General features: G+C 39.9%; 5 protein-coding genes and 1 non-coding gene across 11 annotated transcripts in view; 5 read left to right on the top strand and 1 right to left on the bottom strand.

The window, feature by feature from the left end:
* The window catches only part of ferry3 (FERRY endosomal RAB5 effector complex subunit 3), a 43,889-nt gene extending 27,989 nt beyond the window's left edge, over positions 1-15,900 (bottom strand). Inside the window, exons 1-6 of one of the 2 annotated variants that reach the window (XM_078419816.1) lie at positions 14,968-15,900; positions 7,075-7,280; positions 3,347-3,492; positions 2,630-2,811; positions 1,886-1,985; positions 600-721 (exon numbers count right to left, since the gene is read on the bottom strand). In XM_078419816.1, coding sequence (XP_078275942.1) covers positions 600-721; positions 1,886-1,985; positions 2,630-2,811; positions 3,347-3,492; positions 7,075-7,270 — 746 coding nt within the window. In that variant the 5' untranslated portion in view covers positions 7,271-7,280; positions 14,968-15,900. Of the gene's footprint in view, positions 1-599; positions 722-1,885; positions 1,986-2,629; positions 2,812-3,346; positions 3,493-7,074; positions 7,281-10,516; positions 10,566-14,967 lie in introns of those variants that run through there. The other variant, XM_078419815.1, reaches the window with a different exon arrangement.
* On the top strand, positions 14,816-48,780 carry LOC144604927 (RAD51-associated protein 1-like). Of its 3 annotated transcripts, none has more exons than XM_078419818.1 (9): positions 14,816-15,344; positions 19,825-19,871; positions 21,015-21,153; positions 23,265-23,344; positions 26,857-26,931; positions 28,662-28,817; positions 42,526-42,678; positions 44,309-44,434; positions 47,283-48,780. In XM_078419818.1, exons 1-9 carry the CDS (start codon positions 15,274-15,276, stop codon positions 47,435-47,437), a joined length of 1,002 nt encoding a protein of 333 aa, XP_078275944.1. In that variant the 5' UTR covers positions 14,816-15,273; the 3' UTR covers positions 47,438-48,780. The 3 variants fall into 3 exon arrangements, with proteins under 3 accessions (XP_078275944.1, XP_078275943.1, XP_078275945.1); XM_078419817.1 differs by having other exon boundaries at positions 14,817-15,344; positions 44,306-44,434; XM_078419819.1 differs by having other exon boundaries at positions 14,819-15,344; positions 44,306-44,434; positions 47,310-48,780.
* A 16,849-nt stretch (positions 48,781-65,629) lies between these two features.
* On the top strand, positions 65,630-81,188 carry ndufa9a (NADH:ubiquinone oxidoreductase subunit A9a). The gene is made up of 11 exons (XM_078419820.1): positions 65,630-65,761; positions 68,860-69,030; positions 70,105-70,202; positions 72,174-72,265; positions 72,576-72,717; positions 72,808-72,910; positions 75,972-76,042; positions 76,158-76,234; positions 78,794-78,889; positions 80,308-80,374; positions 80,566-81,188. The coding sequence occupies exons 1-11, from the start codon at positions 65,704-65,706 to the stop codon at positions 80,734-80,736; spliced, it is 1,146 nt and encodes a 381-aa protein (XP_078275946.1). The 5' UTR covers positions 65,630-65,703; the 3' UTR covers positions 80,737-81,188.
* A 4,410-nt stretch (positions 81,189-85,598) lies between these two features.
* On the top strand, positions 85,599-102,406 carry LOC144605105 (G2 and S phase-expressed protein 1-like). The gene is made up of 11 exons (XM_078420160.1): positions 85,599-85,616; positions 88,014-88,069; positions 88,800-88,857; positions 91,488-92,106; positions 92,897-93,044; positions 96,092-96,439; positions 96,658-96,730; positions 98,820-99,071; positions 99,536-99,707; positions 99,931-100,044; positions 102,157-102,406. Exons 2-11 carry the CDS (start codon positions 88,048-88,050, stop codon positions 102,241-102,243), a joined length of 1,893 nt encoding a protein of 630 aa, XP_078276286.1. The 5' UTR covers positions 85,599-85,616; positions 88,014-88,047; the 3' UTR covers positions 102,244-102,406.
* Positions 102,407-106,613: 4,207 nt separating this feature from the next.
* trmu (tRNA 5-methylaminomethyl-2-thiouridylate methyltransferase) lies at positions 106,614-125,523 on the top strand. Of its 3 annotated transcripts, none has more exons than XM_078420157.1 (12): positions 106,614-106,795; positions 110,500-110,665; positions 113,548-113,654; positions 114,771-114,887; positions 116,870-117,042; positions 117,174-117,227; positions 117,844-117,910; positions 119,658-119,758; positions 120,687-120,831; positions 121,608-121,690; positions 123,360-123,450; positions 124,588-125,523. In XM_078420157.1, exons 1-12 carry the CDS (start codon positions 106,711-106,713, stop codon positions 124,665-124,667), a joined length of 1,269 nt encoding a protein of 422 aa, XP_078276283.1. In that variant the 5' UTR covers positions 106,614-106,710; the 3' UTR covers positions 124,668-125,523. The 3 variants fall into 3 exon arrangements, with proteins under 3 accessions (XP_078276283.1, XP_078276284.1, XP_078276285.1); XM_078420158.1 differs by having other exon boundaries at positions 106,617-106,795; positions 114,771-114,878; XM_078420159.1 differs by having other exon boundaries at positions 106,618-106,795; positions 123,360-125,523.
* A 16,022-nt stretch (positions 125,524-141,545) lies between these two features.
* On the top strand, positions 141,546-141,743 carry LOC144605149 (small nucleolar RNA U3). Its single transcript, XR_013548824.1, has one exon. It is a non-coding gene; the product is annotated as a small nucleolar RNA U3 (small nucleolar RNA).
* Positions 141,744-144,179: the final 2,436 nt, after the last annotated feature.

Raw genomic sequence — 144,179 nt, 5'->3', positions numbered from 1 at the left:
GCCCAGCGGTATGAACATTGACTTCTCCAACTTTAGATAGTTCCTCTGTCTCTCTCTCTTCCCCTCCCCCTTCCCAGTTCTCCCTCTATCTTCCTGTCACCACCTATATCCTTCCTTTGTCCCGCCCCCTGACATCAGTCTGAAGAAGGATCTCGACCCGAAACGTCACCCATTCCTTCTCTCCTGAGATGCTGCCTGACCTGCTGAGTTACTCCAGCATTTTGTGAAATAAATACCTTCGATTTGTACCAGGATCTGCAGTTATTTTCTTACACTATTAGTTTTCATTAGTGCTCTGTCTTTCCTTTATTATTGTCCTTTTGGAATCAGGACAACTTATTAGTCTTAGAAATGTTTCATTTGGTGGTTAAAAAGTGATAAAGAGCAGTTAAAAAGCAAAAACAAAATCAAGATGACAAAACCAAATGCAAAATACAAGAAGCAACGTTTAGTTGAATTATAAAAAAACAGAGTGCCCAAGAATTTCTAATTGACAAGGGCATTCTGGGTTTGATTAGGCCAGTACCTTTTAAAATATTTGTGCCATGATAACAATGGAAATAACATAGATCCAGAAGCAAATTCATAAATAAGGTTACCTGACTGTATTGTTGTTAGGATTTTGCATGTCTTGATGTAGTTTGATCACCCACTCTTGGTACTCCTGTTTCTGAATAGTCATGAGTTGTTTCAATTCACTGGCCCATTTATTCTCCAGTACCTAATTGCAGAAATTGTACAGATGCTTACAAATCATTATTTAAGTCCTACTTTTTGCATAAAGTGCAATGGTTTCACACCCTCGTATTAGTGAGTATATACTGGTTTTCTCATCCAATGCAACTCTGATAGTCTGGCAGATTAAGAGGTTTGGTGGTGTCAGCCTAGCCAATGATGTGGATTATTGGATTCAATTTCTAATAATGGCCCAAAACATTTTTAGTTAATTCTTCCAGATGTTAGGCAGTATTACAACAAATTTTGCTAGTTAATCAGGTAAGCTTAAAGGGAGCATGGGAATTGGGGCCTCGGTGAGTGAAATGGGAGGGTGGAAACTGGGGCGTCGGAGTGTGAGCGGGAGCTTGGGTGTGAGGCCCAGAGAGCAGAAAACATAAAGACCAACTGGTAGCCAGATGCTGAACAGTTGGATAGCAAATTATCAGAGTTTTACTTTAGTAACATAGAATATAGGTGCAGGAGTAGGCCATTCATTCGGCCCTTCGAGCCAGCACCGCCATTCAATATGATCATGGCTGATCATCCAAAATCAGTACCCCATTCTGGCTTTTCCCCCATATCCCTTGATTCCCTTAGCGCTAAGAGCTAAATCTAACTCTCTTGAAAACATCCAGTGAATTGCCCCCCACTGCCTTCTGTGGGTGAAAACATTTTTCCTCATCTCAGTCCTAAATGGCCTATCCCTTATTCTTAAACTGTGACCCCTGGTTCTGGACCCCCCCAACATCGGGAACAATTTTCCTGCATCTACCCTGTCCAATCCTCTAAGATTTTTTTATGTTTCTATAAGATCCCCTCTCATGCTTCTAAATTCCAGTGAATTCCAATACCATGTTCATTCAGTAAAAATCCATACACAGAACAATATTATATAATTTAATCAGCACCAGAGTTAAAGATGTTAACTTGTGTGCTTTAAGTGCAGGTTGGATGATGTTTTGTGGAGCTAATTTTTTTCCGCTGCATATTAATTAGGACAGATTTTTTCACACGAAAATACATGGTAGTTCACAAAATGAAAGGTTTTGTTTCACATTATGAATTTTGTGCCAAAATACTGATGTAACTGATCCTACAGTGACTGTGACGTTGTACCAGGAAATATTACATGGATAAAGTGTAATCAGTGAAGGTGCAGTTGGATTACCTGCTGGGAATCAAAGTGCTGAGCAGCGACTGAGTTTACATCTTGATCTGTAAGTGTTTTTCCCAGCTCTTGCATCACTTTGTCCATTTCCACAGACTGCCTATTTTTAAAAATACAAAGGAACTGCTTTCTTTTGGAAGATAGATAATATACTACCCTTCCAAACACAAAGAAAAGCAACAAAAAGCAACAACAGGTAACATCAAAATACATAATGTTATTATTCTAATGTAATGTAATACACCAAATGTAATTTATTCAGATTCTACTTTTATTGAACAGTAAAAGACTTGGCAGTTTACGTGTTAAATTTGGTCATAATGTGTTACTAAGGGAATCATTTTTGTGAAGGTGTATGCTGTCAATTAAAATAATTGTTTTAGAGATAGTAGTTCTACCACTGGTATTAGATTTTGTGTAAAGTTGTACATCAGGTCAATGAATATCAACTGCATTAATTTAGACTCACTAACCTCGTCTAGTGAATTGCTTCAAATTATAGTGACAGCATTCCATATTTAAATAATTGTAATTTGAACTTCATAGCTCTGGTCAAACTTGGCACTCAATGGCAACTAATTCTAGTCTGGAATTCCATGGTTATTACATTCCTTCTTCATTTGTACTGGATTCAGCAATGTTTGGCTGGGTTTCTTGGATCAAGTGTGCATTCCATCTTTGAGCAAGGTTGAAAACCTGCATATTATGCAGACAATTTTGTTTGTATTAAAAAAAACTGCAAACCTTTCCTGCAGTTTCTTCAATTCCATGTCTCTTTCACTTATAAGCTCTGAGACTCTGACAAAGTAATTATGTTCCAGGTTGAGTAAAGTCTCGGATGCTGGAGAATGAATCAAATCATGGTACACATCTGCAAAATCTTCATCCCAACTTGGCTCTTCAGGCCTAGCATATTCTAACGTGGTCTAGAAAATAACGAAATCATTTAGTCAAACGTAAGCCCATCTCGTCTCTAAATTTATGCTGTCTTTTACACAATTGAAACATCAAATCTATAGAATTAAGTGGGTTGCAACCCAACTTGTTACACAGCATATGACACAAGACAGACAATAGTAGAACAACAGTAAATTGAAGTAAAACATCAATAAAATATTTGCGAATTGGAATTGTGTGGCTGTAAACATTTGAAAAAAAAGTAATAAGACCTGTCATGACATGTACTTAAAACAATTGTCCATAATCTCTAATTCAACAAAGCCATCTACATTTTGGTACAACACCTTGTTTTATTACTATGTTACTTTAGTCACTGAAACACGAGCCCTGCTAAATACACAAAATTGTAATGTATAGGATTTTTATTGACAGTTCTCTTATGAACACAGCAGATACTGAGCCAGTCCTAAACAAAAATCTATTTTTCTGCCAATTGTCTAGTTGGTTTCACATTATTAGATATCTGCAAACTATTGACTCTGACATTACTAAAATACATACCTCATGGTAAGCTTTAGCCCAAGCATTAACAAGTTGTTCAGTATTCCAGTCACTGCTTTTTAGTTTTTCTAAGGCAGCTTCTGCTTCTTTGTCATAATTCTTTTTAGTTTCTTCATCAATAAATTGATAAAGAGATTCTTTTAAATCTGTAAGACATTTGAAACGACACTGAAGATGTAATTTTCCTACCTTTAAAATGAATTTCTTAATACTATAAGATACACCCTATTTTCAACCATTTTGTGTTAAATCTGACAGAGCATATCTAACATAGAGGTACAAATTTAAATAAAATACCACATTATAAAGGCAGGACCTGGAAATTCTCATTTGTAGTATTTGGGGTTTTTTTATACGATAGAGCCAATTGTGACATTTCCTAAAGTAGACTGCACTGGTAATCATTTTCAGTTGAAATTGCACCAGTTGCAAAAATGGACTGAGGACTACCATATGCTAGACAATAGGCAATAGGTGCAGGAGTAGGCCATTCGGCCCTTTGAGCCAGCACCACCATTCAATGTGATCATGGCTGATCATTCTCAATCAGTACCCCGTTCCTGCCTTCTCCCCATACCCCCTGACTCCGCTATCCTTAAGAGCTCTATCTAGCTCTCTCTTGAATGCATTCAGAGAATTGGCCTTCACTGCCTTCTGAGGCAGTGCATTCCACAGATTTACAACTCTCTCTCTGACTATTCATGTTGCTATCCTGACCTTTTCTGGTGTACACTACATGACGGGATTATGTGTGTTATATTCATTTCCTCTGATGCTATCATAAATTGGAACAGAAAACTGAAACCTTTGACTGTTGTGAAACATGCATAGTGGTTGCATTTTCTAGCTTTTATGTGCTGACACTCATTCAATTGGCATTTCAGTGGGGACAGCACTGGCAGTATTACATTACTAGAAAGGTCTAGGGCAGCATCTGGTTTGTGCAATTCTCATTTTATTAAGTCAAGTCAAGTCAATTTTATTTGTATAGCACATTTAAAAACAACCCACGTTGACCAAAGTGCTGTACATCAGTTCAGGTACTAAGAACGAACATACAATGGCTCACAAACATAACAGCACATACATAAACAGCTCACAGCGCCCCCTCAGAGGGCCTCAAACGCTAGGGAGTAGAAATAGGTTTTGAGCCTGGACTTAAAGGAGTCGATGGAGGGGGCAGTTCTGATGGGGAGAGGGATGCTATTCCACAGTCTAGGAGCTGCAACCGCAAAAGTGCGGTCACCCCTGAGCTTAAGCCTAGACCGCGGGAAAGTCAGTAGCTCCAAGTCGGCCGACCTGAGGGACCTGGACATAGAGTGGTAGATAGAGTAATACGAGTATCTCTACATGTCTCTATGAGAACATGCCGTTACCAAGAAAAACGATATTGCTGCAATCTCAAAATTGTTAATGAAGAGATACTAGAAAGGTGAAGTTCGACACAGACCAATAACGTAGTCCAGATGGGATGTATCCGCGTTGCTGAGGAAGACATTTTTAGAGGCCTTAGTCATAATCTTCCAAACATATAGATTCATAGGTGTATTAGCCCAAGGACTAGAAGTCTTCAAATGCTACCCTTTGTTCAAAAAAGGAGTGTTTGTTTAAATCCAGAATCTACAGACCAGCCAGTTTGCATTTGCAGTGTGGAGCTTTTTGGAAATGATCAGTGACAGAATCAGCAACAATATGGATAAGTGTGATCAACCACACCCTATAGCTCAGGCCCTCAAGTCCTGGCAACATCGTCGTAAATCTGTCAGCTTGAAAACATCTTTCCTATACCTTGGTGCCCAAAATTGAACACGGTGCTCTAAATGTGGCCTCACCAACATCTTATACAACTGCAACATGACCTCCCAACTTCTATACTCAATACTCTGACTAATGAAGGCCAATGTGCCAAAAGCCTTTTGGCTATTTACCTGTGATGCCATTTTCAACAAACAATGTGTCTGTACTAGATCCCTCTGCTCTACAACACTCCCTAGAGTGTGTACGATTACGACATTTAAGCCACTTGGGCAGGAATATGGATAGGAAAGGTTTGGACGGACATAGACTAGGACCAGGCAAATGGGACGAGCTCAGTTAGGCAACTTGATTGCATGGGACAGGTTGGGTCAAAGGACTTTATATATGATGTATAGCTTTATGACTCTAAGGTTGTTATCAAATAAGACTGTATCTTTGCACCAATATCTTGTGCGGAAGAGGCTGTGGTTCCCTATTGCCCCCATCAGTCACTTCAGAACACACAAAATGAGATTGGAAGCCTGAGGAGTGGGCTAAGAATGTTTGAAACTGAATTTAGTGACTTTTTTTTGCCTGGAACTCAATTGGGCTTTAGTAATAAACACCAAATTTCTCAGCATAAAATTTTGTGTAGGCGATAATTTTCCCATCAAAGCAGGAGATGATAATCTTGTGTGCGTTTTAATAAAAAACCTCAAGATCCTGTTTAGCTTCTTACATTGAATAAAAAATTTCTCCATGCTGATCAATGTTCCACAGTCCCAACTTTAATTTGCCCCAAAGTGCTAATAATGCAATATTCACCCAATTCCAATTGCAACCTATAACTTGCAATCACTCTGAGGGAACTACCAGTTTAATGCTAAGATAATAAAGTTAAGAGTTTCTTTATACTGGATGACAGAGAAGGCATGATAATAATTAAACAGATTTTTTTCCCATGCAACAGGCATATACTGTGGAACATCTTGTCAGCCTGGGATGCATTTGAAACAAGGCCCAGTAGATAGACTGTCAATGTCTGATTCACTCTATCATTTCCAATAGATAGTTAATAAATAAATTGGAGGAACAGCAACTCATATTTCGCTTGGGCAGTTTACACCCCAGCGGTTTGAACGTTGACTTCTCCCACTTCAGGTAGTCCCTGCTTCCCCTCTCTATCCCCACCCCTTCCCAGTTCTCCTACTAGTCTTCCTGTCTCAGTCTACATCCTATCTTTGTCCTGCCCCCTCCCCTCACATCAATCTGAAGGGACTCGACCCGAAACGTCACCCGTTCCTTCTCTCCTGAGATGCTGCCTGACCCGCTGAGTTACTCCAGCATTTTGTGTCTACCTTCTAATAAATAATCATCCTTCCAATCTGCACAGATTTGATGATGCATGTCTTCATTTCATAGTGCTGGGACAATACTCTATTCAATTTTAATATGAGCATAACGGACTGTAGGTTGGGTCAAGCCACACCTTCAAGCAAGTGATTATAAATGCAGTATTCTTTATATTTTAGAAAGCTTGCAAGCCACTTTTATATTTAACGGTATTGAAATTTCAGACTGAGGCATATTTATTAATATAACAAAATGATTTGGTTTCAAGTGGTATATTTTGTCATTACTCCTTACACTACTTAACTCATGGATGTTTTTAATTTGCCTTGTAAGAAATGCAGCCAAAATAAATAGATACACAATAAACCACCAAATTATAAGTACAAACAAGCTAGAATAACATTGCTACCTTAGCATCAGTGGTGAAGACATGATCAGCAACAAATGGGTAGACAAGAATGAATGGGTAGACAGATTAACTAATGGCCGTTTTAGACCAGGAAACTCTGGATCTTTCCCTCACTGAAAAACTACAGGAGGATTCCCATTTTGCTAAATAATCAAGGTGAAATCACTTGACGATATACATAATTGTGTTGCTCAATGGTCGAGCTGGTTTTCAAATTTCAAATACTCACCATTCTCGACAAAATAGGGAAGATTGTGTAAGAGCATAAGACGGCCATGTAAATCACTGATGCTTCCCTGCATAGGGATCAAGATCGGTGCTGTTAGCACGTTTGTCTTATGCCCTGTCTTAAAGTTAAAGACAAATGTTTTTTCTGATGTCTGGAAGTGTGGAGGTTTCTCTTTTATTCTTGTGCCCAAAAGCATCTTTCCACTTCTGAAATAAATAACAATAGATTATAAACCATTGGGTCATTAAACAATAAATTATTGTACAGAGTGCTGAATAACAGATTCATTAATGGCAAATTCAACACAATTTACGGGAGAGAAAGAAACCAATCAGTGCACTCTACATCCAAGCGTGGGGCAAAATATACAGTTAACTTGCATAATTCATTAGTACTGGGATGAGATTAGAAGAATAGTAAAAACATGTTCTTAATTAAATCATTTATTGTTTATTGAAACACAGTTTTAGCAACTCAAATTTATTCAATAGCAATACTAAATAACAATATCATTAATGTTGCAAATCTCATATTCTTCATTTGTAAGTGACATCATAAACAAGCAAAGAAATTAATATAAGAAAATAACTGCAGATGCTGGTACAAATCGATTTATTCACAAAATGCTGGAGTAACTCAGCAGGTCAGGCAGCATCTCGGGAGAGAAGGAATGGGTGACGTTTCGGGTCGAGACCCTTCTTCAGAAATTAAGTTGTCTAATTGTGTCGGTAATCCTTATTTACTTGCTATGGAAAGAAGTAGTTTAAATAGTGCCTTCAATCTTAAGATCTTAAGATGGCAGGAATGCTTAAACATTGCCATACTGTAGAAAAACAACATAGCTAATTTGCCTACAAGCAGAAATGTGAAAGTGAATAATCTGTTTCCTTGGTTAAAGGATGAATATCAGGGAGACAGGTTCCAATGCAGTAATGAGGCAGATGAGAGGCTGGGGGTCAGTACAGATGTCAATGATAACAAGTTCAGTAGACAGCACAGATAGGAGCCTGGTAGGGATCAAGGAAAGACGGTTGGGATTAAATTTCAATTGGAGAGCCCTAACAGGCAGGGCAGATGATCTCAGGGCATGGATAGGTACTTGCTTCCGTGACATTATAGCCATTATAAGAGAGGGACAGAAAAGAGCCTAAGAGATGGATAGAGCTGTCAGTTTAATGTTCCAGGGTACAGGTGCTACAGGTGAAATAGGGGAGGGAATTGTTTTAAGGAGAATATCAATGCATAGTCTGCGATGTTATTACTGAAGAATCGCCGAGCGAGGTTATATGGGTGGAGTTGAATAGTAAAAAGGGGTTGAGCATCTCGTTGGGATTGTACTACAGACCTCTAAATAGTCAACGGGAATAAGAGGAACAAATATGTCGTGAGATTGCAAACAGCTGCAGGACTAATATGGTTGTCATGGTAAGGATTTTTAAATTTTCCTAATATAGACTAGGACTGCCATAGTATCAAGGACTTAGATGGGGTGCTGATTTTGACTTTGTTTTGTCAAATATATTCAGGAAAAGTTTAAAGGGCTAAACGTGTGTAAATGGGACTAGCTTCAATGGGGCATCCTGGTGTACATGAACAATTATTTGCCAAAAGGCCTGTTTCAGTTCCGTATGACTGACTAATAAAGATTTACGAATCTCTTTCTGCAGGGAACTTATCAAGAACTGGCAATGAAGTCCGCAAATTTGGCCAGATACCATTACAGGACAAATTTGATTATGACGGCTAAGGGAATGAAAATATGTATACAATGGCATACATATCACGCGCCTTGTTTTGCTGGCGCTTGAGGTTTAAGTGGATGTTTCAAAATCAGTACGTCATATTAATAAATTACAAAGCTGCATCTACTTCATGCAAGGTTAATTCCCAGAACATATTTATATTTCCTAAGCTTTCAAAATAGTAGTTTTAACTCTGGATTGAGATCTAAAGGTTTACATGAAAAATAGTTAAACAAACCCATTGATGAATGAAAAAAAATATATAAACATGCTGATGAAGAACACACACATTCAAAATATCATACCTTCTCTAATAATAATAATTGACCTGCCATGCTTTTCCATCCTAACATGTTTCCGTTAAGTTTGTATTATAGTAATGCTCTATTTTGTTCACCCATTTTAAAATTGCCCAAGTGTGTAAAAGATGTGGATTTTTCGGAGTTTCTCAATTTTGTTTGGATTTCTGGTGAGTATATGATTACACATTTCCCACAACAGATTGTGCTTCATAAAGGACGATCTTAAAAGTCAATACCACTCAAAGAAGAAGGCTTGTCTTTGACTGGAAAATATCTCAAATTCAGAGGCAGAATTAACTCCATTATAGCTAGTTCCAGATTATTTATTGACATAAACTATTATGCCCAACATCTACAGAATATTTTCTCCAAACATAGTTGCCTTTTCTGACATGTCCAAAGCTGGCCTAGCTTATGGCAATTACTATCCATATAAATTACCGTAATAAATTAGGGAAGGGACAATTTAAGACTTATTTTCTACATTGAAAAAAAAATGTAATTGACAATCTCATTGTAAATGAGCCTCATGAATTGTGGTGATAATATGATAGAGATTTATATTAAGTGTGAAAGGGATGTGATTCAATGCAAAACTAAGGTCTTAAAGGGAACTTTGAAGGTATGAGGGAAGAGTTAACTGGTAGATTGGGAAAATACGCAGGAAGGTATGATGGTGGACAGGCAATAATTATCATATAAAGAAATAAATTGCATAATTAGTTTTGTTTATTTTAGAGATACAGCTTGGAAACAGGCCCTTTGGCCCGCCAAGTCCATGCCAACCATCGATCACTCATTCACACCAGTTCTATGTTATCCCACTCTCTCATTCATTCCCAACACATTAGGAGCAATCTTTGTAGAGGGCAATTAACCTACAAATCCTCAGGTCTTTGGGATGTGAGATAACATAGAACTGGAGCACCCGGAGGAAACTCACACGGTCACAGGGAGAACATATAGACTCCACACAGAAAAACTTAAGTCAGGAGCACATGGTCTCCGGTTCCGTGAGGCAGCAGCTCTACTAACTGCGCCACTGTGCAAAAATATATATATTCTCTCAAGACATAAAAATGCAACAGGAAAAAATTAATCAGGACACAGTGGAGAAATTATTGTATTAAATTCAAGAAAGAGGCCTTGTAGTTGCCAGAAATAACTGAGGAATGGGTGCATTTTACAAATCAGCAAAGAAAGACCGAGAAATTGATAAAGAAATGCAAGATAAAATGTGAAAGTAAACTGGCAAAAAGTCTATAAATACAGATTGTAAGTGCTTCTATGGATAGGTGAAAATAAAATGACCAAGTGAGGGCAAATGTAGTATGTAACAGACGGACAGGATAATTTATATTAGAGAGTAGGAATGTAGCAGAGAAGTTAAATAACTACCTAGTGTCTGCTTTCATGGGAGAAGATATAAAAACGTCTTCTAGAAACACCAGGAAATGAAGAACTGAAGCAAATAAATATTAGTTTACAAAAAGTACTAGAGAAGTTAGGAAGCAAAAAAACAATAATTCTCAAAGGCAAATTGAGAATTTATATACATAAACAGGAGAACTGATTTCAAATACGTCTATGACAAGATACACTAAACCCAAAGCCTTGCCTACAACAATCACTTCCCATTTATAGATAAAATCTTCTGGGCATAGTTCTTTTATTTTATCCATTTCAATTTTAACCCATGCTGTTTTTCCACCCTCTTGATAAAAGGATGAAATAAAACTCATTTGTGCTGCCAGATAGTCATTTTTAAAATTTGGTAATTGCAGTCCACCTAATTCAAATTTCCATGTTAATTTTTCCATAGACACTCTTGGCATTTTACCTTTCCAAAGAAAATTTCTCACAATTTTATTCAATTCTTGAAAAAAATTATTTGGTAAAGGTATAGGCAGTGTTTGGAATAAATACTGTATCCTCGGGTAAATATTCATCTTAATACAGTTCACTCTCCCTAGCAATGTAATTGGAAGATTCATCCATTTCTTCAAGTCCTCATCTATTTTTTTAATTAGTGGTTTATAATTTAGTTTATACAGATTATTTAACTTATTATCTACTTTAACCCCTAGGTACTTCATGCCTTCTTTTTGCCATTTAAACTGACTTTCTCTTTTACATTGATCATAATTACCTTCAAAAAGAGGCATTATTGCAAAAATCATCCAAGAGAACATAGATTAATCACCGCAGTTGCAATTTCACCCTGGTTTTACTATTGAGTATCATCTTTTATATGATGACACTGGAACATTTTTATATTCATGCTAGGGTATACTTTAAACCAATTTAACCTGTAAATTCTTTCATTTCCTTTTAGTTTTTGTAAAGCAGCATATTCTCCACTGAAAATGTTACTAATAACATAAAAAGTCTACTTTGTAATTTGTCTGTCACAGTCGGGCAGCACATTTCTTCTTCATCAAATTCCAGCATTAATTTACATCGTTGGCACACTTTCCTGCAATCGGTAAACCAGTAACAAAACATAACTAATAGTAAAGCATAACAATCAGCAACTCAGAAGCTGGAAATAATGTTTTCCATTATGATGTTCAAAAGGCAACAAATTAAGAATTAGGCAGATAGGTAATTTAGCTTTCATTTATTTTCTTGCCAGCGTTAGTATTGCTCCCAGTTTTGAGGCTAGAATTTTGCACTCATAGCCAACTACAGAAAGTTGAGCACACACTCTGATGACACTCAAGTGTATTATTATGTAGGAAATGTGGGAGTGTCCAGTAGTAAAATTGAGTATAGTGTTTCTCCCAATGCCTTAACAGGCAATGTCCTGCAATCATCATTGATAAAATAGATTATCTGATCATTTGTGTAGGAAAGAACTGCAGAGGCTGGTCATTTGTCAGATTTACATTTGAAATGACTCATTTCTTTATAATGCACAACAAATACTATACTATATTTCAACTGGTACTTCACTAGCCAAAACAATTTCATGAAGCCTTGAGGTTAGGAAAGGCTTAATATATTGCACACTGTTTCCGCCTGTTTATTTATTAGGGCATGATAACACATCCTCCCCACAAACCAGTAGTTTCTTCTAAAATATGGTGCATACAGGGAAGAAATGGCCATTTCCTTCCATTGACCATATCCCAAACATTGCAGCCTACACATCACACTTGCCATCCCTTGTTAAAATCACTCCCTGAGCAACAAAAATGCAACTAGGAAGATTTGATTATCCCAACATAGGATTACAAACTTTACAACATCTCAATAAGATGACCAAATTATAACACTAAAACACACATCTGTGGTATGTTTGAAATTGCAAAAAGGTTCAACGTAGATAGATGTAAAAGATATAATTAAGAGAAAAGTGTTGTCATTTTAGATTTTCATAACAAAAACCAAAAATATTTACTGGGTAATCTGTTAAATTGAAGTGGCCTGTTGAAATTGTTACTTGAATGATTATAAATGCAGTGGTGAATTTTGTAGTGTGTGAGCTTCGAGTTTTGTTATTGATATACGAGCTACATGTCTGAGTTTCCTTTCATGGTTGCAATGTAAACAACAGGTATGTAGCACCATTCATCCTTTATTTTGCTGTTTTACAAGACACAAAAAGGAATGTTATTAATCTACTGGAATTTTTTGAGGATGTAACTAGGAAAATTGATAGGGGTGTGGTGTACCTCGACTTTCAGAAAGCCTTCGACAAGGTCCCACATAGGAGATTGGTGGGCAAAATTAGAGCACATGGTATTGGAGGTAGGGTACTGACATGGATAGAAAGTTGGTTGGCAGACAGAAAGCAAAGAGTGGGGATAAATGGGTCCCTTTCAGAATGGCAGGCAGTGACTAGTGGGGTACCGCAAGGCTCAGTGTTGGGACCGCAACTATTTACAATATACATCAATGACTTGGATGAAGGGATTAAAAGTACCATTAGCAAATTTGCAGATGATACAAAGCTGGGTGGCAGTGTGAACTGTGAGGAAGATGCTATGAGGTTGCAGGGTGACTTGGACAGGTTGTGTGAGTGGGCGGATGCTTGGCAGATGCAGTTTAATGTGGATAAGTGTGAGGTTATCCACTTTGGTGGTAAGAATAGGAAGGCAGATTATTATCTGAATGGTGTCAAGTTAGGAAAAGGGGACGTACAACGTGATCTGGGTGTCCTAGTGCATCAGTCACTGAAAGGAAGCATGCAGGTACAGCAGGCAGTGAAGAAAGCCAATGGAATGTTGGCCTTCATAACAAGAGGAGTTGAGTATAGGAGCAAAGAGATCCTTCTGCAGTTGTACAGGGCCCTAGTGAGACCGCACCTGGAGTACTGTGTGCAGTTTTGGTCTCCAAATTTGAGGAAGGATATTCTTGCTATTGAGGGCATGCAGCGTAGGTTTACTAGGTTAACTCCCGGAATGGCGGGACTGTCATATGTTGAAAGACTGGAGCGACTAGGCTTGTATACACTGGAATTTAGAAGGATGAGAGGGGATCTTATCGAAACGTATAAGATTATTAAAGGGTTGGACACGTTAGAGGCAGGAAACATGTTCCCAATGTTGGGGGAGTCCAGAACCAGGGGCCACAGTTTAAGAATAAGGGGTAAGCCATTTAGAACAGAGATGAGGAAAAACTTTTTCAGTCAGAGTTGTGAATCTGTGGAATTCTCTGCCTCAGAGGGCAGTGGAGGCCAATTCTCTGAATACATTCAAGAGAGAGCTAGATAGAGCTCTTAAGGATAGCGGAGTCAGGGGGTATGGGGAGAAAGCAGGAACGGGGTAATGATTGAGAATGATCAGCCATGATCACATTGAATGGCGGTGCTGGCTCGAAGGGCCGAATGGCCTACTCCTGCACCTATTGTCTATTGTCTATAAAGCAAACCCTCCTGTTATTCATAGAGTAGCCTAGTTTCTGAAATGGTTTCCAAAGATTCTAGAATATAGCCTGGGGAATGGAAAGCAATCTATTTGGAAAAGGTAGTCAGAAATGGGAGAACCTTATACAAAGTTGCCTATCAGTTGTCAGAAAAGATCTTAACTTATAAAGTTATATCGGTTCCCCATTCCCAGTACAGTGATGGGGAAACCAGCAGAAGAAAAAATGTCTGGATTTTCAAGATTTGACCAATGTCCTGTAAAACGACCGAGAATAAATTAAGCACGAAAAAAAGAGTAGGTTCAGGTTGGCAAACAACCATTTCTGAACGTATTGATGAGGCCTGTGAACAATGCCAGAGGCAGAAAACACAGGAGAAAAGAAAATTAATTATTGGGGAAAATGGGCCGGAGGAAACACATTGACATGCAATAGTTAAAATGAATGGTCAAGAATTGGGCAGAGAAGAAATGAAGATGGCACAAGGTAGGTAATAGTTTCATGGAAATCCTGGGGCGAACAAAAAAGAGACTACTGAAACATCGTTGTAGGGCGAGGGAAAAAAATACAATTCAACAGGGAAAGAAAGGAGGAGTGGGTGGTAGAGATGGAGGTCGATGCTCAATGACCATCACTATAGTACAAACCGAAGATAGACAAAATGCTGGAGTAACTCAGCTGGTCAGGCAGCATCTCTGGAGAGAAGGAATGGGTGACATTTCGGGTCATTCTCTTCTTTTTCTCCAGAGATGCTGCCTGTCCTGCCTGCTGAGTTACTCCAGCATTTTGTGTCTATCTTCGGTGTAAACCAGCATCTGCAGTTCCTTCCTCCACACTAGAGTACAAACCACTGTGTCGCTTGGAATAAAGCATTGTTCAAACGTCAATACATTTTCCTATGGACAGTCCCTTTGTCGGGTTTTAATACGAGACAAACAAACGTGATATAACAACCAAGATGAAGCGGTAAGATGCAAGACCTGGTTCCCCAGCAAACAGCAGCTGAATCTTCCACTCTGCTCCCGGCAACAGGAAGGCCGACTGCAGCCCGGCCCGGCCTGGCTCCAACCAACCAACCAACCGCCGTGGATTCCCTGCACGCCTGTCTACGCCGAGAAAAGGAAAATAATAAAAGCTAGAACCAGGCCGGAGTATTTTTTTTACATTCTTCGGGATCCGTTACGTTAATCTTTCGATCGCAAACCCGCGTAGCTGGCGAAGCGAAAGTGCGGCTGAGGAGAGCGGGCGAACTGACGGGCGGTTCAGCGCCGCCGCTGGCGGTCTCGATGGCAATGGCGGTGGTTCCTCCCCGAGCTCCCGGCTCTCAGGAAGCTGCTGCAATGGCCAGGCCCGTCAGGTCCGTATAACCAGAAACAGTGGAGGAGTGAAAATAATAGAGCATTGGAAGGAAACCGGGGGACGAGGAGAGTCAGAGAGAAAGTGGAAATGGAGGAGAGGCGTTGACGAGGTGGAGAGGGGCAGGTGGTGGTAGAGGATGAGGGGAGATGGAGAGGGGCAGAGCATGGGGCCAGGAGAGGAGGATGAGGAGAGGCAGAGGGCCAGGAGAGGAGCAAAGGACGAGGGTAGTTGAGGCGAGCGGCAGAGGCCCAGGAGAGGAGCCGAGAATGAGGGGAAGATGGAGAGGGGCAGAGGGCTAGGGAGAGGTCCAGAGGATGAGGGGTGTAGGCCGAGGGGCAGAGTACTAAGAGAGATGCAGGATGATGGGGGAGATGGGCCGAGGTCCAGCAGAGAAGATGAGGACCAGGAAGAGAAGCAGAGGACGAGAAGAAATGGATAGAGTCCGAGGACCAGCAGAGAAGCAGAGGGCCAAGAGATGGGTGGAGGACGTGTGGAGCTGGAGAGGGACAGAGGATGATGGAAGATGGAGAGGGGCAGAGGACTAACAGAGAGGATGACCAGGAGAGGAGGAGAGGGCCAGGTGAGAGTCAAAGGATGAGAGGAGATTGAGAGGGGCCGAGGACCAGCAGAGGGGCCGAGGAGCACGAGAGAGGCAGAGGATGAGTGGAGAAGGGCTTAGGACAAGGAGAGAATGACTTGGGATGATGGCACTGAGAGGAAGACTGCAGTCTGAGAAGAGATAGCCCATTAATGGAAAACAACGCAGAAACAGATCCTTATCCTTGTCCTAACTGGCCATCAAGCATCCACTACACTAATTCTATGTCTGTTCCCACCTTCCCATCAACTCTCACCATGAGGAACCCGGCCAATCTACAATAAGCAATTGATCTATCATTCAACATAATCTTAATGTGGGAGTAAACCGGAGCACCCTGAGCAAATCTATGCAGTGACAGTGCAAACATACAAACTTTAAACAGACAATTCGTAAGGCCAGAATCGAACACGGGCCACTGGAGGTTTTTTTTGGAGGGGGAAAGGTGGAAGGAAGGAAGACAGAGAGAATGGAGGCCAGAGGGAGAGGGAGAAAAACAAAGAGAGAGAGAGAGAGAGATAAAGAAAATACCTAGGTAGGCAAGTGTAGAGAGAAAGGGACTGAGGGCTTAGAGAGGAAAAGAGGGCATTTGTTCAGAGTTACCAATTGAGCACAATACCTGGATTCCAGTCAACTATAAGACAGTGAACATACTGTGTGGTGTAGAGAAGATAAAATAGACTGTGGGTCGAGAAATAGAAAAGACAGGTTGGGGATAGAGAAGTGGGAAGACAACAAACCAGAGGGTAGAGAAAGAAGAGGAGACAATAGACTGGGGGTTCAGAGAGAAATGGTGAGACACCATATTGTCAGAGAGAGATGGGGTGACAACAGATTGGGGGTAGAGGGGAAATGGGGAGACAACAGACTAGGGTCACAGAGATTAAAACACAAACTGCTGGAGGAACTCAATGGTTCAGGCAGCATCCATGGAGGGAAATGGTCAGTTAATGTTTTGGGTCAAGACCAATCATCTGGACTGCCAAACTGCCTGAGGTGGAGAGAAATGGGAGAGGTGATATATTAGGGGTATAGGGAGATAGAGATGGCAGGTGTTGCTAGAGGGAAATAACAGAATGAGAATGGAGAAAGATGGAGAAGGACTAGGGATAGAGAGGGAGTATGCTGGGATTGATGGTAGAAACAAACCGGGGAGAGATGAAGGAGGAGAGAATGGGGCTGCATGGGAGATGGAGGAGGCCCATTACAGAATGGTCAGTATGGGAATTGCAAGGGGAGTTAAAATGGTTAGCAACTGTGAGCTCCAGTGGGCCTTGGTGGATCCAGTCCAAGTGTTCGGCAAAATGGTTGCCTAGTTTACGCTTGGTCTAGCCAATGTAAAGGATGCCATATCAGGAGCACCAAATGCAGTAGATGAGGTGCACATGAACTGTCTCATCTGGAAAGACTGTTGGAGTCTCGGAATTAATGTGTGGGAGGAGGTATAACGACTGGTGTTGAATCTCCTGCGGTTGCTGGGCAAAGTACCTGGGGAGGGGATAGTTTGGGTGCGAAGGGATGAGTGAACCAAGGAGTTGCGCAGGGAGGGGTCTCTACGGAAAGTGGTGGTATCACGTTGAAGATGGCAGAAATGTCGGAGAATGATGTGTTGGATGTGGAGACTCTTGGCCTCCAAAGCAAATCTCCTCAGTGGCTTCGTGCAGTTTTTAAAGACAATGGCTACTGTTTTATTATTGCGAGGAGGTGAAACATACAGGCATCCCCTCTTATGGTCGTTTGGGTAATGGAAATTTGGCCTTAGAAAATTCACTACCCAAAAATCTGACATACAAAATAAAATTTCCTTTCATGGGATAAATGTGAAAATAAATTTTATTTTGCAACATGATTCTGGATGCACGCTCAGGCTTTCTTTTACAGAAAATCGCAATAAGCACCGTTTTCTAGGAACAAATTAACTCGCTGCTACCCCTATTCCATAACTAAAAGATTTTTGAAATTCTTTAACTGACTGACTTTCTTGAAAAGTTCTTGAAAAATTAATGGGATGATCTGCATTAAATTAGATGTATGTAAGCCTGGTCTTCAACAACTGGGGACCTGTGTACCATTCAATCGTTACTGGGGCAGGATAATGAGAATGGTAATAAGGGGAAAGGGGGGGGGGGTGGAGTAGAAGGATGATAGGGTGTTGGGGAGGGATGATGGAGTCAGGGAAGAATTGCAGCAATTAGCTCTTTATTCCAGATTGATTTATTTCTGATTATGTATAGATCTGAAGTTGGTGCCAAGTGACAGTTTTACCTAGGTATGGACTAGGGCAGCTGGTGAAACCACAGTTCCAAGAACATGCAGATGAAATGGTGAAAGCAGGAGTTTGCTGGGTGGAAGCAATGTACGAATTTGACCATAGGCTGAAAGAGATAGTGTTGAAGAAAGGACTAGAGAGAAGCATCTCTTGAAGCAAGCTTTGAGAAGTATTGTTGAGAAACTGGGGCAGATCTCAGTAGCATTTCCCAGTGCTACAGGATTATACCCCTGCACTTTGATACCATTTTGCTTTGGAAAAGTGCCATAATATTGGCTTCCAAATGAAATGTCAATATGCATTTATTTATATATACTAGAACTGTGTGTTAAAATGTGAGCCACAGATTAAGATGATAGCTTTGTCATCTGATGATTTTTGTTTATAGTGATGTTTTTCATTCTGTATACAATATAACATGCGGGAAGTAATTTGTATACAGATATAATAAAAATATTTATGGTCTTTTAACTTGGTGAGTGTACATTTGTATAGTGGGCAAAGCTGTTGTTTATATTTGCTCGAAATTGGTGTGTCATGAGAGTTGGCAAAAGTGTTTTTATATAGAGGCTTTGTTTTCATATTAAGTAAAATTGGGATGTCCCAATTCAGTGGTGGGTGTTATGAAATGTGAAGGGATAATGGAGGGGAAAAACCGAGATATTGACAATGAATGTGGATTTATTTCGAAATCTGCAGCAAGTTGAACATTAATATACAAAGATTAAGAGGAGAAGGTAAGAAAAAATATCCATTGAGTTAGTTAGGTAACAATTAAATTGATTTGGTGCGCTGAATTTCCAGGACCAAGAGAAAGAAAGGGAAAGTTGGCAAAAAGCTATGAGAAATTTTGACCATTGAAAATTAGAAATTAGCTAAAACTATTCATAGTTATGAAAGAAATGGGGAAGGTGTTATTGGATTATGCGAACAGTGTTTTAATGGTCTGTGGAGAGCAGGAAGGTTGAAGTCTTTTACTGTGATGGTAAAAGGATTAATGTTTTTTGATTAAGCTTGGGAGCGTGTTTATCAGGGTTTGAAGTAAAGTCAAGGAGGAAAGAAATAGTGTTTTAGGGTTGATGGGATTGTGGAGATGGTATTCAAAATGTGAATACCTGGAAAGGGTTTAAGATTCAATATAATACTTAATCTGGTGTATGAACATTGATTATAAAAGCCTGAAAAGAATATCATGTATTGTATTGTCAAGTTCAATGAGAGGTAAGTGGAAACAAAGAATTGCAAATGCCTAGTCTGGCAATGGAGGGGGCCCACGACAGAAAGGTCAATATGGGAATGGAAAGAAGAGTTATAGAGTCATACAGCATGGAAACAAGACGACCCAACATTTATACTCATTACCCTGACTGATGAAGGCCAACATGTCAAAAGCCTTCTTGACCACTTTATTTACCCGTGACGCCACTTTCAAGACACTATGGACCTATACTGCAATTTTTTATTTTAAAGTTCTTCTTATGCAACCATCTTAGAGTTAACCTGTATTTTAATTCATTTCAATGAAAGACAACTAACTTTGAAAATGGTGGAAATACATAATTCAAATGGATTTTTGAAAGTTTTTACTGAAAAGTTTTTTTTAATCATTAGAAACAAGAAAATTGTAGACTACTCACAGAGTGGAGACATTGATGATGGTAAGTTTGACTTAAATGTTATAAAGTGCTCGTTGGTTTTCTGTAGAATATTAAAAAAATTGGTACATTACAGTGCTATGTGAATGTCAGCTCACTCACTAAAGCTGCCTTTGTAATATTATTTCCAAGCAATTTGCCTATCGCCCTTTATTTCCGCAACTTAAATGTAATTGAAATATGTGAGTAACTATTGCAACTACTTAAAAATGCAGAAAATTATTTTTCTAATCATTCATTTTATACTTTCATAATTACACTTGGATGAATACTTACTTGTTACAGATCTATTGACTTTCAGATTTCACCAGTCCACATAATCTTAAGTTTTAAAAAAATGAGACCCATAACCTTTTCTGTTCCAGGTCCTGCTTTAAAAAAAAACCATATATGAAGAGCTGTAAAGTATACAGGTCCATCACAGTTTTTCTGGACAAAATTGCGAGAGCGCACTTGAAATTCCCCCCAGAAGTCTCCCTGAAAATGTGGCGCCTAGGCTGGGTGAAGTGGCCGATCTCGACCGCATTGTGACTTCTGCTGCAGATTGGCAGGTGGAGTTTGCCCTGTGCAAATGGGGCTCTGGAACTTCAGCCTGGCCGGAGCCAGCAGATCCGTTCCCATATCTGACTGTGGAGGTTAAATTTGCTGGCCAGTATTTGGTCACGCGGCAGCCCAGGTGGACCATTCCGGTACCTTTTGACTCCTCTAGAAGGCCGTGACCTCTGTTGGTCCAGGAAAACAGATAATCCAGAAAAGCTCTGGGACCAAAGATGCTGTAAAATTGGTGGTGGACCTGTAAATGAAAAAATAACTTTAATCCCAGCAATTTTACCAGCGTTCTCTGAAGTCTTTTATTTGCGGTTCTTTCTTGCTTGTCTAATCTTCCATCTCATCTATTTAAATTGGCAATCTCTGCAATTACTGCTGGTTTATTTACTGAATCATTTCTTTGGTAACTTGAAATATAACTAACTCATAGTTTCTTTCTTATAATATTTCTTCATTTCATAAACTTTGACCGAACTGCAGTTAATATTGGGTGTGAAAAATGTTATTGATTTGTGAGCTCTGCTGTAATAGAAATTTAAGGAAAAAACTAATGAATAATTAGAACTGAATATTTATTAGTGTTGATATAATTTGCAGATGAAGATTTTGCATGTGTGTCGGCTCCTCCAAGTAAAAAGCCTCGTCTAAAAGTTGATCAGAAGACAAAAAAAGGAAAGAATGTCAAAGATTCTGACAGTCAGGATGCAAAAGTAAAAAAAGAACTGCCACAGCCAAGGTGAGATTGCTTTGATACATACAGTGCCCTCCATAATGTTTGGGACAATGAGCCATCATTTATTTTTTTGACTCTGTACTCCACAATATGAGATTTGTAATAGAAAAAAATCACATGTGGTTAAAGTGCACATTGTCAGATTTTAATAAAGGCCATTTTTACACATTTTGGTTTCACCATGTAGAAATTACAGCTGTGTTTATACATAGTCCCCCCATTTCAGGGCACCATAATGTTTGGGACACAGCAATGATATGTAAATATTTGTTTGTTTATGTTTATTAAACAGTCATGTTTAATATTTTGTTGCATATCCTTTGCGTGCAATTGCTTGAAGTCTGCGATTCATGGACATCACCAGTTGCTGGGTGTCTTCTCTGGTAAAGCTCTGCCAGGCCTGTATTGCAGCCATCTTTAGCTTATGCTTGTTTTGGGGGCTGGTCCCCTTCAGTTTTCTCTTCAGCATATAAAAGTCATGCTCAATTGGGTTCAGATTCAGTGATTGACTTGGCCACTCGAGAATTGATAATTTTTTAGCTTTGAAAAACTCCTTTGTTGCTTTAGCAGTATGTTTGGGATCATTGTCTTGTAGTAGAATGAACTGCGGGCCAATTAGTTTTGAGGCATTTGTTTGAACTTGAGCAGATAGGATGTGTCTAAACACTTCAGAATTCTTAATGCTACTACCATCAGCAATTGTATCATCAATGAAGATAAGTGAGCCAGCATCTTCAGCAGCCATACATGCCCAGGCCATAACACCCCCACCACTGTGTTTCACAGATGAGGTGGTATACTTTGGATCTTGGGCAGTTCCTTCTCTCCTCCATACTTTGCTCTTGCCATCTTCGTCTCATCTGTCCACAAGACCTTTTTCCAGAACTGTGGTTGCTCTTTTAAGTACTTCTTGTCAAACTGTAACCTGGCCATCCTATTTTTGTAACTAACCAGTGGTTTGCATCTTGCAGTGTAGCCTCTTTATTTCCGTTCATGAAGTCGTCTGCTGACAGTGGTCATTGACAAATCAACATCTGACTCCTGAAGAGTGTTTCTGATCTGTCAGACAGGTATTTGGGGATTTTTCTTTATAATAGAGAGAATTCTTCTGTCATCAGCTGTGGAGGTCTTCCTAGGCCTGCCAGTCCCTTTGGGATTAGTAAGCTCCCCAGTGCTCTCTTCTTAATGATGTTCCAAACAGTTGATTTTGGTAAGCCTAAGGTTTGGCTGATGTCTCTTGCAGTTTTATTCTTGTTTCTCAGTCATAATGGCTTCTTTGACTTTCATTGGCACAACTTTGGTCCTCATGTTGATAAACAGCAATAAAAGTTTCCAAAGGTGATGGAAAGACTGGAGGAAAGACGAGGTGCTGAGAGGTCTCTTTTACCTGCATGAAGGAGGGAATTAAACACACCTGAGCAATTACAAACACCTGTGAAGCCATGTGTCCCAAACATTATGGTGCCCTGAAATGAGGGGACTATGTATAAATACAGCTGTAATTTCTAAATGGTGATACCAACATGTATAAAAATGGCCTTTAATAAAATCTGACAATGTGCACTTCAACCACGTGATTTTTTTTTTCTCTATTACAAATCTCAAATTGTGGCGTACAGAGGCAAATAAAAAAATGATGCGTCTTTGTCCCAAACATTATGAAGGGCACTGTACATTTTACTTCTATAATGATAAGTAAACACACCAATATAAACATTGCCATTGGATGGGAAATAAATTACTCCAAATGAGTAGAAGATATTTTTTGATACACTCAGCTGTTGATAGGGGCTTCCTCTATCATGTTTTTCACCAAAAGTGACCAGTTTCTTAATGAGTGCTCATGTTCAGAGATTGTTCGCAATTTTATTTCAATCCCCAGATTCAATTTTGGGGGGAAAACTGCCAGAAAAAAAAAACTAAACCAACTGAATATCTTCATGTTAAATATTCTGTAAAATTACATAAGGAAGAAAGTGAAAGTTCCAATAATTGTTCTGGTTTTTTGATTTTGATGGTTTAGGTTTTTTCTTAATATAGTTATTGACACCACATGAATGTATGTCTGTGTCCTATTCTTTATATTTTCTTGATTATTTTGCTTTATAACATAGATTGCCGCTTGATGAAAAGATTTATCAAAGAAACTTAAAGACTGCATTCATCTTATCAGTGCAAGAGTCAACTAGTGAAGGTGAGACCGATTCATTTTAACAAAGTACAAGTTTCCTTTGCTGTAGTAAGTAATAGAGATTGTTGCGAATTTAAAAACAGATTGAAACATTTCATTACATGTTTGTTTTGTAATTGGACTGAAATACAAAATAAACTTAACAATTAAAATGCATTTGTATTTGTAAAAATGTTGAACGCCTGTATAGATGAAAATATATAATCTCTGCCTTTTTAATGAAATAATCTCTGATGGGTACATTCATACGGTTCATTTATCACCTTTTGGTATGAGAGTGGGCTCACGAGTTATTTTCAAAGGTATGTACAACAAATCAGAAACATTTTCTTTTTAACCTGGCTGAAGTCTGTTATTCAATCAGAAGTTTTATTCTGTGATCATGGCAGTCTGGTTCTCTACTGCAAGGACATGGATAGTAGAATACACCATACTGAAGCATTTCCTAACTGTATTAAAGAGCTGAAAAACTTAGATAGAATTAATTTTAAATTGGGATCCAGTCAAATGCAAAGAAGTAAGTACCACCCTGCTGAGTTCAGCCAATGGCAGGGCATTGGACATATGTTTTATTTATACCCAATTTTAAAAGTTGCTCTCGTCAAATGAGTGGATTTAAAATAATATTGAAGTACGAGGTGGATATCTTCAACAAAAAAAAAGTGCTGCAGAAACTCAGTGCTTCAGGCACCATGGACAAGCGACGTTTCGGGTCCGGACCCTTCAGACTGATGCGGAAATCTTCAGTTGGTATCAGAGTTTCACAACTAGTTGGTGAATAAGGAACCTATAAAATCATATACTGAGTTTAGTTATTGATTCCTTCCACAAAAGATGGATAATGAAATAGCAGGAAAGTGCTAAAAAAGTCATGTTGACGTCAGTGGCTCTGAAGATGCTGTTTGTGTTGCTACAGTATATTATTGACACCTGAAAACATGCAAAGAAAACAGAATCAAAGTGGAACTTCTTTCATAAAAAGCACAAGGAAACATTATGGGTTTATATGAGATTGTACAGAAATGTAAAGCTTGGGGTATCCTTACAAATACAGTTTCTAACCTGATATGCTTACATTACAATGGTATCAGCAATGCACAACCAAATATAGAGACAAGCACTTCTCAATAGGTGAGCTGTGTTTTTTTAAATTTAAACCAGCATCGGTGGTTTAAATTAAAAAAAACACATAGTGCTCACTTATTGAGAAGTACTTAATAAATATTTGAATCTTTATGTCTTATTGGAAAAGTTAAGTCTAGAATGTACACTGTCTTCAATTCTGTTTGATGTTTTCATAAAGGATATATTCACCTAGTACCAAGGTATTTCTGTTAATATTATAGCAGTTGCTGATAACAAAACTAGATTGCTGACTGGCTTATCTGAAGCCAGTGGCCATTTAAATATTTTCCTAATCAGTAGGATCTGGTTGTATCTCAAAACGCAGCCCTAAAGAGTGCCTAGAAAGTATTGATTCAAAGATCCAAACGCCGTCTTTCTTTACTGATGGTTCACAGCAACACCTAAGAATTTTGCTAGATGCCGTATTGTATACATTTCTCTGGGTCTAGACTTGGAAGAAGTTAAGGGATCTAGGTATTTTTCATTTTTGTTTAATTTAAATGTCATTTGTGGTGCAATGTACACATAAAATAATTCTCTTGCATGTTTCAAGGCTTTCTCTGGCAGAGTACAAGCTCCTGTACCAAATGCAGAAACCTCTCATACAGCTGAAATTAAAACTGAATCTGAAGTTAATAGCGTGTTAACTTGATATATCAGGGAATGTGCATTCATTTCTCTGTAGGTTTAATGCTTAATATATGTTTACGCTTTGGGTTTATTCATGGTGATTCATCGATAGTCTTGACACCCTAAATGGGGGTTAATGTAATTTTTCACTGATTTGAATAGAGAACTGAAACTGTACCAATATGCCCATCGTATGCTCAGAAACTTAACCTGATGGTATGTATGCTCTGCTGCTTTATGCTGCATGCATATTTTGCCAGAGTTTAGGGAAGAGCCATGTTTGTACTCTATCATTTTGTCAAATAATTCTGTTTCAATAGAAAGATACAGTGCACTCCATAATGTTTGGGACAAAGACCCATCATTTATTTATTTGCCTCTGTACTCCATAATTTGAGATTTGTAATAGAAAAAAATCACATGTGGTTAAAGTGCACATTGTCAGATTTTATTAAAGGGTATCTTTATACATTTTGGTTTCACCCTGTAGAAATTACAGCTGTGTTTAATGCCTCAAAACGTATTGGCCCGCAGTTCATTCTACAGCAAGACAATGATCCTAAACATACTGCTAAAGCAACAAAGGAGTTTTTCAAAGCTAAAAAATGGTCAATTCTTGAGTGGCCACGTCAATCACCCGATCTGAACCCAATTGAGCATGCCTTTTATGTGCTGAAGAGAAAACTGAAGGGGACTAGCCCCCAAAACCCGTATAAGCTAAAGATGGCTGCAATACAGGCCTGGCAGAGCATCAACAGAGAAGGCACCCAGCAACTGGTGATGTCCATGAATCGCAGACTTCAAGCAGTCACTACATGCAAAGGATATGCAACAAAATATTAAACATAACTACTTTAATTTACATTACATTGCTGTGTCCCAAACATTATGGTGCCCTGAAATGGGTGGACTATGTACAAACACTGCCGTAATGTCTACATGGTGTAACCAAAATGTATCAAAATGGCCTTTATTAAAATCTGACAATGTGCACTTTAACCACATGTGATTTTTTTTTTCTATTACAAATCTCAAATTGTGGAGTACAGAGGAAAATAAATAAATGATGGGTCTTTGTCTTCAAACACTGTATGATGGGAGCTACCATGAAAGGATTGATCATAGATTAATAGAACATTAAGAGTTGTATTTGATCCACAGATCTTTGAATTTTAGGAGTCTCAATGGCTAAGTTGCTTGCTCTGTATTAATGGAAAGCCAGTAGTGAAACACTCATTCATTGCTGATTTCATGCGTGCTTCTGAATGGAAAAACAGTCAGGCTAGTGAATTGGGTAACAATTTCCCAGATTATACTTTTAAGGAGCTTCAATGTAGAGAGTGCTGATGATTTAGATTCCCAGCTGGATTCAGATGATGCCTATAGATCTTGATTTTGGTGGTGATTAAAAAGGTTGTATCAAATTATTCACCATTAGCTAAACCAACTAAGTATAAAATATATTTTCTGATAGTCTGTGTTAATAATTTTTAGAGTAAAGTATTTTTGAATAAATACCTATCAGTCTAAGAGCAATATAATTAACATTTTATAGAGTTTGTTTTATTGAAACATTCTGCATTTGATTGTTTCTATGTGTTAAAGTATGCATACAGTATACAGCAAACAGTTGTTGGGACTTCATATAGAGTATAACAAACTTTTTTTTATTTTGTGAGGTTGGTGTCACTTGCAAAGCTAATATTTATTGCCCATCCTTAATTGGTAATCTAAAATGTTTTACTTTATTTAATAAACAGCAAATGAATCAGCTGAAGCTACAAATACTGATACATCATTCGATTCTAACTGCAATGAGGATAGCAATTTTCTTGGTAAGTGTACAATAATAAATTGAATCATGCTATGCCACTTTCTTGTGTGTAGGAAGGAACTGCAGTTGCTGGTTTAACCCGAAGATGGACACAAAAAGCTGAAATGATTCAGCGGGTCAGACACATTTCTGGAGAAAAGGAATAGGTGATGGTTTGGGTCGAGACCTTTCTCAGACCGAGAGTCAGGGGAAAGGGAAACGAGAGATATAGATGATGATACAGAGAGATATAGAACAAATGAATGAATGATATGCAAAAACTACCGATGATAAAGGAAACAGACTATTGTTAGCTGTGGACTAGGTGAAAATGAGTTACAGACACTGGGACTCAACAAGACAACTTTGAAGCTACTATAATGACGGGTAGGGGAGGGACGGAGAGAGAGGGAATGCAAGGATTACTTGAAGTTAGATACAATCTACAGCTGGGTTGGGAGCATCCTAAGCGAAATATGAGGCACTGTTCCTCCAATTTGCATTTGGTAAAGACTTATTTTCTACTCCTGACGGGCTCTGACATTTAGACCTGAATTTAGAAATCCAGGTATTTGGAATGTATTTGATAGGATACAGCAATGTTGAACTAATGGAATGTTTTCGTTGAGATTCTTCTCATCATTTCATTCCATTTTTTAGAACAAGTTAATGAAATTATTGTAAAACCATGAGTTAGAGGGAGAGAGAGAGAGAGAGAAAGGTAAGGGGTAGAGAGGGTACGTAAGGAAATGAAACACAAACAGGCAGGCAAATTCCCTGCAGTAGATTTGAAACAAACCTCTTCTTCTGGTCTGTCTTACAACTTTGATTTGAAATTATTAATTTATCTAAGATCTCATGCCATTTAGCATGAGAGTTTGAATGAAATATTGCCAAATGGATGCATGTGTTCTTAAATTTTGTGCTGCTTTTACTTTATGTTGATTTTTTTCAAACTCTGAGAACATTATGAATTCTTCTACCTGCATTGTGCGCCCTTGGTTATCCAAGACTTGAACTTGCCAAACGAATCAGGAGTCCTATTTTGAAAGGTCTGAAAGTGGCAGGGTCTTTAATAACACAAAGAAGAAGCCCTGCCTCAAAATCTCCTGATAACTGGCAAAACATAATAAAAGCTTATATTGTTGTTAGTGTTTTAAATGTCTCTGACATTAAGAAATATTAGAAAAATATGAGAAATATATCTCTCTAACATTTTTTTACTTCCATCTAATGCACTTTATTGTACCAAACCCAAAAAGGAAAAACTATTCAAATAGTTAGAAACATTGAGGAATTTACCTTCTTACCTTTCTTCATCAATGTATGAGGAAAATAGTTTGACAATCCCAAATCACAGCAATTCACCACGGCAAAGTTAGGATATCAATAGCATAGAACCAATTGGTTGCATTTTAATAAATTGGATTGAAGGTAGCAGGGAAATATCTGCAAAGGGTTGATTGCTAATTAAACTCCAGGATAGAATCATGGAGTTATAATTTATTTGATTGATTATTAAGTTGCAATGGTTCTGATATTTTAGTGCTTTGAATATTTTTACTTTATGATAAAAGCTCAAAATGTGAAACACTTGAAATATGACCAAAAAAAGTGTAGAAATATGGTAGAGGCTAAATGTATGGTAGAGATAACATTTTTATTTTATGAATTATAAACTATTGGATGATATTTTCTGCATATTAATGAGAATAATGACTATTGTAATCCATAACGGGTCTTTCTCAATAGGCATAGATAATACTACTGCTGAAAATGAAGGAGTACGGCCTAGACAGAGACAAGCAGCATCTGGAGCTATGTTAAAACAGAGGAAAATACTTGATGATCGAGGTAGTGACGGTGAATGTGAAAAGGATTCTGAAAGTGAACAAGACTATGTGACAAGTAAGTGGTTAATGTTTCTATGAAATATAAATGAACGTGAAAATGTATTAAAAATCCCATACATTTATAGTAATGATTGCTTTTTAAAAAAACAGTCAATTGCTTTACGCTTGTTAAATTAATATTTGTGTTCACCTTTGAGGTGGTGGAACCAGATGCAATTATCAGGTTGAGGTGGTATTTGGACAGACATAAATAGGAAAGGCACAGAAGGACATGATGCTAACGTGGATCATGTAGCATAGGTAGACAGAATGGTCAGCATAGATGCGGTAGACTGATGGGTGCATTTCTATGCTGTAAAACTCTACGACTCTATGACTTTATTAATGAACCTTTTTTAAAAACATTAAGTGAATAAAGGAAGCAATTTGAAATGCACAATTTTAAATACCCAAAGAAACCTAAGGTTAACTAAAATTATTTAGAACTTCACTTAAAGATTTAAATGCAGATATAAAGATACATGCCTGCTTGAACCTTGGAATGAGTACACTACTGAGACAACAGTCACATCATCAAGGGATCTAATCTGTTTTGCAATATCCAGTCATGAAAGGTGGCAGACGTTAAATCAGCTAAAAGGAAGAGGTGGTTCCAGGAGCATCCACAATTCACAATCTCAGAAGCCAAGGTATAGGTGCAAAAGCCATTGCTGTAGAATTTCCTTCAATCCTCAGCATGAATGCTAAATAGATAATCCAAGGTGGCCTATTCCCAACATCTGCAGCATCGCAAAAATCAGTTTTCAGCAAATTCAGTTCATTTCTCATGATGCCACAGGATTTCTGAATCCACCAAGTAAAGAAAAGACCCTGGTCTTTGGCCGTATGCTCGGTTTAGTATTAGAAATGTCAGTTCCAGCATCACTCAAAGCTCAATATTTTTAGAACACAAAATCTTCCTCAACTAGCAATGGACAAATCTACAGGATGTAATATAAAATCTTGTCATTACATGGAGAGTGCCTGCCAAATGTGCAAGCTCAGCTACCGAGAAGGACAAGGGAAATTGTAAATGGAACAACACTCTCTACAGGTTCACCTTCAAATTACATACAGTATTCTGGAAATAATTTGTTGGTTCTTAATCATGACTGTTTCAAAATCCTATAAATATGGATTGTCATTCTCCTTGGGAAAACATATTACATATTAAAAAGTTTGTTTGTGATATTTTCAAATTCTGACATAATGGCATGTGGATATTCCAATCTTTGGTTTTGATTTTTACAATTTTAGTAAATAACAAGTTGAAAATGACAACCGTGCAAGGATTGCCACACATACAAAACTTAATGTGGAAATCTTGAAGCTGCTTAAAATATTTACAAATCAGTAATTTAAAAATATCTGACAATGTTTTCTTTTGTTATTTGAGTAACGCTGTACCAGGGCAGGATTGCAGCTTAGTTAAATCACTGGCTCTATGAAAGCTACCTTAATAATAAATAAATATATATATATATAATGTATATGGATATAATTCCCTAGTATAAATATTTCAAAATTTAAAGCATTTTAAGCTGTGTATGATTAATCTGTTCTACCTGAGTCTATTGTGTATGTTTTAATCTTTGCAAATTTTTTTAATGTTTATAAAATTAATTTAGATAGCTGTGATTTCTTTCCTGGTTTGAATGGGACGGAGTGTTTAATAACCAGCTTGATGACATACTACTAGATTCTTGGACACCCAATGAAATGAAGTGAGCTAGCAGGTGATATCCATAGCACATAGATATCCCGACCTTTGTAGGCAGCTTTTACCCAAAATCATCTGCGAATTATATAGCTTCATGCTGGTTGCAAAATCTTAGCCATACTTTAGAGGAGTACATTATTAGTTGTTTTTAATAAAAAAATCATTTTGGGAAGTTGTGGTAATTTGATCTCTTGGGTTACAGTTCAAAGACACACATTTCATTTAAAGTGGCATGTCCTTGTCAGGAAATGACGTGGTTTTGGGGAAGGAGATCATTTCTGTTGCTTGCCTTGCCCACATTCACCCTTGGAACTTCTCCAACATGATAGATCTTATGAAGATGTAGGATTTTAACTTTATAAAGTTTATTAAGTTATTCAAAAGCAAAAATAATAAATAAACAATTAATTAAAGTTAAGCTTACAAAGTGTAGTAATTTAAAATTGACACCTGCACTTTACCCGCAATAATTATGATAATTGTATATTAGCATGCAATACTCAACCTCTTATGTCTCACTTCATCAGTTTCAATCAGAAATGGCAGAGTGCTGGTTTTGTTGTTGGATAAGCAACCAGAGGTCTGGACCATTATTCCAGAGACATGAGTCAGAATCCCAATAGAGCAGCTGGGGAATTTAAATTCAAATAATTAAATAATCCAGATTTTTAATTACATTATTGTAAAATCCAATCAAGTTCACTCGTGTCATTCAGGGATGAAAATTTTCCCAGTATAGTCCTTCTATGACAAGCAACAATAATGGACAGGCATTAACTGCTGCCACAGCCAGTGACATCCATGTCCTGGGAAAAAATAAAACAAAACTGGGGGCTGGTCAATATACCATTTCTTCATTTGATCTTGTGGTGGGTTTTAGCTGTTAACTATCACAAATCTCATTGCATTCTGTGTATATGGCTCATGATGTAGAGCCAAAGTTAATTCAGTACAAAAACTCGTTTTTAAAGACGTCAACAACAATTGCACTTCAAAGTGTTTTCGGTCAAGGAAAAATAATGGTTTTAACCTTGTCCCAGCTCTACTTATCTATTATTTATTTGGTTTAAATTCATTTAAATTGCAATATTTTTAATGATGGTTAGTATGTAACATCCTGGAAAAGTATTTAAATGTAAGTCTAAATAAAGATGCAATCAATCCATTCCTGGGCATGTTTGGCTGCACGTACTGGGTGGGTATTTACACAAAGAGTGAGAGGAAGGTCAGTGTTGTTGGAATCAGAATGTGGTCAAACTCAGCCTCAAGATTTGATTCTCATAAGAAAAAATGAGCCATTTGTGAATGTTCATTTTTTTTAAACCAATGAAATAATTTAACAGCTCACCTTTCATTGCATTAGATACCTGACACATTGTTCAGCTTGAAGTATTTCTCAGATTGGTGTCACAATTGCTGATTATAATTGTTTTAAAAGTATTAGTAATAGAAATTGCTTCTTTTGGAATTAATTTTGTTCCATTGCTGTGATGTCCACATTTTAAGTACTTGCTTGATGGTCACTGGTATTTTAAACAAACGTGTAATGGTAAAGCGCATTGGAGTATTGTATGGAGTAGAATAAAAAGCAAACAAAATTAAAAATTATTCAAAGTTAATAAGTTTAAAAATAATTTTAAAAAGAAAAACACATGTTTCCTTATCAGTTTCACAATTGATACAGAAAATGAAACATTTAAAATAGAAGAAAGGTTTTGCATTTATATATTAACTTTCATTGCTGCACGATCTATAAATGCACTTTATAAATGATCAAGTAAATTTGAAGGGTGGTCAATGTGGTAATATAGGAGGGAAGAGAAGTCAGTTTTTGTACTTTTCTGCCACAAATAGCAATGGGATACCCGAGCACATTTACAATCTTAACAATGTTAGTTCAGGAATAAATAAAGCTGAGAAAAATCCATTTTTTCTTCACATAGTGCATTATGGACATTTATATTCTCCCTAGTTCAGAAATGGATACTCCTTAGTTTAATGTTACAATCTGAAAATTATTTTTCACTTGTGCAATCCCTCAACACTGCAGAGAAGTTTCATTATGTGCTCAAGATTCAAGATCCTTGACATTTCTCGCTTATGCCAATAGTTTTGAATTGTGAAAAATGTAAAAAAAATATTTTAAATGAGCCTACGTTTATTTTTACCTTAGTCAAATTATTTTCAGTTTTTTTAAAAGTCCAAATAAAATTGTAGACTTATCTAGAATGTCTATTTTAAGTGGTATTTTTCCATACTATGTCCCATGACATGGATCACCAGACATTACCTGTACGTACTATGAACTAAATAAAAACAACTAAAATGCACTGGTTGCAAATTTATGACATATCTCAGTCCTTTTTAATTTTTTTCATTTGGCTCATTTCCTTTGCCCAGAGTAATTCTCTCCACAAAGGTGTTGTCATAGAGCTCTTTTTTCAGAGGTGTGGTTAGATGGATATTGAAATTCTTTTGATTTATTTAATCTCATTCATCGTGTAATGTTATACAAATCCCACATATTTGAAAAGTAACTTCGGCTGAGGTAAATGTGGTTCCTTAATTATTTCTTCAGAACAAACTTGTACAGTAAATCTGAATAGGTTGTTTCTCAATGCATAGCAGAAAACAATGCTTTCTGTTGCAGATGACCATAAACTGTACTTCTAAGTAAGGTAAAGTATTTTTCTGCCTAACTACATTACTGCATTTTGTTGAATTATATAGTAACAAGTCAAAATTGACAATTTAATGGACAGACTAGAGTATTCTCAATTAGAAACTACTTATGATATATGAAAATAAAGAAGACTTTATTGATATGTTTTGATTTACACATCATCCTGCTCCATTTCCCACATGTGGGTTGACTGTTTTACAGTGTCTAGGGAAGGCTGAAAAACCTAAACCAATGACAATTTAAGACAAACTAGGACATTTTCCCCACCTGCATAAACCAATGGATGTTGGCTACCAGGTGATGCAGCCTTTCTATGGCATGTTGTACTTTAAGCTCACAGTAACTCCTCCAACTCCCTTTTGAATGCTTTGCATTCCAATTTGTTCCAAGGCCAATAACTTTCCAAGGCCAATACCTTTTAGCTTCTAACCTAATTCCATGCTGTAGTAATTATCCCTCCCAAATTATAATCCTTTTAATTATTCTCAAAATCTGAAATAGTCTACATTTCTCTTTCTTGCAATGTGAGGCCATGAGACCCTGTTAAGGCCTTTTACACATTTTACTTTGCTCAGACGATTATATTCAAAACAATGTATTCCATCACTGAATTTGCTTTTGCTGCTGTCCTGTAGGTTATGGACCTTTCGTAACTCGTGCATCTAGGCTTTCCCCGTTTGTTACCACTCTGCCTGATGAACACGTGGTTTCTCTCCCCTACCCAAGGGGCCTCACTAGTGACTGGGTCTCCCACATCACACGGAACCACTACCATTTATAATTACTTTGTGTCTATGGGAATATTACCAGTTCAACACAATATATGCTTGCCAGTCCCACAGGACTCGACCTGTTTTGTAGATTTTGTACATTATGACGTCAAAGGCTATTTGAAAATCAAAATATACACTATTAACTGGGCTCCTGACTTCCATTACTTTAATAACTTCCTCAATAAAAACAACATAACCTGAACCAGGAAAAGCTAACAGTGAAAGAAAGGAAATTGAACTAAATGCATTTCTAAAAATAACTTAAGACTTTTTTTTCCAATCTTCGACTTTTTCAATCAGGCCTCGGGCTAATGGTTGAACAATGGTTTTATAAAAATTGGTATTTCCAGATCTCCAGTGTTAGGAATAACTATAAACAGACCTTCCTAGTATTTAAAAAATGTGATTAATTGCATCGCTCTCTCTTAAAATTCCAGTCTTGTACTTGATGTTTTTCTTAGATTCATCACTGAAATCCCCAAAAGACCCATCTGAACATATACAGTATTTTTCTAGCACTCCTCTGTATGTTGCTCTCCTGTGAACTGGCAAGATGTCCTTGTGATATGTTACATTGTTCTGTCAAAATTTCAAAACTAGCAGGCAAGAGTTCCAACTTAGACAGATGGTTTTGATGACAGAATAAAGAAATTCAAAACTCACAGCACACTGTGTCTTGCCAGTCTATAAATCCCTTTCCAATATTTAGACATAGTTGGTGCATGCTCCTTCATCTTCTCCCCAACTCGTCACAATGACAATACCAAATCTAAGAAGATATACTTAGCACAATCAACTGAATTGTCTACGATTATTTGCTCTTGAAAAGGGAAGGTTTGAAGGTGATCTAATAATGTTTTTGCCAGGGTAGCTTGGTACCAGGGTTTGCAATATTAGATGATCATTTAAGAAATTCAGTCAGGAATTCAGGAAAAAATCTTTTTCTAGAGATCATGAGAACTTGGAGTGCTCCACCAAAAGTGGTAGTTGAAGAAAAGTGTTCAAGTAATTCTGAGGGCAGTTAAGGATAAGAGGCAGAAAATAATAGAAGAAAATGTTACTGCAGTTAGATAAAACATGCATTTAGCAGGAAATATAAGCAACAGAAAAGGCTACGTTTTCATTGTGGAGTAATCCAAAGATCTTGATTGGGGGACTGAATACAAAAAAAGTCAAACATGTAGCATGCAAGAAATTTACCAAAATAGCATGAAAGTTAGTTGGCAAAAAGTAATGGGGGGTTGGGGTTAATGTTATGTTCAGTTTGAAGCAGGATGTGAAGTGATGTATAATTTGCCAGTTTTGAATCTGTTTAATTCTATATAAAAAAAGTATAAATTAAAAATATAGACTGGGAAGATATGAAATGAAGATATAGTTATAGCACTGAGATTTGGGAAATATTACCAATTGATTTTAAGAGGACACAGATGTGTCACATAAACGAGAGAAGCTACTTATGGAGAAAGAATAATGTATCGAATGCGGGAGAAACAAATAAGCATAAAATTTCAAATTTTTTACATTGCAATTCCTTTAAATTAACAGATCATAAAATGCGTTGACTTTCTTTACAATAGGAACCATGGGGTTCAAGAGGAAAAATGTAATCATACCAAACAATCTTTAGACCACAGTTAGGGTGCCACGGCAGCGGCTGACTAGCGATTTCTATGACTGCTATGTAGTTTCAGCGCCCGGTGCGGGGACTGTGCGGGTCGGTCGGGGACGAGCTGTCTGTCCTTGGGCGAGGGGAAGAGAGTGGAAGTTTTGTTGCCTCCATCACAGTGAGGGGGTGTTTGGAGTCACTGTGATGGACGTTTGTGTTGGGGTTATGTGTCTTGTGTTCTTTTTTTTTTCTATGACTGCTATGTAGTTTCGTTCGGTACTTCGGTACCGAACGACAAATAAAGCTCTGTTATACTGTTATACTGTTATGTGCAAGTTGTAAGGACACTAAAGCTACAGAATACATTATAATATCAGCTCGTGTGAGAAAATATGAGCATTGGTATTGTTCCTCCTGCTGTCAAGATGGTACTGAGGATTTTATTTAATAAAAGATATGATGCAATGAAAGAAAGTATTTCTTGTGGTTGAGGAGTCAGTGACATGAAGGTTATTGATTTCAAAACTGCCATACAAGGAAGGATAAAGGTTAAAAAAAATTATTGCTGTTGGAAGTTAACTCAAATATCCTTCTCCTGTGTTTGACATCCTGTGGTTAGCTATTGCAGACAAGTATGTGCATTCATTTTGACATTTTACATTGTTTTAAAAATAACAAAGGAATAATCAGACGTGATGAATATTCAGTAACTTAATTTAAGGTGCTCAAGGCCAGTTTAGTAAATGATTCATTTTAATAAGTAGTTGGTTGGTTAGATCCGCATTTTTGTACGGTTGCAAATCATTCCCATCCCTAAATTAAACTATTATATTGCATTTTCATAATTGTTAAACCTTCAGAGGTGCCCATAAATATCTATTTCCAACAGTGACACATAATTTCCTTATCTTTTATTTGGACGAAGTATGCACCAATGTCTACACAAAGCATGGCTTTGAATCGATGATAATGTATACAGTTATCTGATTTAAACAATAAATGTTATCTTTCATCCGTTGCCTCATTTTATATTACCCAAGAGGGAAAAGTCCAAAATAAGTAATTATTTTTGATGTTTGATTTCTGATCCAGTAAAATCCTTTTGAGTTTGTGAAAAATGATGTTTGGACACTGCTGAACCAATTGCAGAAATAATGAAGTTATTTTCAAATTTATCAATCCATTATTTGTTACTTTCCTATCACGGTATTCAATAACCCACCAAATTTTAGTCTAGTTACTCAAGAAAAATGACTCGCTAGCCTTTTTTTAATTGAATATTTGTGAAATTGCTTTGCCTAAGAATATTAACAAAACAGTTCGCATTAACAAAACCTGCTATCATAAAGTGGGATATCCAAGGAAACCTGCTGTAATACAGCAAATTTTGCATTAATGCAAATCTGTTTACGGGCCGTGGCATCTGATACCAAAAGGAATAGATCATATAGGAAATATGTTGGATTCCTTCCTGTGGAAAACTGAACTGAAATGAACGGATTTAAGTTTGCATCCCTTAATAATCCATTTGGAATCTTGGCCCACTGTTATAGCAGATGTCAGCAAAGCTCACGTGGGTATAGTTTGTGCAAAGGTATATTGTCATTGCACCTTGCAGAAAGCCGGACTAGTTCATCAGCAGCACGTCCAAGGTCTGTTGACTGTACACTGCAACCACCTGATACTGTGCTCAAAAAATAAATATAGCTTTAACCCATTATTCACTTTGTTAGAATTTGGAACAGAAAAAGCGAGGTGTAATGTGATAGATCTTTGAGAGACAGGAAAGGTCAGGTCAAAGTACTAAAGAGAAATTGTTGGGCTTTGGGTTTGGTTGGATTGTTCTTACAAAAAATCTCAGCTTTGCATATACTTTTATGCTATAACAAATCTAATTTTAGACAACGTTAATAGATCCAAGGGAAATTTTAAATTGGTCGGAACAATATATTTGTTCACACTCGATTGAAAGATCGCAGAGTTTTATGTGTTACTTTCAACTCAACTTCATTTTCTAAAAATGTTTCTTTGTAAAAAAATTAGAGCAAAAGACACTCACTCTCTCAAAATAGTCACACTCACGGAGTGAATTAACCTACTTTAAGTTCACTCTTAAAATTGAGCTTTTTTAGTTTAGGTGCCAATGCAAAAACAATTTCCATTTATCTAAAGTAGCAAAATATCTCTCAAGGTGCTGGAGCATTGAAGGAACATGTATAGGGGCAGACATTTTGCAAAGAAATTCCAAAGCTCTGGACCTTTGCCAAGTGGCCACACGGCTGCCAATAATGAAGCAATTTAATTTGGGGTGAGCAACATAATGGGAAGTGCACAAATATCTTGACAGGTCAAGGCTCTTGAGATTACAGAGAAATTGAGGTGCAATAAAAAAGGAATAGAATTTTATGATCATGTTGTTGCTTAACCAGTAGACAATGTAGGTTAGCAAGCTCGGGGATGAGCAGCAAAATTTCAAATTACCTCCTTTATGGAGAGTGGAATGAAGGTCTAAACCTATCCTTGAACCAAGATCACACCATCCACTGGTCAGAAGTAATTTAAGATAAATTGTTTGCTCTGATAAAAACTACCGGTAACTTCCTGTTGAGATTGCTGAAACATTTGTCTAGGATTCTGCAGGAGTGGTCAAGGTTAAAACAGTTACAAGTGAGCTTTTTAGTTGGTAAATGATGAAATAAAGGTTTCCTAGAAAATCATTGAAACTTCTCAGCACTAATGGTTAATTAAAACTGCTGAATTGACTGCTGAAGTGCCTTTTTAAGGTTTTCCATACACTCTGCAACGTGGGTTCAAGATCACCCCAGAATGAAGGGGTGAAAATCTCCTGTGTTGATTGAATCTAAATTAAATCTGTACAGAAAATGTGATCCTGCAACACAAACGTAGCAACATATTGGAATATTCAGAGAGGCCATGGATACGATACAGCTACACTGGTCATTTTCTGGTTCACTTGAAGAGTGAGAAATGGACTTTGATCTCTCCTTGCTTCATATGCAAAGTGTTAAAATTGTGCGCACAGACTGTAAAGCCACTTTTTTCCCCCTACACTGGTCACTTCCACCATGTCAGCTTCTTTTTTAAAAAGCAAAGGTAGAATTTAAATTGCAGACCATTTTAATAAAATCTATGTATACAAATGTTTTGTTTCCTGCAGTATTTGACATTTTAACCAGTGAAACCATTACCAGAAGCTATTTCTGTATTGATGAGTATGTTATTGGACAGATGTGCTTGTGGTGTTATTGTAGGTTTCATTTGACTGAAAATTGATTTTAGAAGCATCTTAAAATATCTATATACAACATAATATTGAATGAATGCTCTTTTAGAGGGTTAATTATAAGTAGAATTCCATGAGATAAGCCTTTTCGGACAGAAGCATTCCAATAATGTGAGCTGTAACTTAAATTGTTGTCTAATATTGACAGAAAAAAATCTGTCATAAGCACTGGCACAATTTCAGACGTAGCATAAGAAAATAACTGCAGATGCTGGTACAAATCGAAGGTATTTATTCACAAAATGCTGGAGTAGCTCAGCAGGTCAGGCAGCATCTCGGGAGAGAAGGAATGGGTGACGTTTCGGGTCGAGACCCTTACTCAGTCTGAAGAAGGGTCTCGACCCGAAACGTGACCCATTCCTTCTCTCCCGAGATGCTGCCTGACCTGCTGAGTTACTCCAGCATTTTGTGAATAAATTCAGACGTAGCATTATTTAAGAGGGCAAACTGCCAGAATAAAGGCAATCTTTTTTGCCTGTCCTAGCTACAACACTTGAGTTAGTAATTATAAAAAGGCCCAGATTTTTCTTGCTGCTGCCCAAAAATGATGTTGTGCATGCACCCTTCACTCTTCCCCAGCTGGAATTGGTTGAGAGAAGCCAGCAACAATGACAAGACCTTCTGCACTGTCAATGTCATTGTGCATGGGGGTGGAGAGAGGCTTATTCATTCTTTCTAAATTCATTATAGTTAATATTACACACTTTATTTTCACTTTAACCAGAATGCTTTACTCTTTTTTGAAGAAAAATACTATTCATTTAGAATCATGTTATCTGCATCCTCCATCCAATTATTTTTTGGTTTCATATAAGTTCGACCCCACCCATTTGTTTTCCCTTTAGGTATCTTGAGATTTTCTTGATTTTGCTTACTAATATTTTGTCATTCATTTTCTTTGATTGTATATACATATCTTCCTTGATTTCCTATCTATCTATACTCCACTTGGCTTTGTTCAGTAAAAGGCCTGTGGCATCTGACGTATGCTTCCTTTTTATGTATTGCACTACATCGACATCTAGTGTGGTATGTGATGTCCCAATCCGTTCCTTAGTGGGAATGCAGTTGGTCTGCACTCTCACTATCTCCTTGAATGTCTCCCACTACACTGATACGAAATTATCTCTAAGTAGCTGTAGTCCCCTTTAATTAGTGTTAATAAAGCTCATATCCTTTAGTATGATTGCAATACAACTTTGCACTTCCCAGAAATTTGCCTACCTACTTGAATTTTTATCTCCCTCTGGCTTGTCCTTTAATTCAAATATCACATTTTTTTCTTTATTTGTTCATCTTTCTAGCATCTATCCTCACACCTGTCATCGTTACTTTGACCAATAGTCTTGCACCTTTATGCTTCTCTATATGATCTGAAAAATGTGTTACGGGAATGACTCAACTCTCAATCCTATTCTTCTTTATGCTGTTTATTTAATAGGCACAATATCATAATCCCACATATCTATCGGTACCTCAGCCTGCAGATTTTATTTCCTAGATTTGTTATAAATGTATTAAGCAGCTTTTTTGGCCATTTTTTCTAACCTTATTTCCTCCTTCCAAATGTGTGTAATAACCTACCTCTTTCCTCACCCAAGTGCGTATTATTCTTCTGAAATTGCTTCCAGGATCCCTCCCCCTGTTAAACGATAGCCCAGGAACCCAGAATTTTACGATTAATTCCTGTTATACAGGCCAATTAATGATCTGGGTTTTGAGAGAATTTTTCCAGGCCATCCAAAAGGTTGACATTATCCTACAAAACTCAGTGCAACCTCAAAATTGCTGCACAATGTGGAAGTTTGAAAATTACTGCTATCTACGTCTAGTACTTTCACAATAGCTATCTGCTGTTGTGAATCAGTATGAACAGCTTGCACCAGCTGGGACTTCATGCAGGAAGTTCAGCATTGATTTCAGTGGGAAAAGTTGTGAGGGGAAACAGTTGCAATGGAATAAAACAAGAAATAGCTTTAAATTATTTGAATGTTTTCGATTAACATTTTAAATACTTTTTGAAAATTCCTGTTAATTTGAACGGCTTTTGATGTTTTTTCATTGGTTCAGAATGTCTGAAAGCAGCCTAAAGTTTTTTGACAGTTGTAATGGTCAGTTTTATGAATTGACATGCTGCCAGAGATTTTTAAAGCTATTTTGTGGTTGAAGCTTGTTCTGGTTCTGACCATAATGCATTTAAAATGCGTGAATACCTGATCACAAATTGTGGGCCATTGTTCTATATATCCCTAGTAGATACTTACTTCTTTAAACTATGAAGCTTAAACACTAAGTTTTATAATATATCACTGCCAAAATCAAATCCGTTGCTCTTCAGTGCAACATTACCATGCAGATGCACCATAGATTTTCTAATGAACTATTCCATGGCAGAAAAGATTGTAGAGCAAAACTGCTACAAATTTTATAACCCAGATTTTTGTGGTCTTGAAGTACTCTAAGCTGAGATAAAGCCACAATAGAACAATTCATCAGCGATGTGAAAGAAGATGTGGAAGGCATAATTATTAAGTTTGCAAATGACATTCAAATAGGTGGTATCGTAGACAGTTAAAATGGTTATCAAGAATTACAGTGGGATCTTGAGCAGCTGGACAAGTGGTCGAGGAATGGCACATGGAGTATAATTCAGATAAGTTTGAGGTGTTGTATTTTGGAGCCCTGGGGATTGCTGCAGAGCAGAGGGACATAGGAGTACAAGAACATAGTTCCCTTGAAGTGGCATTGCAGGTAGATAGGGTGGTGAAGAAGGTTTTTGGCATGCAGACCTAGATTTAGTCAGAGAAATAAGTATAAAAGTTGAGATTATTTTACAGTTGTACAGACATTGGGGAGTCTGCACTAGGGGTATAATGTTCAGTTTTGATCACCCTGATATAGGACAGATGCCATTATGTGACTTGTTTTATGGAAACGTAACTATCTAATGTTATTCAGACATTCTGTGAGAAAATTATTCAATCGTGGCATTTGATATATGCAACACAATCAAAGCTTGAACTAAATTCACTTTTCTGCTCCCAGGGGATTAGAGTAAACCGAATGATAGATGATTTAGGCATGAGTGGGGCACCAACAGATTGTGTCAAGCATTTCTGCATTTTCCATCTATTTTATGTGGAGAAGTCAGGGACGTCAAAGAGCACAGATCCTCAAAAGCAAGGTTTGCATTGGTAAAAACCATTTGACAGATTGATTAATCACTCTAAGGTAATCAATAGATATGGGGGGTTCATGCAAGAAATGGGTGCAGAGGTAAAATAAAATCTTTAATGACTTTATTGAATGTGAGTACACATGAACATCAAAATGCCCAACCTCTATTTCTATTTCTAATGTTCTAATAGGACTAATTTGGAGGAGAATATTTTTGCACAAAGGAATTTTGAACAGAATATAATATTGCATGATGAAGCTAAATTAATCTATATTTGAGTTGAAATTAGATTTTTTTGTAAAAACTGGTAACGTCATTGGGAAAAGAACAAGGTTGGACCAGAGCACAGGATAAGAATATAACTGAAAATTTTAAGATGATTTTGGCAATTAACTCGGATGTTGTGATTTCTGGTTCATATATACCTGAGGTTAATACTACATTTTTTTGTGTGCAGCTGAAGAATCAGAAAGCAATGAGAGTAATGCAGATACAGATGAGGAATTTTCTGTTAAAAACCCATCAAAGAAAAACAAGCAAAAAAATCAGATCAAAATACAAACAAAGAAGAAGGAGGAAAAGGCCCTGAAATCAAACAGCAAAGATAAAGGTACAGCATCTCATATTCCGCTTGGGCAGCTTACAGCCCAGTGGTATGAATATTGATTTCTCTCACTTCAGGTAGCCCCGGCATTCCCTTTCTCTATCCCTTCCCCACCCAAGTCACACTAGCTTCTCATTTTCACCCTACAAACAACTTACAATGGCCTGTTTTCTTTATCATCGTTACTTTTTTGCATATCTTACATTCATTGTTCTTTATCTCTCCACATCATCGTCTATATCTCTCGTTTCCCTTATCCCTATCCAGTATGAAGAAGGGTCTCAACCCGAAACATCACCCATTCCTTCTCTCCAGAGATGCTGCCTGTCCTGCTGAGTTGCTCCAGCTTTTTGTGTCTACGGTTTAAACCAGCATGCGCAGTTCCTTACACATAAAGGTAGATTTGTTTGATCATTACAAATGAACAGGTTTAACCATGCTTTTTGTAGATCATAATCATAATCATAATGTACCAGCATCTGCAGTTATTTTCTTATAATCATAATCATACTTTATTAGCCAAGTATGTTTTGCAACATACGAAGAATTTGTTTTGCCATGGTCATACCAATAAAAAGCAACAGAACACAAAATACATTTAACGTAAACATCCACCACAGTGACTCCTCCACATTCCTCACTGGTGGAAGGCAAAAAAAAGTTCAATCTCTTCCCTTCCGCGGTCGGGGGCCTCGAGCCTTCCATTGACGGGACAATCTTGACTCCTATAGCCGGCGGTCAGGCCCTCCATATCAGGGCGATTAAGCTCCTGCATTTGGGGGGGGGGGGGGGATCTCATCTCCCCTGCGCCGAAAACCTTCTGCGATTTGGAACTTCCCGATATCGGTCTATACCCGAGACTGCGAGCTCCTTGACATTAAAGTCCGAAAGGTTGCAGTTGGAGCATCGATCCCAGGCAAGGGATCGCACACTCTGATGGTAAGTCCACTGCCCTGCGGTGGGGCTCAAAGTCAGTCCCAGCTCCATGATGTTAGGCCGCAGAGCGACCGGAGATACGATCCGGAAAACAATCGCATCTCCGGCAAGGTAAGAGATTGAAAAACAGTTTCCCCCGATCCCCTCTCCCACCCCCCACATCAAACAAAACAGAGAACATTAACACAAACTTTTAAAACACATTAAAAATAACAAAAAAGACGAAAAGACAGACAGACTGTTGGCAAAGTTGTCATCGCTGACGGCGCCACCCAGTGGTATGCTTACTAACATCCTTACTGAAATATTTGTACAATACTCAACTCTAGAATAATTGTGGAATGCAAATCAGTTAGTAGTAATCAAGGCCATTAAGGACCGAGATGAGGACAATTTCTTCACCCAGAGAGTTGTGAATCTGTGGACTTCTCTGCCACAGAAGGCGGTGGAAGCCAATTCACTGGACTTTTTCAAGAGAGGGTTAGATTTAGCTCTTAAGGCTAAAGGAAACAAGGGATATGGGGATATGGGGAAAAAGCAGGAGTACTGATTTTAGATGATAATGGCGGTGCTGGCTCGAAGGGCCAAATGGCCCACTCCATCTATTTTTCTATGTTTCTATGATAGAGTCAGAGGAAAGGACGATTAACAACAATGAAATTATAATAATATGTATACCAAGTTTATTTTCCCCCAGCAGCTGCAGTTCCTGCAAAAACCAAACCTTTGGTGGTGAAAGAAATGCCAGTTTCTCCACCACCCTCCAAATCACCACAAGCACAAAGTCCTTCCACAGGAATAAGAAAGCCAATGTGGATTCCACCAGGTATGTGTTTGTGTGTTATCTAATAAATTGAATTTTATTGAACAATATACCAAAGAAACACATGTAGAGTGAAAGGCCCAAGTTGAAAGTATCATACTTTTTTCAGAAAACATGAAACAATTTTGGTTGCCTTGAAAATAAAATAAATGGTGTTTAGACTTAAAATATTAGCAAATTGATTCTGAATAAAGCAAAGATCAGGATAGCTAAATATAATTTAATTCCCCAGTTAGCGGTGAAATTGGGAGATGGAAAGTGACTTAATTAAGCAGCATTTTCCTTTAATATACCTTTACATAAAAATGCCCAATTAACAAAACATGCATTACGTTATATGTGTGTTATTATTGTCATACAAATTGTGGATTATTGAGTGCATCTTGCAATGAGTGGAGGTGCTGAATTTGAATGTGAAGGTGAAGTTACATGAATTTGACATAAGAGCAATATCCTGTAAACCAAACAAACTAGCTTTGATAGGTTGCCAGCACTGAAATATTAGCTATAGTTGCCCAATGTCACAACTTTGGGCATTGACTATAATGACTCGGACTGAATCAGTGAGGAGTCCATTATCAAAAATGTAAGAATTTCATTCTACAATGGGTCTGCTCTTCCTGACTGTAAAAAAAAGTAAGATTATTTTACCTTTTCTGGACATTACAGGTACTTACATAATAGACAAATTACGTAAACTCCCACTTACGTAAACAATTCACAATAGATGGTCCCGCTTCCTGAACGAACCGTGTTATTGCAAAGGAGGATGGCGAGAATTTCCCATCCTCTTCATAGAGATAAAAGCATCACCTGGGCTCAGTGCGACACTGGGAAGGTGAGCGAGAACAAGGGAAGCGGTGGAGAGCAACTCTTGATTGAGTCACCTACATCTTCCACAAGGTGCACCAGCAAGCCCGTATTCACCAGCAGCTGCACCATCTGGTTGACACGGCTGATGTTTTGGCTCACGTTGTAGCCCCTGGCCGACGCTCTTCCTTCAGGCCACCACCACCAACAGGACATGCACAGTCGCTGTCGGGCTTCCTCCCCTCTCACCAGCTGCTGCTTCCTCCTATTGGCTGTCACTTTATCCACTCCCCTCTCCACCGCGCCGTCCTCCTTCTCCCCTGGCGTCGCCAACATCGTCCACCTTGAACTCCGGGGGAAAAAAGGAGGAGGCGGCATGAAGAAAGCAATATCAGCCAGGGTTAACAACATGAACTGCATCAACTGGGCGGTGCAGAAGCTGGTGAAGAAGGACTTGCTGGTGCAGACCATGCCATCGCCACCTAGTTTTATGTTGAAATTATACGAAGTGCTGGGGTAACTTAGCAGCATCTCTAGAGAACATGTATAGGTGATGTTTCGGTCAGTACCTTCAGATTGATTCAGTTATTTTGTGCTTGAACCAACATCTGCGGGTCTTTGTTTCCTCCTAGTTTTAAGATGATTATGACCAGTGTAAAATCTGACTTAGGTAAGGGTTTACAAAATGTAGCCCTTACGTAAATCGAGGAATGTCCATGTTCACAACCTTTCTGGTTTAACTAGGAAGAAGCTGTCTTGCTTTCTGTTCAATAAATCTTGGTCAATTAAAATAACATTAGGCCAGCTATTTGCAGAGTACGTGATCAGAGCTCCCATAAATTTCCAAGACAATATCTTTCCCAAAGTGTGGAATGATGCAAAATGGATACAGCACCCCAACTTTAGCTGGATTAGTGTTTCATAAAGATTTGTCATCTATATACTCAAACTCTCATTTGTTTGTTTGTTTGTTCCTGAACTACAGCCAAAACGGTACACGATAGTGCGACAATTTTAGACCGTCGTCCCTTTGGTGCTAATGGAAGAGGTTTCATTGAACCTCTGGAGAGGCTAGATGCGGGAAGATTGTTCCCGATGTTGGGGGAGTCCAGAACCAGGGGTCACAGCTTAAGGATAAGGGGGATGTCTTTTAGGACCGAGATGAGAAAACATTTCTTCACACAGAGAGTGGTGAGTCTGTGGAATTCTCTGCCACAGAAGGTAGTTGAGGCCAGTTCATTGGCTATATTTAAGAGGGAGTTAGATGTGGCCCTTTTTGCTAAAGGGATCAGGGGGTATGGAGAGAAGGCAGGTACAGGCTACTGAGCTGGATGATCAGCCATGATCATATTGAATGGCGGTGCAGGCTCGAAGGGCCGAATGGCCTACTCCTGCACCTATTTTCTATGTTTCTAAATCGGTGTTATATTTTTTAAGTTATTCACATTTTTAAGTTTAAATCTATCTCCTAGGGAGGGAGGGAGGGGAGGAAGGATAAGGGCAGGTGAGGGTGATGGAGTTGGGGGGGAGGGGGAGAGGGGAGGGGGTGGGGGAGGAGGGGGGTGGAGAGGGTGCTGCACCAATGCAGGAGAGGTTTGGGCCCAACGGGTCCACTTGGTCTAGTAACCTCTTAGCATTGTAGTCTGTACCATTATTTACAAAGTCCAAGATCCTTCTTTGGTTTTCAATTAAGTACCTTCTCTTTATAACTAGATTTACAAATATATAGTACTGTATAAAAGTTTCACATTTCCCTTTAAAACATGGAATCTGAGAACAGTTAAATTTGCATTGAATTAGTTAAGGATGTGCTTTTCTCTGCTGCTCTCTTTTAAACTCCTTATGACTGATGTTAAAGAGAAAGCCTTCAAATTAAGGTTATCTAAGTGGTGTTCTAATGTTGTCACTCTTAAAAGTAGCAATGTAAAACAAATGCAATCTAGGTCAAAATTATATCAAAAGATTTTTTTTACATGTCTCAGGAATATAAGTAATCTTTTCAACTAAAATTATATCCTTTTTTCTGACTACTTTCTGAAAGTTGGAAATGTTCAATTTGCTTTTACAGCCTCAACTGAAAACAGCATTGCTTCACGGGAAAGAGTTTCTGTCAGAAGTCCAAGCCAAGGCCTTCGATTAGGTCTTTCTCGATTAGCTAAAATCAAACCTTTACACCCCTGTGCAGACAATAGGTGAACATGGCTCTCTACTGTAATAAGAATGAAGCTTAATGTTCAGTTGCTGTAATAGTTATCTAGTTTTCTATATTTTAGTTTTTTTTTTAAATGTTTTATTGTCATAGACTATTTTGCAAAGTTACTGTATTTATCTATATAATTCTTTCAAAATTTGTTCTTAATTTTAAAAAAAATAGTGAGTGGAGGAAATCATCTTGATCACAAACTACACTGATAATGTTGTACATATAGAGGCCTTAACCATTGTTTTTCAAAGTAAAAGCCATCAGACATTGACAAAATTGACTACACCTTTAAACTCTCCACTAAGATTTGAGGTATCTTGTATCTGTTTTTTTTAGTCAAGACCAAATGCACAGGTTGTGCAGAAAATGTATTCATACAGGGCAGCACAGTGGCACAGCGGTAGAGTTGCTGCCTTACAGTGCCAGAGACCTGGGTTCAATCCTGACAACAGGTGTTTGTCTGTACAGAGTTTGTACGTTCTCCCCTTGACCTGCGTGGGTTTTCTCCGGGATCTCCGGTTTCCTCCCACACTCCAAAGACGCACAGGCTTGTAGATTAATTGGCTTGGTATAATTGTAAATTGTTCCTAGGGTGTGTCGGATAGTGTAAGTGTGCGGGGATCACTGTTGGCGCGGATTCTGTTGGCCGAAGGGCCTGTTTCCATGGTGTAAACTAAACTAAACTAAATATCATAGTTAAATTTGATACCAGGTGGAAGTTTCATTGGGCCTAAGGCCCGTAAATTAAATTTGAACAGACTTGGTCTGAATCCAATTGGTGCAAGAACCTCAGTGAATACCTAATTTTCCATGATGCTCTTATATTAAAGAGATCATGGTATTGCTGGTGCATTACAGTATGGTCTTCGAGGCTTTTCTTACAACATAGATTGAAGGATGATTTCCTCTGTCTGGTTAGAAATTTCAAACACGCTCTTTCTAGGCACAATTGCAACATCTGTTTTTGCAGACAGTATATCTGCTGTCACTAGACCAGTCTATATAATGAGAACTTTGGCTTACTCTCGGCAATTTTATCCAAGTGATTCATCAAAGCAAAACTGCTCTGGCACAAAGCTTGTTAATCCAATGTTTGGAAATTGTAATGTAATTGGGATTAAAATACTATTAATGCTTAATATTTATACATTATCCATTTGTTTTTACGAAGAAAGTGTGACTTCTTAACATTCAAACTCCCTTTATTGTTTGGGTGCAACGTCCCACTGTCTTTTTTAATCATGTTGCCATTTTTTTGTCTCCACCTAAGAGAGTTTCAACTTTCAAATTAAAATAACTATTGTAAAAATTAAAAATAAAGACATATTTGTAACAATCATGAAATGCATCGTGTTTTTTTAAGGTGCAAAAAACTCCTGCATTAATTATGGCACCTTATTCAATTAATGGATAATATTTAAATTATATTGGTAAACAAAACTGTACATTTATGTGTGGCAAGGACCACCATTAGGCAAATGTGCTGGATGATCAGACACCTTGTTTTTGATACTGAATTAAGGAAGGTTATTGGCCAGTGCATGACAATGGGGAATGGAAAAATAATGGTTTATATTCTGACATAACCAATGATCAGAACAGATTTTCAGGTTTTCTTAATATTGATTTTGTTTTAATCTCCTTTTAAGGAATTGGGTAAATGTAGTTAAATTACTTATTTAAAGAAAATAAAGATTAAGCATGGTATCACAAAATGCTGGAGTAACTCAGCAGGTCAGGCAGCATCTAGGAGATAGGGAATGGGAGACCCTTCTTCAGACTGATGTCAGGGGGGCGGGACAAAGAAAGGATATAGATGGAGACAGGAAGACAGTGGGAGAACTGGGAAGGGGGGAAGGGGAAGAGAGGGACAGAGGAACTATCTAAAGTTGGAGATTTATTCACAAAATGCTGGAGTAACTCAGCAGGTCAGGCAGCATCTCAGGAGAGAAGGAATGGGTGACGTTTCAGGTCGAGACCCTTCTTCAGACCCGAAACGTCACCCATTCCTTCTCTCCTGAGATGCTGCCTGACCTGCTGAGTTACTCCAGCATTTTGTGAATAAATACCTTCGATTTGTACCTGCATCTGCAGTTATTTTCTTATACTATCTAAAGTTGGAGAAGTCAATGTTCATACCGCTGGGCTGCAAGCTGCCCAAGCGAAATATGAGGTGCTGTTCCTCCAATTTCCGGTGGGCCTCACTATGGCACTGGAGGAGGCCCATGACAGAAAGGTCAGACTGGGAGTGGGAGGGGTAGTTGAAGTGCTCAGCCACTGGGAGATCAGGTTGGTTAAGGCGGACTGAGCGAAGGTGTTGAGCGAAACGATCGCCGAGCGTGCGTTTGGTCTCGCCGATGTAGAGAAGTTTATGCATGATTATTAGAAGCTGCAAGTGCGTGGCAAATATTTGTATTATCTATCCTGATATGACTTCCAACCATTTTAAAGAGTGATTTTTATATCCATTTGTCCAATAGAGTTCAAGTAAAATTGGAGTTAACATTGCTTTGCTGCCATTCATGGGTTGTTTTGTCCCAAATCTAAATTGCCTGCCTGAGTGTGAATGTGTGGAAAGACTTTCTATTAACATTACTGGTCTTTCATTGAAAGTCATTGTATCCAAAATAATTGGTGAGCCCACAATAGTACCTGGTATTGGAGGAGCCAGCTGGAACTCTATGACCTAAAATAATTAATAGAGGCACTGCAACCCCTTTATGTGAAATCTTGTGAATATTTTCTAACAGTTCATCATGTGCCAGCAGCAGCAGTTCCACCATCTCCATCATGGCTGGAGATGGTCTTGGATCTTCTGAAAGGAAGTTCATCTGGTTAATTCAGTCATTATATTTCAATGAGGTACAGCAGATAAAAGTGAACCAAGACTGACAAAGCATCCAACGGTTGTCCTGCCCATTCCTACCTCTGAGGAACTAAAATGCTTTGTTTGTAATCCTTCCATTGATAGCATTTGATGTATTGTATTTTCAATGCAAGATGAAACATTGGAGTATTTTCCCAAAATTGATGGATCAACTCAATAGAATTCTTTTGGACTTTGAAGGCCTTTGTTAATGTAAATAACAGTGAATTGCTTCCGATGATTGTTCGGAAACTGAATAAAATGACAAAAATGTAATGTAATCACAGAATTTGAAGATGTCAATAGAATAAAATGTTCTAAAAGGGGGAAATGATGTTACAAGATGATGATGAGAACCTATTGCAAAAGCAGGAAAGGATTTGCCATGGGACTTTTTCTTTCACAATATAAAGCGTAATAAATGAGCATTGTTTATTGTGTGAAGTAATAGCATCTCCAACTACCGACATGATTCATAGCGTTTATGTCAGAAAGAAATCTGTTAGGAAAATGGAATAGAAGCTCATTTGTAACTTTACCAGTTATCACGCACTGACGTCAATTGGTGACAATACTTCAAACTGCTTCAGCATTTCACGAGGTTGTGTAACGAGAGAAGACATCATGTGCCAAGACTTAAGTGTTAAAACATACTGCTTAGCACGTTCAAGAAGTGACAGTGCTTGAAACCATGTATTCAGGATTCTCAGTTATGTCTACAATGTGCATTAACTCAGCTATGAACTGGAGAATACATTTATTACTGCAGAATGACTTTGATAGCAATAAGACATCTTATTTTATGGGCAGACATGTAACTTTTTTCTCCCCATAAGCAATCTGTTAACCCCGTCTAGCTGTCCCACAGACACAGAGCCTCACAAATAAACACACGTCCACACATGCACGCATTCCATACTTTCTGTTTCCAAAAATCAATCTCCTTTGATATTTCTAAGTGGTCCAAATTCTTATCATAGTTACAGCAGGGATGCGAGCTAGTCAACCCATCAAGTCCACAATGACTCAACGTTAGAGCAATCCAGCTAATGCTATTGTCATGTTCTCGCTATATCGGCTTGCAAATTTGTTCATACATTTTTGCATCTCCCTTTTTAATGCTATAATAATTGAATCTGCCTCCCCTACAGCAATGCATTTCAAGCTCTAACTATTCAGTCTCTAAAAGTGTGTGTTCCTTCATGTCACCATTGCTTCTTTTGCCAATCTCCTTCATTTATGTCTCCTGGTACTTGACTTCTGCAATGGAAGGTCTCTCTATCTTCTCCATCTGTAGTCTTTGTGATTTTGAATACTGTCATATCTCCTCACAACCTCTCTGATCCAATGAAAACAACCCCACCTTACCCAGTCTTGCCATATAACTAAAGTTCTTCATCCCTGGAATCATGTTAGTAATTTACTTCTGAGACCTTTCTAAAGTCTTTATCTTATTTCTCAGAAGCATGTTGCCTGGAACTGGACGCAATTTCCAATTGTGGCCATAGCAGTGCTTTACCAGTTATCACGCACTGACATCGATCGATGACAATCTCCGTAGCAAAGGGCCATCATAATTTCCTTGCTCTTGTGGTTAATGATTCCACTTATAAAACCATGATCTTCGCAGCAAGAACTGAACTGGAACAATTCAAGAAGGTAGTTCACCTCAATCTTCTCAGGGAAGTAATTAAATTCTGGTTTTATCAGCAATGTTAAGATCCCATGAGTGAATTGGGAGGAATTTTATTTGCACGCTCCATTTCAGTAATGCATGACCTTCCAACAAAGCCATCCTCAGCTCTCCTGAAATCTAACCTCTTCCAATTCCAGTGTGGTCAGTGGTGGGGCTCGGCGACCTGCATTCATTGGGTCCTGGTCTAGTCAGGCTGTGCATTGATCTTCAGAGCCAGCCTATGATTTGAGAAAGGATTTAGAGCAAGTGGGCTAGAAACAAAGATTAACCAAAATATCAATCAGTAAATAATAGTCAACCTTCAGCACAGAGAAACAAACCGAGGATATTACCAGATGGCAAAAAGATAAGATATTCCAGTCTAGAGTTCCCTGGATGATGAAAGGACGCGGAGGTTAAAATAAATCTGGAGATGTTTAATGACCTATCTGGTACAGACTGCAACAAATGGAAGGAGCAGGGTACAGGGAAACATTTAAAATATCAGTCAGAAGGGCAAGTAAAAAAAGTATGCAGGTCAAATAAAGGAATAAATACATAGCAATAAAAGTGATGGTGTTTTTAAAATTTTTAGATTTAGAGATACAGCGCGGAAACAGGCCCTTCGGCCCACCGAGTCCGCGCCGCCCAGCGATCCTCGCACACTAACACTATCCTACACACACTAGGGACAATTTTTACATTTTACCCAGTCAATTAACCTACATACCTGTACGTCTTTGGAGTGTGGGAGGAAACCGAAGATCTCGGAGAAAACCTACGCAGGTCATGGGGAAAATGTACAAACTCCATACAGACGGCGCCAGTAGTCAGGATCGAACCCGAGTCTCCGGCGCTGCATTCGCTGTAAGGCAGCAACTCTACCGCTGCACCACCATGCCGCCCCGATTAAGGACAAGAAATTATTTTGCTGTCAGGTGACGTGACTGGAGTTCTACATGGGGATTTCAGATCACTAAGACCCAGAATGAAATTAATCTCATGGTAGAGGAGGAGAAATATTAGACAAAAAGGTTAAAGGAAGTGGACAGCAGACTGCTGTATAGACACTTTATTCCAAGCTCTGTCATGGAAAGAGATTTTTAGGTAGATATAAAAGATATATTCAAAGCCATGAAGAAATTCCTCAGACTCCTACAAACCTGTGGCCCATGACCTCGCAAAGTAGAGAGGGAGCATTCAGGTTGGTGTTATGAATCTTAAGGGCATGCAATGGGAATACAGAAACCCCGCAGATGTAGTGGAAGGAGCATACCATCACTACAACTAGCTACCCGCCAAGTCCCAGCAGAGCTTCCTGCTCCATCTGCAGTTCCCACGTTAACCTCATTAGCCACTAGGAGCCCACAAAACCAGAGTAGAAATCAGTCAATTCAAACCGAAGGGACGGTCTATGAATAAGAAAAAGAAGGGTGAAGATTCTGTAGATTCAGTGTGTGCTGTTTCCAGCCCATCATTCACACCTATGCTAAACGTGACTAAAATGATTGAACACAGGAAGTAAATGTCAAACTAAAATTAATATTATCGTATCGATGGTGCTCAGATTATGTCATATCACCGTATAAAGTTGTGCAAACAAGAATTGAAGCAGTGCAGAGAATTGATGAGAAATCAGCTCATTCTGGAGTTGTCTGGTATGTGCAAGGCCTTGCAATGTTTAAAATATCTAGCTCCACTCTCTGTACTTTCCCATGGTGACTGCAAATAAACTGCATTGTTTTCCTGCACTCACAGCATCTCTTGTAAGGTCACATTGTCACTCCAAATATTCGTACAGTAAATGATTTATGCTGGATATTTAAATAACTTAAACTGAAGAAACATTAAAAGATAGTCCAATTGTTAAACCTCTTACTTGGGGTACTACGTTCCCAGCTATTTAGTGAATGTTTTTGTGTGTTTAGGAATATGAGAGTGGTACCTTGCTTAGTGCTCAGGAAGCTCTGGGCTGCACTCTGGCCGACACAGTGAGTGATTAGTTTTGCAACACCCTCTCTCGCTGCTCCTCCTCTGTGATTCCTCCTGTGTAAAGCTAACTGTGGTGTCAGGATGAACGCAATGTTGGGTACATTTTCTATGCACTTTGTCTTGTGGGCATGATCCATTTTGGATTTCCAGTGAGTTGAAACATGGCTTGGGGCGAGTGCCATAGAAAGGAGAGGGTCAAGGGCTAAACCTGCACAATGCACAGCAACACCAAGAGCAGCTTGACCTGATGACCAATAAAGAGTCAAGAGGGAGTACTACGCCCACTCTCAGCTTCTGTTTCACCATGGGTAATTCCTCCCCCTTGGTTATTGCTGACTGTCCTAGCTCCTCTGAACCAGATTCCCAGCACCCTCAGGTAATCTGACCTGACGGTGAAGGGAACAAAGGATCAGTCTGACCAGATGCCAAAGATATGGCCTCCCTTTTACTGTATAGGAAGGAATTGCAGTTTAAATTATATTTATCTCCCTTTTACTGTGATTGACTCAGTTCAAACTAATCGCAGATGTCCATCCATCTACAGACCCAACATTTGTTCCCAGCAGAAAATGACAATGTTGGTGGTCATGTTTAAGGAAGCTTTAACTTGAGGACTCTGGTTGCCTGGGATGATCATCCAGCATTTCCATGAGCTTCCTGATTGATTGAGCAAAATAGGTCAACCCCCAAGCTAGGCTGAGGAGAGAGAGCAGCTTTGTCTGACTCCAAGTGCCATCAAAAAATATATAAATATACTTTATCTATAAAACATATACTGAAAACACAATACAATCAGTTTACATCTTTTTTTCCACATTAATTGCACCATCAAATCAATATGTTCTATTAAAATGCAGCAAAGTCACTTAGTTGCCACCCATTGATTTAAGGGCACCTACTTGCATCTGGTTCCCAGGGCTTCATTCTAAAAGCTGTGACCTGTTAGGGCAATTTCCCCTTAAAGTGTTGGGTTTGGCCTTCGATCTGTATTGAAAGCCTGCTTCTATGTGAGCATGAGTGGCCACTGCTTTCATTCATTTGGAAGATTCAGAAACAGAATCACAATCTTTGTAAAAAAATACAGTGGAGGCACCGTGATGGTTTAATTTTTGTTTACATTTCTACTGTATAGCCCACATACACATCGGATCACACAATCAAATTTGAGCTAATCTTACTTTGCCCTCTACTGGTTTCATTATGGATGTGATAGTATTATAAACCACAATTCATATGTAGACTGCACAGCTCAACTCTTAGGATAGCAAAGTGCTGTGTTGTAGTCTTTGGCAATGAAAACCCTTTTTTTCTACAATAATGCAAGATAAACAGTGGCAGAGACTCCCACAGGACCTTAAACTGAGACAGTCTAATGATCATATGTCTATCACAGAACTAAAGTAAATTTAAGATTACTAATGTTGTAGCCAATGTGTTTAATTAACATTTATATGAGTTTCCAAATACTGATAAAGCAAATGTGACATGTCTGCTTAGCAACAAATTTTCTTGATGCAAACTAACTTCCTAAAATTTACTTCAACCAAAACTATTCAAATCAAATATATGAATGACATTCCCTCCATTTAACCTTATTTTCGTTATTCAGATGAACGATTATTGTCATTAACCTGTGCTGTTAGCTAATGTCTGAATCAAGACCCGATCTACATTTTCTTTTTGAAAAAAGGGCAAGGCTGAGGTAGGTAATGTTTGAAAGAGGTCCATCAATAATTAATGTGAAATATTCCATGTTGCCATTTGAAAAAGAGCAGTGTTCTCCCAGGAGTCGGTTCTAATCCTTGGCTCCCAGGCAGTAATTTGACAGATTGATCAGTCACTGGTTGTAGACCCTGTCGGCTTCTCATCCCATTGATTTCAAGGTGGGGTGGTGGGAGTGGGTGGGCTGGAATGGGTTTGCTGTTGGGGGTTGGTGGGGTGGGGCTGAGGGTAGAGGCAGTAGATGGAGGATGGATGCAAGGTCATCCATTCAAGCAGAATGAGGAAGGACATTCTTGCTATTGAGGGAGTGCAGCATAGGTTCATCAGGTTAATTCCCGGTTTGGCGGGACTGACCTATGATGAAAGAATGGATCGACTGGGCTTATATTCATGGGAATTTGAAGGATGAGAGGGGATCTTATAGAAACATGTAAAATTATTAAAGAATTGAACAGGCTAGATGCAGGAAAAATGTTCCTGATGTTGGGAGAGTCCAGAACCAGGGGTCACAGTTTAAGAATAAGGGGTAGGCGATTTAGGACTGAGATAAGGAAAAGCTTTTTCACCCAGAGTCGTGGATCTGGGGAATTCTCTGCTACAGAAGGCAGTGGTGGCCAATTAATTGGAAATATTCAAGAGAAAGTTAGACATGGTTCCTAGGACTAATGGAATGAAGGGATGTGGGGAAAAAGCAGGAATAGGGTCCTCATTCGTGGATGTATTGGTGATCATTTTCCAATGTTCTATAGATTCAGGATCAGTTCCTGTGGATTAGAGGGGAGCTAATGTTATCCCACCTTTTAAGAAAGGAGGGAGAGAGAAAATGGGAAATTATAGACCAGTTAGCCTGACATCAGTGGTGGGGAAGATGCTGGAGTCAATTATAAAAGAAGAAATTGCGGAACATTTGGATAGCAGTAACAGGATCGTTCCAAGTCAGCATGGCTTTACGAAGGGGAAATCATGCTTGACTAATCTTCTGGCTTTTTTTGAGGATGTAACTAGGAAAATGGACAAGGGAGAGCCAGTGAATGTAGTGTACCTGAACTTTCAGAAAGCCTTTGATAAGGTCCCACATAGGAGATTAGTGGGCAAGATTAGAGCACATGGTATTGGGCGTAGGGTGCTGACATGGATAGAAAATTGGTTGGCAGACAGGAACAAAGAGTAGGGATTAACGGGTCCCTTTCAGAATGGCAGGCAGTGATTAGTGGGGTACCGCAAGGCTCTGTGCTGGGACCGCAGCTATTTACAATATACATTAATGACTTAGATGAAGGGATTAAAAGTAACATTAGCAAATTTACGGATGACACAACGCTGGGTGGCAATGTGAACTGTGAGGAAGATGCTATGAGGATGCAGGGTGAATTGGACAGGTTGTGTGAGTGGGCAGATGCATGGCAGATGCAGTTTAATGTGGATAAATGTGAGGTTATCCACTTTAGTGGAAAGAACAGGAAGGCAGATTATTATCTGAATGGTGTCAAGTTAGGAAATGGGGAAATACAAAGAGATCTGTGCGTCCTTGTTCATCAGTCACTTAAAGTTAGCATGCAGGTAAAGCAGGCAGTGAAGAAAGCTAATGGCATGTTGGCCTTTATGTAAAGAGGAGTTGAGTATAGGAGCAAAGATGTCCTTCTGCAGTTGTACAGGGCCCTAGTGAGACCGCACCTGCAGTACTATGTGCAGTTTTGGTCTCCAAATTTGAGGAAGGATATTCTTGCTATTGAGGGCGTGCAGCATAGGTTCACTAGGTTAATTCCCGGAATGGCGGGACTGTCGTATGTTGAAAGACTGGAGTGACTAGGCTTGTATACACTGGAATTTAGAAGGATGAGAGGGGATCTTATTGAAAAATATATGATTATTAAGGGATTGGACACATTAGAGGCAGGAAACATGTTCCCAATGTTAGGGGAGTCCAGAACCAGGGGCCACAGTTTAAGAATAAGGGGTAGGCCATTTAGAAGGGACACGAGGAAAAACTTTTTCAGTCAGAGTTGTAAATCTGTGGAATTCTCTGCCTCAGAAAGCAGTTGAGGCCAATTCTCAGGATGCTTTCAAGAGAGAGCTAGATAGAGCTCTTAAAGATAGCGGAGTCAGGGGGTATGGGGAGAAGGCAGGAATGGAGTACTGATTGTGAATGATCAGCCATGATATTGAATGGTGGTGCTGGCTCGAAAGGCTGAATGGCCTACTCCTGCACCTAATTGTCTATTGTCTATTGATTCTGGATGATTAGCCATGTTCATATTGAATGGCGGTGTTGGCTCAAAGGGCCGAATAGCCTACTCCTGCACCTACTTTCTATTTTTCTATGTTTCTAATGCCGTCCCAGCAATGGAAGCAAAATCTTACTCTTGATAGTGTAGCAAACATTGTTATTGTGAAAAACAAGTTGAGGAATTTCTCAAAGATGTGATAAGGCCATATATAAATATATATATGTTTTCTCTCGTGTCAATAAGTTACAGTGGTAAACAGAAGAGTCCTCACTGGGTTTCTCTGTTGGGCTGTAGCACTGTTCAAGAAAATTTTCTCATTACTCAGGTATCTTAAGATAGGGTATACTGGCTCTGAGCCATCGCACAAACACATGCTGACAAAAAGCAAGGTTTAACAGTAAACGTGAGAACGTGCACTCTAATGCATTTGCTAACTAATATGATGTAAAAGGATATTCCCTGGAGAACAATGAAAGCCAAGGCATTAGATTATGGGAACTCTGAAAAACACAAGAAGGAAAAGAATCACATAGCAGCTGTCAAAAGCTTAGTAGCACGTGCTCTCTTTGCAGTAAGCTCTCCATAATTAATTTTATCTTTTGGTACTGAAATTAAATAGCACTGCCTTCCAATAAACTACATGATTTATGCCACAGAGTTTTAAAATTTTTGACCTTTAAAGTTTATCTAAAATGTTCCCACAGAAAATCCACATTCAACACACGTTTAAAACCACACGTACAAAGTCAATTTTGTTGGATAAAAAAACTTCTGTTTGAATTGCTCAAAAGATTTTATGTTCTACTTGGCCTTACCTGAATTTTCAAATCTTTTTCATATGTTGGATATGTATTACTTTTTATGCTTTCTTTAAAAATAAAGGAAAATAAGGTAAAATATACTGAATTCCATAATATCGCACAAAATTCTGTTTATTATGTGGTGCAATTTCAAGGAAAATTAAGGACTTACAAAGAGTTAAAAAATAATGCACTTTTTTCTAATGTACATCTGATGTTAATGTGCTGCTCCACAAAGATACTTCAACAGGTACAACCAACTTTGAGTTGATAACCTCACATTGTTAAATTTAATTTCTAAAGTCTGACTGACAAGTACATGGTGTGAGACATTTACAGATCCTGACCAGAGTCTTATACCTTCATATATGATCACTGCCCTGATACTCTATTAGTGGCAGATCGCCTGATTTAAACATGTGTGCTAATACCATCTCCATAGTCATGCATAATCAGTGAAGTGGTTTTCTGCTCACATTGTCCATGTATGTACTTCCGGCAGACAAGACTCCATTGTGGTATTACACTCTCTTAAAACTGGCCCACTGTTGCTGCCAAGATTGAGCTGGAATTAAATGTTTTACAATGACTTACTTCTGGACAATTGAAATGGATGGACTATTCAGGACTTTACACTGGCAGAGGATTACATACATCTTGTGAAGGTGCCCCAATCGCAGGCACTAGATCATTGGACTCATAACTCAAGTTTGCATATCAGCTGCCAATGATTTTTCTTATTGAAAATGTGGGCAATTTCAAAAATCCAAAAGTCCTCCAGCTATCATTTTTCCCAATAACTAACATCTGAAAGAAAATCAACCCTTTAAACTAATGGAGAATGACGTATTAATTGGACTATTTTCTCAAAATGAATCCGCATCAATTCATTAAGAACAGTTTCCAGTGCTTTAACCAGACCACTTGTCTGATGACTTGCATATATTTTGCAGATGAATGGCAGGAGAAAAAGGCATGAATGGAAACTTGTAAGCAATGGAACAAGATTAAACAGTTTTGTAAGGCTAATATGTGGGCTTCTTCCCCCAAGCCATCAGACTCTTGAATTCCCAATAATCTTCCGCCATTATTTTTATGTGCGAATTACTTATTTATTTTATGTATTTTTATTATTCAGTGTTACATTGTGAGCCAGATGCAACGGAATTTCGTTCAAATATGCACTTGTCTGGTGTATAGTTTTTGAATGACAATAAAGTCTATTAAATAAATTTAAAAAAAAATAAAAAATATAATTCTTATACTTTACCAGGTACTGCAATACCAACAACATTGTGCTGTGCAGCAAGCTGTGCATAGTTCTACTGCCTACTCAAACCTGTAAACTTAAATGATCAAAGGAACACACAAAGTATAACACATTCGTTTTCTACCGTCGGCAGTCTTTTGAAACAAGATAATGAATAATTTACCAACAACACAAAAAAGGATTACATTCTTAAACCAAAGTAAATGAAAGGGGCCAGAATAACAAAACTAAGACAAGATTCTCTGCTGAAAGCAGTAGGAAAGTGAGACACGACTGAGTGTGTTATTTAGCTACCTGTGATTAATAGTCCCACAGTGGAGTACAGGTTTGACCACGTTTGGAGGGACAGATTAAAAACATGCAGGTTGTGTATGCTTGTGTGTATGCGTATGTCCTTTTCATGCTTGATGATCATTAGAGGAGCTGTGCTTCTGTTGCCACCCTGTTGCCATCCTGGTGACAGAGATGGATTCATGGCAGGTGGCCTTGGAGGGGAGGATGCTCCTCAAACTGCGGAGCATCTTGGACAATACAGCTCACCCCTCTCCATGACACACTGGTCAACCTGAGGAGCACATTCAGCAACAGACTGGTTCCACCAAGATGCAGTACAGAACGCCACAGGAGATTGTTTTTCCCTGTGCCTATCAAACACATCCCCAAACCTTTCCATTTGTCACTTTAATTTCATGTTTCACGCATCTTGTTGTGTTTTATGACTTGGCAGACCAATTTCCCTCCTGGGATAAATAAAGTTCTATCATATATCATATTGTTCCACAACATTTCCCTTCCCTTGAATAAACTTGTGCATTTGGTGACAAGTAGCAGACAGGACATCGAGCTGGGTCCAAAGTAAAATGAAGAATTAGAAGTAGTTACTCATTGAAAATGATAGTTCCACATGGATTGATGCTAGGATCACTGTTGTACATTTGGATAATGATTTAGACTCATGAATCAGCAGCAGATGTTCATCATTTGTGGGTGATTTCAAACTGGGGTATGCAGTTAATACCATCACAAAGTACAGCTAGACAAGACAAAGGTTGGATGGGAAGAATAACGAGACCATATATCCCCTGAAAAATGCATCTCAATAGACAAGAGGAATAAAAATATACTTCGGTTAAAGTATGCACATTTTTAGAAATAATATTGTAAATTAATAAGAAACACACCAGGATTCATTTCTGCAGAGACAGAATTGAAAAACAGCAAAGTTAAACTTAGATAGAACCTTAGTCATACCAATCAGTCTGAAGAAGGGTCTCGACCCGAATCGTCACCCATTCCTTCTCTCCAAGATGCTGCCTGACCTGCTGAGTTACTCTGGCCTTTTTGTGATACCTTAGTCATACCAAGCTTGGAGTATATTAAATATTTCTAATCAGCTTACAAGAGAAGATATGAAAATATCTAGATAATGTTCTGTGCTATTTTGTTAGTGAAGGCTTTACTAATGAATGTTAGCAGTTAGCATAATCCTCTCATACTGTATTGTTGCTGGTCTGCCACCTTGTGGTAATAAAATAAAATTAGATATTTAACCAAATTTAAATAAAATTAGATATTTAACCAAATTTAAATAAAATTACACACAAACATCTCATGTCATTGTACACATTCATGTCAATGTGTAAAGGTGGGTTGGAGCTTGCCCAGCCAGTGCAGAATTTCAAGTATTATTGGAGATCTTAAAAAGTTCATGATATGAAAAAAATGTTTAAATATAACAGCATTTAAAGGAGAATTTTTTGGTGGTGTCCTAACAACAGTAGAAACTGAAATATTCCCAAATATGTAGTGATTCCACACTTCACATTGCAGTGAATGCACCACTCAACATTCTAGGTATCTTCCCTGGAAAATAGTGATGAGGTGTATCTGAGAAGGGATAAAGGAAATCAAAGTATCTAGAATCTAGGGGCGGCACGGTAGCGCAGCGGTAGAGTTGCTGCTTTACAGCGAATGCAGCGCCGGAGACTCAGGTTCGATCCTGACTACGGGTGCTGCACTGTAAGGAGTTTGTACGTTCTCCCCGTGACCTGCGTGGGTTTTCTCCGAGATCTTCGGTTTCCTCCCACACTCCAAAGACGTACAGGTATGTAGGTTAATTGGCTGGGTAAATGTAAAAATTGTCCCTAGTGGGTGTAGGATAGTGTTAATGTGCGGGGATCGCTGGGCGGCACGGACTTGGTGGGCCGAAAAGGCCTGTTTCCGGCTGTATATATATGATATGATATGATATGATGATGATAATGTTTGTTGACCCAAGGAAACATGCCAAGGTATTGCCAAGCGATATCTCAATATTCCACAGGTACCAAAGCGTGCGTGTCACAAAACGTTCCTTTTATATGTTGACTGTAACCATACACAAAGCACATTCTTCGCTTTTACCACAGCAGACTTGAAGTACCATTATCTTGACCATGCTGGAGCTGCCCTGCCTCCCAGGATCACTTTTTGCACTCTGCCATGCCCTTCCCCACACCCTTGGGCCAGGTGCAGAGGATCGATTTTTTTTTTGTTCTGCTTCACAGTGGATATGATCATGTTTGGCACGTGGCTGTTTAAGTGACTAACACTGTTGGTTCCAATCAGAATCCCTGGCATAACTGCGTTCAAGACATTATTGATTTATTTGACATACTGTAAATATAGAATATTTAACTCTGGTCCAGTTATGGTAGGTATTAACTACAGCAGATCAAAGCCCACGTGCTGACAGTAACAGTCATTCAGTCTATGTGATTATCAACTTTCAATGTGCTGAATTGTGAAGCTTGTTGCTGACTTAGTGGCTGTGATGTTTTAATATTTCACATCCAACATATTTAAATGTTCTGCTTGGTGTGGACTCACTGATGTATCTGTAACTTGGTGCACTCAGTGAACTGCTTACAGATAGACACAAAATGCTGGAGTAACTTCGCAGGACAGGCAGCATCTCTAGAGGGAAGGAATGGGCGACTTTTCGGGTCGAGATCCTGTATTCAGAGCAGGTGAACTCATTGGTGTGCCAGCCCTCAGAGTAGATGAATGGCCTGTTCCTGTGTACGCTTGCTAGTCTCTTCAGTCTACCAAACAGACCGTGTTTCCCATACTCACCAGTGAATTCCCTGGTGTCTCACCAATTGAGATGAATCATCCAGTCATTCGCCACACACAGAGGTGGTGAATGACCAACCCTTTGTATGAACGTGATGGTGAGTCAGCCGGGTGGATGATGGAATGAATTATTTCCCTCACTTGAACCAAGTGAACAGTTTCTCTCCAGTGTGAAGCTGTTTGTCTCTGAATAGTCTGGAGATCCCAGTGAGTTGCTTCACACCCCACAAACAGGAGCCTCTCCAGATGTAAATCTGCTGTGATCTGCTGTAAGGAGAAGGAGGATGTGAATCACTTACCATTTACAGAACAGGTGTACGACATATGCCCTGTGTAAATGTGCTTGTACATTATAAAGACATTGGATCACTTTTTAGTTTTTATCAACATCTAAATACTGAAGTGTTATTGTTGCTGTTAATGTGAAGATGTTTTTAAAGCAAAATTAGAAGTGTTCCACTGGACTAATAGAATAAAGTCAAGGGTTTGTGCAAATTCTGTTAAGCCATTTTGGACTCTTTCATCATTTAATTATTAGTTGCAATATGTTAAAGATTTCATTCTGTAATTTTAATCATTTCAGGTTTTTTTCTTTGCTGGTACATGATTTTATTTCAAACCCGCTTGGGAAATATCCTTGGTAGATTGTTGGACAGTAGAACAGTATTAGTTAAGGAAAATCATAAAGCTGCAAGTACTGAAATAATAATTGCCCACTTCTGCCTTTGGCCTCCCTACAAACAAATTACTTTGTCAACAGCTTATTGCCTCAGCCTATCACAGAGATTACCTTTTTCTTTGTCATTCCTTCCCCATCTACCCTGCAACTTAAAACAAATTTGTCTTCTCTCTTTCCCAGTTCTGATAAATGCAGTTTGATCTGAGTTTATTCTGTTTTGCTTTCCATAGAAGATGGAAATTATTACAGGTATTAGCCAAGATTGTCTGCTCTGATCATTGAGGGGGAAATGTGAAGGTGAAACTAGAACAGGAAGAGGCCATAAGGCCCTGAGTGAGACCCTTTTCTACCATTCATGCTGATCTTGGCTTTTACTATACTCAATGACTCAATCTCCATATCTCTCAAAAATCAAGAATGTCAAAGATTTGTGGTTCAATCAGAGAAGATATTCCTCCTCCTCAACATCTAATAGGTCAGAGGAGATGGAGATACAAGCGTGGGAAAGCTCAGTGCCATCCCTATAGACAGAATGGAGGTGTTCATTCAATTAACATTTGGTTTTTCCAATGCAGAGGAGATGACTTTGGGAGAAGTAAATGCGGTGCATAAGTGCATGCAGTTTGCTGCCTCACCTGAAAGGACTGTTTGGGTCCCTCTATTGTGAGAAGGGAAGAGGTAAAAGTGCAAGTGCAGGTGCAGGCTCTCCTTCCATTGCATTAGAAGGTGCTCTTAGAAGGGGAATGGATATTAGTGTTCAAGGTGGAGGTACTTTTGTATCGAATTTCATAACCTTTGTGACGTTTGTGGGTTCTCATTTACACTCCTCTTCTCCTGCTTTCAATGCTGCTTATAGTGATTGGTACTGGAGAATCCACAAAGATGAAGCACAAATCAACTGCACATCAAGAGTTGTCAGAATAACAATTCCCTGTGTTATGGATTCCAGCAGCTCTTTAATGTACATCAGAGTGGCAGAGCGGTAGAGTTGCTGCCTTCCAGCGTTTGCAGCACCAGAGATGTGGGTTTGATCCCGACTGCGAGTGCTGTCCGTACAGAGTTTGTACGTTCTCCCCGTGACCTGCGTGGGTTTTCTCTGAGATCTTCAGTTTCCTCCCACACTCCAAAGACGTACAGGTTTGTAGGTTAATTGGCTGGGCAAATGTAAAAATTGTCCCTAGTGGGTGTAGGTTAGTGTGCAGGGATCGCTGGGTGGCGCGGACCCGGTGGGCCGAAGGGCCTGTTTCTGCGCTGTATCCCTACATCTAACCCGGCAGCGTCTGGACAGTGAGCGACACCTGTGCAGCGTCTGCAGACAGTGAGCGCCACCTGTGCAGCGTCTGCAGACAGTGAGCGCCACCTGTGCAGCGTCTGCAGACAGTGAGCGCCACCTGTGCAGCCCGGCAGTGTCTGCAGACAGTGCAGCCTGTGCAACCCAGCAGCATCTGGACAGTGAGCGCCACCTGTGCAGCCCGGCTGTGTCTGCAGACAGTGAGCGCCGTCTGTGCAGCCCGGCAACGTCTGCAGACAGTGAGCGCCGCCTGTGCAACCCGGCAGCGTCTGCAGACAGTGCAGCCTGTGTATCCCGGCAGCGTCTGGACAGTGAGCGCCGCCTGTGCAGCCCGGCAGCGTCTGGACAGTGAGCGCCGCCTGTGCAGCCCGGCAACGTCTGGACAGTGCAGCCTGTGCAGCCCGGCAGCGTCTGTAGACAGTGAGCGCCGCCTGTGCATCCCGGCAGCGTCTGCAGACAGTGCAGCCTGTGCATCCCGGCAGCGTCTGCAGACAGTGCAGCCTGTGCATCCCGGCAGCGTCTGGACAGTAAACGCAGTCTGTGCAACCCGGCAGCGTCTGCAGTCAGTGAGCGCCCCCCGGCGGCCGCCCCCTCTCATTGTTGCTGGTGTCAGCTGAGCAAGATGGCGGCGACGCTGGCGCTGGGCGGCGGGATCGGCCGCCGCGTCCTCCCAATGTCGTGTAAGTGTCGGTGGCTTCAGCTCAGCTCATCGGGCCCCGGCCCGCGTTTTAACCCGGCTCCGGCAGAAAACCGACTCACGTATCGGGTGCGGAGAGAGTTTGCAGCCGGTGTTTACTCACCGGCCCGGGGTGTCGGCAAGGCCCGGGTCGGGTCGGGTCGGACCAGACCGGCCTGTGATCCGCAGCCCCCGTCACACCTGGCCCCAGGTTGGCCATGCTGGGGTCTCTCTCTCTCTGCTGAGCTACTCCAGTACTTTGTGCAGTTTTATTTTTGCATCTACAGTTTCTTGTTTCTACATAATCCAGAACATGTTCTCAACCTTCACTCACCCTTGAGTAAACCACAAGTGCTGGAGAAACTCAGCGGGACAGGTAGCAACCCTGGAGGGAACTGACAGAAAGCGTTTGGTGTTGGAACCCTTCTTCTGTAGCTGCTTCACTCACCCTTCACTGCCCACCACCCCCACAGTGTGTTTATAAGCCACAGTTTTGTTTCTGCACTTGTGATGATGATGATGATACTTTATTGTCACTTATACATAGCTAGGTGCAGTGACATTCTTTGTCTTTGCATACAAAGTGCACAAAAGAGTTGCCACAAAGGCACTGACAAAATTGCACAAAGTACTCATCTCTTCTTCGTTTCCCCCACTCTGAGTCCCCCTTGGTTCTTGGTGATATGGACCGTCCATTTTGGAGTGACCTCGTCCTCGGGGCCCTGTCCTTGGCCCGACTCCAACCTGACCTCGTCCTCAGTCTGATCCGACCACATTCACAGGGGCTTGACTTGTCCTCGGCATGACCTGACCTGACCACGGGACTCCGACCTGAGCGCTGGGCCTTCGAACACTCGTTCCGCGTCAGTTTCTCCGTAGGCCATGGCACCCTGTGCAGCGAGGAGTCCTCCGTCTTCTGACCACTGCGGGCGAGTTAGGCCTGCTGGCCCGGAGTGTCCCGGCATGCAGCTTGCCGTGTGTATAATTGTTGGTTTAGGTTTATTATAGTAACGAGTACAATGAAAAGCTTTGTTTTGCATGCTATCCAATCAGATTGGATATACCAGATGTAAACACAATCAAGTCAAACTCAAGTACAATGTCTATCATGAGCAGGATTTTACTTCTTCTTCCTGTTAGTTTTAATGTATCTGCTTTTGTTATGCTTCACATACGAGCCTTCAGTCAGCTGATGCCAAACAACAGGGCAAGGGGAGTGGAATAATTTTCCTCAGAGCCTCTAAAGTTGGATGAGAAAACATGTTGAGTTAAGTTTGAGTTTAGTTTGCTGTCATGTGCTCAGTGAAAAGCTTTAGTTGTGTGCGAACCGGTCAGTGGAAAGACGTACAGGTATGTAGGTTAAATGGCTGGGTAAATGTAAAAAATTGTCCCTAGTGGGTGTAGGATAGTGTTAATGTACGGGGATCGCTGGGCGGCACGGACTTGGTGGGCCGAAAGGGCCTGTTTCCGGCTGTATATATATGATATGATATGATGATAGAGCAATGGGGAAGATACAGAGTGCTATATATAGTTCTCAGCATTGCAGCTCATCAGTTTCATAGACAAAGTCCAATGTCCATAATTGGGTAGAGGTGAATTGGATAGTACTCTCGACTATGGAAGGACCATTCAGGAGCCTGAATGGTCCTTCTGCTGGATGGGAGAAGAAGGAATGACCAGGGGCAGGGCAGTCTTTGATTATGTTGGCTTATTTTGCAAGACAGTGTGAAGTGTAGAGGGAGTCAGGTTGCACATCTGTTCTGTGTGATGTACTGGGCTACATCTACAACTCTGCAATTTCTTGCGGTCTTGGGCAGAGCTGGTCCCAAACCAAGCAGTGGTGCAACCCAGCAATATGCTTTCTGTGGTGCATCTGTAGACATTTGTATGACTCATTGGAGACATGCCGAATTTCCTCAGTCTCTTCAGGAGATGTTGGTGTGCCTTCTTGGTTGTCGCATCAATGTGGTTGGTCAACAACGGATCATTGCTTATTATGAACGCCAAAAAACTTGAAGCTATCAACCATTTCCACATCGGCAGCAATGTTTGCACCAAGTTCAACTTAAGATATACCATTGGTTCTAGTATTTGAACTTGGAGAATATCACCATGTTCCTTCATCCACTATGTACTTCCATCAAAATATTCACAGTTAGATACTCCCTCTGCCTGTCTTGTCACTTTCCCATGTACAGAATATGGAATTATTCTGCATCCTGCTTTCCCCACGTCACAATGTGCAAATATGGAAAGAAAAAAAGGAGTATTAAAGTAGGGTTAAAAGTATGGAACGTGGCTGAGTGTATTTTAGGAGCTCTGATGGGGGGAAAAATTCCGTCAAATATGTTATAATAGCGATAATCCACAAATATGTGGTTGTTAGAGGAGTTATGATTCTGTATCTGAAGGTTACTGTTTGAATTGGAGAAGTCCAATGAACGAAGAACATATCAGATGAACCCCAAATAATGTGTAGGCGGATGTGATGTTTAGCCACCTTTGTTAATCCTATAATGAACTAAACTGTTTAAGATCAGAACAAATAAATTCCATTGCCACTTGAAATTTTACTTCATCCTAGAATGTTTGTTTTGTAATGTGCCAAAATTTTATATTTTTAAAGGAATTGTGTGATTTTTTCCCTTAAATCGAGCAAATTTCATTGCAGATACATTTGTTCATTTTTCCATTGATTTCCTTCATTTTACAAGGCTGCTAATTTCACTTGGATGTAAACTGTTGAATAATTGAATCTTTTGTAAAATTTTGCTTGTGTGGATGTGGAATACGAATTTTGGAGTGAACCAGTGGTGCTGACTTGGAAAGTTAAATGAATATTTATTGGGTCTGTTTAAAAAAAACGTAGTATTTTCTTATCCTCAAATGTTTACTATTCTTAGGGGCTTTTCCTGAATTGTATTGTTTTTTTCAATTTGCTACATTAATTGCAGGTAGCAATTTCTTATCGGTATATAAAAGTTTTTTTTAAAACTATATTTAATCATCATCTATGCAGTATTTCCTACAGATGGTAATTATTACCTGTTATGAATTGCATGTATGCAGATAACCATATGTACTTACATTATGTTGCAGGTGTTGTGTCTCCAGGCTTGGCCTCGGCAGTGTCTGTCTTAATTCAGAAAAGGAATATTCACCATGCTGTTATACCCGCTGGTAAAAGTGGTCGATCATCTTTCAGTGGGATTGTGGCGACTGTTTTTGGAGCATCCGGATTTCTTGGACGATATGTGGTTAACAGACTTGGTACGGTCGAACACTTAAATTAATTGATCTAATAGACATTAAGGATATACATTCTTTAAACACTTTGTTCAACATAGAAACGTTCTTAAACATCAGTGCATTAAAGAAAAATGTTATTTTTAGACTTACTGCATTGCAAAGGAGTTCTTGCTAAGAATGCTACAGTTCCAAGTCTACATTATGACATCTATCACATAAGAACTTCAAGGAAAATGTATTTGCTATAAGAATGATTGAATCCCCAAAACTTGACATATCAATAGTAATTATTTTTAAAATTAGTTCCACCTCCTGTACCCATTATACTGCCCAATGAAGGCAAGCTTGGTAAATGCCTTCTTCAGTAACCTGTCTAGTGCCGCTTCTTTCATGGAACTTTATATCTTCACCTCTGGGTCTGCCTGTTCTACAACACTCCCCAGTGTAAATCCTGTCTTGGTGTGTCTTACCAAAGTGCAACACCATGCATTTATCTGAATTAAACTCCATTTGTCATTCCTCAACTCACTGTCCAGTTAATCCTATTATAATCTTAGATGGCGTTCTTTACTGCCCACCATACCACCAATTTTAATGTCAGCCACAATCTTACTAACCATGCCACCCACATTTATATCAAAATCCTTAATGTAAGTATCAAATAACAGTGCACCCAGCACCGATTCCTGGGGCACACCAATTGTTGCAGGACTCCAGTCTGACAAACAACCTTTTTACCACCAAACTTATATTCTACCTTCAAGCTAATTTTGTATCCAATTGGCTAGTCACTCTGGATCCCAAACCATTTCACCTTCCAGATCAGCCTATCATGTAGTACCTTGTCAGAGGCCTTATTAAAGTCCATGTAGACAATGTCTATGCACTATTCTCAACAATCTTGCAAGCACCACCAAATGGCCTATATTGTACTACAGGCAATGGTCAAAGAATTAAAAAAATATTCTGACATTGGATTTTAATTGATTCTGATAATATTTGTTCAATGAGTTTGTTGCAGGCATCCAGGTACCCTTCCCAGGCTTCAATATCATTAAGATTCTGTTTAATATCAAAATATTTCCCTGTTTTTAGGGCGGATTGGCTCTCAAGTAGTCATCCCATATCGTTGTGATCCATATGATGTTCACCATCTCAAACTTATGGGTGATCTTGGACAGCTGACTTTTCTAGTGAGTCTCATTTACTCTTGTAAGAAAATGTGAAGCTTTAACTGGTTGATGTGTTTGATAAGTTTTAAAGTGATAATATTGACATACTGTGCTACAGTTTCTCTGGCTGCAGTATAATGATTTTCCATTAAAATTAAGAGGGAGAAAGCAGTGATCGTGTGGAAATGTGTGAGTAAGTCATCCACACTCACAGCTAGTGGAAGCTGCTTTCACTTGAAGTGCTGTGATGAGAGAGTTAGCCTTACTTCAGTTGAAAGTAAATTTACCTGAGTTCAACGTTTGTGGGTTTGAATCTGACTCTACAGATTGAAGCACATAATCCAGGCTTACTGTAGTTCTGGCCTCTTTGTTATCCCTAAATTTAACCTTTAGCACTGCCATTTATGCCTTCAGCTGCCGAGAAATTCCTTCTCTTTAATTTCATGCTTCTCTTGGGTTATTTGGTGTGCCTCTTAAAATGTTTATTCCCCTGCCATGATATTGCATACATTGTTCATCTTCCAGCTTCCATGAGATGCCACGGGATTTTTTAAACATTAAGTGGACCACACAAATAAAAGTATTAGTCAGAAGTGCTGTCCTTTAGATGAGATGTTAAACCAAGACATAATGACACTCCCATCTTCCACCTGCAGCCCAAACCCTCCCCTTACAGGTGCATATGAAAGGCCCAAAGGCACCACGCTGAAGAAGAGGAAGGAGGTTATCTCTGGTGTCCCGAATAATAGTAATTGTCAATGAATTAAAACAGATTATCGTGTCTCTGGTGTTGTGTGAATTTAGTATACAAATCAGTCTCCTACATTAACACAGTGACTGCAACACTCTAAAAATATATACTTAATCTATATATATTACTAAAACTCTCATCTTGTTTGTTTGTTTGTCAGTTTATTAGTTTGATTGAACGTACCCGAACTACAGCCAAAACGGTACACGATAGCGCAACAATTTTAGGCCCACCCTACTCACCATTCGCCTGCGGTCTTGATTGATCAAGTTTTCTTACATTTTAAAAGCAATGAACTTAATAACCTTTAATAAATGCACTCCCCCCGCCGCCGGGAGGACTGGCGCCCGTCCTGGCATGCCCCGCGTCTGACCTTCCTCCTGTGGTGCAGTGCGGCGGCAGAGGGTCAAAGAAGATGGCCCTCGCCGTCGAGAGAGGTTTGCACCCAATGGGTCCACGGCTCACTCTGGCCGCCCGGGACCGGGATGAGTGTCTCCCTCTCCCCTTTCCTCTTCCTCCTCACCCGCCCATGGCCCCGGGGGAGACTCCCCGGCCAACAACGGGTCCACAGGTCATCAGTTGGGGGAGGGTTGCTGGGCCCGCAAGAGAGGTTTGGACCCAACGTGTCCTAGCCCATCTAGTTGACAATAAAACACACTGGTTATCTCAAGATTGAGGATGGTGGTTTAATTTATCCTGTTAGGGCAGCGTTTTTTGATTCCACGTTCTTAATGTGTTATATAAACTACTGGGCATATAGAGACAGTTCAACAGCAGTGGGCACAATGGTAAATTTAGGATTTATTTATTGGTGTAGATATGTATCATGTGGTTGGAAACTAACTGTATTTTGTCCGGTGGCAATGATCCAGTCTAAGGAATTGGTTGAAATTAGTAGCTGCTTTGGAAGCAGAGAGATTATCCTCTTGCTGCTGTAAACTGACTGGGTGCATTTCATGCAAACTCTATAGTCACATGTAAAGATCCATCTTTCCAATACATTGACGCTGATAGTTGGATTTAAACTGAAATAGAAGTGAAATTATCCTTGAAATTTGCCACCCCAAATAATTTAGATATGGCAAAATATTATGAATAAATATATAATAAATTATTTTGGTTTCCAGTTTGGGGCTGTTGCATGCAAGATGCCACTATACGGAGATGGTGAAGTTCCAAAGCTTGACTGCGATTTATTCTTTCTATGAAGCAATACTTTGATTTGATTTTATTTCTATTAGGAATGGGATCCTAGAGATAAAGATTCCACCAGACAAGCTGTAGAATGTTCCAATGTTGTTATTAATCTTGTCGGAAGGGAGTGGGAAACCAGGTAAGTGCTAATTTATCAAAGCAAAAATAATAGTTGTTTTTCAGTACATTGTTTTACAAGGAATACTTTCTTTTTCCTCTGGACAATGGAATCTGGAGTTATTAGGTGAAACTTGAAAAAATCTCTGGTGGCCACACTGTGAGAATACAGTTTGCTTCTTAGTTTTTTCCTTTTTTTCCCCAAAGTATTTCTTGGCACTAATGTTGCGCTTAACTTGGCAATATTTCATAAAAGTGACTGCCAAAAACATTATATTTTAAAATTGTTTTCTTTTGCTATTGTCACTTACTGTTTTTCTTTTTTTTTATAGTAATTTCAAGTTTGACGATGTCAATGTCAAAATTCCACAAGATATTGCTCTCGCCTCAAGGGAAGCTGGAGTTGAAAAATTAATCCACGTTTCTCATCTGAATGCTGACATGAAGAGTAGTTCAAGGCTCTTACGAACAAAGGTATGAAGAACAGCGCATTATGAAAACCTTAGTCTTGAGCAAAGTATTCCGAATGATTAAAAACATGCGCACTTTATTCTCTTCTATCAGGCTGTTGGAGAAAAGGTTGTGAGAGATATATTTCCAGATTCCACCATCATCAAACCATCTGAAATATTTGGAAGAGAAGACAGTTTCCTAAATTATTTTTCACGTAAGAAACTTTTTGAAGACACCAGAATGTTTTGAATCACAATTAGTCAATAGAATTGATAAAATATCTTTGATTTGGCTTGTTACTCTGTCAAGTAGACCTCTTTGTCTATAGAATGATATAGGACATAAAAGCAGACTGTTGATGCCATGAATCTGTCCATTTAAATCAATGATTCTTTATTGTCACATGTACCAAGGTACAGTGAAATTCTTTTTTTACATACAGTTCAGTGAAGTATTACTATATATAAGATTAAATACAAAATGTATAGAAATAGTCCGCTGAGACAATTTACAAGAGTGCTAGGTTTTGGCACCATTCTCAAAGTCCAAGTTGCTTTAAGCGCAGCTGGCTTTAAAGACCCAATGTCCTGGCAACGTTGCAGGGTCAGCCTGGCCAAGCAAAGTTGTAGGTGTCCTCCACTGCTACTCCACCGTTCTGTGCCGCTGCAGGCCTGGTCTGCTTCTTACACCCACCTTTTTACAGATAACCCCCAAATAGTTTACTTTGAATACATATCTAGTTGCCTTTTGAAATTTCTTGTAAAACCTGATTCCATCACCCTTATAGGTTTCAAATCTTAACTTTTGTATATAGTGGGGGGGAAATATATTTTCCAGTATAATTCATTATTTTAAATCGATGATCTCAGGTTAAGTGCCCAAGTCAGAAGAAACCGTTTGTCCATTCTTTCCTTATCATAATTATTGTTTTAGGTTTCCATATAACAATCTATGTTGTATGACAGACATTCCCAACTTCTGCAATCTCTCCATCTAACGGAACTTTTTCAATTCTGATATTAGTTCAGTGAACCATCACTGTGTTTTCTGCTTTTAATGTTTAGCATAACCTGTTTTTGTATTCATTGACCCTATTTACAAATCCAAATCTCCATGTGCTTTCTTAGCTGCTTTGTCAAGCAGCCTTGCACCTTTGGGATTGGTGAATATACACTTTCAAATCCCTATGAATTTGCATCTCTTAAATAGTAAAAGGGGAAACTAAGTTCCCTTTCTATTGCACCTGTGAAAGTGCATTATTAACCACTTATCCGCATCATCTGCATATAACACAAAATGCAATAATGTTAATAGCATGCTTAGGACATTCTGTTGCGTGACTCTCTCCAGTTAATAAAATGTCCCTACATTTACACTATCAGCCTTAATTAAGTCAGGATAATATATATGAATATTAGGGCGGCACGGTAGCGCAGCGGTAGAGTTGCTGCTTTACAGCGAATGCAGCGCCGGAGACTCAGGTTCGATCCTGACTACGGGTGCTGCACTGTAAGGAGTTTGTACGTTCTCCCCGTGACATGCGTGGGTTTTCTCCGAGATCTTCGGTTTCCTCCCACACTCCAAAGACGTACAGGTATGTAGGTTAATTGGCTGGGTAAATGTAAAAATTGTCCCTAGTGGGTGTAGGATAGTGTTAATGTACGGGGATCGCTGGGCGGCACGGACTTGGTGGGCCGAAAAGGCCTGTTTCCGGCTGTATGTGTATGGTATGGTATGGTATTTGATAGACAGCAGGAGAAGGGAAAGACATTGTGGCCTTCCATCACAGTGAGGAGAGGACTGGAGGAGACTCACTGTGATGGATGTTTCTTTGATGGATGTTTCTTTTTTTGTGTGTTTTTGGGGTTGTGTAATTTTAATGCCTATTTAATGCTTTTATTGTTGGACTGTGGGTGACTGAATTTCGTCCAATATTGGATGACAAATAAAGCTATCTTGAATCTTGAACAAATTTAAAAATTCGATAATATTCCTCATATGACTATTTTTTTAAAAAGCTCATGGAACTAAAAGCAAGTTATTAAGTTGGCTATTAAACTTATTGAGGGTGAAATGGTGAGGACTTATGACAGATATTTAGATTACCATTTCATGCATCCTATTATTTTTTTTATAAAGAAGGCACTTTTACATGTTTGTTGATCATGTAAAGATAGATAACATTGTGGGTAATGTAGATGGAAACATTCAATTACAAAGAAATGCTAATAGTAAATTGTAAAATAGTTATGAAATAGTAAAATCACAGAAACACTGAAGGACCAAACAGATTTGAGTATCTATGAATGTAGAACATTACAAAGTCTTGGAGAGTAATTATTAAGATTTATTGAACACTAGCCTTTATATCTGGAGGAATGGAGTGCAACAAGATTATGTAACTGATGTAAAAAACCCTGCTTAAATCACATCTTAAAATTGTAATGAGCATTTCAAAACCTTAATTTTTAGAAACACAACATGGAAACAGGCCCTTCAGCCCACTGAGTCCATGCTGACTGTCGATCATCTATTTGCACTACTTCGATGTCATCCCACTTTCTCATCCACTCCCTACACACTAGGTGCAATTTATAGAGGCTAATTAACCTGCAAATCTGCAGATCTTTCGGATGTGGGAGCAAATCGGAGCACCCAGAGGAAGCTATCACAGTCAAAGGAAGAACTTTCAAACTCCACACAGACAGCACCTGGCGTCAGGATCGAACCATGGTCTCTGGAGCTATGAGGCAGCAAGACTCGCAGCTCCACCACTGTGCTGCCATTGTCTTGAGTTCTTAAGTTCCAGGACCATTCTCCTGCCTTCTGCTGATAACCCCTGACACCCTTACTAATCAAATAGGTTTATACAAAACAAAATCAAAAATATAATATCAGTGTACATTAACTGAGGGTAAAAGTTAGATTTAAGATTAATAAAGGTCACAAAGTTAGAACCAAAGTTTATTTTGGATAAGAGAATGATTTCTACTGGTTAGCATCTCCTTCAAGCATTGGAGCCAACCCAGACTGTTCGAGCAAAAAATATTCAGTAACAAAAGGCTGAATTGAATTGAATGTGGAATCAGAACTTCCTTTTAAATTCATTAGTGGAAGTATTTTACTTTATCATATTATTGACTAATGAAACACCAGGAATATATATTGCTGGTTTTCATGGAAATAAATGTTCTGTCTGTCGCTAAATAAACTAATGACACACTTTCCTATTTTTAAGTACATATTTGAAGAGGAGTGCAATTTTTATCTTCCAGAAATGCGGTGGTTTGGGCGTGCCACGCCACTTATTTCTCTGGGCAAGAAGACCGTGAAACAGCCTGTGTATGTATGTACATTAGAAAATGGTTTCTGATTTATTTACATTGTTTACCAATAATTATATTCCTAATTCTTTCAGTTAACTAAATAAATAAACTTGTTTTTTTTCTCTTAATAAATAGGTGGTGGATGTGGCTAAAGCAATTGTAAGTGTGATTAAAGAACCTGACTCCATTGGGAAAACATACATTATAGTTGGGTAAGTTTTTGTTGGCCAAACAACTACTTCTTGCTCCTTCTGCCCTTAATCTCACCCCTACCTGTTCTCTGTGCCACACATAGTTTCATTGTATTGGTTTCTCTGTGGCTTTTTGACAAAATCGGTCATTCTTAAGAACCCCTAACTCTCCTTTGATTAATGCTAGCCCATTTTATTTTCATCAATTTTTCCTTTCTCACTTGTTCTCTTGTGAGGGTAGTATTATAACCGTGTCACTTTACAGTCCAAATCCTTCAAAGCTTTACATCTAGCAGTCCTTTATAACTTTCCTTCCAAGTCCTTAAACATTACTACACTCATTTCAGATCTCTTTAGCCTGGTTTCTGTTCTGTGTAAAGCATTATAATGTTGTTAACAGTAATCTTAGTTAGTGACACTTGGTCCATTAATTCTTCATTCTTTTGGTAGTTCACCAATCCTCTTTGAAAGTAGACACAAAATGCTAGAGTAACTCAGTGGGACAGGCAGCATCTCTGGAGAGAAGGAATGGGTGACGTTGCGGGTCGAGACCCTTCTTTAATCCTTTTTGAAATATTCTTTCATGCTATAATGTACCCACTACATATTTCAGTGTTTCTCTGCTCCCACACAGTTACTCTGTATCAGACATTCTCCAAGTCAGCATCAGTGAATCAGAAGCTCGTCTATCAAAAATATTGTGCCTCATGTCGCATCTCAAAATATACAATCTTAATGTGCTATGGTGCAAATCTTGCAACAGATCTGTCAAATGTCCATGGGTTTACTACCTTGGTGCTCAATGTGCACAGGGATCCCCGTAGAGGTCAGAGAGATGTAGCATGGAAACATCCCCTTCAGTCCACCATTGCTCTGAATGGTCTGAAGAAGGGTCTCCAGAGATGCTGTCTGTCCCGCTAAGTTGCTCTAGCTTTTTGTGTGCACAGTTTAAATCAGCATCTACTGTTCCTTCCTACACATGGCTCTGTCAGAACCCACAAGAGTAGATTCCCCACCAACTGCATGAAAATCTTTATTCACAGCCTGAAGAAGGGTCCCAACCTGAAATGTCATTTGTCCATTCATTCCATAGATGCTGCAGAACGCACTGAGTTCATCTGGCACTTTATTATTCACAGTTTGAATTTCTGTTTGCCTAAATCACTAATGTATCTTCCTGCTGTCCAGCAATCCTTAATGACCACTTTATAAGCCATGGTGGTGATTGAGCTCTACACCATTAGTAAAAATAACAACATTGTTTCTTGTGCTTCATTAAAATGATATGAGAAAAAATTATACATCTGTAAGGAAGCTTCCTTCAAGGAGGTGGCTCATTTTCCTTAGCGTCTCGACCCAAAATGTTGCCAATCACATCTTCCAGAGATGCTGCCTGACCCGCTGAGTTACACCACCATTTTATGTTTTACTCAGGATTCCAGAGTCCGCAGTTCCTTGTGTCTCCTTTCAAATATCTGCCTGAGATTTTCATTAGATGCTTTCACATAATTCCCATGTACACCTTTAATACTGCCATTCTTACAGCAGGTTGGAATGATAGTGTTATTGGTTTATATGAATGTAAATAATCATCAATACTTGTCATTTATTACAACAGTTCAAGAATTGTAATGGAACTAAAATGTAATTATTATATTGGGCTAAACTTAGTGGGATGAGGAGTTAGTGGACGGAAACGAGAAGCCCCTCAATGACCAAGCACAGACTAGGCAAATACTTTGTCGAGCACCTGCGCTTTGTGTGCCGTGGCCATCTGGAGCTCCTGATTCCTGCTCCCACACTGACCTGTCTAACTTTGGCCTCCCCTACTGCCCAGGTGAGGGCAAATGCAATCTAGAGGAACAGCAGCTCACATCCTGCCTGGGTACTCTACATACCCAACGACATGAACATTGTATTCTCCAGTTTGGGGCCAGTTCCTTCTCTGTCCCTGTCTCATTCCTACTGATCTACCCAGGTTCTCTCACATATCTTCTTTTCAACCCCATTCTCAACCCCATTTCAACTCCCTATCGCCCAGTATTTTCCCCTTCTCCCACTGTTGGCATCTGCCACTGTACCTCCCTTATTTGGTTCCATGCTCCACCTTCTCTTCTTGGATGATTCTATCATCTGCAGCCCTTTGTTGCCTGCACCTATCACCTCCCAGCCTCTTGATATTTCCACCCTTCTTTCTTCCACCTGAATCTATCTGCCATTCGAGCCTTCCTCACCTGGATCTACCTATTGCTTGCCAGCTGTTACCCCATCCCTATGTCTCTCTATACTGGTTAAGGGTCCAAGTCTGAATTGACACCTCTCCATTTCCCTGCACAGATGCTGCCAGGCACACTGAGTTCTGCCAGCAGACTATTTGTTGCTCCAGATTCCAATCTCTAGTGACTCTAGCTTTACTAGCTTCTCTGCCTCCTTTAAGTTCTGATCCAGGATCCCAGACCTGAAACATTGACTTTGTTTCTCTTCCCACAAAGACGATCTGAATTTTCTGTGATTAAAAATAAGTATGTTATTTCTGGTTCAGTATCCATACCCTAATAAAATATTTCCTTCATTTAACAGACCTCATCGATACCTTCTGCATGACCTTGTGGAATATGTATATGCTGTCATGCACAGACCGTTTATTGCATACCCATTGCCAAGGCCCCTCTATCAGTAAGTACCTGAAAAAGTAAACAATGTGACACAATACACTGCTATCCATGATTGTGCAAATGGAAAATTACAAGTTACCTGTCTCCATCAGTTTTCTCTTGGCTTTTAGTTGAGAGGATTCTCCTTTGGATTTCAAACTAATATAAATGCTTTTTAAATTCTTCTGTAACCTCATGGTTGTTGATATGGCTCTGAAATGTTTTATTGGGTCAGATTATCTGACTGACAGATCGCCAACCACAGGGAGCTCCCTGGGTTTTGGAAGCTCTTACTTGGGGAAATCTGACCTAATGCAAATTCCCCAATATATATTTAATGTTTTGTCCTCAACTGCAATCTGTGGTTGAAAATTCCACCATCCATCACCTTATCTCAAATGTTCTAAATATTTAAGGCAAATAAGATACACCATATATAAGGAAACATAACAAACCCTTACGAGGGATTATTTTCATGATATTACTGCTTCATACATGTCAGTGAAAATTGATATTGACTTTGACAGCCAATCAAATTTATGAGAATCTTGTTATCTCTTGTTAGCGTACAGCACATTGGTTGAGTTAATTAAAAAAACTAAATATCTGTTTTTGTTTTGTACTGAGACTATTGATTAAAGGGATGCTTGGTATCACAAAGTGCTGGAGTAACTCAGCTGGTCAGGCAGCATCTAGGAGAGGGAATGGGTGACGTTTCGGGTGGAGACCCTTCTTCAGATGCTTGGATCTTAGATGCTTGGATGGACCAGGGATGCTTGGAATGATTGAGATTATCAAGGTTTTAAGGAAAATGAATGAGTTTGATTGAATCAATTTCTGCAAATTGGGGATTCTTGAAATAAAAGGACATAACCTAAACATTGGACCCAGACCTTTCAGGACTGTAATTGGATGGAAATAACCTCCATGTGCAGAGAGGTAGAAACTTAGGACTTTACTAAAAATGGCAATTAATGCTGGGCCGACTGCTAATTTTAAATCCCGATTTGTCAGATAACAGTCACCAGTTTCTTATTAGAAGACAGACATCCAGCAGCTGTAGAGGTTTACATCCCACAGGACAACATATTTTCCCCTCTCTTCAATCATTTTTTCTTTTCCAGCAGCTCAACTGTGATTGACAAAGTTTTGCTACCATCTCTCAGCTGATCCCACAACATTTTGTGCAATTCAGCCTCTCCTGGTTTCTAACCCCCTTCAAATGTTTTTTTTTGATTTTCTCTCTCTACTTGCCCTTCTATGAAAATTAAAACGTGTTCAGCCATTAATTTTTCAACCTAAAATATTAATTCCGTTTCTCTCTCCACAACAAATCATTGAGTTGCTGAGTATTTATTGCAATTTGGTTTGAGACCATTTTAAATTGTTAGTCAATAGTCAATAATAATCTGTTAACTGATTTTCATTTTCTTCTCACAGTTTGGTAGCACGGCTGTTTGAGTTGAGCCCGTTTGATCAATGGACGTCACGAGACAAAGTAGACAGGGTATGTTTGCACTGTGACCATATTTCACACTATTAGCTCAGTGCTTTCAATATAATTATACCAGAAAATATAATGCCTTTTCTGAAAAAGGAAAATAGATTGCAATGGGGAAATATTTAGAGATTCAGAAAAATGTTATCTGAGAACGTCTGAAGCAATTGTCACACATGCATTATCTCAATTCATTTCAGTTGCACATCAGTGATATGAAGTACCCTGACCTTCCTGGTCTGGAGGACTTGGGAATTAACCCAACGCCCATTGAACTGAAAGCAATTGAAGTTTTACGACGTCATCGCAGGTACCGCTGGTATGATGCTGAAATTGAGGTTGCAAAACCAGCTACACCTGTGAATTACTAATGTTTTAGAAGATGTCCAACCTACTTCTCTCGTAATGTACATAAGTTGAAATGTTCTGTTTAAAATAAATAAATATTTAGAGCTGCGTTGCTTGTGGTCTAATAAATGTTTCAGGATAAGACTGGAAAATGGCTTTGGTCAGCCACAATATTCACTTGATTTTGACTGTAGGTTTGGGTGTTAAAGATATCATTTGCATCTGAGTCCAGGTGATGCACACAAGACTTTTGGGCACAGGGCCTAAATTGCAATTTCATTGTTACACTAAGGGAACATTGCATTTTTTGAGGTGCTGTTTTTTTTACATGTTCTGAACACCATTACAGTTCAGAGTTTATTACTCAGCTAATGAAGGTTGATCCATCAACCGATTATAAAACTGGAATAGATTATTTAATCTTAACCCCATTCTTCCATTCAGTGAACTGGGATCTAACTCCATATCTCTTTGTATCTGGTTAACAAAAATCTCTCAAATTAAAAAGTAAAATTAACCACTGACTTTGTATTATCTCATTTTCAGATATAACCTTGAAACATATACCACGTTTCTAATGGTATATTTTTTTATAACTTTACTCCTGACTGAGATCCCTCATTTAGCCCATAACCATCCACGATATGTGTGCTCCAATTCAGCATTTTCTACATTCATGATTTTACTAATTCCACAGTATTTGGGATGATTTCAGATCCTTGGCTCCAAAACTATTTTCCTGAGCCTCCTTTGCCTTTTTTTTCCCTTGGATGCTCCTTAAAACCCACTTCTTTGATTACTAAGCATCTGTTCATTTTCCCCTTAATGTCAGAATTTTTTTGATCGTGCTACTGTGCAATAGGCCCTAACTTTTAGCAGAATTCATGTCAAAATTTAATTTATTTTGGCAATGATAGTCTGTGTTCCCAGGAATATGATCTTAGTTGATTCATTCCCCATGCAGCTTAACCTTTGTATAATTCAGATGAATCCATACTGCACCCACCAAGGCTAACATATTCTTGCTAATTTGAGGCTTGATAGAATAGATGCAGGATGATACTTCTCCACCTAGGATATCTTGAAATGGGAGTTTTGGAACTCAAGATCAGTCATTCAGGTCTGAGATGAGATGGTTAGATAGAGCTCTAGGGGCTAGCGGAATCAGGGAATATGGAGAGAAGGCAGGCACGGGTTACTGAGTGTGGATGATCAACTATGATCACAATGAATGGCGGTGCTGTCTCGAAGGGCCAAATAGCCTCCTCCTGCACCTATTTTCTGTTTCTATGATATGTTTTCACCCAGCAGATAGTGAATCTTGGAATTCTTTACTCTAGAGGACTATGGAAACCCAGTAAAGATTTATCAATTTCTGGATATAAAATGAATCCAAGAGACATGGGGTTGGTACAAGATAGTGGTACTAAGTTAAATGATCTGCCATAATCTTATTGAAAGATGGAGAAGGCATGAGGAGGCAAATGACCCACTTTTAATTCTGATGGGGTTTTTTTAATGTATTTTGTGGTGCAAGTGTACTTGATGTATACTGTGCAGTCTGGCGAGGATACGATTTGATGTATGATAACTTCTGTCCACTCATTTTGTGCTTGTAGATTTTTTTTTTCTCACCTCACACGTAACCATGTTGCTTTGATTTATTATTATCACATATACTGAGGAACAATGAACATCTTTGTTTTGCATGTTATCCAGGCAATTCATACCTTACATGAATACATCAGGTAGTGCAAAATGAAACAGAGTGCAGAATATTGTGTTACAGCTACAGTGAAAGTACAGATTTAAAAAATGCAAGGGCTGCACTTAGATTGGAAGATGTAATTAATTCTTAGCATATGAAAAGTCTGCAGCAAAGGCGTTACACAGACGAGTGTTAGTTGTAGTGGGTGGTGTGTGGAACTAAACGCTGGAGGAACCAATGTGAACTACAGCCCACAGAATGCATTGCCAGCATGGCCCAAGTGCAAATGTATAGAAAGGAACTGCAAATGCTGGTTTACACCGAAGATAGACACAAAATACTGGAGTAACTCAGTGGGTCAGGCAGCATCTCTGGAGAGAAGGAATGGGTGACATTTCAGGTCAAGACCCTTCTTCAGACAGAGTCAGGAGAGAGGAAGATACAGAGATATGGATGTGTAAAGTGTGAAAACGAGAGATCAAAAGGAATGAGTTTCAAGGAAAATATAGAATAGATCATTGATAGCTAGGGGAAGGTGACAAAGCAAACAGATAAAATTTAATCGGGAACAGTCAGCCCAGTTGGAGAACTAGGATGGGGAGGGATGGAGAGAGAGGAAAGCAAGGGTTACTTGAAGTTAGAGAAATCGATAGTCATACCACTGGGTTGTAAGCTGCCCAAGCGAAATGTGATGTCCATATGAAAAATGAGATGCTGTTCTTCCAATTTGCATTGAGCTTCACTCTGACAGTGGAGGAGGCCGAGGGCAGAAAGGTCAGTTTGGAAATGGTACGGGGAGTTAAAGTGTTTAGCAACCAGGAGGTCATGTGGGTTTAGGCGCACTGAGCTGAGTTGTAGGAAGAAACTGCAGATGCTGGTTTACACCAAAGATAGACACAAAATGCTGGAGTAACAGCGGGACAGGCAGCATCTCTGGAGAGAAGGAATGGGGGATGTTTAGGGTCAAGACTGTCTGAAGAAGGGTCTCGACCCGAAACGTCACCCATTCCTTTTCCCCAGAGATGCTGGCTGTCCCGCTGAGTTACTCCAGCGTTTTGGGTCTATCTTTGGTGTAAACCAGCATGGTGAACCTTCTTGCGTTTGAGGCAGCAGAAGTTATGTAACGCCCTCCAGGTGCTGTAGCCAGTTCAATGTGCTGTTGTCGAGGGCCGTGAGGTCTACCCCTCCACCAGGGGGGCGCAGGACAGCGCAGTCAAAAATGACATGCGCTGTTTGCTGGTCTGCTCCACACACAGAGGCTGCTAATGAACACAACCCCCAACAATGCATGTTGGCTTTGAACTGGCCGACCCCTATGCAGAGCCGGTTATGGGCGACCCACTCTTTGCGGGGCATGTTCGAGCCGGGTGGGGCTGTGGTGTTCGGTGCGACAGTGAATTGAGGAGGACGCAAAGTCTGTTCCCAGCTGGTTCTCCATGCTCCTAGTATGTTGAAACCGGAGCCACAGAGGGTTGCTGCGTGACGGGAGAAAGGGTGACGAGATGACAGGCGTTGAGGTCCCAGTTGCTGTGAATCCTGGGTGAGCGGGCGCAAAGGATGTTTGGCGTCCGATGGGGCCTTGCACACCAGCCTATGAGTGAAGAACCCTGCAAAGCTTGAGCCAAAGCTCTATCTGAGCCAAAGGTACCAGAGGAGCTCTATTATCTTTGATCAGAGCGGAGGGACACACCATAACCCACAGGTAAAGCCTACCGAACTACAGCTCTCAGGATGCATTGCCGGCGCAGGCGCAGCACGCAGTAACTCCACATGAAGAGCCTGAGGAAGGGTCTCGACCGAAACGTCACCCATTCCTTCTGTCCCGAGATGCTGCCTGACCTGCTGAGTTACTCCAGCATTTTGTGAATAAACCCACATGAAGAGCCTCACGAACTACAGCTCCCAGGATGCATTGCCGGCGCAGGCGCAGCAACCCCACATGAAGAGGTTGCATTAATACATTAATGACTTAGATGAAGGGATTAAAAGTACCATTAGAAAATTTGCAGATGATACTAAGCTGGGGGGTAGTGTGAATTGTGAGGAAGATGCAATAAGGCTGCAGGGTGACTTGGACAGGTTGTGTGAGTGGGCGGATACATGGCAGATGCAGTTTAATGTAGATAAGTGTGAGGTTATTCACTTTGGAAGTAAGAATAGAAAGGCAGATTATTATCTGAATGGTGTCAAGTTAGGAAGAGGGGATGTTCAATGAGATCTGGGTGTCCTAGTGCATCAGTCACTGAAAGGAAGCATGCAGGTACAGCAGGCAGTGAAGAAAGCCAATGGAATGTTGGCCTTCGTAACAAGAGGAGTTGAGTATAGGAGCAAAGAGGTCCTTCTACAGTTGTACCGGGCCCTGGTGAGACCGCACCTGGAGTACTGTGTGCAGTTTTGGTCTCCAAATTTGAGGAAGGATATTCTTGCTATTGAGGGCGTGCAGCGTAGGTTCACTAGGTTAATTCCCGGAATGGCGGGACTGTCGTATGTTGAAAGGCTGGAGCAATTAGGCTTGTATACACTGGAATTTAGAAGGATGAGGGGGGATCTTATTGAAACATATAAGATAATTAGGGGATTGGACACATTAGAGGCAGGAAACATGTTCCCAATGTTGGGGGAGTCCAGAACAAGGGGCCACAGTTTAAGAATAAGGGGTAGGCCATTTAGAACGGAGATGAGGAAGAACTTTTTCAGTCAGAGAGTGGTGAAGGTGTGGAATTCTCTGCCTCAGAAGGCAGTGGAGGCCAGTTCGTTGGATGCTTTCAAGAGAAAGCTGGATAGAGCTCTTAAGGATAGCGGAGTGAGGGGGTATGGGGAGAAGGCAGGAACAGGGTACTGATTGAGAGTGATCAGCCATGATCGCATTGAATGGCGGTGCTGGCTCGAAGGGCTGAATGGCCTACTCCTGCACCTATTGTCTATTGTGTATTGTCTAAGAGCCTCGCGAACTACAGCTCCCTGGATGCATTGCCAGCGCAGGCGCAGCACGCAGTAACCACACATGAGGATCCTCACGAACCACAGCTCCCAGGGTGCATTGCCAGCGCGGCGCAAGCGCAGGAGGCACGTGTAGCCAACGGCTTCGTTTAAACCCACCAATGAGCAGCGAGGACCGTTGCTGAGTGACCGGATTTGAAACGGTGGAAGGAGCAAAGTTGGAGCCGGTGCGGTGGGTGAGGACAGTGTCTGCGGGTAAGAGCGGGGCTTACGGGGTGCGACACAGAGCAGCGATGATGCCGCAGGCCGGCGGTGGGCAGAGCCTGGACTAGGCGGCGGGGCTGGGAGGCTACTTCACCCAACAACCCTCTCTCACCGAGTACCGGGGAGACATGCCGTGTAGCCGGGAGAGTTACAGTTGCCGAGACTGTGCTTCACCCCGCAACCCTCTCTCACTCTGGCCCGTGATTGTACCGGGGGGGTGTTGGATGGAGTGGGCAGTTTGCTCGGCTGATGCAAAGGGCTGGAAGGGGAATTGTTATTAAAATAGATCGTCTGTTTTCATTACTGGTTAAACGCATTTAACATGCAATTGATTGTCAAATCAATAGAACAGGGATTCGATATAGACCTACAGTTGTTTGGAAATGTTGCCCTGAACGCTTCCATCTTGGAACGTGTTACAGATCAATACTGTGTACTCGAAAGTTTTTTTTTGGGGGGGGGGGGGGCTGAAGGTGGGGGAATAAGAGCATAACTACAGGACACAGGAGACACGTTTGAAGGCTGCACCCACAACAGCACCAAGGGGGAAGCCACTGAATGTCCTGCAGTGAAAAGGTTCATCTTGGAAGAAGGTGCAGTGGGGATGAAGAAATTGAGAGTCAGGGATGGTGGTTTTGCAAGTGGCAGAGTGGGAGGGGAAATAACAAATTCAGCATGTGTGCGCTGGAGCCCTCCCTGATACAGTCATCAATGTAGCAGAGAAAGAGTTGTGGAATGGCGCCAGAATATGTTTGGAGTAAGGAGTGTCCAACATGACCAACACAAAGAGGAGCATAGCTGGTGCCCATGTGAGAGCCCATGGATGTACCTTTGACTTGGAAAAAGTGAGAGGAGTCAAAAGTTGTTGTGGAGGAGAGGAACTGATTGGGGGTCTTTGTTTAAGGAAAAGCTGAATGGCCCTGAGCTTTGCTGATGGGGCATGGAGAAGTAAAGGGATTTGATGACGTAGGTGATGGGGTCTGGGATTTGGAAGTGATTGACGTGGGGTAAAATATGTAAATTGTCTCAGATGTTAGTTGGAAGGGATTGTACAAGGGGGAGATAAGTATTTGGTATGGGTACGTTTGAGAAGAAAGAATTATGATTTAGACATAAATTAAATGTGACATCTCTAAGTTTGCAGATGACACAAAGCTGGGTGGCAGTGGGAGCTGTGAGGAAGATGCTATGAGGCTGCAGGGTGACTTGGATAGGTTGGATGAGTGGGCAGATACAATATACTGTGGATAAATGTGAGGTTATCCACTTTGGAAGCAAGAACACGAAGGCAGATTATCTGAATGGTGTCAAATTAGGAAAAGGGGAGGTGCAACGAGATCTGGGTGTCTCTACATCAGGCAGTGAAGAAAACAAATGGCATGTTGGCCTTCATAGTGAGAGGATTTGAGTACAGGAGCAAGGAGGTCCTACTGCAGTTGTACATGGCCCTGGTGAGACCACACCTGGAGTATTGTGTGCAGTTTTGGTCTCCGAATTGAGGGAGTGCAGGGTAGGTTCACCAGGTTAATTCCCGGGATGGCATAACTGACATATGATGAAAGAATGGATTGACTGGGTTTATATTCACTGGAATTTAGAAGGATGAGAGGGGATCTTATAGAAACATATAAAAATTCTTAAGGGATTGGACAGGGAAATGGAATGCAGGGAAAATATTCCATCTTACGGGATGCAGGGAAAATGTTCCTGATGTTGGAGTCCAGAACCAGTTTAAGAATAAGAGGTATGCCATTTAGGACTGAGATGAGTAAAAACTTTTTCTCCCAGAGAGTTGTAATTCTGTGGAATTCTCTGCCACAGAGGCAGTGGAGGCCAATTCACTGGATGTATTCAAGATAGAGTTGTATATAGCTCTTCGGGCTAACAGAATCATGGATATATGGAGAAACCAGGAACGGAGTACTGATTTTGGATGATCAGCCATGGTCGTATTGAATGGCGGTGCTGGCTCGAAGGGCTGAGTGGTCTACTCCTGCACCTATTTACTATGTTTCTATTAGTTTGGTTGGGCAGGAACGGGCAGAAATATTGCCAGAGAGTCCCGTTTGTGGAACTTGGGAAGGAGAACAGAACTGGGCAGTGTGGGGTAGGGGGAACTAAAGCTTGGTGACGAAGGGGAGGTGATGAGAGTGGTGGTAATTTGGGGGCTGGTGTTTGCCATTGGGGTCATGGTCAAGAGGTAGGTATGAGAAAAATGATACATTCTCTATCTTGGGCATGTGGACATGTATGTAATGTATTATGAATAAGACCAATCGGGGAATTGAATTGTTTGTGTTTGCGTTTGAAGAGCAAGTACTGAAATGTCCTTTAAGACTTTTATATATTTGTCTGTCTATATTGGTTTTTTTAAATTTGAATCCTCAGTTTTCACCAGCTGCCGAGATCAGAAAGAAAAGAAATGGATTTGTCGAATGGGAATGGTAATTAAACTTGTTCACACTTGAAATGTTACCTGTAGTAATCCAGCAGTAAGGAGTTGACTCGTTTTAACTAATACTCTCAGTTTGTATTTTCCTAAACACTCAACAAAATGTAAAAAGAGGGTCAGACATGCTTGGGTGCATGTTCTCATTCCATTACCTGGCATATTCCATATGCTCGTGTGGTGTGGAATCGCCATCCGTGAGTGAGACATTAAGTGCGTTACTATCTTCCAAGCTGACGTTGCAAAAAAAAGAGCAAATTTGAAAGTTTGCTGGTTGATCTGGTGCCCTGATATCTCAGCTAGTTTAGTCATCCATGTGTGCTATTTTTAAGTCAAGGAAGTTATTCAATCTAAATGAATATGTGTAACCTGTTAAAATTAACCATGGTGGGAAAGGAAGCGGTTCAATGAATGTGTAGGATGCATTGAAGGATTCAGTAATAGGAGTTGGATAGTGAGTATCCATCATAACCATCTTGTGATGACTGCAAACTGCAGAGCTTGCAGAAAAGGAGTTTGTTGTGAAGTTTCTTTTGATTAATAGTTTGCATGTTAAATTCAAATTATAGAAATCAGTAAAAAAGTAGAGTGCATAAATTGTTTTACTCGAGATTTGTCATGATTGGGCCTGACTTTAAATTGAAACTCTAAGTTTTGGTTACAATAATGTTAATTGTTTGTCTTCTAATTGTTAAGTGAGTTCAGAATATAATTTGTATTTTCAGATTTCAATCTTTTATCTGAGGTGAATTCTGACTTTGACATTCTGTTATCTCCTGCAAGGTAACATTTTTCACTTTCTTAATCTTGTTCAGAAACTGTCATCTTTTAATGGTTTTTTAAAAATACGATTCCATATAATTCCAGGCAATGATTGTGTTGCGTTTGGCAATACCTGATCAGCTATTGGGCAGGGAATACTTTTGAGATAAAGTGTGAAAGATTTTCTCTATTTTAGAGTATTGATACAAGATATGCTTAATTTAGCTTAAACATAGTCATAATTATGAGAACACAGAATCTAAATGAGCAGTTTGAAATGATCACTTTATCAAAATCTATAGTCCTGTGCCTATCATCGACTCTGTATGATGCCAATGGAACTACTGTAGGGCAACCAAGATGAAACTGGATGTTGGTAATTTCATTTGACGGGAATTCGTTGGTGACTCTTGGAGAATCCAATTTTATTAAAATTGTTGTGATCCAGACAGAATTTTTCAAATGATCTGAAATGAAAATAAGTTTCTGACAATACTCCCATATTATGTCGGACGTATCTCTCGAGAAAGAAGGGTATTTGTATTTTTGGTAAATATTTTGACAAGTGCATGCTTTGTATATAATTCAAGCTGGCATTCCAAATGTCATGAATAGTTTAGACAAGATAGCTAACAAAACAGGCTTAAGAAATAAATATGTTATCAATAATGTTACTGGTGGAAGTATTGCAAATGGTTTTTAAGTTGAAGATAGGTACAAAATGCTGGAGCAACTTAGCGGGACAGGCAGCATCTCTGGAGAAAGGGAATGGGTGATGTTTCTGGTCGAAAACCCTTATTTTTAGGTTGCCTGATTATTGAATATGATTAAAATGAAAGGAAATAGGTGACGAGGTTGAGATCTTTCATGGTCCTCTGGGGCAAGTGACTGAAGCTATAATAGATTTACTTTCTTGCTCTTAAAGATAAGTAATAACAGCATGTTCTTTGGTTTGATCCTAGTCTATTCTGTTTCTGCTGCAAATATCTTGTGTCCCAGTAAGTTTCATAGTCACTAATAAGCTAAATGTATGAGATAACTTTGGTTTTCACTGACCATTGTCTTAACTTGGCAGTTGTGTTTCTTTTTCCTGTATGGTTCTTGACTCTTATTAAACCGGAAATATAATTTATGCTCTAGTCACTTATCTGTAATTGTAAGAAACTTGGCCTACTGCTGCTTCAGTTGTTGTGTGCCCTTTTCGTCTGTTCCTCCTTTCATTAAGTTCACATCTGAATCACAACCTAATTTCCTCCAGTCACTAAATGCGCATTTGAATCACAAAGCTGAAGGGGATGCTCCTGATCCATGACTGCTCCAATGAGAGCAGTCTCATTGCTCACCCCGCACTTCCCTACGTCGTTGCATCAACGCATACTCTTTGATTCTTTTTGCTATTAATCTAAGATATGGGCTAGTTTACAGTAGCCAATTAAACTACCAGCATGTCTTTATAATGTGGAAGAACCATGGTCTATCTGCAGAATGCGCAGGACATATAAACTCCACTTAAGTAGAGCCTGATGTCAGTGTTGAATCTAGATTCCTGAAACTAAAGAAGCAGCTCTAACTGGTGTACTGTCTGTACATTATCCCTTGACTCTGTCAACAGTCTATTGATCTAATCTTGAATATACTTGATAAATTTTATATCAGCAGTGATATGGGGCAGAGTGTTTCAAAGTTTCACAACACTCTGTAGGGAAAGTATCGTTAAATTTCCTTCCCGTTCCTTGGGTAACTGGAGGCTTGTTGAAACTACAATTAGCTTTAAAGTAATGTCATTATTGCAGAGTACAATGTTTTAATATCTACTGCTAGCAAAATTGATAGAAGAAACAATGTTTTAATAAAAACAGAAAATGCTGGAAATGCCCAGCAAGAGGTGCGCCTAGAAGAAATTGACCCGTTCAATGATGGTTTGTCTGTGAAGCCCACAGGTTTAGTGCTTTAATTCTTTGGCTCGTTGTTTTGCTTCCCTGCATTCAAAAAGTATAAGTAATCCATTTGACAGAGTTTCAAAATTAGCTATGGTGATCTAGCTTTAATGTTCTCCAAAGAGAGCCTATTTAGGTAGGAGAATGGGTTGAAATGATTGGAATATAAAACAAGTTGATGATGGTAAGCTCTGAATTGGACTGCAAATTAAAATGTCATTGGATTGGAAGAGACCTAAGTTTGGAATAAACAAAGATTTCTGGCTGATATTTAGAGATCTCTAGAGGAAAACGGCTTGTTATTTAACAATGGAATTATGCAATTTCCTGGTTTCCTATCTCCTCTAAGACAAAATAATTTATCCCTCTTTGTTGCTAGAGAGCTTGGAGATACAGGTAGCAAGTGAAATAACATCATTTTGTAGTTTTAGTTTGAAATACACAAGAATTATAGATACATTTTAAATCTCAATGTTTCAAAGCATGGAAATGGAAGAGTGTTCAAATTGTTCATGGTGATGAGGACTGGAGAGGGGGTTGTTCAGGGGTCTTTGATTTGTCCAGGAGCTGGGTTGTGGTTGAAGAAGCAGAGTTTAGGGTTAACTACAGAAACATCCAGGCATAACTAAGGAGGAAGATTAAAGTTTGTGTTTCAACAAAAGAGAATTGATCACTGATACGGTTTCAGTCTTAATTTTTTTTTTTAATCTCCAGTGGAAAAAGTGATGAGGAAGATGAAGTTTTCCTTGGACCAATTGGACATATGGAAAAATGCGTTGCAGTTGGCATTGATTTAAACCGAAAAAAAGAAAAAAGTTCAGAGTTGCCAGAAACATTGAACTGGAGTCCTCTAAACTTGGGCAAGTTTGTTGACGTTTTTAGCGAAGCCAACTTGTTAGCACAACATTACGAAAACCAAGTAGAGGATAAATCTAAGGAAATGGGCACTAAAATCATGCACAATAAATCGGTGGAACAATTTATAGAGGAATCAAAATTACATCTGTCCCTTCTAAAGGGTATTACCAGCTCGGGTTCTCCAAGGAAAATGGCCTCTTTAATTCGAAATACTTCACTGAAGTTGCATCTACCTGGAATTTGGAACAAGTCTGGAGACAATTCCCAAGCTTGTCTTGTCATTCCATCAAAATCACCTAAGAAAGCTGCTGTTCAGGCAACCAACCATTCTGTACAACCCACACAAAGCTCTGGAGACTCGTCCTCATTGAACAATGAAGAAATTGGTGTTTGTACTGAGACCACAAATTTCAAGGAAGTTTTAATAGACCAACCACCAATATGTGAACCAATGCAACCCATGCCATCGGAAAACGTAAGCAATTTTTAGTTTTGGTAGAGAAAACCAAAATATCGTGATTGCTTCAAAAACTTTTGTTGCCAGTTAGTTTCAATTGTTTATTGGTAGTATTTAGAGTTAACATGATGAACTGATTAGATGCAGAGTTTTAAATGTTAAGATAACATTTTTTAACAACCAAGGACAAGATCTAGAGCACATGGTTTCTGTACTCCAGTGGTAAGAAGCTTGTTTTTCTCATGAATGTACTTCCACAGTTCTGTCAGGTGATGTGCTCCAGGATTTGGGTCTGCAACAATGAACGACTAATGTTGTTACTTGGATGAGAACCTGCCGATACAGTTCCCAGGTGACTGCATCACCTGCTGCACCTGTCATGACTAAAGATTGTGAGATTAAGAGGAAACCGGAACACCCGGAGAAAACCCACGCGGTCACAGGGAGAACATAGAAATTCCATACAGACAGCATCTGTAGTCAGGATCTAACCAGGGTCTCTGGCTCTGTAAGGCAGCAACTCTACCCCTGTGCCGCCACTGTTAGTATCCACTGTGTCCCAAATAGAGGGAATTAATATGTAGGACATTAATAACGACGGTTCTGAGATTTTGAACTTGGACTAAATGGTTGTCCTATCTTTATGTAAATGAGCACTTTTGTGGCATAGGTGCAATTTATCACGCAGTAGGCCAGTTGTGTGTGATTATTGTACTTCATGCATCACAAGAGAAACTCAAACTATGATGAAGGAAAATAAACTATTGTAGTGGACCCATTTGAAATGGATTATCTTTCATTATTGCAGCTCTGCCCACCTAAACAATCCGAGTCGAAGGCTTCAAGTTCCATGAGGAAGAATAGTGTTAGTTCAACAGGAAGGGCTCTCAATCGTGTTTCATCATCTACATCCAGTCTTCATTCTAGTCTTTGTACATCCCCATCAGTTGGACGGTGTAAGTTAAAATTTTAATTTTCAACTTGTGGAAATGTTTATTTAAATTTTGTGCTGTGCAATCCAATGGTTTGCTTAACTTAACATTACGTTTGCTATACTGTCCTTTTAAAAAAAAAAAAAAACTAGACCAAGTGGACCCGTTGGGTCCATTCCTTGTGGAGGGGGGGGGCAGGGAAGGGGAGAGGGTGTGACAGAGGGTGAGCCCTGGACCCAAAGTCTCTCCCGTATTGGTGTAGCACCCTCAATTCCCCATCCCCCGCACTCAATCCGCCTTATGCCACCTCCTCCCCCCCTGACCCACTCCATCCCCCATAGCCCACCCCAACTTGCCCCTGCCCCCACCCCCAGTCCCCCAGCCCTGCCTCCACCCCCATTCCCCCCTCACCCCTATTCCCCCTCCCATGACCCCCACCTCCCTCCACTCTCCCCACTCTCTCCTGGCCCCCTTCCCCCCCGCCCCATTTTCTCTTTCCCCCACCCGCACTTTCTCCTCCCCTCCACCCTCTCGTCCACCACGCCCACTCCCCTCCGTGGAGCCGTTGGCGGCGAAAGGCACTTACCAGTGCCCGTGCGTTCAACGCTGACTGCCCACGTGCGAGTCTCCCCCGGGGCCGGGGGCAAGGGAACGACTGAGCGCGGGCAGCGCTGCCGGCGGCCATCTTGTTTTGGCGAGTGAGGAGCAAATGAAGTCGAACGTGGCCGATTGTGACGTCATACGCTGAGGAATTTCAGGAAATGGGTTAGAAAGTGAATTTTTAAACTTTAAAATGTCTGTAGCTTTAAAATTGTAGGTTTAATTTGAATGAGAGTTGTTAGACATTATGCCCAGGATAATGGTGAGTAACGTGATGCAAAAATTGTGGGAGTGGTGGGGAGGGTAGTGTGGGGGGACGGGGGGGGGGGGGACATGGACTGTTGTGATGTGCTGTTGAAGACCACTGGAGCAGGTATGTCTTCAATGAAATTAGGTATGTGCAGTTTTAAATGAAACTCTTTCTTCATAACTTAATCATACATTTTGTGTAAGGAAAAAGCAAAATAGAGAAAACAAAACAATTTTTTCTTTGTGTTGTAAAAAACTATTTCTGTTCAATAATCTTTCTATAAATAGCAGAATATACTCATGATAGGCCTGACATTGTACATGTAGTCCAAGAAGTACAGACTGTTGGAAATAATAGTCGTTTTTCACACATGAATGTAGCGCAACGCGTACGCGCATTTGGCGTGCATACTTTTTTTTGCTGAAAAGTTGCATTACGCTCCATATTATGAATTTTGATGTAAACTTGTGAATTTTGGACATCAAAATTCTGAATTTCTAAAATCAAATGTTTGGAGGTCTAGATAGATAGAATGAGCGAACAAGGGGAGAATAATGAGGAAAGCATTGTTAACTGATTTGTCTCGAGCCGAAACGTCACCCATTATTTCTCTCCAGAGATGCTGCCTGTTCCGTTGAGTTACTCCAGCATTTTGTGTCTACCTTAATTAAATCAAAAGTTGCTTTCTCCTGAGAGTACTTAGTCCTACTTAAAGTTGAAGCATGAAGCACTTCTACAGTATGTCTCGTATAGAGAAGTAAATGACTGAGTTGCCTATTTATTGGTTTTCTGAATGTGAATTTACTGCCTCTTGTAATACATACAGTTTGTAAATGCAGTGGCAAATGGTAATGCAAAATAGCTAATTACTTTATGTAACAATATTCATGCTGCTTCTGGCACTGCAATATTAGAGCAAAATGCTGGAAACACTGTCTGTGTTTTGCATGGTAGGCTGCAATGGAAGGTTAGACAGCACTGAATCCAAGGGGAGCTGGTTGACTGGATACAAAATTGACTTAATGGATGTGTCCATTGCTGTTTGTCATCTATTTCAATGATTTGGATGAGAACGTACAAGGCATGATTAGTAAGTTTTCAGATGACACTAAAGTGGGTGATATTGTAGACAGTGATGATGGTTGTCAAAAATTGCAGCAGGATCTTGGGCAGGTGGGCTGAGGAATGATTAATGGAGTTTAACACAGGGAAGTGGAAGTTGTTGCATTTTGGCAAGTCAAACCAGGGCAGGACCTACACAGTGAAGGCCAGGGCTCTGGGAAGTGTTGTCGAGAATAGGGATCTTGGAGTGCAGGTACATAGTTCCTTGAAAGTCGCATCACAAGTAGATAGGGTGGACAAGAAGGCTCAGTCAGAGTATCATGTATATAAATTGGGAGGTTATGTTACAATTGTATAAGTTATTGCTGAGGCCATATTTAGAGTATTGTGTTCAGTTTTGGGCACCCTGTTATAGGAAGGATGTTGTTAAATTGGAAAGGGTGCAGAAAAGATTTACGAGGATGTTGCTGGGACTTGAGGGCCTAAGCTATAGGGAGAGGTTGTGTGGGCTAAGACTTTGTCTTGAAGTGCAGGTCTTATGGAGGTGTACATCATCATGAGAGGAATAGATCGTGTAAATGCACAGTCTTATAACCAGAGAAAGGGAATCGCAAACCAGGGGACATGGGTTCAAGGTGAGGGGTGGGGGAAGAGATTTAATTGGAACCAGAGGGGCAACTTTTTTTTATACAAAGGGTTGTAGTTGTATGGAACGAGCTGCCGGAGGAGGTAGTTGGGGCAGGCTCTATCACAACGTTTAAGAAACATTTAGACAGTTACATGGATAGGATAGGTTTAGAGGGATATGGGTCAAGCGCAGGCAGGTGGGACTAGTGTAGATGGGGCGTGTGGTTGCTTGGGCAAGTTAGGCTGAAGGGCCTGACTTCACGCTGTATGACTCCAGTTCAGGCTGCATTTGTGGAAAGAGAAACGGTTAACATTTCGGGTCTGGAACCCTGCTTTAGAACTTTTCATTAGTTCTGAGGAAGCCTTCCATTAGTCCTGAGGAAGCCTTCCATTCCTGGCCTGATAATTGTTTCTCTTTCCACTGACATTGTGTGATCTGTTGTGTTCTTTTTATATTGCAAAGTGCCTGCAATTCTGTATTGGATTTCTTCAAAATAAGTCTAATTTAAATTACTTGTATATTCCTTTGCAGCATTATCTCTGAACATTCCCTTGAAAGCTTCCAAATTGCAAGCCCCAAAAAATGGCAGCAGAATTGCTGCACCAAAAAGCAGACTATCAAATTCTATGTGTGCAACCAATGTTCCTAGCACAAAATTACTAAAACCAACTAACACTTGTAAACTTTCCACTCCTGGAAAAGTGAATCGGCAAGGATTGGGGATGCAGGCTCAATCACATAAAGGCTTGCAGAGAATTGGCATGACAACTAGTAAGAAGATTGATGTACCTGTCAAATCGAGCAAAGCTGAAAATGTACTTTCACAAGATCTATGTTCAAAGGCGAAGCCATCTTTACAAGCTGCACAGAAGTCCAATGGTAAAATATAAACAATTGTTTGAAATGGTTAAATACCTTAGAGCAATTTTTAAGACATGTCAACTGTTGAATACAGTACTTGTGTATGCATCACGAGTAGAAGTCACTGCTTAGATGTTCTTTATGTACAGTTGAAACATTGAAGTAGTTTTCAGAAAGATTGTTCTCTTGTACAGCTAATTTTTTTAAACGTTTACAAAATTTGATCTCCCATTAAGTATCTTCACCTGGATCTATAAGACCAAAAGTAACTCAACCAAAGAAGCCGTTGGTGTGCAGTGCACTTGAAAGGTAATTGCACATGACTATATTAACAATGGGATACTTGTAAAGTATGTGGACACAATGAACAGCAGATGCTGGTATATCAACAAAAAACAGTGCTGGTGTAACTCAGTGAATTAGCCAGATGTGGACAGGGACAGTGGAAATTAAAAGCGGGAGGGAGGGTGAGATAGTGGGACAAATGGGTCTCAAAAATGCGAGTGAGGGGGTTGCCTGAAACTGGAGAATTCAATGTTCATACCATTGGGTTGTACTACCCAAGTTGAAAACCCAAGCTGTTCCTCCAGTTTGCATGTGGCCTTGCTCTGGTAATGGAGGAGGTCCAGCACAGAAAGATCGGAATGGGAAGAGGAGTTTAAATGGTTAGCAACCAGGATGCCCCATCCTTTTTCACCTATATTCCTCCCCCTGGATTTGCATTTTATTCCTTTCCTCTCCTTCTCTGACACCCTTTTTGTCTCCTTTTTATTTCTAGCCTTTGACTCACCATCTGCCAATCAATTCCCCTCACCTGTATCCACCTAACAGTTGCCAAGCTTTGCCCACCCCTATCTCTTTTACCAGATTTCTTTCCTTCTTCCACCCCCCCCCAACTATAATCAGTCTGAAGAAGGGTCCTCACCCAAAGGTCATCGATCCACAGGCCAGAGAAAGTAGGATGGTAATTTCCTTGCCTAAAGAATGTTAAAAATCAAGCTTATACTTTTATCAGATAAATATTACACGGGTACCGCTTACTCTGCAACATCACCTTTATTAAACTTCTCAAAATGCGCTCCCTTAGTTAATTTATTCATGTGAGCCATGTCTCTATTTCCTGTCTCTGCCTTGCATGTCTGTATTGCTGACATGCAAATCTATGGCTGTATTTTGCAGTGTCTTATTTGAATACCTCCTTCCATGTTTCTGCTCCTGTCAACATTTGTCATTGTCTGGGAACTGACTTGTTACATTATAGCCCTTGACCGCCTACGTTTATTCAGATACCACATCATTTTTATTCAGTGGTGTTTCCTGCAATTGAATACAATTTTAAGCTTTCGAATTTTAACCAATTGGAACCGCTTTGGTAATGGTTTCTCTATCCCTTTACCTACTGCCTCCATCAAATAATCTTCTCATTTACACATTGACTGGATGACATTATTGGAAAACATTAGCTTCAATAAATGCTCTATGCACAACATCTGATTCAACACTTCTGATAAGCTCCATTTGCCATTGGTTGGCACACTTGTCCAGCTGATCAAGATCACACTGTAACTCTTGATAACACTCTTCACTGTCTATGATACCATCTAGTTTAGTGTCATCTACAAACCAACTTGTGTATTGTACATTCTCATCCAAACCATTGATGTAGATGATAAACGGCCACTGACCCAGCACCAACCTCTGAGACACCACAAGTCACAGGCCTCCAACCTAAACAACAGCCTTCCACCACCAGAATCCTCTGTTTCGTACCATTAAGCCAATTCTGTAGCTGGTTACCTAGCTTTCCCTGAATCACGTGATCTAACCTTCCTGATCAGGTACCTTATCAAGGGTTTAACTTGTTTAATAAGACTTTGTTTCTGGTACAACATAGTTCCAGTTGCATGAATGTCCCAAATGGGACATAACCTTGGTATTTTGTTCAGTTTATGTCGCCATGCTATGGGGAAATATGTCATTTAAGGTGGAACGAGTGCAGAGAAGATTAACAAGAATGTTGCTAGGACTCGAGTGCCTGAGCTACAGAAAGGAGCATATTAAGACTTTATTCCTTGGAGTGCAGGAGACTGAGCTCATGGAGACATCTGGACAAGTATATGGATAGGAAAGGTATATAGGGATATGAGCCTAAATGGGACCAGCTTAGATGGAGCAGCTTGGATAGGTTGGGCTGAAGGGCTAGTTTCTGTGTTGTACGACTCTGACTAAGTGCCATAATATAATCCTACTTTCACCTTTAGCTAATGCTCTATTTTTGTTGGGTTTTTTTCCCTTTAAGATAGTGGAATTGTTTTCCTTTTTCTAAGTTGTCAACAGGTAATTTTCACATAAATCCTTTGGTTTATAACCTGTTAATTTCATATTGAATTAACTTCAGTAATATAGGGGCCAGTACTCCAAACCAACCTCTTGCTAGAGGAATGCTGCGAACACCTAACGTTACAAACAGAAGAGTTTCAATGACACCTAATGCAAGACCGTTATCTGGTTTGCCCACACCATTAAATCGTCGGTTGTCAAGTATTCCAGCATTCACTCCACGAACACAACCAAGGCCTGGATCGTTATCTCGGCAATCCACTTCTAATCAAAATCATAGTATGTCAGCCAGTGGTGCTGTTCTGGCAAGGTGAGGAAAAAAAATTGCTGTGCTTCAGTCATTTGTTTGCTAGATAGAGGATGGTTGGTTTTTAACGTTTTTGAAATTTAGAAATATCTGCTGGTAAAATGTCAGACTTTTTGTAGAAAATGCTGTGCGAAAATCTTTAGTCTTAGTAAAGGGATGAATTCCAATTTTTGCTTCACTTCTTCCCTGATTAAACTAGTCATACAATTTTGTCATAAATATTTCTCTGCTCTCAAAGTCATATCTGCCATTTTATAATGCATTTTGAACGTACTTTATCATCCGTGGAAATGTTGGAGGCATTTGTTTTGTTCACTGAGTAATACAATGATTTTGTTGAATTAAGCGTGAATACAGTATTCCACGTGAATATTTTTGGATATGGTAAAGAGTGAGAATAGCTTGATATTTGAGGATGGTTGTGAACAGCTAGAGAAGAAATCAAGTTGTTAACCTTTTCTCTTCAGTAAGAACCAAAAACCATTGGAGAAGCCACAGGTTCTCTGTTCACCCAATTCACCTGGAGATGAGATATCTCCTCCTCTGGTTCCTTGCTTTCTGGATTTCACTCCTGATAAAACACAGACCACATGCCAAGAGAAAGCGAAAAATAATGCATTTGAAATTCAAATCAAAGAGGTAGGTATGCATACCAACTACAACAAAAATGTATTGCATTTTGGAAAACAAAAGTAAAATGTAACCTTTTACTTTTAACTAATGGCTCTTTATTTAAACACTATTTGAATTTTAGCTATTGCAGTTTTATTTAAATGAATAAAGTGCAACTTACCTAGCCTATTGAAACGATAGTTCACCAAGTAGACCATTTCATATTTTCTTTTTATTCTGTTCTATTTAGAATCTTCTGGTTGATGTTCTTACAAAAATTAGGAAAATTGATGATTGTCCACTTATTGATCTCTCCAACACTCCTGATCACAAGCGAATTGCACCACTTAAGGCTCTCGAACCAGTAAGCTACTTATATACAGGCTGTCTTTGTTTCAGGAAGTATGATCTTAAAAATGTTGCTAATTTATCTCTTCACGTGACAAACTATTGCCCACAACCTTCTACGTATAAATTACATAATTCTGTGCAATGCTTTATAACTTTTAAATGCATCCTTTGAGTCGATGTACTCAATAATAGTAAAATATCTAAAAATGAAGGATTCAAGATTTAATCTGCTTGCTTTGTGCAATGGACCAGAAATGGAATTGTTACTTTATATAGTGAAGACCCCGTAGTATAGGATTTTATTTGGGGAAAATAACTCTAGGGTATTTCAATTATTGTAGAAGACTTGGGGTGGGAGAGGGAATAATGGACCATGTAGGTGAAGATGATCAAAAATGTGTACAGGAGCTTTTTCATTGCTATGTTACTAGTCCTTCGGGGAATCTTTTCGTGAATATTCATCTTGGGAGCAGGAGCAGGAATCTCTTCAATACAGTAAACCCTCGTTTTAATGGACCCCTCAATAACGGAATTCAGTTATAAAGGTCGGACCTGCCGATGCCACTCCGGCTTGCACTGCGTCCACTCCGCTTCCGGCCCCGTCTTCCGGGCGCACCAGCTCGCCCTTCACCCGCCACACAGTCCAGTTGATGCGGTTGTTGTTGCAGGTCATGTAGTAGCTCCTGGGGATGGCACTTTCTTCAGGTTGCTGTCATCTGCATGGTTGGTCACAATGGGGGCCCCCTCCTATCTCACTAGTTGCCGCTTCTATCTGTTGGCCATTACTTTGACCATTCGGCCTCTTTACCCTCCCCTTGTCGCCTCCTGCTTCTCCTCCTCAGAAGATGTCAACTGCTAAGAGGAGGAGGGCGAGCTGACAAAGCAGTGGGTGAGAATCGTTGGAGCCCCATTGTGACAAAGCACGTCCTGTTGGGAGCTGCAACGCGAACCGCAACAACATCCACGTCAATCGGTGAAGAATAGCTTGCTGGTGCAGACGTCTGGCCTCGACAGCTAATTTTAAGGTGAAGCTACACAGCCTTATAGTAGCTCATCAGTCTGAAGAAGGGTCCCAACGTCACCTATCCACCTATCACCTATCCAACGTCACCTAACCATTTGAGTTCCTCTATTTTGTGCCCTTTTGAATATTAACCATGGTAACGTTTCATCCCTTTGATCATACTTAAAATATTCAAAGACTCTTCCTCAGTGTGGTGGAAATGAATTCCAAAGGTTCAGAAAGATTGCCTCATTTCTGTCATATTCAAAAATAAGTGTCCCCCCCCATATTTACAAATAGTGTTTTCTAGTTCTAGAAATTCCCACAAAAGAAACATCATTCCATATGTACCTTGTCAAGATCCTTATGGTTTTTGTTTCATTGTGAAATGGTGACATTGTTGTAATTATTCTCTGGATCACGGATGTCCATTGGGTCTCTCCTTAACTATCTTAAATTGGTACGTTTTGAAGGAGCAAATCGGGGAGTGGTTTCCTCCGACAGATGGATAAGTAAGAGGATAAGTGGCACCCTATCTATTCTAGCCTAAATATTCCATCGTGCCATCACATTGTGCCTGCAATATGTGCATGTGCAGGTGGGCAGTGTTACCATGTGTCTGCCTCAAGTACATTGGCACCAACCAGAACTAGGACAGCAGGCACAGGGATTCTCAAGTTTCATGCTATCCTGGCGTGGAAAAATGTTATTGATCCTTGCATGGTCACTGGGTCTGAGTCTTGGAACTCCTACTTAACAGCAGAAGGGCTGTAATGATTCAAGGAGAATGGCTATTTGTCAGCTTTTCAACTGTGATGTACAGTAGAGAGTGGCCTTACCAGAGATGCACGAAAAAAAGCAAACAACCAGAGAGAAAATTAGAGTTTTTTCCGCATGCAGAAGTGGTGTTACAACCTGAAACGGGATGGCTGCATGGGTGGTGGGAACAGGATTTGGTATAAAATATAGGCAGACAACAAGTTGAAGCGCATTTGTCGGCATAATTTTGGACAGCTGTCACCATGCCTAGTGGTTTTAATAATCTGTATAATTGAATTCTTTGAAGACAGTATATCTAGATTTTCCTTAAACTTTTGCTAATTGTACAATTTTCTATTGTAGCTTATAGATTTCAGCTCTCCACTGATTTTATTGAGCCCTGTCGACAAAGAAAACATTGATGTCAACTCTCCTTTGCTCAGGTTTTGAAAATAATACTGTTATTTATGATTACAATATATCAATGGAATTGCTTCCGTATCATTCTTTATAATGTTTTGCTATCTGAGTTTTTATGGTAGCATGAGCTGATAATTTCTTTGTTTCTTTAGATGGGCTAAAATTAATATTGTCTTGTTTATAATTGATATAAATGGCTTTTAATTCAAAACTTTAAATTGTTAGGATTAACTATCATTTCAGCCCAACCATGGCATGTTTATCCTCTGGAAATGTATCTGATCTTAAAGAATTGTTTTAAGTCTGAATAAAAGTCTAAAATAAATAACAGGCATACTTTTTTCAAGAGTTAGTCGTCTGATTTTATCCCATGTCCCCCTAATATGATATGATTTTTGGATTTTAAGGTGCTACAATATTGAGTTTAGATTATTGTCACATGTACCGAGGTACAGTGAAAAATGTTTTGGTACGTGCTAACCAGTCAGCGAAAGACGACACAATACATAATTACAGTAGAGCCATCCACAAGTCTACAGATACGTGATAATGGGAATAATATTTAGTGCAAGATAAAGCCAGTAAAGTCCAATCAAAGATGGTCTGTGAGAGTACAATGAGGTCATGAAAATTACGATAACTTACAATAAAAACATGTTTTCGAAAATGGGTCACATTAGATCACTGTATTTATGGCATATTTTCAGCATGGCTTTGGAGCTCAATTAAAGTTGCATAAACTTTTAGATGGAAATTAAAAACATCTGCAGGTGCTAGAAATCTCAAACAGAAACAAAATGCTAGAAACTCGTCGGACCAGTCAGCATCTGAGAAAAGTAAGTCTTCAACCTGAAATGTTAACTGTTTTTCTTTTCACAGACACTACCTAACTTGCCAAGTGTTTCCAAATTTTAAGTTTATTCATTTAAGGATTTAATTAGTGGAAACAGGCCCTTTGGCCCACAGTCTGCACTGACCAACGATCCCTGCACATTAACACTATTCCGCAGAAGGCACAATTTTATAATTTCACCAGGCTAATTAACCTACAAACCTGTACGTCTTTGGAATGTGGGAAGAAACTGGAGCTCCCGGAGAAAACCCACGCAGTTCAAGGGGATAACATACAAGGTCCATAAAGACGGCATCCGAGGTCAGCATCAAACCTGGATGTTCTACCGCTGCACCACCATGCCCCATGCAGCACTGCTAACTTGCATCTTTAAAATACACATTTTAATGTACATGGTGGATCTTTTGTAAAAGGACGAGAAATATAATTGGGCAGCACCGTGGTGCAGTGGCAGAGTTGCTTCCTTGGAGTGCCAGAAATGAGGGTTCGAACCTGACTATGGGTGTGTCTACTGTTTATATACGTTCTCCCTGTGACTGCCTGGGTTTTCTCTGGATGCTTTGGTTTCATCCCACGTTTCAAAGATGGCAGGTTTGTAGAGTAATTGGCTTCTGTAAAATGTCCCCAGCGTGTAGGATAGAACTAATGTATGGGGAGATCATTGGTTGGTGTAGATTGGGCACAAAGGGCATGTTTCCACACTGTTTCTCTAAAACTAAAGCTAACGAATTGCAAGAAATTAAAACAACACTTGTTCTTGAGTATTCGATTTACTGAAACAGGCTGTCGTGATGCAACTGGTCAATAAGTTTTCCAATGTACATTAGTATAATTATGATCGAATAATTGGCAACATACCAAATCACATCGCCTAGCAAGAATTTGAGGTCTTGGTGAGCAGATCATCAGAAATGTATTCACCCAGGACCATGAAGCTGTTGACTCTCTCCACTACCAGTGAAGAAGGGTGCGTGATCCCTCGGCTCTCCCTTCCTTTTTGGGCTGGTTATCAATTAATGTGCGAATTTATTTCGACAAGTACTTCCGTATGCTTAGTCGTGTCGCATATATCAACTCTTTCTTCATAACTTAGTCATACATTTATGACCATTGTTCTTTTATTCAATACCAAGAGAATTTGGATGTGTAAGGAAAAAGCAAAAAGAAAAAACAAAACAAAACAATTTTTTTTTTGTGTTGCAAAAAATATCTCTGTTCAATAACCTTTCTATAAATAGCAGAATATACTCATGATAGGCCTGACATTGTACATGCAGTCCAAGAACTACAGACTTTGAAATAATAGTCATTTTTGACACATGAATGTAGCGCAACACGTATGCGCATTTGACGTGCATACTTTTTTTTTGCTGAAAAGTTGCATTATGTGCCATATTATGAATTTTTATGTAAAATTATGAATTTGTCAAATCAAATGTTGGGAGGTCTGTTCTTTCATCCTGACCTGTTATGCTGTCTATATGGAGTTTGTGCATTCTTCCTGTGATTGGGTTTTCTCCATGTACTCTTGGTTCCTCCCACATCTTAAAGGTATGCAGGTTACAAGTTAAATGATTGTTGGCAGTTGCCCCTAATATCGAGTGGTAAAATGTAGGAGAGTAAAATAAAATTGGCGTGAGATTAGTAGAAATGGGTGCTTGATGGTAATCACAGTGGGCTGAAGGGCCTCTTTTGGAGCTAAACAAAACCTAACCATTTTTGCCAGTCACCAATTATTGCTTACTAAAATGACCATTTTACATTTCCATCTATGGGCCATAGCCCTACTGGGTCAACTGATCATTTTTGAATTTAGTTTCGATACTTTGAAACACTCGTTCTAATATGGTGAAACAATATTCTCTATAGCTGTGTAAAATGGTTTGAAATGGGACCAGGCAATTTCGCCCGGTTGAAACCATACAAGGCAGCCTTCTCACCAATTCTTACTAATTAAGTCTGTCTACATTGGTATCATAATAATAATAATAATAATAATGCATTACATTTATATAGCGCTTTTCATACACTCAAAGACGCTTTACAGGGATTTAAAGAACATAGGGAAGTGAATAAATAGATAAATAAATAAACGAACAGAGAAAGGAGACAGAAGGTGAGGTGACCTTCAGTGGTTGAAGGCAGTACTGAACAGGTGAGACTTCAGTGATGTTTTGAATGTGGTGAGTGAGGAGGAGTCTCTGACGGTTTGGGGTAGTGAGTTCCATAGGGTGGGAGCAGCGCTGGAGAAAGCCCTGTCCCCCCAGGATCTGAGTTTGGTCCGGATGGGGGGGGGGGATAGGATGGATTTGGTGAGCGTTTTTGGACCAATGATGATGATTTCAGATTTGCTGCAGTTGAGTTTGAGGAAATTTGATTGAAGCCAAGATTTTATTTCAGTGATGCAGTTTGTCAGTGTAGAGTGTGTGGTGGTGGAGATTGACTTGGTGGAGATGAGGAGCTGGATTTCATCAGCGAAGCAGTGGAAGTTGAGACCATGACGGCGGATTAATTGACCAAGGGGGAACAGGTAGAGGATGAAGAGGAGGGGGCCAAGGACTGAGCCTTGAGGGACACCTTGGGGGAGGGGAGCGGTGGGGGATTTACAGTTGTTAATGGAGATGAACTGGTGCCTGTCAGAGAGGTAAGATTTGAACCAGGATAGGGCTGTGCCAGTGATGTTAAAGGAGGTTTCAAGTCGGGTGAGGAGAATGGAGTGATTTATGGTGTCAAAGGCGGCGCTGAGGTCAAGTAGGATGAGGATGTTGAGGTTGCCAGCGTCAGAGGAGAGGAAAAGGTCGTTTGTGATTTTGAGGAGCGCAGTTTCAGTACAGTGGTTGGAGCGGAATCCGGATTGGAAAGTTTCATACAGGTTATTGGTAGAGAGGTGGTATTTGAGTTGGGAAGCTACAGCACGTTCCAAAACTTGCTACATCTTTCAGCTGTGTGGGGTCAGCGGTGCTTCCCTCTCGTAAACACACGTACAGAAATAACTGGGAAGCTCCGATCCCCCTGTAAAATGCATGTTACAAAGTATAGAGCCTTGTATACCGTGTTTTTCCAGCAACCAACGCGTGTTCCCAGATAGACAATAAGCTGGTGTAACTCAGCGGGTCAGGCAGCATCTCTGGAGAAAGGGGCTAGGTTACGTTTCGGGTTGAGACCATTCCTCAGACTAAGAGTCAGTGCATTCAACCCGAAACGTCACCTATTCTTTTCTCTATGCTGCCTGACCTGCTGAGTTACAATACAATACAATATATCTTTATTGTCATTGTACCCAGGGGAACAACGAGATTGGGAATGCGCCTCCCATACGATGCAATAGTTTACATTTTCAGTTTAAACCAGCATCTGCAGTTCCTCCCTACACATGTTCCCAGATTGTTGGGCAGAGTCTGCATTTGGGGACATTTGGCTGCTTTAATCAACCCAGCCAGCATTCCTGGGGCACCTAATACGAATCGCCTTGTACAGAGCGGTGGAGCTTCCCCCGCCGCCCACTCCGGAGGATGGGGAGCTGTTGCACCGAGAACGAGCAGCAACCAGGGCACCGGACCGGAGTTTGTTGGCCGCAGTTTTCCGGCGGGCCGCTGTGCGGTACGGTGCGGGGTGAGCGGTGGCCGGGCCGGGCCTGGTGGCGGATGAGCAGCTCTCTGCGCCGGGTGGCATGTGCCGTGTCGGGCGGCGTGGACAGCGCTGTGGCAGCGCTGCTGCTCCGCCAGAGAGGTGAGGGGCCGCCGGCGACCGCGGCGTGTTACGCGGGGAGAGAGCCGGGTTCAATCCTGACCGTCGCTCCTGGAGACTTTAACCAAAAGATCATAACCTTTTCTACGGTATCACAAAATGCTGGAGTAACTCAGCATGTCAGGCAGCGTATATATGTGTGTATATGCACATATATATGTGTGTGTATATATGTGTGTTTGAAGAAGGGTCTCGACCCGAAACGTCACCCATTCCTTCTCTCCAGAGATGCTGCCTGACCCGCTGAGTGACAACAGACAAGAGGTGCAGGAGGAGGCCATTCGGCCCTTCGAGCCAGCACCGCCATTCAATGTGATCATGGCTGATCATTATCAATCAGTACCCCGTTCCTGCCTTCTCCCCATGGCTCCGCTATCCTTAAGAGCTCTATCTAGCTCTCTCTTGAAAGCTTCCAGAGAATTGGCCTCCACTGCCTTCTGAGGCATTTTTGTGTGTATATATATGTGTGTGTGTGTGGGCACTGTATATATTTTTAAACTAACAATGGTGGCTTGATTGTTTCTAATTGCAACTTTCTTTCTGATTTCTGCATTATTTCTTTAGCAACTAGGAAACCACCAGAGGGGGCTCTAGAATAATTTAATAATATTTCAAGACCTGCATGTGAGTTTGAATAAATGAATAGACAACTTTCCTCATGGCTTAGCCAGCAAAGTTCGAAGACAGCATCCCATACTCTCAATTTCTCTGCCTGCCATATCTGCTCCCAAGATGAGAATTTCCATTCGAGGACATCCAAGATCTCTTTAGTAAATGTGGTCCCCCTGCATGATAGGTGGATCTCTCATCTGCGTCGTCTCTATATCCTGTAGTTCTGTTCTTGCTCCCTCTCCTCAGACGGAACAAGAATAGAATTACCCTGGTTCTCACTGCATCAGCCTCCACACCCAATACATCATTCTCTGATATTTTTGTCACCTCCAACCTGATCGCACCATCAGTTGCACCTTCCCAGATAATGTTCCCTCTGCAACTCCTTGGTTCACTCATCTCTTCCCACCCATACCTACCCGTCCCCAGGTACTTTCCCTGTAAGTACAAGAGGTACAACTTATTCTTGGCTGTCTACCTCCTCCATCACCTCCATCCAGGTGAGACAGAGGTTAACGTACACCTCCTCTAACCTCATCTACTGATCCGGTGTTCCCCATGTGGCCTCCTGTACAATGGTGACACCAACAGTAGACTTAACAATCATTTTGCCAAAGACTTGTCCTCGGTCCGTCAAAGCCTACTAGATCTCCCGGTTGCTAACCATTTTAAGCCTCTTCCCATTCTCATACTGATCTTTCTGGCCTGGGCTGCCGCCATTGCCAGACCCCATTGCCATGGCCACTTGTAAACTTGAGGAACAGTACCTCTTATTCTGCCAGGGTAGCTTACAACACAATGGTATGAACATTGAATTCTCCAACTTTTGGTACCTACCAAAATCGATCACCCCCTCCTTCCTCACCCCACTTCTTCCCCCTTCCCTCCCTTGTGCCCCACCTGGACTCGCACCTATTTCTTCCCTCTCCCTCCTCTTTCACCTCCATTCCTTCCTCTAGCATCACAATTTTCAAATCTTCATTTATTTTGGCTCACTTCCAGTGCTTTCATTCAGGCTTTGTTCTGCCCCCGCCTCCTCTATTCCGTCTTTCTTCCTACATCTCCAATCAGTCTGAAGAAGGGTTCCGACCTGAAACGTCACCTAGCCGTGTTCTCCAGAGATGCTGCCTGACTTACTCCAACACATTGTGTCTTTCTAAGTTGGTAGTTTCATGTTGAAGAGTCATCGTTTGGCTTTGTTACCTGATCTTCCATAGGGGTGATGGAGGTGTCTGTCTCTGATTCCTATCCAACAAGGATTTTTGATAAATCAAGGAAGAATTAACTTGAGAGATGGAAATATCACAGTTATTTGGGAAGTACAATGGGAATTATGTATTCAGATCACCAGTCTTTGCTGCTTAAGTTTTTGATTTATCCTGTCTTAATCAATAAAAATTGAATAGAAAATGTCATAGTGATGCAAATATGTCTTTGAAGTGGTGCATTGCTTAAATGTTTTTACATAAAACAGTATGGAGAATATTGCCTGTTTTGATTTGATTTTGATCTTGATATCTTTACTGTTGAACATTGGTTCACCTGAAATGACTTGAGCCACATTTTTTAATTTACTTTGTTCCTTCAAATGTAAGATTTTAGCTAACAAGTTGTACATTAAAATATCTAAATGCAATTAATAAAGTGTTAAACAATGCATGGACACCAACAATGAATTTAGGCATCATTCTATAAGAGTGACTTTCTGCTACCCAGTCCGCTGTAACGCACATGTTGCCTGTGTACTGAGAAGCAAACCAATGTCCTTTGCATACTACAGGTGACCATTGAGGTTGATGTGACCTTGTTTTGGATATAAATTGATTGACGGATTAGGAAACACTTAGATTTGCAGGATGGAGCATGATTGATCTACGGTAGACTTCTGGAAACAGGTCTTTTGTAAAGATTTGATGTTATGTTTAGTTTGGTTAAGAGAAATCTCGCGGGTACAGGCCCTTCGGCCACCGAGTCCGCACTGACTAGTAATCCCTGCACATTAACACTATCCTACACACACTAGGGACAATTTGTATTTATAGCAATTGCCTACAAACCTGTACGTCTTTGTGGAGTGTGGGAGCAAACCGACTATTTCGAAGAAAACCCACGCAGGACACAGGGAGAACATATAAACTCCGTAGTCTCTGGCGTTGTAAGGCAGCAACTCTACCATTGTGCCACCATGCCACCCTATTTGCCTAACAACATATTTATTCCACAATTAATACATTCTGTATGGTAATTTGATTTGTATCCTAAGTATAAGGTATTACAGCTATCACGTTAAGTTTCCATTATCGATTAGGCATCCTGCCAATGAACCCAGCCAGAGTCATGTTTCTAAAAAGTATCACTTCTCGGTCCAACTCCAGCTGGGTATATTGTCTTACTTATTTAATTAAAACTGGATTCAACATATCTACAAATTGCTGCCCAAGTTTAAAAAGAGAGAAAATTGTGACATCCCCATCGTAACTTAGCAAAGTTATCCAATGTCTACGTTCGTGTGCCACACGGAGGCACTAGAGACTGCACTTGCTGGAATCTGTAGCAAAAAAAGGAGAGCAGTTGGAGGAACTCAGCAGGTCGGACAGCATCTGTGGAGGCTAATGGGACTGACAATGATTCGGGTCAGGACCTTTCATCTAGACTGAACAGTCGACGTTTGGGTTAGCCTAGATGAAGGGTCTCAACCTAAAATGCCGATTGTCCCTCCACAGATGCTGCCTGACTTGCTGACTTCCTCCAGCTGTTCTTTTATTGTTCCAGCATGGAATTAAGCTTATTTGATCACGCTCTTTTGTAAACAGGGGAAGTAATATTGAATTTTGAGCAACTACCCAATATTGCAATTATGAACTCGTCAAAACCTTAATATTCACATTGATTGGATTTATTTAATGGAGTTGGAAAAAAATCACCCCATTAATTCCCAGTTGTTGATCAGAATTTCCTGTAGCAGAATGTAAATAGTTTATGGGAATTATTTTCCTTATAAATGCCATTTTGCATTCAGAGATTGCTTGCTTCATGACGTGCAATATTAAAATAATTCACACTATTTTTACCAGGTTACCAAGTGATGGGTGTCTTTATGAAAAACTGGGACATGCTGGATGAACGCGGTATCTGTACAAATGATCAGGACTGCAGAGATGCACACCGGCTGTGTGAGATGCTTGACATCCCTTTCTATCAGGTTTCCTTTGTGAAAGAGTATTGGCATGAAGTCTTTAGGTAATACAGATGTTTTCTAATTTGTTTTTACGTTCCCTGAGAGAGCTATGTCTCAGGCTTTATTGTAAGCAAGATCGCTGGGCGCTGCTGCAGAGGTTTAATTAAAAATAAGTGCAACAACAATACATATTATATGAAACAGCTGATAGACCTGGTTGCATCCATTTAGAATTGAGAAAATTAGAACTTTGTTTCACATATATTTAATTCTAAAGTTTAACATAGTTGGTTATAACTTTTTGTAAACCACCTTATTTGATAAATTCAGTCATCTAACTCGCTCAGTTTTATAATAATGTTGCATTCTGTCACTAGAGAATTTATTTTTGGATGTGTTGCCAGCCCGTAGTGTCCCATTACTCCATAGTTTTGATCGATTAGATCCAATTTCACTCAGTTTTAGAAATGGAAACAGAGATTGGTAAATGTGCGGCACGGTGGCGCAGCGGTAGAGTTGCTGCCTTACAGCGAATGCAGCGTCGGAGACTCAGGTTCGATCCTGACTACGGGCACCGTCTGTATGGAGTTTGTACGTTCTCCCCGTGACCTGCGTGGGTTTTCTCCGAGATCTTCGGTTTCCTCCCACACTCCAAAGACGTACAGGTATGTAGGTTAATTGGCTGGGCAAATGTAAAAAATTGTTCCTAGTGTGTGTAGGATAGTGTTAGTGTGCGGGGATCGCTGGGCGGCATGGACCCGGTGGGCCGAAGGGCCTGTTTCCGCGCTGTATCTCTAAATCTAAAAAAAATCTAAAACCTTAAACCTCTTTCAATACTTCCTCGCAATAGTATCAACTACTACGATTGAATGCAGCTATTAAGGGTCAGGTTTAATCCATTGGCTTTGGAATTTTGGCTTTATCATCAATCACTAAATCAACAATACCACCAACATTTTTATGTGGTATATATATTGTGCTGCTGGAGAGAGTGGTGGAAGCAGAGTGGTTGACAGTATTTAATAAGTGTCCATAAAATAACTTTAAAATCTCTTACGCAAAGAATGCTATGGGCCAAGTGTTGGGGATTAATATGGATAGATGTCAACTGGTCATGTCCTGTTTGCATGCTGTGTGAATCTATATTCTTTATAATTCAATTTATTAATACTGATCTGACCATGTTGATTTTAATTTAGTTAAGTCTCCTCATCAGACTCTGTTGGCATTGCTATTTATTGCCATATTCTTCATGTCTTTCTTTCCCATAATTATATCTATACAACTTATCACACGTTCTCATCAGTCTCTAGGGAAAGTTTTTTTTCTTCTGAATCTCATGTTTGAGTTCTTGGTGATTAGTTTATATTACTAGTTTCTACTTTTGTTCTCCCTTCAGCCGGACTTTCTCCGTCTCTGTGTCTCTAATCCCTTCATAGCTGTAAACTCCTTTATTAGATTATTGGTTGGCCTTTTTAATCTTAAAGAAGTGCAGCCTTTCCATCCTTTCCCACATTTCTGATGTCAGCTAGTTAAACCGTTTTGCATCCAGCCCAGTATTTGTGTGAATTTAGTAATTTGTGCAGTTGCTGTCATAGTTCCTTTTGGCTTCCCTATCCCATTTAGATTCTCATTGTCCAAATAAAAGAGGTGACATTGTGGCGAGTATAAGAGTAAGGAAGTCGTGTTGCAGATTTATAGAATTTCTGTTAGGCTCCATTTGGAGTATGGTGGCCTCATTGCAGGATGAATGTGGAGGCTTTGGAGAAGGTGCAGATGAGGCATAGCAGGATGCTCTCTTGATTAGAGAATAATAGCTGTCAGGAAAAGCTGGACAAACTTGGATTGTTTTCTCTGGAGTGTCGGAGGCAACAGGGTGACCTAACAGAAGTTTATAAAGTCATTAGAAGCAGAGATGGCATAGACAGTCAGAACCTTTCTCCCATGGTGGAAATGTCAAATACGGTACAGTGGCGCAGTGGAAGCTCTGCTGCCTCACAGCCACAGAGACCCGGGTTCGATCCTGACTACGGGTGCTGTCTACATGAAATGTGGCATGTTTTCTCTGTGACTGCATGGGTTTCCTCCCACATTCCAAAGACGTGTGGTATTAAAGGTTAATTGGCCTCTGTAAAATTGTCCATAGAGTGTAGGATAGAACTAGTATGTGGGTGATCACTGGTCGGCATGGAGTCGGTGGGCCAAAGGGCCTGTTTCCATGCTGTACCACTGAACTAAACTAAAGGGCATGACCTTTAGGTGAGAGGGGCAAAGTTTAAAGGACTTGTGCATGGAACAATTTTTTTACACAGAGATTGGGAGGTGCCTGGAACTCGTGTTATATGGATGGTGGAGAAAGCAGATATGATGGTGTCATTTTAAGAGGCTTATAGATAGGCGCATAAATATGCAGGAAAGAAGGGATATGTAACATGTGCAGGCAAAAGGAATTCAAGTAGGCATCGTGTGCGGCATAGACATTGCGGGCTGGAGGGCTGGTTCCTATGTTAAATTATTTTCTATACTATACTATTTTTACCAAAATTCAGTACCTCTTGATTAGGTAGTGAAATCCAATTGCCAGTTATATGCGACTCTGCAAGTTTTTGAATAGCTTCTGTTTTGTCGAAATCTTCTGCATGGTTAACAATTCCTCACAATTTTGGTGTCATCCATACATTTAGAAATGGTTTATTAATTCTTAAGTTTAAATTGCTAATGTAATTTGTGAATAGAATTGGCTCCTACTGTCCACACTATAGAAGAGTATCGTTATAGTAGAGTGAGGCATAGCTAAATGTCAGGTCTTTCAGCAAGCCTCTCAATCCGAGCACTAATCTGAACAATTGCATTTTGAACTGATGTGGTGTTGAAACGTTTCAAGTTTGAACGGCTTGTTGCTAGAAAATGAATGAATGAAAAGTGTTGTTTTGTTCTTTTTCAGTAACCTAGTAAAGGAGTATGAAATGGGAAGGACTCCAAACCCTGATATCATGTGTAATAAAAACATCAAATTCAAATGTCTGTTGCATTTTGCCATGGAAATGCTGGGTAAGTGTTTTGTATTAACTGGATGCTCAAACACCTGTCATTTTATACATTTTATGTTCAAGCATTATTTATACATGCGTTCAAGTGTCCAGTAATATCCTGAGATTTGTGCACTCTTTACACCATATAGTTTGGGAATGTAGAAGCAATGATATTTCAATTCAGCCTCTAATGTTTTTAAAAAATTTATTTAAAAAGTATACATACCACTAGGGTTCCTTCTTTATAATCAACTGCAAATTAATATATTGGTATTCATTTGTCATTGCCATTAATAAATTCTTCCAATGAACTGTGATAGCATGAGGTTTACATCAGGTTTCAGCTTTTAACTTTGTATTTGACCACCTGTAGTATTTCACACTGGGAGTCGAGACCAAATCAGGTGAGTCAGGGTTATTGAGCAAAGGAATAACTGGAGTTATGATTGAGATCATATAAGAGATGGGGAAAAGTGAGAGAACATTATAAAGACTAATCAGCTTAGCATAGCAAGTCTATGTGAACACTTTCAAAATTGAAAAATGTTACAGGAAAGGTCAGAATTTTCTAATTAATCTTTGTTGGAAAGTGTGGAAGCCACAAGGTAGGTATGAGAAACAGGATATCTTGAGTCCATTATCATCCACGGAGCTACAATGTTGCTGAGGATATCGTAATTTGTTCCTCGGAAGATGATCTCATCAAACCTTATACAATTAGACACTAAACCAGTTGTAGTATTGATGAGAAAGGACACAAAGTGCAGGAGTAACTCAGGTCAGGTAATGTCCCCGGAAAACATGGATTAGTGTCGTTTTAGGTCGGGACCCTTCTTCAGACTGAAGAACAAGTCTGTAGAAGGGTCATAACACAAAATTACACCTGTCCATGTTCTACAGGGATGCTGCCTGAGCTGTTGAGTTACTCCATCACTTTGTGTCTTTTTTAGTGAATATGCACCTGCAGTTCTTTGCTTCTAATATTCATGAATATGCTTGACTGAAATTAGCAATAGTTTGATTTCCTTTTTGATGCTTCTAATGTTGAGAATCGCACTAAATCAGATGAAGCATGTATTCTGGTGTTTATTAGAAAATAGGATATGTAATAGTTGCATTCTTTATATTGAGGTAGGGACTGATGCAATGGCAACCGGTCATTATGCCAGAACGTCACAAGGCGATGAAGAAGTTTTCCAGCAGAAGTCCATTGGAAATACAGAAGATATTTTACATAACAATGGTAAGGATGGTGAGTGAAGGACATTCCATTTTGACATGACACTAACTTTTAATTCTTCAAAAATTAATGTTCAATGTCGGTAGGTTTGGTTGGCCAAAATGGAGTTTAAACAAAATTTAATCATGACGTCCATGTAAACTGGACGGCTTTGCAGAATCTGCATGTACAAATATTTAAATTATTCAAGGTTAGCGTCAACTTTCACCAGGATGTTTATGTAAATGCAAATTTTTATACACTCTGTTAGAGGTGTTTCTTTTAACTAACTTCAGATCATAATCATTAGTGCTATCATGAACACTTTAATGGGGATCTCTGTGCAGTTTCAGTTATCAGATGTAATGAGCCTAATATTGCTACTTCAGTTTTATTTTTATTACTGTCACTTAAAATCCAGGGATAGCTTTATTGATATTCCACCAGCATCTGGCTCTTTCCCTTCCCAATAAACGCTTTATTTACCTTCTGTGTCCGAGATTGAGCTGGGCATCTGTTAGAAAATTCAAATTGGTGTGATTAATCTAAACAACTCTGAAGAAGGGTCTCGACCCGAAATGTCTCGAAACATTTCAAGAGAGAGTTAGATTTAGCTCTTAGGGCTAAAGGAATCAAAGGATATGGGGAGAAAGCAAGAACGGGGTACTGATTTTAGATGATCATAATGAATGGCGATGCTGGCTTGAAGTGCCGAATGGCCTACTCCTGCACCTATCTTTCTATGTCACCCATTCTTTCGCCAGAGATGCTGCCTGTCCCGCTGAGTTACTCCAGCATTACTTTATGTTTTTGATAAAAAAATGACCAATGCGTAAACACATATCAGCAAAACGCATGACATGGATTTAGAATGGCAAGTTTAGCACGGAGCAATTGCTTTAACCTTGTGGTTTAAATCTATGAGTGAAATGCAGTAGCTTTAATGTCAGTGGGGATCTGACTCTGGATTGAGGCACAGTGACACAGCTAGCAGGGAAGCTGTCTCAGAGTTCCAGTGACCTGGTGCTGTCTGTGTAGAGTTTATGTGTGAAGTGTAGGTGAGTGGTAGAATCGGGGAAACATGGAAAACCATAGAAAAATAAGTGCAGGAAAAGGCCGTTTGGCCCTTCGAGCCAACACCGGAGGGGGGGGGGCCAGGACAAACGACTCCAGGGAATGGAGAAATGGGATTACGGTGAGCCAGTGCAGAATGATGCCAGTTTTGCTTGTCTGGTCTGTGACATATGAAACAAATATAAACAGTACAAATTTTGTGCTGACATAACAATTCCAGCACAAGTACACTTTTACCAAAGAAATCTGCTATATATGAGAGTAATGTGAGCAGAAATGTAAATAAAACAAAGAACGTCTTTGAAGAGAGAATGCTAACAATATTGTTTTGCCCCAGGTGTTTGAAGGTGGAGTTATTTGTCCATTGAATTATTCCTTTTCTTTAGATCATGTATTAGCCAGAACATTTAAGGTATGTTGTAATCTGAGAGTTTCTTTAACAAGCAGGCATGGAAATCAGTGGTTGTTCAAAAAGGTGAGCTATCATGTTTGCTGTGAATAGGGCGAAATTGAGGAAAAAAAAGTTTTACTGAGCGCAGGCAGACATTGGAGAAAGAACAGTCAATATGGGGATGTAGAATGTGTGCAGTGTAGGAGAAGTGGCATCGTGAGAGAGCAGTGATGCTGTATAATGCTGCAGAGTGGAGACGTCCTGTCAGTTTCCTGACTTGTAAGGTATGCTTTATTAGGTAATGTGATGTTTGATGTGAGTCTTGCTATTTACACTGAAGTGAGGGCGCAAGTTGTGAATGGTTCTTGATTTAAGCTATGGTAAGGCAAGTAAAAGTAAATATCATGCATTGAGACCCAAATGATAACAGCATTAGTGGAATATGAGTGTTAATTAAATAAAATATTTAAATCGTGATTTACTTTGAATATTAGCCCATGTAAACTATCACAATTCTGTCACTAACAGCCGGTTTCTTTTCTGCATGTAGCTGTAAAACTCCTAAAGGCTGCTGATCCACAGAAAGACCAAACTTTCTTTCTGAGTCAGATATCTCAGCATGCTTTGCGACATACCATCTTTCCCCTTGGAGAGTTCAGGAAAAATCTTGTAAAGGAAATGGCAGCAGAAGCAGGATTTCACCATATATTGAAAAGAAAAGAAGTACGAAGTTTTATCGTAATTTGGTTCTTGAGCCTTGAATATTGATATCTCTGAGATTGTAACGTTTGATTCAACCGTGTAGCATTCGTTGAATATCCTCTGTCGTGACATATTTTTGTTGATTTCTACAGAGCATGGGAATTTGTTTCATTGGAGAAAGAAACTTTGAAAATTTTATTCTGAAGGTTGGTGTGCTTGCTTTTAATACCAGAGTTACTTTAATATGCATCTATCCCTGTCATAAAATAAAATACTTTAATTTCCTACAGTCTGTATCTGGATCAAGAATAAATAATACAATTTAGTTGCAGGCTCTAGTTTTTGCCTACTGTGAGAAAGAGTTTTCTATTACCAACATTTAATCTTTTCATTTTGCATCCTAATATAGATTTTGATTTATTTAATCAGGCTGAGGATTCCACTGTTTAGTCGAAAAATAATATCATAAAAATGTGTTATTTTTATGCTAATATTGTCAATAGTGATTTACTCAGACTACAAAGAGTACTTCGAAAGTACAAATCGAATATTTTGGTTGCTCGTATCAGTCAACCCAGTCGAAGAATTTAAAAAATATCTAATGCCGAATTTTATAGAATAATGTGCTGCTGACTTGTTCACATCTGCAAACATTAAAAATACTTGTGTTTTACTTAGGACGTAAATGATTTGGAGAAAAAAAAATGGTATTTGTGCTAGATTCAAATCCAGTGCCCAGTCTTTTGTCGAGTAGTTTGAAATGTAAACACATTTGGTGTGTTAACCTTGATTTTAATTATTTCATTCTCAAAATTTTATTAGTATCTAGAACCTCGTCCTGGAAATTTTGTTTCTATAGAAGATGGAAAAATAATGGGGACACACAAAGGTAATTACTATATCTTAAGAAAATTAATATACTGAAATATGTTTTATTAATAGGAGGACTTCCATAAAACATTGCAGAATTCTTAGTAATATAATTGACTCTCTTTTCACCGCATCTATTGTACATTTGTCAGGATTGGGATGTGCAAAGTCATTGGACTGAAAAATAATACTTTATTTACTCACAGAACAATCAGTTACCAACTGACCCCAATTCCCCCAAAACAATTGCTGTGTAAAGGGCCAACAATCAATAGTATTTCTTGCCCACAAAGAAATTTCCATCCTCCTATGGCAGCCTTATTTGTAGACCAGGATTGCTCAGCCTATGGAACTGGTCACTCTCAGCTTCCAAACTTCAGGATCATTCGAGGCTGTTGTTGAACTAGGTTTGTAGCCTGTGGTTGTTTTGGAAGAACATCTAAACCATATTTAGGATGAGGAGACTTCATCTACTTTTCCCTTCAGTCTGTAGTAAGAGACAGAATTTGTCTCCTGTGCGGGCTTTCTGGAGCTGCATTCATGCACTGAAAGTGACCTCCCTAGTAACGTCTGGTAAGAAAACCTGGCTATGCACTCTAGGGTTCCTAGACAGAAGAGCCTCCCTGCTTTGGGCAGTGTTCTATGCAGGGTATTGCTGGGAACACACACCTACCCCAGTCCCATTATTGCATTATTAACTTATTCAATCTTAATGTAGCTTTTATAAAGAGAATTTGGGCAACTCAAGTTGTTTTGATATAAACAAAAGATGTAGAATAATCTCCAGGCTATTCAGTTGATACATTTAGTACATTCTACTTATGAAAACAACATTCATATGAAAAAGTATGTAGATAGTGTGCATTTTGTAGATGTGATGATTAACATGGTAACTGCTGATTTTAAAGTTCTTTCATCTTACAACTACTTTCCATGGAGTCTGAATTAACCATTGTTAGGTTTAAGTTTTTGTTTTTGTTCTGTACTTCTTGTACCAGGAACTTTCCTCCAATCATCCAAAGACAATGTTTGATTTTCATTACTGTATGGCAATTGGGTTTGCTGTCTGGGCTCAAGGAACTAAGTAGTTTTCTTGCCACCTATATAATAAAAGGAGAAAATTCTGGAAATATTCGTAATCAGGCAGCATCAGGACAGAGACTGTGAACCAGGGTGGCGCAGCTGGTAGAGCTGCTGCCTCACAATGCTAAAGACCCGCGTTTGATCCTGAGCATGGGTGCTGCCTATGTGGAGTTTCCTCCGGGTGCTCCAGTTCCGTTCCATTTCCAAAGATGTGTGGGTTTGTAGGTTAATTGGTCTTGGTGTGTAGGGAGTAGATGAGAAAGTGGGATAACATTGAACTAATGTGATCGGTAATTGGGGTGGAATTGGGCCGAAGGGCCTGTTTCCAACTGTATCTCTAAACAACAGTGTTTCCTGCTTTGTTTCCTTTTTGCAGTATCTGTGCATTTTGCCTTTTCCCATTTCTTGTAAAAAAAACCTACCTACATTTCCTGGGTGTCCTGAATATATTATATTTTGTTTTGTAACTGTTTCATATAATTTTAAAATAAATCTTCAAAATCAATATCAGAAAGAAAAAAAAGTGTCTCTCTAGAATATTGAAATTCTCTGAAATTGTTGGGGAAGGTGATGTGACCAAGACAGTTAAGAGTACGGATATACTATTTATTCAATGATTCATTATGAAATATTTGTGCAAACTGTTTGTTCAATCTCATGTTTCCTTTATTGTTAACTTTTAGGTTGGTTTCTGTTCACTTTGGGACAACGTGCCAGAATAGGAGGTCAAAGAGATGCTTGGTTTGCAGTTGATAAAGATATAAAAACTGGCGACGTATTTGTGGTGAGTGTTATAGAACCTATGGATAAGTTAGAACAAAGATGATATTTTAACCTGTACTTGAAACAGGTCTTCCTCAAAGATCACAGTGTTTCCTGTCAATCACCCAGACTGGATAAACGCTCATCCTTTTGAATTAAACTCTTTTCCAGTTGCAAAGTTCCTCTCTAGATTGTTCCTTGCCCGAGTTCTAATCTAAACCATATAATCGAGTGATCGTTCCTACACACCTAATCTCCCACTGACACTTGCAACATCATACCTTAGCACCAGATTCATTATGGTGTCCTTTCACGTAGGGCGAGAACGAAGTGAATACATTGTAGAAGTTCTTAATTCCATAAATGCTTAGTAATATTTTGGGATAAATGTCAGAGCAATTGGACCAAATTTCTCACTGCCAGAGGGAACTTCAGTATGGTGATCAAACACTTTCAGGGGAAGATGTTGAGTATTGGTTTGTAACTAAGGAGAATAGGAACAAAATGGTGGGCATGTGTGAAGGGGAACAGTGGGGAAAGAAAACTGACAAGAAAATTCTTGTGGGGTTCTTATTGATAAATTAGAGAAAATATCAACAGTCTATAAATTCAGTGCGAATAAATTACTAAATTGAATTGGCATAGAGATCAACTACAGAATGGCTTCTGTAAATACTGTTTGAACCATTCACCAGATTCTAATCTAAAGAGATGTACTTCAGTCTGGCCAATTTATTTATCATGAAATTAAAATTGATTTTATTTTGGTAAATAAGGAACTCCAATCTGTCTAAGTGAAATTATAAGTGAATTGGGCAAATTGCTCACAGCAATCAGTCAACTCTGCAATTCTATAACTATAAAATAAAATTGCAGCAGGGTTCCAGAATTGTGTTTGTGTGTTGTTCCAATTGTAGACTATGCCTGATGATATTCATGTTATCTGCCAGGCACCAGGCACCTGTCACCCAGCTTTGTACAGGAACTCACTTGAAACTGACCCTGTCCATTGGATTGCTCAAAATCCACCTGCAGAACTGCTCAGGGATGGAGTGATGCAATGCAGTTTTCGCTTCCAGCATCAAATGCCTCTTGGTAAGAAAGGTTCAGAATTTGCTTGTGTGTATCTGCATTAAACAGACCTTACTTCTCTAGGTGAGAACATGGACATATTTGGAGTTAATTTTGAAGTATAATGTCAGTTTATGTAGATCATAATTCAATATTGTTCATAAATAAATGTATTTATTTTTTGATTAAATATTTCCCCGAGTGTTCTAATTTAAGGTGGTATCAGCAAAATGCTTGAATTTGTCGACCAAGATTTCCTAAGGCTTTTCATCTAATACTGGTGTCAACAACAGCACTGATGTGATTAAGGTTGAACAAAGAATTATTCATCGTCTCAATGGGAATACTGCATTGTCACCTTTTGTATTTGTCCTAAGGATTAAACAGCTCCAAGCAATGGTAGATGGATAAAGCTTATTCTAAATGCCATGTCTAATTTAATTTGGTTTCCTTGTAAGTTAGCCGACTATAATTATGTGTGTCTATGCTTGGCACACATTAAGAGTTTCACTGAGGCAGCCCCAAACTCAATTATCTTGGGGTCTGTCCATAGAAGTTAAATCTGCAAATTTGATCATCGGTAGAATGACGATGATCTAACTCTGAGTTGTTCCCTGCCAACGTGATGTAGTACTGCAGTGTAAGACCCAGTCTGACTGATGTTGCAGAAGCCTGTTTTTTGGCTTAATTGCTGGCTTCACTTTACTCATATTTGTTCCCAAACCGTTACATAACCAGTTTGCATTGAATGCTGCATACAAATAATCAAGATTTGAGATTCTGCATTCTTTTTCTTGCAGTGCGGTGTCAAATAACATTAAATGCAGATTATACCGTTTTGGTGACTCTTGTCAAACCAGTCAGAGCACCAACACCAGGACAGGTAAGTTTCTTATTCTTCCATTTCAAATGCAAGTAGACTTGATGTAAAGTCCATTGAAAATCATTTTGGTTATATATCTCTCACATTCAGGTACTTTGCAAAATTACTTCTTTGGAATTGAATTTACATTTTTTTCCCCAGAGAAATTGTGGTGGATTTTTGTAAAACTAAACCGAACCTCTTGGGTATTATTTGTGCTGAATCAACTGTGACATAAGTACAGCCATCCTTTTCACTTTGTTAGGCACCCAGTGTAAGATGTCACATGCTGGCCAGTTTGTGTCTTGTGTTCTTTTCTAAACAACAACTAAAATAATAGTTTGTAGGGACATAGGGATTGGCCAGGTAATAGAACCCTCGGATTGGGTTACGGTCACGGGGTGAGGAAGCGCGGGGTATTTAAATGCTTGGCGCCAAACGTTAGATTAGAGATTAGATTAGTGAGTGAAGTAAGTGTTTGTCCAGAAAGAAGTCTGTTGCGTTTGTTAAGGGTTTTATACCAATAAAGGATTTGGATAATACCACTCGTCTGGACTCACTACAAGTTGTCATTTCCCATATCAGCTGAGTGGTAGTGAGGATTTTAGCTGTCCCCTATTATTGTAATGGATTGGCCACACGAAAGTCCGATGGATCGATCTAAATATAGTCATTTTCTAGTTTATAATAAGTGTAACATTAATAATATTATTGAGATAAATTAATAAGATTAATTTTAAAGGGAAACAGCATAATGTAATTTAGCCTTTGGCTGAAATACCACCTTTGATTAACTGTTTGGATTTATTATAGCTTTTTGCATTATAGAATTATTTCTGATTGTTTATTTAATATCCTGCACTGTATTTTATCTCTTGAAAATCAAAGATTAACTGATCCTTCTAATGGTCACATTACCAAGCACAAAATTGATAGCCACATTTTCAAAATCACACTTGAATAATACTTCAATAGTTTAAGTGCTTTGGGACATTCCAATATAATGAAGGATGATTTCTAAACAGAAACGTAGGGAAAAAAACCTGCTAATCATTATTTGCATAATTAACAAACAATAATTCTCAAGCTTTTAAGAAAACTTATTAATGTTAGTGATTTGATCACTTAATTAAAAATTGTCAGTCGTCTTATTTTCTATTAAACTATTGTCCATGAATTCACAAAAAAGGTATTCTACCAAAGGCAAAATGTAATATTAACTTCCTTGCTAGTTAAAGGGTGAAAGAAGATACAGTGAATTAAATTTAATGTTTAAATGTTATAATTATTCACATTCTATAACGACTTGTCCTTCAACCTGATGGATCACATTGTTGAGTAATCTTAAGGCAAGGAATTACAGGTTGCTGAAAATTAGCTTCTCTGCCAGTGTGCAAATTTTCTGGCTCCAGAGGAATCCTTTGTCAGAGGATTATTTACCAACTTTTGGAAGCTTTGGCAGATGCTTGGCACAAAGCCCTTGTATTAAGAAGCATTCCAAAGTCTTACTTGAACTTACTAATGAGTATCTTGGTATTTTTTAAATCTTTTCTCACCTTCATTAAAGAAATGTCTGGTGGTTATGGCTTAAGTAAAATTATATTTTGTATGTCGGAGACCAGATTATATATTTAACACACGATTCTTTCTAAGCATTCTACACTGTAATGTTTTTAAACTTTGATTTCAGTATGCTGTGCTATACAAGGATGACGAATGCCTTGGCAGTGGCAAGATAACGAAGCTTGGTCTGTCCATGTACACGCACAAGGCAGAAGAGGGTAAATTGGCAAATTTCAGAAGACCGGTGTTACCAGATAACGAATCCATGACGTAACGTGTAGTTCAACTTGGCAAGATGCTGTGAACCACCGGAACCAATAGGAATTACTGCATGAATCCATCTGTAAACAGACTAGAATCGGAGTAAACTTCATTATTGCATGAAGACTGCCTTCTCACTGCCTTCCCTTAAACCCAATGTTCAAATATACTTTAATATTTACAATGGGGGTTAACCCTGGCTTTTGAGATGTTGCTTTTTTTGTGCCTTATTAATTTTCAAATATTTGCTTTTGGATCCCACATTCCTATTGGTTCCAAAAAGATTTTTCTATTCTATTTATGAAGCAAAATTATTCCTTAATCCTTGGAACACGTTTTAATATATATTAAGCTGATCATATTTTGTAATTTATTTTTACAATGACTGCAGTAATTGGAACTTGTTTTTCATAAAAATTTAAAAAAACACGTTAACTGGAAAAACAATAAACTATGTCATTTTTAAATGGGGACAGCCTTTTAAAAAATATATATATTTTAAGATAATATTGGAACTAGATTATCCATCATATGTTGGAAGTACGTAACAAACCTTTGGTTATCATTTTATGTTGACGCTTTGCTACAAATAATAGTTTAGGCGGCACAATATCATAGGTGGTCAAGCTGCTGCTTCACATGCGTTCGTGACCTCAGACGTGTCGGTTTGTGGGTTAATTGGCTGCAGTAAATTGCCCCCTAGTGTGTGGGTGAATGGATGAGAAAGTGAGATAGTATCACGTGAGCAATGGTTGGCGTGGACCCAATGTGCCAGATTCCGTTCTGTGTCTTTCAATAATTTAATAATGGACCAGAAAATGTTGCACCATATGTTGTAGTTTGGTTTCAGGACAAGTGACACGGAAGGCAAGTTGGTGTGAGGGATTGTGGAATTATGACAAATGTCTTGCAGGTGATATGTGATTGGGATGGAGTCTTGGAGGAGCAGGTGATGTGGAATTACATTGCCAGGAATCACTGCTCCATTGGTTTAGTTTAGTTTAGAGATACAGTTCGGAAACAGGCCCTTTCGGCCCAACGGGTCCGCGCTGACCAGCAATCCCCGCACATTAACACTATCCTATACCCACTAGGGCCAATTTTTACATTTACCAAGCCAATTAACGTACATACCTGTACGTCTTTGGAGTGTGCGAGGAAACCGAAGATCTGAGGAAACCCACGCAGGTCACGGGGAGAACATACAAACTCCGTACAGACAGCACCCATAGTCAAGATCGAACACGGGTCTCCGGCGCAGTATTCCCCGTAAGGCAGCAACTCTACCGCTGCGCCATCGTGGGCGCTGGATCGATTAAAGGACAAGGACAAAAGGATTAATTTTGCGTATAAATATAGAACAATACAGCACAGAAATTGGCCCTTCAGCCCACATAGTTTGTGCTGAACCTGATGCCGTTAAATCAATCTCACATGCCTGCACATATCCGTCTATTCCTTGCACTCCCATGTGCCTATCTAAAAGCCTCTTGCACTGTAAAAAAAACCTAGCCCCGCATATCTCCATTAAACTTTCGCCCTCTAGTGTTAGAACCTTTTCCCACGGTGGAAATGTCCGACTGCCTACCTATCTATGCCTCTCATCATTTTATGTAATTCTATCAAGTCCCTTTGATGTCCCAGAGAACGAAATCCAAGTCTGTCCAACTTTTCCCTGTAGCTGAAACCCTCTAATCCTGGCAGCATTCTCGTAAACCTGCTCTGCACCCTCTCCAAAGCCTCCACATCTTTCCTGTAATGGGATGAGCAGAACTGCCAGAATAATAAAATGAGGGGTGGGTTAACATGGCCTAATCTTTGATCAGGCATGACAGATGAGAGAATAACATCTCATTATCTTGTTTTTCACATTGATGAAAATAGACAAAGAACCTGCTATGCAAACCTTCATCCAATCTGTCAGTGTGTATATTCCAATGGCAACTTCGGGGACAACTGTTGCTTGAGGTATTTCTTTTGCTACAGTTAATGTGCATTTATGATCATGGATATAAGCCGATTAAAAATTTCTAGCATTTATGAAACAAAATACCGTTTTGTTATTGCACAATTGGACTGCTACTCACAAATCAATTTTTGTTTAGCAATTTTACTTTTAAAGAACTACAGCACATACTAGTTTAATACTAATTTAAACACAATCAACAAAGCCTATTAACACATTTAATTTCCCAACATAGGTTGATTTGCAAAGTAACCAAATTTTATAAAGGTTTCACATTCCATGGCCAAGGAATAACTATATTATATATATTAACCAAGATTAAGTATTAGAAGCATTGGATTTGATTTTACCTCGCCTTGTCAATATTGGAAACTGGCCTTGATTCATTTATATCAGAAGATACTTTCCATCCATTTCAATGTCATTGGTAGTGAGATGTCTGTCTTCCTTCAATCTTTCCATTACAAAGCTCTTCTGAACATTCAATAATAATAATAATATTCCTTTATTCGTTCCACACCGGGGAAATGACATTACAATCACCAAGTCTGTCATTGTTATCACCACGAGGTCATCATTTACTCACGACCCCACCTCTGCATCGAGCTACTGGGGACTTTGCACTACGAAGGTTGCACTACAGACTTTGGTTTGCATGGTCATGGTCTGATCTACGGGGAATAGCTGACAAGTTATTATATTGTTGTGCTGTTGTGTTTAATGCGTCTGGAAAGCTGCATCAGTAAGAATTTCATTGTTCCGGTCCTGGTGCATGCAACTATTAAACACTCTTGACTAGCTTGTCAATGCTTTAGTGCCAAGAGCAGATCAGTGACCAACACATAAAACTGTTGATGCCAGAAATTTGAAGAATAAACAGAAAATGCCAAAATCGCCCCAGGGCAGGAACAGGGGCATGTTTCACATCAATGGACTGAAATAGCGAGAAAACAATTTGTTGGCAACAAGGGGAAGAGTAAAGATGGGCTGTGAGTGGGGCCAAAATGTTTATGATGCCAGTGGGAGAGAGAAAGGAAACAACGTGTTGGATCTGTGAAATGCATAAGGCAGCAATAAACCTGAAACAAACAAGTTGGAGATTCTCACAAAAAGCTGGAGTACCTCAGCAGGTCAGGCAGCATCTCGGGAGAGAAGGAATGGGTGATGTTTCGGGTCGAGACCCTTCTTCAGACTGATGTCAGGGGGGCGGGACAAAGGAAGGATATAGGAGGAGACAGGAAGATAGAGGGAGATCTGGGAAGAGGGAGGGAAGGGAGGGACCAAGCAGTTTGGGCAATAGCTGTTGAAAGTTCACAATTTAAAGATGCAAAGGAGGAGGCAATATGATGACAATTCCCTCTTGCCTAGATGAGTGGTTCCAGCAACTCTAAAAGTTCCATGGTATCCAACCAACACAGCTTGCTTCAATGGAACCCAAACTGCCATCCTCAACATTCACTCCCACCATCAGCAGTGCCGTGGTCGAAACATGGTACAAATCTGCAGATTCTTCCACAATATATCCAACACTAACAACATCTTAAACAGAAAGACAGACAGTAGACACAAAGACAGTAGACAGTAGCACCACAACCTCCGAGTTTCTGTCATGCCATGCAAGGCCATCATTAATTTGTGGTCACTGGGTCAAATTCCTAGTAGTTAATCTGCAAGGATGGATAATAAATGCTGGAATCATCTTCCTGCGAATTATCAGTACTAAATTAAGCAGATACCTGGCCGCTATGTACTGTTGGACCTGGTGTTCTGATGAAGGGTTACTGATCTGAAACATGAACTTTGTTGCTCCATCTACAGATATACGTGACCTGCTGAGTGTCTTCACTATTGTCCATTTTCTTTTCAGAATTCCAACATCAGTAGTTTATTGCTTTTCATTTACTGGTGCACTTGCTTTGTTCTGGATTCTCGGATGGTGATAAACATCAATACAATTCAAATGCAATTTCTTTGAGGAGTGTGGGGGGAGGAACAAACCACCCAAACTGCAGCCTACCATGTGGCTTCTTTCCATGGCTATCCCACAACTTACTGATGGCCCACTCTGGAAAAATATTTTTCTTAAAATGCATGGGGGCATTAGAGACCTGACAGGCTGGAGATCTTCCCCAACGCATGAACTCCCAGCTTATGTGCATCCTGTTCATACGGCTGAGTGTTTGGGAGACTGCAGACATCGGTCCTTCTGCAATTGTACAGGGCCCTGGTGAGACCGCACCTGGAGTACTGTGTGCAGTTTTGGTCTCCAAATTTGAGGATGGATATTCTTGCTATTAAGGGCGTGCAGCGTAGGTTTACTAGGTTAATTCCCGGAATGGCGGGACTATCATATGTTGAAAGACTGGAGCGACTAGGCTTGTATACACTGGAATTTAGAAGGATGAGAGGAGATCTTATCGAAACGTATGATTATTAAGGGGTTGGACACGTTAGAGGCAGGAAACATGTTCCCAATGTTGGGGGAGTCCAGAACAAGGGGCCACAGTTTAAGAATAAGGGGTAGGTCATTTAGAACTGAGATGAGGAAAAACTTTTTCAGTCAGAGAGTTGTGAATCTGTGGAATTCTCTGCCTCAGAAGGCAGTGGAGGCCAATTCTCTGAATGCATTCAAGAGAGAGCTGGATAGAGCTCTTAAGGATAACAGAGTCAGGGGGTATGGGGAGAAGGCAGGAACGGGGTACTGATTGAGAATGATCAGCCATGATCACATTGAATGGCGGTGCTGGCTCGAAGGGCCGAATGGCTTCCTCCTGCACCTATTGTCTATCTGTGTGGGAAGTCGGTTTGTGGCTGCATTTCCCACTTGCTCTGGTTACAAAAGGATCTCAGGACCATGACCAGGAGGTAACCTGGGGTCATCCTGCAGTGTGGTTGAATAAGATTTTCTAGAGTTACACTATTATTGCTTGCATGTCTTTCGAACACCATTCTGTCATTAATTGCCCACGGACAATGCATAAAGAAATATCCAAGGAAATCAATTGACAAACGAGTAGGTGTGGAATGTAACAACATCTATATACTAAAACTCGTTTGTTTGTTCCTGAACTACAGCCAAAACGGTGGTATTTGATAGCGCGACAATTTTAGGCCCAACTTACTCACCGTCGTCCCTTTGGTGCTAATGGAAGAAGTTTCATTGAAATCCATGTTATATTTTTGAAGTTATTCACATTTTAAGGTTTAAATCTAACTCCTTGGGAGGGAGGGGGGAGGAGGGAGGATAAGGGGGGGTTGAGGGGATGGAGTGTGGGGGAGGGGAAGGGGAGGGGGGAGTGGAGGGGAGAGGGTGCTGTACCAATGCAGGAGAGGTTTGGGCCCAACGGGTCCACTTGGTTTAGTACGTGTTAAAATTCTTGATTTTCCACACAGCATCAACTCAATTGAGAAGCCGATATGCTATCATTAGATGGCACTGTTGAACACATTTTTGTTTTCTCCTACCTGAAAGTTCCTCAGTGGCCAAGGAATTATCATTAGAGCCTTAAACAGAATTCCCATAAAGACAACATTCACATTTAATTAAGTATTCCCTACCCTTGAATAATCCAATCAGTGTGGTTTATAAGAGTCAATAATTATGATTCAAAAGTTTCATTATTGAGTAGACCATTACTTGGTTTCATAAAAATAGTTGTAAATAAACGAAGTCACTAAATTTAAAATGTTCATTTGGTTTCTAAGGTGCAATAAAGTGTAACATTTGCTGAAGAAATCACTATTAGAAAAATTGCATAGCAGATCCTGTCTCTACAATTAGGCTTTCTGGAAATGATTATGTACAATTTCTTTAAATTTCAATTAAAAAAAAGCTGAAGTAAAGATTTTGGATCAACATTCAATGCTTCCATTTTGGCTTTGAATTTTAAAATTTTATAAGGACAAGAATAATGAATTTCTATATTGAGAATTGGAATTCTTGGACAGTACAGTGGCACAGCTGGTAGAGCTGTTGCCTTGCAGCACAGAGACTGGTTTAATTCAGTCCTTGAGTGCTCTCTGTGTGAAGTTTGCACGTGACCACGTGGATTTCCTCTGGCTGCCCCGGTTTCCTCCTACATCCCAAAAATGTATGTGTTGCAGATTAATTGGTCTCTAAATTGCCCAGATGTTGGGAGCAGATGCGAAAGTGGGATAACGTTGAAACAGTGTGAACGGGTGATCGATGGTCAGCATGTACTCTGTGGGTGAAGGGCCCATTTCCATGCAGTATCTTTCATATAAAATTAATTTCCCCCTGCACTTTTGGTGGAACACAGATTGGATTAGGTGGTAGGAGCATTGTTAATAAAAACTAAATTGTGAATAATAGTTACTGGGAGGGATGACATTTTGAGTTCCCAGCTTTGATTATTTTGTAAATTCTGCTCAAAATATACCAGGTAAAAGACGAGAAATATTTAAGTTTCTTTAAAAAAAATACCGTCAAGAGACTATTTTAGTACACTGTACTTATAACTGGGAAACGAGTGCTGTCTTTTGTTGATAATTTTAATTTCCCTCCATTTCACAGCTGTCACCTTGAGGCATTTTGATTGCTTATGCTTAAGCTGCAAGTCCAGTTGCTATGTTAGTGCTTCTAGCTGCCAAATCCTATTCAGAAATGTTCCTCCATTGTGAAAAGTTTTCTCCAGTATAATTTTGACACATTCTTTACAACCATTGAAAATCTTTAGCTTCTTAACACTCCAGTTGCTGCACTCTCATTTTCTGTTTATTGAATGGAAGATTGCCAAAACTCAGCCCCACAAACAAAATGCATGTTGTTAAAATGCCTTTTTCACATTGTAGAACTTTAAAACGTGACTGATATATTAAGGTTTTAGACACAACTGGCTGAGGCAACCCACTATTCTATTTAATGATGCAGAGACCTCAAAAAGAAATTTGACTATGAAAGAAAGATTGATTTCCTTTGATTTTACAAGAACCTTGCATATACTTAATTAGAATGACAAAATCTTAAATTATTTGAAGTATAAAATCTAGATAATTTTTTGAGTATTTTTAATTGTGGCATTTCACGAATGGTCGATCCTTTAGCAAAGTCCAAAGCATTGTGCATAAAAGTATCAGATTACGAGCTTTGGTGAGGCACCAGTGAAGACCCCGTTCCCATAACCCCCCATTTGTTGAGGTTCCAATGTCAGCCTTATTGCAGACGCAAGGCCAAGTTTGTCTGCTACCCACTGTTTATCTTAGTACTGGGTAATTCAGATTGCTTTGGAATTAATGTTACTCCATGGTGATGTGTCTGATTTCTTAGCCGTGAGATCTGATAGAAGATTCAACAATACATGGGCATCGCTGGTGGTTTGCTGCAAGTTTCTGTTTGGGTGCTGAAATTATATTCCAAGAGCAATCAAATGAATGGGTTAATTTATGCCAGATATCCTATTGAAGACTTCTCGTACTGTGGCACTCCCCAATGCTTGCCATAGTATGTAAAGCAGGCATATCATGGCATAAAGTTTTGGCCTGGTTGTGATTTTGAAGCCACATGCTTCTACTGATGTCTTCTCAAACACCCTCGCTGATTTTCGCAAAACTAAACTAGTTTCTGATCAACCTCTACTGGCTGGGATTCCGCAAATGCCTGCTGTTTGCTGCAATTCATTTGAATTGGAGGAGTCTAATGAAATCTATGGCTGGTGCTGAAAGAGCTTACAGATTTGTTCAACCTATTTTCCTGCAGATACAGGTCCATAATAGGTGCTCCTCTGCAAAGCGTCTTGACTTGGAAAATGGGCTAAGGACATCCAAAGCAGGACAGCCCTTTGAATGAGGATGGAGGTGCTGTCTCAGCAGGAGGCTAAATCAGCTTTGGTGATTAGGATCAATTTTCCTATCTCACCTCAGCTGGGAAATTGGATTACCAATATATTGGAAGATGATTATAGCAATTAAATCATTGTACTTTGCTCCTTCTAGACTGGAGATGTTTGGAATATCTAACAGGTCATAAAGCCGTCCATTGTGATATTCTTCTTTCAAAGAGCTGCCTGTTTTTTATTGCTTTCAATATGCATAGGATGAAGGGGTTAGTGGCATAATCTGTATTTATTCCGCATTCCCATGTGGATTTATGGAATTGGATGCTGGGCTGCAACATTATTTGGTGAAGCGGAGCTGGGCTGCAACATTACTTGCGCGGAGCTTTTAGCTAGGAGCTCCAGGAGTTTCACCAAGCCACAGGAGCATTTAACAGGGGAGCATGAATCCTGTAATGTTTTCAAACGTCTACTGCCCTTGCCTTAAATCTCCTACTGAAGAGGTACTGTTGAAGTCATGCCAACTTATTGCAGGCCATAATAGGTATTGCAACCAAATTGCACTGTGTTGGTAGGAATGTTTCAGGTGCAGAATAGTGACAAAGTTCTCCACAGCTGAATGAGTTGGCTACATGCAAGAAACATTTTCTCAATGTTCACACGCCAGTGTATTATACAATGTTAGATATTGCTTCCACAGTCCATGTTTGCTTTAAAGATTTAAATCATTAGTTTCAATATTCTGACAGGTTGTGCTGAACTATTTCAAGGGCATTTTGAATAAAAATCTCACCTTCAGCGTTAAATCTTCCACATGTCCGTGTGTACGTGCCTCTCTCTTTACCTCCCTCAGGTGTAGATTCTCCAGCCACTGTTTTGAGTGCAATTATCTTGCTGTTGTTTTCTGGTGAGCCGCCAGGTACATGCAGAAACAGAAACTATGAAACTTGGATCTTCATTGTGCTGATGAACAAATGGTAGTTGTCCTCAAGAAAAACAAACTGTATAAATTCATGAGAACATTAATTCAGCAACACACCTTTAGTCTGCTCTGTGTCACAAATCCATAATTGTTCTGTCGAACAAACACCGACACTCCTGATGAAGGAACAGTCCAACTTGCCTCACTCATGCATGCTCTTCCTTGCATTCATCTGCTAAGCCTCTTCACTGATTTATAACTTATAGAAACATAAAATTATAAAGGGGTTGGAGAGGCTAGATGCGGGAAGATTGTTCCCGATGTTGGGGGAGTCCAGAACCAGGGGTCACAGCTTAAGGATAAGGGGGAAGTCTTTTAGGACCGAGATGAGAAAACATTTTTTCACACAGAGAGTGGTGAGTCTGTGGAATTCTCTGCCACAGAAGGTAGTTGAGGCCAGTTCATTGGCTATATTTAAGAGGGAGTTAGATGTGGCCCTTGTGGCTAAAGGGATCAGGGGGTATGGAGAGAAGGCAAGTACAGGTTACTGAGCTGGATGATCAGCCATGATCATATTGAATGGCGGTGCAGGCTCGAAGGGCCGAATGGCCTACTCCTGCACCTATTTTCAATGTTTCTATAACCTTCATAGTTAATATAACACACTATTTTAACTACGGCCTCATGCATACATTCAGCATTCTTTCCTTGCTTTTACATTGGTGGAAAACTAAGGATTACATTTTTGCACAGCAACGAACAATCTGCTGGAGAAACTCAGCGGGTTGAGCAGCATCTGGGTGGAATGGAACGGTCGATGTTTTGGGACAAAATCCCGTTTCCAATATTTATGTCCCATTTATACTTTTGTTCCATTTTCACTGCTTACATTTCTTACATGCTACTGCCCGTAATGTCAGCACATCTGTACCAAAGATATATTAGACTAGAGAAAGGGAAAAATAGCACCTGATTTTGGAGCTTCACAGGATCCAGTTTCAAGTTTACACAGAGAAGATTGTGATGCCGCTTTGAGGGGTATTGCACGTGAGCATATTTGTTCTTTTCCGAAGATAGACACAAAATGCTGGAGTAACTCAACGGGACAGACAGCATCTCTGGAGAGAATGGGTAACGTTTCGGGTCAAGACCCTTCTTCTGATTGACAGTCAGAGGAAGGGGAAATACAGAAATAAGGAAGTGTAAGGTATGAAAATGAGACATCAAGGAGGGTGGAGATCAAGGAAAATGTAGAATAGATCATTGGTAGCTAGAAGGTAACAACAAAGCAAACTGAGATAAAATGTAATCAGGGACAGTCAGACTGGTTGGAGAACTGGGAAAGGGGAGGAATGGAGAGAGGGAAAGCAAGGGTTATTTGAAGTTAGAGAAGTCAACGTTCATACCGCTAGGGTGTAAACTACCGAAGCAAAATATGAGGTGCTTTTCTTCTAATTTGTGCTGGGCCTCACTCTGACAATGGAGGAGGCCCATGACAGAAAGGTCAGTGGGAATGGGAGGGGGAGTTAAAATGTTTAGCAGCTGGGAGATCAGGTAGGTTTAGGCGGACTGAGTGGAGGTGTCCAGCGAAACGATCGCCGAGCCTGCACTTGGTCTCACCGATATATAGGTTCTTTTGCTGCATTAGGCTTCAATTTCTCTTTGCCCTGACATAAATTGAATCAGAACATCCTGTATAATTGTTGGGCAAATAATGCTATTCCACTGCTTTTCTCTCATTTTAAACATACACTCAGCTGCAAACCTGCCTAGGTAGCTTCAAAGCTGACTGCAGGCAGCTCAAATCTTCCAAAGTCCAGTTGCAGCACTACGCAGCCGAGATACTCTTATCAATTGTTGCCTCTGCTGTGACCTCTTTAGCACACTGGAGGTGTTGTAATGGCCAAGGCTGCCCACACTGGGTGGGTTATGAACTCTGGGGCAAGGGGTCCAAGATTGTTCATTTATTTAGACTACTCCTGGAGCGCCTGCAGTCATTCACCCTATCTACACGTCTCTGATAAATAAAGTACTGGTAGCATCAGTTTTTGCAATGTTGTTACTATAGGGACATGTGAAATACATAGGACACAGAAGATAGGAACGGTTCCTTCGGCCCCCAATGTCTGTGCCTGACATGGCGCCGACCAACTCTTACCTGCCTGCATATAATCCATATCCCTCCATAGCCACATGCCTATACAAAAGCCTATTAAATGTCACTGTTGTATTTGCCTCCACCTCTACCCCTGGTAACTCATTCACCACTCTCTGTGTAAATAAAACTTGCCCCGCACATCTCCTGTGAATTTCCCCCCTCACCTGAAAGCTATGCCTTGTATTTGATATCTCCATCCTGACTGTGCCTCTCATAATTCTATATACTTCTGTCAGGTCTCCCCTCACACTCTAATGTTCCAGAGAAAACAATCCAGTTTGTCCTACCTCTCCCTGTAGTTAATACTCCCTAATCCAGGCATAATTCTAATAAATCTCCTCTGAACCCTTTCCAAAGCCTCCACATCCTATCTGTAATGGGGTGACCAGAATTGCCTGCAATACTCCAAATCCAACCTAACCAAAGCCCTATAAAGCTGCATCACGATTTCCTGACTCTTTGGTGCCCCAATGAATGAAGGCAAGCATACCACATCCCTTCATTACCACTCTTATCTAGTTGTATTGCCACTTCCAGGGGGTTATGGACTTGGGTCTTGCCATTAATTGTAAATTATCCCTTACATTTGACCTTTCAAAGTGCAACACCTCACACTTGGATTATACTCCATTTGGCATTTCCCCATCCATTTCTGAGACAGCTTTATATCCTGTTGTATACTTTATCAACTCTCCTCACAGTCCACGACCCAGCAATCTTGGTGTCAGTTGCAAACCTACTAACCAACCTGTCTATGTTTATGTCGTCATTTACATATATATCACAAATAACAGAGGTTCCAGCACAGATCCCAATAGACCTCCAGTGTTCACAGATCATGTCATGAACAGGAGCTGTTTATGATTGTTCAGTTTACAGGTCTACGGACAATAGAACCAATGTTCTCACTGAGAATGTTTCCAGGACTCATCCCGAGGATGGCGAACTACAGTAGTTAAACAAGGGTAAAATAAGAGGCACACAAGTACCAGGATTATAATGGATAATGCCAGGGTTCTCCTAAAATGAGGTTTCATGTCCTGCATGGGTCTCGTGGAGTTTCACAGCAGATGAAGGTTTCTGCATTAAAGATCACAGCCGGTGCCAAAGGGAGAGGGGCTGGCAGGCCTTGAGGTAATGGATGCTGAGCATAAGAGGAAGGGTTGGGGTGGTGGGGAGTAGAAATCTGATTTTAGGACTGTGGTATGATCCATTATGATCCTGGTACTTGTTTGTTCCTCTTGTTTCACCCATGTACAATTTCTGTAGTTCACCATCCAGTGGGACATACCAGGGGGATCTCCGTGCTCAGCATCCTGAGTCTCGTCTCTAGGCAGAGGTAGATATTATCCACATTTGATATAAGGAATGCTAATAGAGAGGCAATTGTCACATTTAAAAATGTATTTTCCAGTACAAACCAAGTGTTCCTCTCCACATTAAATCCATGATATCAGCACAATTCACCATTAACCCACTGGCAGAATACACGAAGACCCCTTGCACTGTGCTGTCAGTGCACCTGCACTGAATATGACGTTTCAGCAAACGGTTCTCTGACCCAAGAACTCAACAACTTGCTGCAGAACCTCTGTATTCCCTGATGTGTGGCATCTTGGAGCACAGGAAGATGAGGGGTGATCATATAAAGGTGTATAAAATCACGAGTGGAATAGATCAGGTATACACACAGAATCTCTTGCCCAGAGTAGGGGAAATCAAGAACCAGAGGACATAGGTTTAATGTGAAGGGGGAAAGATTTGATAGGAATCTGATGGGTAACTTTTTCACCCAAAGGGTGGTCGGTGTATGGAACAAGTTGCCAGAGGAGGTATTGGAGGCAGGGACTATTGCAACGTTTAAGAAAGAGTTAGACAGGTACATGGATAGGATGGGTTCTGAGGGATAGGGGGCAAAAGTGGGCAGGTGGGACTAGTGTAGCTGGGACATGTTGGTCAGTGCGGGCAAGTTGGGCTGAAGGGCCTGTTTCCATGCTGTATGACTATAATAATCAACTGGCATTTAACATAATTCATGAACAAATAAAATTTTACAACATCAGTCATGACGCCAGATCAATAATGAATACACTGGCACGCAGTACAGTGAACTCACCCAATGGGCTTTATTTTTGGAGACAGACAAGAGGGTGTAGCATCGTCCTCACAGCTTCCTCTCTTTCTTGCCCCCTGGACTCCAGTGTTTCTATGGGGTGGGTCTGTAGGATCGGGTTAATTGGTCCAATTGCTTTAATTGGACTTGGCTGTGGGTCATTTGCCTGTGGCCAGGAGGAGCGGACCTTAAAGGGGATGTATTGCCACAACTTCGAGAAATGAAATCCACAATCATTCAGCAATGAGAAATCTCTGGAATCACAAAATGCTGGAGTAACTCAGCGTGTCAGGCAGCATCTCAGGAGAGAAGGAATGGGTGACAAAGCATTTTGTGATGCCTTTGATTTGTACCACCATCTGCAGTTATTTTCCTACAGAATGAGAAATCTCTGATGAGACTCCAACTCTGTCCATCCAATCAATCATTTGAAGGTACACTGAGGCAGAACTGATGGCAAATCAACAGTAGGAACACCACATTATATTCTGGGTGCAACAAATGGATCTGAATAATGTAGTGGAAGTCAAAAAGCATCCCAATGCGAGACGTCACATATTCGCACCCTCCTTAGAGGTTTCCTGACCTGTTGAGTTCTTTCAGCACTTTGTGTTTTGCTCATTAATAATAATAATAATATTCATTTATTGTCATTGCAACGAGTACAACAAAATTAAAAAATAGCCAATCCTGACGGTGCATAAAAACATATATGCAATAATGCAAAAACAAATAAATACAATTATATTAAGTACAAAAGATTTTTTAACAGTGTTGCCTAGTGCAGAAGGTAGTGTTCAGTTCTCGTATGGCCCTGGGGTAAAAACTGTTCTTAAGTCTGTTTGTTCGGGATTTGATCGACCTGAAACGTCGACCAGAGGGCAGATGAACAAACAGACAGTGGCCGGGGTGGGCGTCGGGGATACCAGCATCTGCAATCTCGTGTCTCTTGCACAAGTATTTCCTACATAAGTCACTGTTCTCACAGTGGGTGCTGACTCGAAACGTCGTCTGTTCATTTCTCTCCCAGAACTGTGGGCGGCTTGATTGTAATCACATATAGTCTTTCCGCTGACTGGATAGCGCGCAACAAAAAAGCTCTTCACCATACCTCGGTACACGTGACAAGAAACTAAACTAAAACTCCATAGATGCGGCCTGACCCAGATGCTGCTGGGTGAAGCAGAATACATTTGCTCGGTAGTCTGCTTCTGCATAATGTAGAATAAAGTATCTTCAGTATAATTGATCACTGTTACTGAATTCATAAGTCCTCTGATGTGCATTGACAGTATAATTACAACCATAAATTTAATTCAGTATTTTTGTTACAACCAATTAATGGGAGCTGCCAGCATAGGGATATTAATTCAATGGTATATATTGGGCCAAATGACTTGACAAAGGGTTTCAAACGATCAATAAGCAGCTAATAAATCCTTTTATTGCAGAGTTTCCAAAGCGACCAGTAGAATCTATTAAACAAACAGCCCTCCCATTAGACCTTCTGTGACACATAATGGCCAAAGGAACAGCATCAGGGTTGTTTGCATCCAGAAAGATGTGCTTTAAATGGGAACGATGCAGTTCCTGATGGGACTACACATTCAACTTGTGACAATGTCTGCACACTAATCAGGAAAGAGAGTCAGTGCTCAGAGGGAGGGGGAGAGGGAGAGAGAGAGAGTGTGTGCGGGGGGGGGGGGGGGGCATGGCCGTTTTTACAGCATTATGGGGCCCCTACCGTTACCCTCCCCCACCCCCCTTTCCCTACCAGCCCCCCCCCTGTCGTGCCGGCGAAAAGCACTTACCGAAAAGCACTTAGCGATGGACTTAGGGTGCTACATTGTTGCGAAAAGCACTTACAGATCGCTGTGAGAAGCACTTAGGGATGGAAAAGCAAAGCACTTAGGGAGCTAATTGTTGCGAAACAGATCGCTGTGAGAAGCACTTAGGGACCGAAAATGTTGCGAAAAAAGCACTTATTGAACCTACATTTTTAAAGTAGTATTTATTTATTGCAAGTCACTTAACATACACAGATCAGCATGGGGCCCCTATGCTTGTGGGGCCCCGGGCAAGTGCCCATCAGGCCCATGCGTTAAGAAGGCCCTGGGGGGGGGGGGGGGGGGGGCTATGGGGAGTGAGAGAAAGACATTGTGGAATTAGTGCAAGAGACCTGACATTCTCCTCAGTGAGAGGAGGTCTGCCAGTGCTGCCAAGATACACAGTAAGGACCCCATAGGAAGAGCCTGGCATCACCGGGTTCTGGCTGTCTCCTCCAGACATCACAATTCCCACTCATTTGAGTGTTACACAAATAAATAACATGGTCTGATAAGCTTAGCCAGAGGAAGCTTCACACTTTTGAAAACAGTTGCTGTTGGTCATTGTAGTAAATGAATGACAAATGCATTTATTGATGGGACTTTATCGGTGTGGAGGACACAGAGAAGGACGTGAAAGATTTCTGTGCTCACCCTGTTGATTCCAGGCGAATACAGCTGATGTTAAGGGCTGCCATGTGGGAAAAGGGTACTTTGGATCAGGAACAAGGATCCAGAAGGTTCCTTCATTGCACCACTGTGGGAAAAGGCTACTTTGGATCAGGAACAAAGATCCAGAAGGTTCCTTCATTGCACCACTCTCCAGCAGGGAATGCATGGCTATGGACTGTCCATGCCACCGTCATTGGTTCTGAAGGAGGAGGATGTTATTTCTTTTCAGCTGGAACTTCCCCAGGGAGCTTTCCTCGTCTTCACTGAAATCAGAAAACAGAACACGGTGCCTGGGTGCAACAACTGCAACCCCCACTGCAGAGGTTTGTGGTGGCTGCAAGGAAGTGGAAAGTTGAGCTAGCCTGGATCTCTAGGGAGAGACGTCCGGAACCTTCCTGCTGCATTTAGCAAGTCTCAGTGACAGCAGCCCTCGAGAATCTGAGCTGACAAACACATCATTGATCGGGGCGGTCCAGGTAGGACGTGGCATGTCTGGAGTGGCTCGTTGTGGATGGACAGGCCCTTCACTCCTGTCCATGGCCCTCTATTCCTTTTTTCCAGAGATGCTGCCTGACCCACTGAGATATTCCAGATTTCTGTGTCTATCTACATGGCCAGCCATGGCCACAGCAAAGCAATCAGTAATGGAGAGCTGCCGGCAGAGTCAGCCATAAGGTACCCATGATAGACACAAAAAGCTGGAGTAACTCAGCTGGACAGGCAGCATCTCTGGAGAGAAGAAATGAGTGGTTTCAGGTCAAGACTTTTATTCAGGTTAGGGAAAAGGGCAAATGGGAGATATAGACGATGATGTAGCGAGATAAAGAATAATGAGTGAAAGATATGCAAAAAAGTAATGATGATAAAGGAAAACAGGCCATTGTTAACTGTTTGCTGGGAGAAAATGAGAAGCTGGTGCGACTTGGGTAGGGGAGGGATACAGAGAGAGGGAATGCATGGGTTACTTGAAGTTAGCGAAATCAATATTCATACCACTGGGCTGTAAGCTGCCCAAAGTGAAATATGAGATGCTGTTCCTCCAATTTGCATTTAGCCTCACTCTGACAATGGAGGAGACCTAAGACGGAAAGGTCAGTGTGGGAATGAGAAGGAGAATTAAAGTGTCCAGCTACCGGGAGATCAGGTAGGTTCGGGCGGACTGAGTGAAGGTGTTCAGTGAAACAATTGCCCAGTCTACGTTTGGTCTCACCAATGTATAAGAGTCTTGAACAACGGATACAACAGCCTAACCTGAAAGGACTGTCGGGGTCTCTGGGTGGCAGTATTCCAGCAACTGGAAACTAAAATAAAACATTTATCTGTTAGTGGTAGCACACCATGTGAACATCAGGAAGAATTTGACCAGCTTGCAGTCAGGTCTGAAGCTGTCCAGCCAAGTCTCTCAATAACAACAGAATGTTTACTTAGTAAACCTAAGTTCAGGTTTACACGGTACTGGCTTAGCGAACCTTAGTAAACGAGGCTTTCATTTTGGTTGGTTATGGACAATAAACCCAGTGTGTATCTCTCTTGACACCATTAAGTGTATGCCAGGCACTGTAGAAACATCAGATGCAGCACAGTAAACAGCCACCAGAGGGCCTGGTGTGATTTTACTTAAAATGAATACACAGATTAAATGCCATTGATATGTGACTTGCACATAAAAGCACTAATGGATCATTTTTTTAAAATTATACACAAATAAGTATCAATGTCACAAAACCTTTTACTCCAAGGTTATGCTTGGAAAACATCATTCCAAAAAAAAAGGAAATACCTATGATGGAAATTTGAAAGAAAGTTTTAAAATGTTGATTATACGTTGTGAGTTGGCCAGAGTCTGAAAAATAAAATAAATGAATACAAGTTGCTTGGAAAATTGATTGCACTGCTGAAATATTACAGTTCTCATTAAGTCAACAATAACAGCTATTTCTTCCTGTTTATAAATGAACATACCAAAAGTATTGTCATTGAGGAAATTACTTTTAAAATCAGGACAACTTTCTTCTTCTCCCACTCTGCAGACAAGACTTTTCTCTCTGTGCTGGTCAATTAGTTTTGTTTTTTAGTTTTAGAGATGCAGCGCGGAAACAGGCCCTTCGGTCCACCGAGTCCGCACCGACTAGCAATCTCGGCACATTAACACAATCCTAGGGACAATTTACACATACGCCAAGCTGCATATACAATTTACACATACACCATACCTACAAACCTGTACGTCTTTGGAGTGTGGGAGAAAACCCACGGGGAGAACGTACAAACTCTGTACGGACAGCACCCGTAGTCGGGATTGAACCCAGGTCTCTGGCACTGCAAGCGCTGTAAGGCAGCAACTCTACCACTGCGCCACCCATCAACATTACCTCAAAAATAATGATCCAACTCACATAAAGGTGATTAACCAGAATCAATAAACTTGAATCGTGTCCATTCTTTGCTCTGATGGAACAAATTCCTCTAATATTTCACATCCAATCTTTAATGTTGCCTACGCTGATGAACAGGCAGCTCCTGTCACTGCCCTCTAGAACACAATAATATGTCCAGCTGCATCTTGTAGCATCTGGACCAATGGTTTTTACAAGGGAGATTACTAGAGAAGAGTTCAGGGATTATTTCTATAGTTTGTTTTCAGAAGAAGCATGTTCTGTAATGTCTGGTCTCACAAACCACAAGATGCATGGAGTTTCCTTCAGTACAGGAAGCAGGCTTTGGATGTTACTTTATGCAGCTTCCTTCGGTACTTGATGAGTGGTCTTTCCCTCTCAAAGCTGGAAGAGAACACATTTTGAATAACAATTCAAAAATCACTTTCCTATTAAGCAAAGACTACTCAGGCTGGATGGGAGTTAAAAAAAAAAAGATAGGCCATGGCTTTAAGGGCTTTTCTTGCTGTTGAACATCAGAAATACCTCAGATCAAGTGAAACACTGACGTACGGAGTTTGGTAGATCTTCATCTAGCAATTTTGTATGAAAATTGATTACCTTGTTGAAGTGAAACACAACAGAGTAATGATTTGCACCAGCAAAGGTCTCACCAAGTCTTTACTCAGGGAAATCAGAGTGCTTGTAAAATACGCAAGATATCCATATCAGATCACAATAATTTATTATTTGAACAGCTGCGTTACACTTTTAAAATTTGCCTGAATAAAATAACATAGTGCAAGTCATGTGCCACACAAGGTGTTCAGAATACTTAAGGAAGAATGACTATTGCAAGTCCCAAAAATCAGAAAAGAGCATATAGTATTTATAGGAAATTTATAGTATTTATTTGAACAGCACAATCTGTAGTACATACAGTGCCCTCCATGTTTGGGACAAAGACCCATCATTTATTTATTTGCCTCTGTACTTCACAATTTCATTTCATTTTTTTTTCATTTTATTTTATTTCGAACATGTTAAAAAACATCAATTAAAAAACAAAATAAACAAAAAAAACAGAAGAAATACAAGGAATTTCATCCATTACTTAACATGTGCGAAAAGGAGTAGGAAGAAGTGTGAACTTATTTAATCCTACCCCCATTCCCTAATCAATATTTATCAAGTATCAGATATTAATACCAAAATACTCATACACCCTTATATGTTCATATAGATATACTTATTTAAATAATGATGTGTTATTATATGTAGACCCTTGGTGACTGTTAATCCCCCTCCTCACTGTACCTAGAAAAAATCATGTGTTTATATTTGTTTTTAAACTGGATGATGTTTGAACATTGTTTTAATTCCGCATTCATTCTGTTCCATAGCTTTACTCCACTGATTGATATAGAAAATCTTTTCATTGTTGTTCGAGTATTGCGAATCTTGAAATTTAATGTTCCCCTTAAATTATACCCCCCCCTCTCCTTCATAAAACATTTTGAGATTCATAATAGAAAAAAATCACATGTGGTTAAAGTGCACATTGTCAGGTTTTAATAAAGGGTATTTTTATACATTTTGGTTTCACCATGTAGAAATTACAGCAGCGTTTATACATAGTCCCGCCATTTCAAGGCACCATAATGTTTGGGACACAGCAATATCATGTAAATGAAAGTTGTCATGTTTCGTATTTTGTTGCTTATCCTTTGCATGCAAGGACTGCTTGAAGTCTGTGATTCATGGACATCACCAGTTGTTGGGCGTCTTCTCTGGTGATGCTCTGCCAGGCCTGTATTGCAGCCATCTTTTGCTTATGTTTGTTTTGGGGGTTAATCCCCTTCAGTTTTCTCATCAGCATATAAAAGGCATGCTCAATTGGGTTCAGATCGGGTGATTGACTTGGCCACTCAAGAATTGACCATTGGGGGCACCACTATGTATAAATACATCTGTAATTTCTACGAGGTGAAACCAAAATATATAAAAATGGCTATTAAAATCTGACAATGTGCACTTTAACCACATGTGATTTTCTCTATTACAAATCTCAAATTGTGGAGTACAGAGGCAAATAAATAAATGATGGATCTTTATCCCAAACATTATGGAGGGCACCGTACAAGGAATGGCACTCACATAATTAAGTGATCTTCACTTGGTCTTCAGTCAGGTCATTGAAAGCAAGAGAGAAATAAATGTAACCTGGCTGCTTTTTCAAGAAAAAAAAAGACCAATACTTTTACTTTTGCTAAATAAATCAATTAATTACCAGTTAAACGATGCCTGTATTTGCAGCATGCCAAAAGGACACAACATACAAAATAGAACAGAAATCATGCAAGCAATCAGGGTTTGATTTATGTAGGAAGAAACTGCAGATGCTGGTTTAAACCGAAGATAGGCACAAAATGCTGGAGTAACTCAGCGGGACAGGCAGCAACTCTGGAGAAAAGGATTGGATGACGTTTCTTGGAAGGAACTTTATAAAACGAAGTAGGAAAAACCACATACTTTTGTTAAAGTGCCTCCCTCACAATAACCAATGGATATCCCTTTTGTGGAAAACTATTATTGTAAGGGAGATTATGATTAGTTTTGAAATGGACTACACAAATGTTAACACAACTGCTTAATGACTGAGTGACAGAAGTCTCTGTTGAAACAAGAAACTGACGATGCTGGTTTACATAAAAAGCTGGAATAACTCAGTGGGTCAGGCATCATCTCGGGAGAACATGGATAGGTGACGTTACAGGTCAGGACCCTTCTTCAGACTGGACGTTACGGGTCAGGACTTCAGCACAGTGTGTGTTTTGGGTAATCGATCATGGCAATCAGCAG

This window comes from Rhinoraja longicauda, chromosome 23 (assembly GCF_053455715.1).
Source record: "Rhinoraja longicauda isolate Sanriku21f chromosome 23, sRhiLon1.1, whole genome shotgun sequence".
In the NCBI taxonomy this organism is placed as follows: domain Eukaryota; kingdom Metazoa; phylum Chordata; class Chondrichthyes; order Rajiformes; family Arhynchobatidae; genus Rhinoraja; species Rhinoraja longicauda.
Note: the sequence above shows the minus strand (reverse complement) of the source record. Positions and strands in the feature narration are given on the sequence as shown.

What these genes read in the sequence shown, in the direction of transcription:
- LOC144604927 (XM_078419817.1), top strand. Translation starts at nt 15,274, where the DNA reads ATGGCAATGGCGGTGGTTCCTCCCCGAGCTCCCGGCTCTCAGGAAGCT. An exon ending in GCAATGGCCAGGCCCGTCAG is followed by an intron (nt 15,345 to 19,824) that starts GTCCGTATAACC and finishes TTTAATCATTAG; the next exon opens with AAACAAGAAAATTGTAGACT. An exon ending in TGAACAAGACTATGTGACAA is followed by an intron (nt 28,818 to 42,525) that starts GTAAGTGGTTAA and finishes TTTTGTGTGCAG; the next exon opens with CTGAAGAATCAGAAAGCAAT.
- ndufa9a (XM_078419820.1), top strand. Translation starts at nt 65,704, where the DNA reads ATGGCGGCGACGCTGGCGCTGGGCGGCGGGATCGGCCGCCGCGTCCTC. An exon ending in ATATGTGGTTAACAGACTTG is followed by an intron (nt 69,031 to 70,104) that starts GTACGGTCGAAC and finishes CCCTGTTTTTAG; the next exon opens with GGCGGATTGGCTCTCAAGTA. An exon ending in AAAACATACATTATAGTTGG is followed by an intron (nt 76,235 to 78,793) that starts GTAAGTTTTTGT and finishes TTCATTTAACAG; the next exon opens with ACCTCATCGATACCTTCTGC.
- LOC144605105 (XM_078420160.1), top strand. Translation starts at nt 88,048, where the DNA reads ATGGATTTGTCGAATGGGAATG. An exon ending in ATTCTGTTATCTCCTGCAAG is followed by an intron (nt 88,858 to 91,487) that starts GTAACATTTTTC and finishes TTTAATCTCCAG; the next exon opens with TGGAAAAAGTGATGAGGAAG. An exon ending in GTGTGCAGTGCACTTGAAAG is followed by an intron (nt 96,731 to 98,819) that starts GTAATTGCACAT and finishes AATTAACTTCAG; the next exon opens with TAATATAGGGGCCAGTACTC.
- trmu (XM_078420157.1), top strand. Translation starts at nt 106,711, where the DNA reads ATGAGCAGCTCTCTGCGCCGGGTGGCATGTGCCGTGTCGGGCGGCGTG. An exon ending in TATTGGCATGAAGTCTTTAG is followed by an intron (nt 110,666 to 113,547) that starts GTAATACAGATG and finishes GTTCTTTTTCAG; the next exon opens with TAACCTAGTAAAGGAGTATG. An exon ending in ATATATTGAAAAGAAAAGAA is followed by an intron (nt 117,043 to 117,173) that starts GTACGAAGTTTT and finishes TGATTTCTACAG; the next exon opens with AGCATGGGAATTTGTTTCAT.